This window comes from Atractosteus spatula, chromosome 8, assembly GCF_055471065.1.
Source record: "Atractosteus spatula isolate fAtrSpa1 chromosome 8, fAtrSpa1.hap1, whole genome shotgun sequence".
NCBI lineage: Eukaryota > Metazoa > Chordata > Actinopteri > Semionotiformes > Lepisosteidae > Atractosteus > Atractosteus spatula.
This window is the reverse complement of record NC_142713.1, coordinates 26,802,976-26,947,154: the sequence shown is the minus strand read 5'-3', so window position 1 is coordinate 26,947,154 and position 144,179 is coordinate 26,802,976.

Genomic DNA, 144,179 nt, shown 5'->3' with positions numbered 1-144,179 from the left:
GGCTATTAGAAAATCAATTGACCAGCGATGCACACACACGGATTCAATAAACAAGATACATTTACTAATAAATTAATTGTGCATAAATCATATAACAGTCTGCCTGGATACAGATGGTAGATCTTACTGTGAGGGTTATCAAAGTGCAAGGTATATAATCACAAAGAGATGCAAAACACAAAGAGATACAAAGAATATGCTTCAATATACCGTTTGGCTATACTTTCGTTAATCAGTCTACATTAGCTATTCAAAAGTAATTACATTACTCATATTAACTGAATTGATATCAACTTGTTTTTAGGTAATAATTGAATTCTTGAGATGCAATGTAGAACATTGGGTTTATTTATCCAGATATGGATTCGTATTTCCAGTCACGGACACCAGGTGTCATCCTGGCGTACTCTAGCTCCTGGCCATCCAGTCAATGTGCAGCTCAGGGTCGGACAAATTGGAGGAGAGATTTCTGCTGTGGTGACACGCCCGACAGTCTCTTTCTCTGGAACCTTGGAACTAGTCAGGAACCGACTAACTAGTAGAAAGTTTCTATGCACAGAGGGTGACCGCGGGTCCGAGCAAGTCACTCTTTAGGGGGAAGAAACTCGGTTTGCTTCTGGTGTAGCACTGCTGCTGAATAAAAACATATTCAGGTTGTTGACAAAGTCCAAAAGTATACTCCGGTGATCAAGCAAAGCATCCATGTTGGTGTTGGCTAGTGATTTACGCTTGGGCATTCCCCGGGCCGACACTTTGCTAAAACAAGGTTCCAGTCCCTATACAGACAACACTGGCTGTCACTTGATTGTCTCTGAGGGTGTGGAAATTGGCTGGAGAAGCAAAGTTTCTGAGCTGTGCAGTGTCATTTAAACCAGAACCAAGACAGACGATGATTGGTTGAAAGTTTAGCGGGCATTTCAGACCCACGTGGGGTTACCATGCCCTTTAGGTTCCTGATTGGTTGGGCAAAGTGAGAAATGAATAACAACGACCTCTGACATCTAGGACTGCAATCCAGATGTTCCCAAGAATCTCACAGACAGATAGGCGCCACGAATGGCCAATGATCATGATAGCCAAGCATGGCTAGGCCCATTTCCATTTGGGAGATGCACCTTATCTGAGAGAAAACACCCTAAATCAGAACTTTATGAATAGCTTCTCTGTGGCTGCACCACAAAGATGAGAAAGAAAGATGGGGCCTTATTTAGGAAAGCACAGCAACACTTAATTTTATCTTATTAATAAGCATTGCTGCACCAGGCTTAAAGAAATTCTGAAAGGTCAGGCTAAAATTTTTAGTCTCAAACAGAGAAGATTGTAAAGAAAGATTCAAGTCATGTAAAAATGTGATCTAAATATAAGTGGAAGAAAAAACTAGCCTAAATATATCCATTTAATCAAAATGATGCTCTGCTATGATGTCTCTCACAGTCCTGCTTTTGTCTTGTCTTTACAAGAGCCCAATTAATTTAGTCCTGGGTCCAGGATGTGGATCAAGGTAGTGGGCCATTAAAAAAGGTGATTCAGGTGAAATTTCTAGCCTCAACAAGAAGCCCAAAAAATTGACCTAGAATGTGATGAATGGAACAAATCGTAATTGCTTTAAATACATTATGCTTAAGAGCAATGATTGTTTTCCAATCGTTGCCAAATACTTTGCCAAAATTTAAAGCATAATTGGTCTCTTGTAAGTATGCGAGAGTCATGTACATATGTCACAGATCATCTGATAACACAGGAAACATGGTGTACATTATGAGCACCTGAGTCTAAGTAACACCAATTGTAGGAAACATATTTAAAAACTTCTTTGGATGGACATGATCGATAGTTTTTCTACTATTGTGTCTTTTGTGTAATCAATGTTAATATTTTTTAAGGTTAGAATTTTTACTTTTACATTGATCCTGTGAATTAATTTGCTCTTAACAAAATCAGCTTCATTTGACCCTGTATAGTAGGCGGATGTTTATGCAGACCCGGCAACTATTACAGTATATTACCTGTAAGAAAATGAGTAGATCATGAAAAACAGCTGCAAGAATCAGAAGCTACAGTACATATACAGTGGATAGTATTGTATATGATGATGCTACCTAATATTTAATGAAACTATTGTTCAATCGTATTCACTGATGTACAGTATGGCCATCTGAAGTTATGAATACATGTAAAAACCACTTGTAAAAAACACTGCATGCACCACATTCCTTATTGCATGACACACTATCACTTTACTGAAACCAACACAGTAAAAAATTGCTCTGGTCACAAGGAATCTTAGCCCATTGCACAGACTTTGTGTTTCTATTAATGCTGAGCTAATAGTTTGATTAATAATATTACCAATGGAGGGCTTTAAGAAATTGTGATTGTAGATTTTAACCTGTTTGCTGAAAGGGTAATTTTCAAGTAAAAAAAATATTAGTAAACTGTAAATGCTTTGGCAATCACTCTGCAAAATTCTCCTAACAGTTTTCTCCAATATCAACTGGATCTCGAAAGGTGATGTCATTTTTTGCCAGGAACTGAATGGTCAGTAAGACATGCTCTTAACTACGAGGCTAAGTTTGGATAATTTGATCTTGTTTTGTGAAACTTCTTTACTCAAAGGGTTATGGAAATATGCAACAAGCTGCCCAAGCATGTTGTTTAAGTTGATAACCTGGTTTCTATAAAGAAAGGACTGGAGGAAATCCTTTGACCAATTAGCCACTAAGTATCAAATGGGCTTGATGGGCCTCCTCTCATTTGTAAATGTTCCTACACTCCTATAATAGGATTAGCAGTCACTTTAGAATAGGGACAGCTGACCCTTTTTCTCAAGTGCTGCATTTGTTTATGGCTCTTTAGCTTAATATTTTCAATAACACTAATTAAGTGAATACGAAGACAAACCACCTAGGTATTGCCATGTCCCAGTCTTCATCTGAAAAATACTGCTAAAACCCAAAGAACCCATAATTCAAGGGGCTGCTGTAGAATATTCAAAGAAAATTGTTAATACAACAATCAAAACTGGGTAAACACCTGGTAATTGACATTTAATGTAGACAAGTATAGAGATTTTCTTGTAGGTAACACAAGTACAAATATAAACACAAGATGGGAGTTTTAAGATTATTATGATTATTATATTTTGGACAAAGTCTGAGGGCAACCAAATGCCATCCCAGGTGTAAAGGAATTCTGACAGGCTAGACTAACATTTTTAGTCTTGAACAAAGAAAACTGTAAGAAAGCTGATTCAAGATTAAAAATCCTTAAATGTATTGAGAGTCAACCTAATAGATTTCACCAGAATCAAAATACTAGGGAACACACATTTCATTTGTATTTTTATAAAATAGTACTGTAAATGAATATACTGTATTTTTGCTTACTGAAGATAGTACAGTAAATGATGTTAGAGGAATGCTAGTATGATTCTTTCTTAACATTTTACATGATAAATAGAGCAAGAGAAATTTAGTGTCCTATTAAAAACTGGGGAGGCATTAATTTATAAAAATCACAATAAATTTGATAGGCAAATTAATATCTATAATGCAAAATGTAGATAGAATTTCCACTATATATGAGGAGCGGTTATTAGAATTAATGACATCCTGGCCAATATATTAATCATGATCCTGTAATATTGATGCATTTGTACATTTCAGTATTGGATGATAAATTACACAGAGATTTAACTACAATATACAGTTTTAAAAATGTATTGCTTTATACCCAAGACTTATACAGGATATATTTTTGTGTAACTTTATGAATGTCAAAGAGTGCACCTGTTTTGGTAGGAAAAACAAAGCAAACTTGAGAGGTTTTGATTCAAATGGCTAACAAAGGAACTGGATCTGAAAACTTCTTTTATGTTTGAAAAAAAATCAATATTTTTCTAATAATTGTCTCATGCTGCTTTGAATATTTTCACATGGTTCAAAAGAGGAGAAGAGCATTACCATATCAAATGGAAATTAATTTTAATTACCAGGCGGTTCTATGTGGTATGTTTTTCAATGTCAAGTAATGAAGGGAAAAAGTCATGGTATACATTTAAGAATCAAAAATTGTTCAGGAGAGTTCAACTGTTGTTGTGTTGCAGGGTACATTTGGGTACGTACTCAGAATTTGGTTAAGCACTTCAAATAAAAAAAAATACAATGATCTCCCTTTTCTGACACATGAAAACATTCCAAATTATTTGCAGCTTTACTTTACCTTTAACAAAAATTCACAGCTTCCTTAATGTCACTATGCAGACAGTTACAAAAGGTGTTTCGATAGTGATATTCTGAAAGCTGTGACATTTAGTTCATGCCATGATGTGTGCTTTAAATGTTAAGTTTATACCAACAGAACAAAACATCAATGCAGTAAATAACTCTTAAGGTTTCAGCATAGCTAATATTTAAGTTTAATGTAGAATATATCTGAATTGTGCAACAAGGGCCCTTTGCACATCATTCACAGTAGCTGGATGCTCGACTGCTTTTTGACAGCTAATTTATTAGATGATTTAAAGTATCCAGTTTTACATTACCTTAAAGGGATTTCAATCCATGCATGTGAAGAGCTAATGGACTTTGGTATGTGTTCACTGCTGAATAGCTGAACCTAGTGGAGGGCAAATATCAGACAATGAAGCTGAAAATTTATCTCACTTGATTGCTGCTACTGCTGCATGTATTATTGATCTATATGTGACTCCACTGTGGACATTAGTACAATATCAAGGCTTAATGGACTGCAGAATGGCATCCATTTTCATCCTTGTTATAATGTTGACAAGTCCATGACACATTAAATGGGAAATGGAGTTTTCCTGTTAGGATCTCCAGACCAAATAAAACACACAAATACATATAAACACAGTTTATTATGCAATACAGAAAGTTTTCAACAACATACTAAAACAAAATGTTCTGCTTTAGTAACAGTTACATGGACGATTTTAATGAAGACTTTGTAGATTAGAGAAGTATGCATGTGAACTTATTTGAAACCATCCCCTGGTTCATTCTGTCATTATTGATAAATCTCCAACCTGAATAGCTGCAGGAGATTACAAAATCATCTTTACTTGCACTGTCAGCATTTTCCAATAAACATTGATGGAGAGGTTTACTCCTCCACTAGGTGCGTAAAACAAGTTAAATGGAGTTTCATTTCTAATTTATAGTTCTATTATTTCCATTTAATATCTGATTTGGCAGTTTTATTTATGAATAATTCCTCCTGTTTTGTCACTCCTGGATTAACATGAAAATACAGATGAGTTTTGAAGAATAAAAAAGGTAAAGGAACAATTTAAAGATTTCACTTGTGTTTTTTTCAAAATACAGCCACTGTTAACATGCAAGTAGTATTTTACTTTAAATACTGAAGTTCTTGTTCATTCAGTTTATTTCTGCTTTTAACAAAAAAAAATTTGTAGCAGCAGTCCTTATTAATAAACTACAAAAAATACAGTAGGTGTTGCTGCTCATCTCCAGTGAGGCCTCTCTCTGTGATCACCTAATGGTCTTTGCGTGTGGGAATGTAAGAGAGATGACTTTGTCTTTTGGATGAGGAGCTTTCCCAGGAAGTAGCCGCTACGCCAGAAGCAAACCAAGTTTCTCCCCATTTGTGACTCTTGTGCACAGGCTTTGCCCTAGTTCAGCTTAACATTATCCCAGACTCCCCATTGAAGAGAGCTGTCATCGTGAAGCTACAATAGAACTTCCCTCTTTCCCTACTACTTCGAGCCACACCAGGACTGAATTGCCATCTAGCCAGCAGAGCATGGACTGGACAGAGCTTCAACAGACCCTATCAGTTGTTCCCTTAGGCTTCTGCAGGAGAGTTATGAATCATTGGCTGTGGATGAGCATTCAATTCAATTTTCAACATGATAAATCTCAAGAATTCAATTGCTATTCTAATACATGTTGATATCCATTTAATTCATGTAATAGTATACCTGAATACCTGAATGTTGAGATTTTTAATAAGACTGATTACGAGTTAGTGTAACCAATGGTATACTAAACACATAACCCTTGCTTTTGTATCTCTTCTTGACATCTGCCATTTGTATCCAGGTGGACTTTCACATCTTTACTTTGAATGCTTTTACAGTATGTACATATTTTATGTATTAAGAAATGTATTCCATGTATTTTGAATCCATGTGCAAACTGCTTGTTATTCTGTTGATTGATTCCTAAAAAGCAAAGGAATCTTATGCAGTCTACTGTTACAATTAATACAATTTGTCAGTAAATTCATGCAACTCCTACAAATGCATCAAACTGAAACCATGTGATAGTCTCTTCAATCAAGGTACTTTGAAAGGACAATGCAGAGATCACATTAAAGCAGTCTGCTGTATCTGATCAGAAGATGCACAGATATACTACAGTACATTGCCTTACAGTACCATGCACAAACACAGATAAACAACACTGGTCTTTAATTATTCATAGGTAATAAAGTTAAAATTATCAATATCTCCTAAGACTTACAAGTAACATTTTCAGTCAATTAAATATCAAACAATCAAACAAAATAAAAAATCAAACTATATTATTAGTTAAAGTGTGTTTTAAAAGGAGGGTGCCTATACATTTTTTCTGTGACTGTACATTATTTGTATGAAATCATCAGGTGAAAATGGTACATACTGTAAAATTACTTGAAAAGAAAAGGAGTTGAATTTAAAAACACAGAAACCTGCCAAGGAGTATTTCATTTTTCTGAAGGTCAAGGGATAAATAATGATCCCAGAACCAAATTGACTAGGGGACTAATTACTAAAGGAACCTATTGTCTATGGTCTCCCTATGAGCTCTTAGAGCACCATCAATCCACCAAGAAGATCAATATGTTCTGGAGCTTAAAGCCTTAAAAATTAGATTTCAATTTTTGTGGGCTGTCACAAGAAGAAATTATTCCTGACAGTGAGTTTTTAGATCAAAAATAATATAGATTTTTGAAAATCAATGACATAATTACACTTTGGGAACTGAATTAATTAATAGAAATATTAAGCACAAAGAGGGAATGAATGTACTGTATAAATGCACTGTCTTAATAACAAGATTTGTACCATCTGTTGAATGTGCACCATTATCATTGTCCTGCCAATGAACAGTATTATTTAAGCGAAAAATATGTAATTTTCAATGTAATAGCCTACATTACACATAGAAGAGTGGAACTCCTTTAGAAACTATTATGATGTCATCCCATCCCATCAATTAAATGTTTTTGTATCTTTCTATATGGTTAGAGTACAATTTTTTTTTTCAAATGATTTAAACTGCAAATTGCTTTCATCAAAATCTCTCTCTTTGTTTCATCAAACTTTTGAATAAACTGGGCATTCTATTACACAATTTTACTTTTGTAAATGTTTATGCAATTTTATATTGTGACAAATTCATCATTCTTCATGTAAGCTCACCTCAGTTGTACTGCATCTATTACACAGGAATGTGAGGAAAATGAGTTACCAAAATTTCAAGGAAGAGGGAAATACAACTATTATTATTATTATTACTATATGCAAACAAATTTTCATAAGAAGGGGGACTGTATGAGAGATTTTGAAGAAAAGGTCAATATTTTTTTCATATTGCTTTTAGCAGAGAAACATACTGTAATGCTAACAAACTCCCATAATGTTTCCCTGCTGTTGTCACATACTGTACATGTGATGTCTCATAAAGTAGACAGATCCACACATTTCAGAGTATTATGAATCTGTACAATATTATACATTCCTAGTTTTTATCTAAGGATACGATCCAGTAAATGAGCCTGTGGAGTTTCATGGGGAATAATACTCATCTTCCACCCACTACAGGATATTCTTTATAGAAATAACTGATTAAGTTTTGTTGCTTCTTTTTATTCCCTTTTATTAAGATATACTGTACTCTCATAAACCACATTTAAGTAGGTTGATTTGATCAAAAGACCATATCCTTGATAAGAACTATATTTTAACGTATTTGGAATAATCGGTATATGTCTTTAATAACACAGCCCATCAAATGATCCTTTACAAATCCATAAACATGACATAATGAACCCAGCAGAATTTTATGCAATTAATTGATTCTCTATAATTAACATTATGTCCTTGGGGTATGGTGGGACGTTTTTGGGAATGTCCACTTATTTTAAATGAATGCTTTTATCTTCTTTATCTACAATACTTGAGAGAAATATCCTTAGTTTTATCACACAACTACTTTTCTTGAATTATGTTTCCTCACTGAAACTATCTACAGAAAAGAACTAGGCACGAGGGTACTGCAGCAGCCAAAAAGATGATAGCTCTGAGCTAGCAATCTCTTGGCACTCTTCCCTGGCCCTTTACTTTTTGGATGTTTTGTTTCTGGAGCTTTCCACAGCCCATATGCATTAGCCTGGAGACCAGACAGTTTGCTCCTGGGAGTATGCAATTGAATTCCAGAAGCTCTCCTGCAAGCTTTTTAGATTTTTCTCATTCTTCCCTTAACTTCTTTGCTGCACATTTTTTCTATTATCTGTTTTTTTTATACTGGTCTTTTATGCTGGCAGACTGGGAGGGGTGGGAATTGGGACCTGTGGTGGTATACTGTACAACTTGGTGTATCATAGGTGGATGTTTATACTGTAAACTGTGGCAGTTTGACTGTGTTATTAATAACAGACTGTCTACTAAAATATTTTGCATAAAGGAATATGCAGAAACAATAGAATCAAACACAATGGTGGAAAAAGATCAAAAACAGATTTAATCCAAAGAGAATACAGACATATTGATATTCAAAAATTTATGTTAAAATAATTCCAAAACTTAATAGTTATAAACATTCTGATATAGTTGAGTCAAATAAGTAATTAACTATGGTCATACAGTATATTTTGATATATGATCTTATATTACTTTCTCTGATGAATGATAATGATGACTTCTGAGTCTACAGATCAGGGGTGAGTTTCCTGAAAATTATTCCTGAAAGTTATTAGTGTTTCCCAAAACCCCTCTTATTCAGTCATTTTACGAGTGAGTATAAAGTACTTCTTTGTTAACCCCGCCCCTGAAATCGCTTAGCAAACAGCATCACAAGTCAATTGAAAAACAATCGATTGACAATACTTTCATTATATGATATCATTTTTGGTCCTTCAGTGGGATGAAAGAAAGTTGTGAAAAGGAACATAACATCATAATTTAACAACCAATTAAGCAAAAGCGTATAGATAGGCACAAAATCGGTCACCTATTGTTTCTAAGATAAAATAAAATAAATGACTGACACATCGTAAAAGAAAACCAAGATTGACTGCTTGGACGGTGTACAGTATGTGTCCTGCAAGACATCTTTGATTTAAAGCAATACTTTTTTTGGTGTGCTGCCATTGTTAAGAATCACAGTGTTTCATGAGAAAATACTGCTGTTATTTATTGTTATTGGGTGTATTGGAACTACATTGAAATTTGTCTTATTAACATGACATCTGGAAAAATTAACTACTAAGCTTGGCAAGTGTCACTGAACAAATATAGGACCTATAATCACTATAAAAACAAGCAAGTCTAAGCAATACCATCAACAATCATGACAGAACATAAAACGGTATTCGAATTTTAGATATAAATAAATATTAGGCCAAATGATTTAACTTAAATAATGCATTACTGTATTTCATCGTATCATCTAGTCAAGTTTAAATCTTAGCATTTATTATTTTAAATTAAATGTATTGTAACAGATTGAGGTTCTCTGGGCATGTGCCCTCGCCACTCCCACCCCAAAATAGAGGAGAAAATACAGATAAAAGAAAAAAAAATAATTGCCAGTGGTAATGAGGTAAATATTTATGTAACCATGTTATATTTTTACATATATCAAATGTTTTCCTTGCTTTAGCATTTTTCACGTTTTTTATATAATTTAAATACAATTTCAACACAACCTCAAAAGTACTAAAAGAGGGAGGATTATTGGACCATTTGACTTATGAATATGAAATTTACCCAGGATTACTAATAAATTCATTACTGTATAAATAAATGTTCCTTTTCCAAATTTCTTCTCACATAGTACAACAAAATATCAAAATCCTTAATATAAAATCTTAGTATTCTAAATTTCCAGAGAATTGTCATGATATGAATTTAATGCGCTCTGTCTGGCGATCTCCGTCGCTAAGGTTGGCGCAAGAGGTAGCCAGTTTAAGAAGCACTTAGTGATTAACGAGCATGTACATTACAAAGGATTTAACATGCTGCTTTAGTTACGATAGGTTTGGGGAAACACTTGTAAACTAATGATCGATCTTAAGATCGAGTTTACAATGTTCTTAGTGCTAAGATGTTTTCGGGAAACTCACCCCAGATTAGTATAGACAGTTTGGTTGCATGGTGTGACAAGAAAGCTTTGATTTAAAAAAATACAAAAAATAAAGAAATTGTTCCTGGTCTTGAACATGATAAATGCCTTCCCTGGTCATAATACATAATAAGTGCATGAAGCAAGTTAAATTCTATAAATGTCTGGTAATATACAGTAGAGTACATAAGGTAGATGTTACTCTTTTACAGTGATTTACAGTTTACTTTCTTGACAGGTTATAGGCTGTTGGTGTTAGTAAACAGATTCTGTCAATGTTTTTCAATTCTGTGATGCAAACTGTAGTGCAGTATGGAATAACTGTCTGGTATAATGGCATTTCTGTACAACAAAAACCTAAGATGTCCAGACTCTTGAGGATGTGTTCTACGATAGTGGAGCAACCACTGGTGCAAAGTTTTCAAACTCTTTATATTAAGTTTATGTTGAGACTATCTTTTAAAATCTCTTCTGACCCCTTGCATGTTCTGCAAGAATACCAACTGATGCTTTCAAACAGATGTTTTAGAGTCCTTCAATGTAGACTTAACAAAATGAAGAATTATCTTATCCTATACTGAATCAAACTACTAATAAATTAGTTCATAATAAATGAGTAATGGTTTGTGGGGAACTGTTATCAGTGGATTATGTGCCAAATGTAATGTGCAATTGTATGGGCTTAGTGTATTTGTGGGGGAAGTTAATTTACAGGGTTCTGGTGTAATTGTGTGGATTCCTGTAGGAGTGGTGTGAATGTCTGTTATGTAATGTTTACTGGTACTGTACGTGTACTGTGTGTATTTTGTAAATTTCTTTGTGTGCGAAACATAGCTGCTTTGATGCAAGCAAATTTCTCAGAAATCAGACAATAATGTATTATCAGATTGTTTTGTATTATTTGTGTTTTTTTTATAATAATCAAGACATGTGAAAACACATTTATGAACAAAAAATTAAAATATTAAAGTCTGAAAAGCAGAATTCTTCAGACTTGCTCAGCAATTTAAGCAATTTATGCTACATGAATTCAATTCTTCAGTGTCTTTTAATTTGAAAAATACTGTCAACCTTTCAATCATTTTTGTGTGATTCTAATCATAACAATCAGCTCCTGAGTGATCTCCTGTTGCAAAACCTTTGCAATTATGCCCTCTGTAGCTTTCTACTGTTGTAGTTTGTGGGTTTTAATGTGCCCATCTCCTTGATGTCACCTTAACTAAGAGTTATTTGGAATTATCTTAAGGTTAGAATACTATACGTACTACGCAATTGCTGATTTAAATTCTTAATTTACAATGGAACACCTGTTATCATAGTTTTTTCTTATTTTTAATATTCTTGTCAGCACAATAACAAGCACTGATAGAGTCATTGTCCTTTTCCATTTGTTGTTTTGAATGGACAGGTTTTTTCTTTGTACCCAATGTGTAAGAGAGAAGCCATTGCTGCCACAGTGAACATCATAAAATTAAGTTCTGTTATTATTTTCAGTCTGTTCCTCCATTCTTTTTATCTTTGAATCAAAATATTGAAGTTATGTCTCCGCTTCCCTGTTTTCTGCCAATTGTAAATGTCACCCTGTCACAGCAACTCTTGCATGATGAAAGAGGAACACGGCTGTTGTATCTCATGATTTGCCAAAACATTTTGATTTCACCAGACATTTAGTATAAAACATGCATATTTGTTGGAAAATCTCTGTGATGAGTATTTTGTTATTATTCATTAGTTTGCTGTATTGTGTCTTCTACAGTAGCTTTCCTAAATGTAATCCCCAAATCTTATCTAATTGGTGTTTCATACCTTCATTATCAGAATACTACTTATCCAGGTAAGAGTTCTTGAGTCCATCCCAGCACAGGGCACAAGCAGGGACTACACTCTGCACCAAATGTCTGTCCACCACAGGACATCCAAAAACAAGTAAGAGACACCACATAAGCTATCCAGCATGTGTATGGAATGTTTGAGGAAAATAGAGCACAGAAAAATTCCATGCAGATGTGCAAAACATGGAAACTCCATACAGAGATCCACCCCATTTTAACATTCGAATTAAGGACCCAAATACTGTGAGACAACAGCACCAATGTGGCACCTTTCACTGTTTCTGTTGAAAAAAAATAACCATTAACTTTTAAACTTCACACCATTTCTCAAATTTCAACACCACACTTTAAGGCTTTTGTAGTATATTTCCTAAAGATAATAAATAAGTGCAATGTTACGGTATGTAATGCTGTGTGGCAATGGTTTTCAAAGACGAGGTTGCAACCCAGTAGGTCACAGAATGTCAGGCACTTGGTGTCTTTGCTTATTTAAATTTTACATAAAGTATAATTCCAACATCATTAGATTGACAATCCAATTATTCCTGCATATCACATTGTTTCTGGCTTTTGAGTATAGATGCATCATACACCTACTGTACTACATATTATGTACGACATGTCACATATGAATGACATACCTGTAAGTATTTGGGTTTACTCTAAACAATCACATGACTTGCCCTTTTGATTTGCCCAGTGCTGTGTGGATACTAAATCATTCAGTGTTTACCACAGAAAAGCTAGAAAATATGTATAGTTTAGTAATAATAAAAAAGTTTGTTCCCCTACCATCAAATCCCTCAACACCTTACAGCTGTAGAAACAAACAAGTTGCTTCTACCTAATCTGAACTGCCTGTTGAAAAGAAGCAAAAGAAATAAAAGCTGAACTTGTAGAGCATTTACAGTCAGTAGGGGATTTTGCTATACAATTTAGTCTGAAGCTACCAACATATGCAGTGGAAACACTGATATCCGAAGTACTGAATGACAGAGTAGATGGAAAATTGTAAACGCGGTAAGTGTAAAGGAAACACAAGTGATGGTGCATCACATATGAGTAAAAAACAATGGAGTTTTGAAAAAAATCTGTAAGAAAAGATGGCAATGAGAGTGTTTAGAATTACCACTTCATTAATTGTGAAGCTTTGGCATCCAGGAGTGTTCCTCGTCATCTTATGACAGAACTGAAGGAAGCAGTGATAGAGTAAACTTCATGGCAAGGAGCACAGGGCTCTGTAATGAGAGAGGAACACTTAATACTGAGGTAAGGTACCTGATTTACTACGAGTAGACTACTTACCAGTGTGTATGGAAGAAGGTACAGGGTTTATATTTTTTGGTTTGTTCTTTTTCTGGTGGACGGTCAAACCTGACAATGAAGGCTGGCTTACAAACGTGTCATACCCTGCTGACTTGTCTTTTAAATGAACTGAACTGGACGTTACAAGACATATGCAATGATTTTTTGACAGTGTTAGGAGATTAAAGCAAATCAAAAGTCATTGGCACTGTGGCAAGTATAGTATATATGAAAAGCAGTCAGCCCACCTATTACATGTTTCCAGCACTATTATAAAAACTTTGAGAATGAAATCAGTGTTGAAAAGGTGAACAAAATGATTTTTTATACAGTTTCATCTCACTGCTCTGGTAGTTCTAGTCATGATTCCTCAGCAAGAAAATTTGAAAACGAATGAAAAATGCTGGGTGTAAAATGTGTATGCTTTGGAAATTATAAGGCAATGATAGAGCAACATTAGAGGAACAGAAGGAACTGCTGCATCTCACCTGTGATGACACCCTGAAAATGCAGTCATTATTCTTGTCATTTGAAATAACTATTTCCAAAGACTGCCCACTACTAAGAGAAATAAGTGTACTCTTTTACAATAACCTACATGTGTGAGTTGGAATTTTAGCTACGATAAGACTGTATAGCGAGAAAGAAACAAAGTGATCACCGAAGCCTATATGCGAATAACCCTTCCATGGAATGAAATCATGAGGAACAAACAGGACCACCATTGACTAAGTGAAACTAAGATTGATTTCCCTTATGATGTTTCAAATAATGGCTTTGTGTTATGTCAGTTATGTGAACTGGGTCAAGCTGTAATATATTACAATATTGTGATTTTATGAAAACTCTCCCTTGTATGGTGATAAATCGAGCAAGTGAGGTGAGTAGAGTAAATGAGCAGACTTCACTGAAAGATGAAAAATGGATATGGTAAAGGACTTTGCTATTGTTACCGGATTTGGATTATGGATAAAACATGTGTTTGTTGTACTTGGCAAGCAGCTCGGCTGCCCAGCTTACAGGTGACAGAAGGAGATGATGTATAGACCTCTCTTAAGATACCTGACAGGAATGTTAAACAATTGGGGTGGCATAAAACATAGGGCTGGAATGTTAAATGCATTTTTATAGGGAGATAAACAGTAACAGACGAGAATCCACTGCAAACAGTGAAAACAGGGAGCCAGACTTGATAACAATGAAAGAATTTTGATGTCACCTAATATTCAGCATCTGACACTTGCAAATGCTTGGCAAGCAATGCAAGTAGTAGACATACAGACATTTATATCCGAGTTTCCTTTCACTTATTTTCCTTTTTTATTGAAAGAAGATTTGTTATATTTGGTATAGAGGAAACTTTAAGCTGTTGTGGGACAACCATTTTGCCAGCCTATCTTGGACCTGATGCATAGTCAAATGCTGTGTGGACATCTCAGAATGGAACATTTTTTTCATGAAAAATAGACCAAAAAAGCTTGCTTCACTCACTCAAAATAATTGAATGAGTGTGGCAAATTAACTATAAAGTAAGAAAACCTGGTAGACCTGGAAAAGGACATTGGAACAGATTTATTCTAGCAACGTATCATATATAGTATAATTTCTTCATACTAATAAAAAGTGTGAGCTGTATAGAGAGCTTCCTACAAATTATTTAATAGGTGTTGAAATGGACTCAGAACTGGACCTAAGCTAACCCTGTTTCAAAGATGGAGATGATAGAAAAGAACACTCAAAGCTTTTACTGAAATCGGGAAGGATGCACCTCCTGATGCCCGAACTTGATGTACCCTCAAGGTGGATGAGCTAATCTGCTTTGGGAAGGTTATTAAGAAAGTTTAGGAAGTTATACTTAAGAAGCATGTACAGTAAGAGTGAAGACAAAATGTGATACATCAGATGTACTGTATCAGTATATAAGGATACTTGGACAGCATGCACCCATGTCCTTTCAGGGCATCAAGGAGTACTCAGGAAGCACATAAATGTGATCTAGAGTGTAATTTCAGATATTGTACATCTTTGAAGCATTACATCAGCAATCCTCTTTAGGGAAACAGTAGAATCACTGGCATGTCCAGTTCAGTGTTCAGTGTTCATTGAGTGAGGGGTTGACAAGAAATAACTTAAACTTAAAATGTCTTGAAAACTTTCAGACAGTATTACAAAGGATATGAGACATTAAAGTACTTCATACAAAACATTTTACAAGAACTTGAAAATCCTGGTATTCCTAATAGTATAGTTTTTTTCTCATCTAGTTCTTAATTTAAAATATTTATGCAAGAAACATCTTAAAATATATTTTTGAGGAGGCATACAATTTTTATTGGCAGGCACCTACCTATCATTTGTTTCAAGAGAACACACAGTTGAAATGACAGATCTTTAATTTTTATGCACATCAATTATTTGTGATTCAGAGATGATGTTATTTCAGCGTTGTCAAAGGGAAGATGTCAAACTACATTAATTCTTAAGATGTCTTGCTAAAGTAAAAAGACTGATCTAGACTGTAATATCAGATACATCTTTGACAGAAGAGATAGTAGATTTGAAATAACACTAACTTTAAAAAGCAGTAAAAACTCCTTTTATGCTAGCTCACAACTATTGAACTAGTTGTGAGCTTATCCGTCTTATTTTCTTTTCATTCTGATTTCCACAGCAACACCCTTTGTGCAGAATTTGTTCGCATATCATATAGAGATATTTTGAGCACCAGGTTACAATAGGGGGAGTTTTGTAAACATTTTTTCATTGATTAGCATTATGAAAAAGAAGACCTACTGTAAATAGAACTGTCTGCCCTGTTTTTCTCACACATGAAGAAGGTTCCACAGCCGAAACGTTGTGTTTCTTTTCTTCTCTTTTCAGCATGGAATAAACCTTTACTTGTTCCTTTGCAGCCTACACATGCTGACACAGCTACCAATCTGAACATTTAAAATGTTTTGAGAAAACACTCAGTTAATTATAAAGTATATTATTTTAATGTATTTCCAATAATCTTTCACTCACAAATGTTTTCAATTTAAAATTAACATTTTGCTAAAATATAATTTTAAAACAATGTGTACAAATGTATATGAATATACTGTATTTTGTAGTTTCTGTAAAACACTGTGAGTTAAGACATTTTCTTGTGTTTAATTACCATTTTGCTGTTATATACTAAAAAATCTTTGGATTTTAGGCGTAAAGGGATCTTCTTGTCGCATAGTACTCCAGTGACCTGCCACCATTTCATCCAAGCGGCGCTGACTCGCTTCTTGGCGTCTTGGAGGGTAGTGCAGTCGGAGTTGACACATGAGCCTAGGTACTTGAACTGTGTCACTTTGTTCAGTTGGACCCCACCAACTGCGATTGTGCCATCAGTTTGATCACAGCATTCCAGGTACTCCGTCTTCTTGATGTTCAATTTCGTCCCGAATCGTTCAAGGCGCGTCTTCCACTCCTGTACTTGTTGTTCGAGGCCGTGTCGCGTTTCACTTGCTATCATAACATCGTCAGCATACGATATCGTCCATGGATGCCTCGTTTGGATTTTAACGCTTATTTAAAATATTTTAAAATGTCCTAAATCCTACAGTAAATGAAAAATCTTCATTCTTAGTACATATCTAAATATATTATTCAAGGTGTTTGGAAGTTTTTTTTTTCTTGAAGGCTCTAAGTACCTCAGCAGGGATTCCATCTGGACTTACTGTAGCACATCCCTCCAGCTTGTGACCTGATAGTGCTTGTAATTTATATTTAGGATTATTCATTATGGCTTTTTTATCACTATGTTGAAATAAAAAAGTGTAGACTTCTGAAGTTTAATTAATTGAAAGAAACAATTTCTAATTGTGTACATTACAGGATATGTTATAATTTAGGGATTTGTTTATGGGTTGAAAAAAATACTAATCACTATTATACTGTTAAACTCTTACATTGCAAAACAGTATAATTAAAAAATATATACTGTATGGCTAGTTTTACTTTTAACATTACAATATTTAATGTAGGGATTTATATGTAATGTGTGCACTAACTCTGAGATATGTGGTTAGAAGCTATTTATAATAAAATACAATAATAGCATTTATGGATGAAATGCACTCTACAGTATTAGAGTATTACAGTATTACAGACAAGATCAAAACTATTAGAATTATCTACCATTTTTCTTGCTGTTTTTACTTCACAATAAAGAGGCTGACGTCTAGTACTGATATTCACTCTGTGACAGACGTTGAAATATTCTTAAAACTTTCTTCTCTTAATTATTTTCAGGATTTTACATAGGGATAATGCTCTGTTGATATCAAGAAAAAATCAATGAGACTTAATCAAGAACCCATAGATTAAAGCTATGAAGACAGATTGAAGGTATTCTTCAGTTATAGAGCAAAACACCAAATGAAGACTTCATCTATCTTACCTTCCATTCCACTAATATGAGTCCTATGCCTTTTTATAGGTAACAAGTACCAGTGGTCAGATTGCTAGCAGCCAGTGAATATGCTTATATTTTGCAGCACTCTTTTGCCTTTAATGCTGTGTAGCTGTCAGTTCTGGCATTGGTATTTCTTAGGTGACCTTTATTTGCTGCAATTTTAAAAAGTCCATATTTGTTCTATTTTTTTAATGTTTTGCCTTGAGTATAGCATATTTCGAGAACCGAATCCTTGAGAAAATATTTTGATACAAAGTGACAATTCAAGATGTTGCTTTTTCATATTCAGTGTTTTTAAATTATTTGCCAGTTATAAATATTAATTTCTCACCCATAATCAAGTTAACTGCACAGAAATATGTATTGTTTCATTTTTATTTAAGTTGTTTATGTCTCCCTTAAGAACTCTACACATGATAATGATGTCATTTAAATTATCTAAATACACCAATCTGTATAAGATATCATAAAATGTTAACTCTCAACAACAGATGCATTTTCTATGGATCATGCTCATGCCAAATCAATTATTTTAAAATGCCACCCTGTATAGATAATGCAGACTTGCTATTATCGGCATCAGTAAATTAATTTTGGTTTTTAGAAATCTATGACCAGAACATTTTGTGCAACTTTCTATTGACTCCATTGTGTTTAATTTAACCAATTAGATGAATTGTAAGCGTGACAAGATGACTAATTAAGTTATTTTAATAAGTAAAAAGAGCTTTGGTTTTTGCTTTAGTCATGTATGACCTTCTTTTTGCACATACTGTATTATGAGCTGTCCAAAAAGAAACAATCAATATCAGGTAGGAAAGCTGATTTCCAGACCTACTGTATGTTTGCTTTTCAAGATAGAGTGGTCTAACACTTAGAGGTGTCTCCCTGTCATCCTAAGTACCACTATTCATGCCAAGTCTGTACTTGTGAAGAGTGAAGAGATTACTTCTTGGAAAAATCTATTGCTATGCAGTACCCATTATGCCTGGCAGTTTCTGACCTTTTCAGTTGGCAGAAACTGCTGTCATAACAGTAGTTTTTAGGGAGTGTAAGACTATTTGGTTTGTCCAACCTATCTGCATCATCTGAGATTATGCTGGAATAATGTTCATGTTTTTTTGCACTGATTGTTTCTTCTAAGAGGAACTTCACTGTTTTAGTTCAACAACTTTAAAGACACCCACACCCTATATAATTATAATATGGATAATTATAATTACCCTAACCAAAATAAGACTTTAAAAATCATGATGTGGGAATGAGTTTGGTATTACTTTTTGCAAGATTGTTCCCACAAAAACCGTAGGACAAATAATAATTTAGTAGTTCTATCAAACCTAAATTGAGGTGGAGAAGAGGCATGTTTCAAATAGTGAGGTTTCTTGAGATAATCCCCTTTTAATAAAGGATCATCCAGGGAGCTGCTGCCAGTGATTGAAGGGATCTAATTAGAAGGAAGGATGTGAAAATGAACTGCGCAAGTGAGTAAGGAAGAAGAATTATATTTAGTCAGAGGTAGACAGATATGGGAGAGGTTAGAGATTGACCCCTTCCTGAACTTTTGTTTTTAACTCTGTATATAGTAGTGACTAATTTATATATATTGCAGAAGTCTGGAGGGAAGGTTGGGTCCTAATCTCACACACTTACGCACACCTATGTACAGTATACAGTATAGTCTCAACTAGAGCTCCTCTTTGAGTATCTCACTCCCCCCTCTATACCCCTCCATCTACAACCTTGCAGTAAACTGGCTGCCCATAATCATGTGTTCACATTCACTTCCTCCAGGCCAGGACTCAGGTCAGTTTGTCACCTCTTCTCAAATAAGCAGCTCTTCAACCTCAAACTCCCCATGGAAAACAGTTTGATCTCCTCGCCCGCCATGCTGTCTGCTTTTTTCTTTTAGTTCTACTGATGGTATCAATGCCTGCAGCCTATCTTCATTGTTTCATCTCCATAGAACACTTCTGATCACTCCACCCTGAGCTCATGGGTCTGCACTGGATCTGGGTCTCCTCATTCACGTCCCTCATTGTACTTGAGTCCCTGCCCCGGTTAAGCCCAGGCTGCTGAAGTGATGGGTTTCTCCCCTTTACTCCTCTGCTGGTTGATCTCAACCTTTGACTCTTTCCCCTTTTCAAGCTTTCACCCGTGAATATAGTTGACATTTCTTATTCCTTTGAAGTACCACCTGGAATCTGTCCTCATCCATTCACTATTAGCAAACTTCAGCAACTGATAAATCACTATCAGTTCTTTTTGTGATTTCACAACAGAGATCCAGTCTCAAGAAAGCTAGGATTTGGTGGCTGTACTGCTACCTCTTTGCAAACTTGAGTTCCGTCGCCTGCATCAAGTGTGCTTTTCATTCACTTCATTCTCCATCAGTGGTTTACTTGATCACACAAAACTCAAGCCTGTATCATAGGCACTTATCACTCACTCCATGCTACAGCACACATTCTGTTATCAGTTTCTGCAAAACATTGCAACAGAATCAATTTGTTCCCATAGCTCCATGTTTGAACAAACTTGCATTGGTATTTTGAGGGTCCTTTTGGGGGTTGTGACAGCTCTGACCTCTTGCTGGGCTATCATTTCCTCAGCCAGGTGAGTTAATGCCAAAATATTAATTATGCTAATCCTTTATCCTGGTCTGCTCATTTAATCATAATTAGAATTTGACAAAATTACTGAAATGAGAGCTGTAATTCAGAGCTAAATAGCATCAACTAAATTGCTTGGGGCTGTGATAGCTCTACTATATCCTTTTCCAACTTTTAATTGCAGTTGTTTTTATTTCATCACAGTAGAAAGATTATTGTTTTATCTCCAGTTTCTCATCATCAGTTCTGTCCATATTTAAATGCATTTTTTCACGCATTTAATACAAAACTTTGTCTATAACACAGTGTGTGATTAAGAGTTGTGCACAATAGAACCTGGAAATGATATGAGTTAAAACTACCAATATCTTTACAAATCTTAATAAACAAATCTGAAAGAAATAAAATCATAGATCTAAAACAAAAAAGTTTATTACAACCATTATTACCATAGTGTCCTAGTAACAACTCAGAAAAACTTTCTGTGTCTCCTTCATGATGAGTGAGTACAGTTCTATTTGTTCTGGCTGGTAGTCAGAAAGATATGCATTCAAAGACAGTTACTTAGTTTGTGGAGTTAATAATTTATTTCATATTGGTATTAATGGATCGTGTAAAATCTTACTGAAACTATTATGATTAACCTTTATTTTTTCTAATGCTAAAAATTATTTTTTTCTAACTTGACTTCCTGCATCCAACATGTCTGTCATTTTCTACAAAAGTGAATTTTTTTCTGATGTCTTGATACAGTACGTCCACCTGCTGTGCTTGCTGGGAAGCAAAGAGAATAATTACTGCACAGTAGTTTCCATGGAAATAAAGGTATTACTCACATTACCCTGCTTAAAATAAAACAGGAGATGAATTTATCAGGTGTGTGCTGCTTCTTTTGCTTACCAGTATGTAAAATAATTTGACAATGTCATTGAAATAAATGAAAGAATACAATGAAATTTCAAAATTTTGTTTTCTAACAGTCGAGGCTTCAGAGTTTATCACTTTGTTTAAACAAGTATGAGTTTTTCTCATGTCTTTCCATCTTGTTACCTTTTCTTAACATTGAAATTACATTCAAATATCCCATGAATAAATAGTAATTATTATAGTTTTTTTTATAATTACAACTCCTTTAATTGTTTTATCATGTTCATTGCTTCTGGAACATCAGTACTTAGTTGTGTGAAGAAGCTCCTAACAAAGCCTAATCAAATTGATCAGTACTCTTAAGTTATTCTTCTGTATTGATTTTCAAATTTCTCTATTGCTACTTTCAAACAAATATATATTAAAGTAGTTACAAATAAATAGTCATTGGTGGTAAATTTTGGGTCACAATTCATGCATCTTTTTCTAAGCTCATTAAAGTTCTTGAGATTGGATTTTACTTGAGATACACACATTTCTCTTGAGGGGAAAAGAACGTATTAACAATAAGCAAGAAGAATAGTAAAATGTTGATTACGTATAGTATAAAAATGTTGCTGATTGTGTACTGAGCACTATTTTCATATTGTATTTTCTTCTTTTCAGCTGTTTGTATAAGATTGGCATGACTTTATTTTCCCGATCAAGTGCAATTATATCATTTATACAGTATATACTGATGCCACCAGTCCCATACTAGCCAGAATATCCCATCTTTCATCCAAGAGACATTTGTCACATATGTGATGCCATTTAACCCATATTTTCATGCATCCTAAAAAACACTAACAGTTTTCAACAACTGACTACCCCACCCTTCTCCAGGTATCAGTATCATTATGAAAATCATTATATAAACAATAGATATCTACACACATTAATATGTCATGCAAAAACGTCTTGCAGTCTGGAAATAAATTAGTATTTGGTTAAAACACATACAGCAATACTACTTATGCCCCCATTTGCCCTTGTAACCCCCTCCTCCAACCTAGACTCCTGTTTCATATTCAGAGAGTGTTGATAGCCCTATAGTACACCCCTTCCTCTCTGCACAAACACATGACGCATCCATAATTCTCCTACAATAAAAAATATGCATGCATTTTACTATCTGTTGTTTTGCTGTATGAAGCCATTTCTAAAAGAATGAGGGACCTTCTCTTACTTAGTGTTTTTTGGTGGTTGGACGACACAAAGTAATGGGAATGTAAAAAAATTAATGGATGTTGTCTAAAATGGAGCACATTACAGAAACATATTTTTTTATATAGATAAGAGAAAATAATGTTTGGTTATTTCTCATAGACATACATTTATTTCTTGCTACTGATTATTTAATATACTGTACTTTCAAAATGTTTTTACATTTTATTATTTATGTTATAATAATACAAAATTGACTTTATTTACAAATAAAATACTTTTTTCATTTTTGAAACATATGCAGTCTTGTCCATTTTTAAGACTTTTCTACTCCATTTACTAAACCCATAAAATTAGAATAATAATACTGTGCTGTATTGACAACACCAAATCTAGCTTTTAAGCCCCTGGGCAATGTATCTATATTTATTAACATCACTCACCAATATTCTGTTAAAGCCTTCTTTTAAGCTTTAAATTCTTTGCTGAATTCCCACCTCTCCAACAATAAAACACATTGAAACAACCTAAAAACCACTTGGGTATTTTTGTATTCAGTAATGAAGGTGTTATCCAGCTCTTCTGAGTTTTACTTTTCAGGGAGTAGGTTAATGAATACTTTTCTTTAAGAGAGGTATGCTTGGCTTAATTAACCTTGCACAAACATTTTCCAGTCATAGCAATGAACAGACAGGCTTTTTATCCAATGCTTAATTTTAGGTCACCTTTCCTGTCAGTTCAGTTGTTTTTCCTTCTTTTCCTCTCTTATTAAAATAAAAGTCTGATCACTTTTCCTGATAATGTCTGTCATACTCCATGGTATTTTTTTTTTACTTGTCTTTTTGAAGAACCCTATGTGGAGTTGGGGAGTCGAGTCAGGAGAGATTTCTGGTGATTCCAAAACAATTGGCAGAGATGTAGTCAAGGGCAAGTTCCGAGTTTGATACCAATGATTATCCAGGTCGAGAAAAGCAGACAAATCCAAAGTGCTAGACAAGATCAAGATCAAAGGTGAGTTCCGGGTTCAAATATCCGACAGCAAGATCCAATGGTTTATCAAAGCGAGGCAAGAAGTTCTGAAAAAGCTAACAATACCATGCTATGCTCAGTGAAACAAAGAAGGCTTAAGTATGTTTGGAAGTGGAGGGTGTGTTAGCAAGTGAGGCGCTCTGATCGGATGAAGGGTTAGATTAGCAGCATTTGTGGGGATTGCCTCCAGCTGGTGCTTGATTAGGGCAAGACCGTTTGTGTGGAGGATTCCTATTAGCACCGGATGTGACAAAAAGCAGGAACTACTTCTCCCATGTCTAAATGGGATACTTTTGATTTAATTTTGCAGTTTTTGTTTATTTCATTACACTTATAGTGCCCTGATAAAGTATTCAGACACTTCTTATGGTGTCCCATTTTGTGAAATGACAAAATTAGGCGTACACAATTTTATAAATTAATAGTGTATTCAAAACCTGAATGTTCAATCTGAAGACCTCTATGGGAAAGACATGTTGGAGTAAATGTGAGCAAAAACTAAAGGGCAAAATTGAAATTTATTAATTGCATAAGTATTTTGACCCATATAATCTCTGGCATTGTAGCAACAAAGCGTATTATTTCACTTAGAATTAAACATTATTAAGCATTATTAAAGATTTCTAATAATCCTTGTGTGCCTTGACCAAGCAGCCTGGTCCTGTCTGTATGATGGCACAGGAATGTGGATAAAGAGGCCCCTCTCATAAGAGATGTCATAAAGCTATATCAGGCTAAACAATTTAATGATACTGTAAGTATATAGTGCAGATGGGCTCCAGGCCAGTCCAGGCTGGTTTCTTCCCAAAACCAAAGGTCAAAAATCACTACACACCACCCAAAAGAAGACCCACCAATTAAGTATCTGTAGAGTGGGTACCAGAACCAAACCTGATGGCATCTCAGCCAACAGACTTGTGATGTCACCCAATATAAACTGTAACCCACTTCATTCTCTCCAGTTTACTCACTGATTTGAAATTACCCCATCTAAACTGGAAAACTGACTTTTAAAACCACATGACTCTGAGCAGTCCGAGTCAGGATTTAAACTTTTCCCCAAGACGCTAGGCCAAGCAAATGAATCAGTAAAGTGCAGAATTCTACCCAAAATATTCTTACTGAAACAGAAAAATCCTTGTGTATGCAAACCCCCTGTTATTTTCACCTGATCAAAAAAATTAGACAGTTGGACTCTTTCTTTATATATTATTGAAAATGCAAGTTTGATGTTTAGTTCATGATAGTAAATGCATATTTACCTGTGTCTGAGAATATAAATGTGATTTACTTTTATGAGGCTATAAGTTTAACTGTAATACATTATAGTCAATGCAATCAGCTTTTGTATCACAGCAGATTATTTTAGAGATATACAGTACTGTATATTCTATTACAATTGTTGCTTGTTGTGCATGTTTTGGTTATATCAATAAATTGTATATTGTGCATTTACAATCTGTCTGTGAAAATGGAAAGTATTCTGTTTGATTGGTTCCTAAAAGTTTTCAAGTACTCTTACAATGTACTGTTACAAGTTCTGATTGCTAAGGCAAATTAAAACCCCCAATCTCCTACAGCAGAAAGTGTTTTTAGCTACATTTCCACCAACTTTACACATCAGCTCGGTGTAATTTTTGCAAATCTTTACTCTCAGATTTGCTCAAAATCTCTAAATTTGCTTTGATATAGCTCATGGACAGCAGTTTTCAAGTCTTTCCACAGAATTTTGACAGGCTTCAAGTTATGACTTTGAATGAGCCTCTCAAGGACATTTACCATCTTAAGCCACCGTCTTAAGCCAACGGTGTACGTTTGGCCTTGTACTGTACTTTGGATCTTTGACCTGCTGAAAGTTTAATTTTCTCAACAAACTGAAACAAGTTTTCCTCTTGTGTTTGACTGTACTTTTTTCTGCTTATTTTTTCTTCAATCCTAAGAAGCTTTACAGTCCCAACTGAAGAGAAAGATGCCTGGTGATTCCACTACCATGTTTGACTGGGTGGATGGTGTTGACACAGTGGTTCACTGTATTGGTTACAAGCCAGATGTAACGCTTTGCAACTAGACCAGAGATTTTCAATTTTGTGTCATTTGCCCACAAAATACATTTAGCCACATGTTTACAGTAAAATGCTTTGAAGCTCTTAAATGCTTTGTTGAAAATCTACATGTAGGATTTGTGATTTTTTTTTAAATTCTTGCCAAGGTGTCATGCAGGCCAGCATTGACCCACGGACATATTCTCCCATCTCAGTCATTGAACACAGTGCAGTAGCTCTTTAAAAGTTGTTGTAGGTGACATCCCTCACCAGTTTCCTCCTTGCCAGGCTACTAAGTTAGGAGAGATGGTTTCCGATATAGTAACAGGCTTATATTGGAAAAGAAATGACAAAATCCACAATATCTCTCTTGCACAGGAAGAATGTAAACATAATTAAATCAAGTTCAAAGAAGATAAACTTTTCATACATATTCACTTAATAAGAAGATTAGGCTGCGTGTTCTATTTTAAAATGTTTACTACTTTTTCAAAGAAACATGGAATTTAAATAAGAAATGCACATTCATAATTCCATTGCTCCATTCCCTTATAGTTCCACCTGTGACATATTTTTGTACATGTTATTAAAAAACAATCATGCACAATATTTTTTTCCTTGTAATTCTCCAGAAACTGCCAAGCAAATATATGATATCAGTAAATGTAATGTTAACAGAACAAAGCAAAAGAAAGAATGCACTGTGGCATAAAAACCATTAAATAAAATCACTATGCATTCCTTCAAATAAAAAAAGACAGAACAGAAAATCTCTTAGTTCAAATTGGGGAGTGGGCAGTTTTTTAAATATAGGTGCTGGCTTGGCCTCATCAGGTATTTACCTGCTACATTACCAAATCTATAGACATATAAAATCAGCAACTTCTCTGAAGAACACCCATAGCAGTGTATATCAATACATTTGTACATACAGTAGGATAATCTTATCCTATAAACATTTATTTGGTTACTTCTTTCTTGGCCTTGGGTCTTTAGTCTGCAAATATCCTGCTTTATGGTTGTCTGTTTCACAGATTTAATCAATCAAATATCACTAACATACTAACTTATTTTTCTGAAAATGAACAGAAACACTACAGTAACATCTCTGATCTGCAGTCCCTTGAAGTTTTTTTTAGCTAATTAAAAACCTAGCAATAAGATTGATAAAGGAACATGAGATGACGACAAACATGTGGGAGGCTGTTCATAACTTCCTTGCCTGTGACTATTTCAAGAGACAACTAATGAGTATATTATGACACATTTCACATCATTGTAGCCAGCAAATTAACTGGAATTTAAATCTCTACTCTGCCATCAGAATTAGAATTTTAAATAGATCAAATAACATAAATATGAGTACATATTATTTGCAAACAAAATAATACCTGCTTTCTGGATAAAGTACTTTGTTCATATTTAACATTTAGTTTTTAATTCAAGATTTCACAAAAACTTTAATTAAAACTAATGAAGTTATAATCATGGCTGACTATTGTAATTGGGTAGTAATGGAACCTTTGAACATGGAATATTGGGCTGAAACTTATTTGAAATTCATCTCCACGTGTGGTTCAGTATGTTACCTTATGCTTAAAAGATAGCATGCAATAAGATTCTGACGAAATAAAGTACAATAATGTAGTTTAAAAAAAATTCTTGCCTGATTTAGAGTTTCGATATTGAAATTCACTAAAATCTGTGGCCTTTCACTAGGTAATATTTTTATCTTAAGACTATCTCTTGCTACATTATTACTACTTAAAGCTGTACACTTCTAGTCAACCACACATTATGAAACATTCTTTGGCAAATCTAAAATTTATCCAAGAATCCATCATTCTTTTGGAATGTTTGTTACTTGTACTCTGACTACAACCTCTGTTTAGTTTTGCTATGTCAAGGTAGTATTATATTGATGTTTATGACTCACTGTACCCTTGTCTAGTGCAGGTGAGACACTCCAAGTACTCTCTTCTGCATGCACTAAAACACACAAAGGCTGTGTAAAGGTTCAAGAGGCTTTATTTTACTCTGTTTCAGAGTAAAGAAAAAACAAAATGTCAGCACTCAAAAAAGAGACTCCATGCACCACTAGCATTGTGCACATCCTTTAAATACTTACAGAAATGAAATTGTACCCATGCGAGAAGAAGGCACAGGAATTGCCCTCACTACTAATCTAATAAATTATCTAGTTAACACAATGAAAATATTTACAAGTAGTAGAGGCAGTATAGCAGCATCTAGTGACAGGTCATCTGTTATAACAGCCCTTCAGCTAGCCTGCCTCAAGGTTATTATTGGAACATGACAGTTTAATGACATAATGTGGGAATATAATCCTCTGTGCTTTGTAATTGCAGTTCCCAAATCACTGTAGGTATTATGATTGAATTTAGTGCCCCCTTCCCCAGTTTCAGAACTTATGTGAAATATGCCTGTATCTTATGAGTATTATGATCCATAATAGAAATCTGTATAGATCTTATAGTTTTTCCAGTTCAAAGATGTTTTATACTACAAGTATACTACAGATTTTATTTCCAGTACATAGTGCAATGTTGTTAGAAAATAGCTATTGTCACTCCTTATAAAAGTTTGTTGAAAAAATGTTACTTCTGTAGAGATGGGTGCCTAGAAATTATCAAGATTTAAGTGCGCTGTTGGCAGCATTGCTGACTCACAGTGCTGGGGCCCTGGGTTCAATTGCCAGGGTGATATCTGTGTGAAGGTTAAATGACTTTTGGGGAAAAAAAGTGTTCTATTGTGTATGAGTTTGTGTGTCTGTCTGTGCTCTGCCCTTGTTCCACTTCTATCCTGCCTCATGCCCATTGCTTGCCAGGTTAGGCTCTAGCATCCCCCAAAACCCTGTACTGGATAAAATGGTTAGAAAATGGATAGATGGTGCACGCTGTTTTTGTACCTTACTCAAAAAAGTGTAGGTCACAACCATTATGTGTTCTGTTATGTGTGAAAGAGACCTCTGAAAAATCATAAAAAGGAAGAGAATTAAGTTATAAGTGGTAGATTAATTGGCTCTTGGGAAAATTGGTTCTAGTACATGTGAGTGTGTCTTTATGTGCCCTGCATTGCACTGGTGTCCTGTCCAGATTGTATCCTGTCTTGCACCCATTGTTTGCCCAGATAGGCTCCAGCTCCTACAGTATGCAACCATATATTGGATAAAGCAGTTAAAAATGAATGGATGGGTGGAAGTCATCTATTGTACTTTGTTGGTTTATGCATATCAGGTGTATTACGTGCAGTGCTCTCCATATGTATTGGGACAGTAAAAGTCAAAAGCTATTGTTACATGAATGGGGGACATCAAGATGCTTAGAATTCACAAAATAAATAATCGTTCTTTAAGAGTAAAACTATGGTCAGGCTTTCAATGCCTTTATTGGATCTGAAACAGTAAACATGGCCAAGCGGTTGTACTAAACCGCTTTAGTTAAGTTACTGCTTAACTAAGACAAAACTAATTATAAATAAATTATGAAGTTGATAGACCTTTGTTTGCTACACCCAGTTAGAACAAAAATTAAGACTGACCAAGCCTATCTCCAGATTTTAAAGTAAAGTCAAAAACTGAAGTCAGAACACCCTACAAATAGTCAAAAACTCAAAGTGGCAGCAGCAATGCCTTGGCATACTGTAGATTGCTCTGTGCATATACTGTAGACCTTCACGTTACACACCTTTGATCACTTTTGCAACCAACATTTTAAAAGTTGGCAAATTTCAAAGGTTTTCTGGTGTGTGGGTCTGTCACAACGCACTGATATGCTATAATGTCCTTTAAACATTTTAAATTGTCTGTGGTGCAACTTAAATAATTGAGCATGAATAATTGAGTTATTAGCCAGTGATGTTAATGATTTATGGAACAGTATAATACATAAAGAGAAAATGAAATCTCAACACAAGAGAACTGTAAAGCACAGAATACATTATTCAGATATTTGAACCAACAGAAACAAGACAGGAGATATAAATAACGGTACACATCAGTCCTCAGAAAAAAAGCACTCAAGGATTTAATGTTCCATTGAATCATTTGCTCTGCATCTTAAATTGTGGTGATAACGGCAATGTGATCTTGAGTCTTTTTTTGTTTGTTATCATTCACCTTGAACAAGGCAAATGGAAATGATAGATTGTTTGCTGAATAGAAAACCTTGAAAATAATTATTTGGTGTGGGTTTCAAATGTGCAAATACAGGACCTAAAAAACAAAGAAAGTTAAACATAAAACAAAAAAAATGTTTGAAGCTAATCTACAGTGTACTATGTATGTTGACATACCTCAGTAATATTGGATGTCAATAACAGAAACAAAGACAGAAGATGGTTAAAACATTTTACATGTTTTTATTGCAGTTAGAAATACTCTAACTCCAACTAGTAAGAAGTGACACATTATTAAGTGCAAAAGTAAAGAGCTTAGTTCTATAATATTATAAACAAAATGGGGAAGCAGAATAAGCAGAGAAGCAACTGAGAAAAATAAATTAAAATGTACTAATCCAAATATATACCGAACAAATCCTTTTTCTAAAGAGATGTAAGTTTAATGTTGGCCTGTTTAAAAAACATATTTAAAATTCTTTGCTTTGATGGAGTGTAGAAAGGAATGAGTCATAATATCCAGACATCTAATCGGTTTAAAGAGAAGTACAGTCAAAGGTTAACCATTTCTTTCCATAGCAAAATTTAAATGTTGTAAAGCGGATAGGGATTAATTAATTTTACTCTCTGATAGTGATCTAAAGTCATAAAAATAGAGCCAATCGATTTTTAGTATACAGTACATATAACAATATATCATCAGCAGAGTGATTTACAAGGCTAAGTACTGTTAAAGAAATTAGAGTTAGAAACAAATCTCTAGAAATTTAATGACAGTTTGAGCAGTTGTTCTTATGACAAGGCAAATGACCCCTAGAGACAGTAAACTGGGAAGATCACTTGTTGCCTGTTAACTATTGCTGAAGGTATATACTGTAAATATTAATGATACCTGAATCCAAAACCATATTTAAAACCAGTTATAGACATTAATACTCAAAAGCTATCTTGCAAAAAGAACAGTATAAGACAACTTCTGTAGCTGTGAGTGCAATGTGAAGGAGATGGCTTATCTTATTAGATATGTGGAGCCCTTTAACACAATTCCATCCAGCATACTGTAAGACAAAATCAAAGAGACAGGAAAATAGCTTGCACAAAGTGTGAGATCTTCGTGCTTTGCAATAAAAACGAATATCTGCAATAAATACATCCCTTCAAAATTAATCTTTTCTGAATTAATATATGTACTGTATTATTTCAAACAAAAGAAAACTGGTACCAAAGGTCTGATAAATTCATAAGGGATGTCATTAATGCCAGGACACTTATCCTTTGCCATATTCTGAAACACTGTCTTTAGCTCAAATATGGCTATATGCACCCCTTGTAAGAATAGTGTAAAGATTGGAGACATTTTATACAGTTGACTGGAACATATTGAATGTCCAAACTGTATTCTGTAACTTACTATACAGTAGAACAGTGAATATACAGTAGAATCTGTATGTGACCTTAAGAAGTTCCCCCTGTGTAGATCTAACTGCAGAAATATTTTGAACGTTTTCATTGCCATGTTGTCTCAAAATTAGGAAATTGTTTAGCCATCTAGTGCTTAGATAATAATTCTGCCTTTAATAATTCTTTACAATATTTTCATTCTCAGGATGAAGTCGTGAATAAAAATAGCCAACTGCAATGAAAATGAGTAGGTACAGAAATCCATATTCATCTCCAAACCTGCAAGTATACTAAACACAAAATGCTGAAAATGAGAAAAAGTCATGCCAAAGTCACTTAACAAAATAAAAGCAAGTAATGAGGCAATTAGGGAATCAGCAAACCAAGTAAGATTATTATTACAGTGTTTCCTGCAGGATGAAGCGTCTGCATTCAAGCTGTTAGAAAGCATTTGTAAATAAACAAAAACAATGCAGGGAGTATCTCCAAGACAAAGATAAAAACGGCAGACGCCATTTCAGATGCAGCTGTGACAGACATTAGGGCAGATCGCACAGATGAGCACCTAGAAGTGTAACACAGGTGTCCAACATGACTGCAGGATAGGGAGTAACTTTGAACATGCAAATTCAGCAAATAATACAGCAACTGTCTCAGGACAGAAAAAGGCCAATCAAAATTTAAATGGTGTCCAGGGTGTCACCTTACTGTGTATTGCTCTTAAGCCTGCCAAAAATAACACTGGAAAAGACACTGATCATGCTTTAATGATGTACCAGAACAGAAAGGACAGCAACCCACAACCTCAGATGGTTAGTACACCAGAAAAAAAAGAGAAAGGTGGCTTATCTCATTGGAAAACAATGTCTTGTATGGTAGTGTGTTGATAAGGTCAAGAATCTTCCCTTATTTGACACAGGAGCTTAAGTGTTAGGAATGAAGGTTAAAGTATTTACCTCAGGAAAAGTAAATGTTTAATGTCATTTTTTGAAGGTCAGTGAATGCTGGATTCATGGCTCTTAATGGCACAGAAATCCCTTTCAGGGACAGATAGAATCCAATATTTATTTATTTCTTCTCCAGACTAACTAAATTGAGGGAACTGGACAAATTATATTAGTACTGGTCAGCAAAGAGATGGTAGATAATTGACTCCAATGTGTTCAGTTTAATCATTTAAGTTTTGATTAAAATCTTCTATTTGAATACATAATTTGAACATCAACAAAATGGAATGGGGTGCTGTATAATCATAGCATCTTTTTAAGATGATTTCACCATTATGTACACCTGAAAAGGCAAATACATTTAGATAACCATTCATACATTAACATATATATTCCCACTCATCTTTTGAGAAATAAATGAGGCAAGTATTTCAGCTGTCAAGTATTTCAAAGACTCTACTCCACATTTTGGACTGACCCACAATTAAAGCAAAGGAATAAATAATAAAGCCTTCACAAATTCCAAAACACTCACCATATCACCTTCAAGCAAATCCAGCAGAATAATTTAATCATATGCCATCATACATACTGCAAATCTTAGATGAGGGGAAAATAGCAAACTGGTGCAACTATTTGTATAAAGTCATTGACGCTTACAACTTTACAAACACTGAAGCCACAGGATATTCACATTTTATTGCTAATACTAAATCCAAAAATAACCTATTAACGGAAGATTGCCTGCAACCCTGGTGCTGTACAGTATGTGTACAACTAGAGAACAGTATTTAGAATGAATGTTTGGAATGTTGGTTTCTGATTGTGGGCAGAAGGATTGATAAAAAATGTGTGTTTTAGAGTTGGTCTTGAAAATACATTAAAAAAAATAAATCTGTTTGTACATTTACTTGCCCCAGGTGAAACAGAAGCATGTATTATTAGAGCTTGAGCAGGAATTTTATTTTAGTGTTAATAAAAACAAAGAAAGTTCATTAAACACTGATAAATAATTAAAACAAGTTATAAGCTTGAAAAACAATGTTTTAGCTCTAAATGCTGTAAATGATTCAAAGTACTTTTATACAATTACTTTTACCTCAATTTGCTAATTTTGTGTATTTCTAAGCTATCGGTTCCATAAAAATGAGTCAAATAAATATTATTTGTGTAATTAAAGACAACACTAGTAATAAAATAATTATATAGTTCAGGGCTGAATCATTTACTCTTTAACTATTTTAATGGTTTTACTTCTGAATTCAGATTTTCCAAACTGTTGGCTATTTTGTGTTGCATGTGCCTTATAATTAGATTTTATGATTATTATCTGTATTTTCCTTACAGTTATTTTGCACAGTAGATCTTGGTACTTTGGAGAATGATTGTGAAAATGTCCACGACACATGAAATAGAATGCAAAGAAAAGAACTCAATTGATTTTCCTCTCAAAATATAAATTCTCTTTAGCATCAAGCAACCATTTCTCCGTAACCTTTTATCGATGGGCCACTAAAATGTTTCTCTGTTTGAAAATGAAATGAAATGATTTGCTTGACCTTAAACTTGAACTTCAAGTCAATAGTAGCTATGAGGCTGTTTTACTTAAAATTCAATGAAAGTAAACTGAATTCAAGAACAAAGCTGATATATTCTATACATAAGACTACTCTGAGTACTGTATTCGACCACTGCTGCTAAATGAAGAATCTCAGATTTTTAGAGGTTAGTAACAATAACAATAGAGCAGTCTTTACATCAAGCACCAAAATACTGATTGAATTTACAGTAGTAATGTATAAAATTGTTTTGTCATGTTTTATTAATTTTCAGAATACCCCTTGTCTGTATGAGATCAAAATATCATACTTAATCTCCTAAGAAAAAAAAAGTAAAAAAGTATTTAATTTATACTAAATTATACACAAACATATAAAACTATCCATGCTGTCTACCTTATTGCATGATAAAGACCAATATTATACAAGGGGATGTGCAGCAGCCCTTCAGTTATCATCATTCTGAACACCTAATCTTCGCTTAATTAGTACAGACAGTACATCGAAGTGGAGTGGAAGCTATGTGAAAGTGCATTTAAAAGCGAAGACGGGTAAGCACGTTTTGCCCAAAGGGTTTTGGGATTCCAGAATAGGCCAACCCAGCCATGTTGTTGACACCCTGGTTTCTATCAGGAAATACCTGGATTAAATAAGTACTAACTGCCAAACAGGCTAGATGAGCTGAATGGTCTTCTCTCATTTGTAACACTTCTTATGTTCTCATGGTTAAAGCTTTTGAAAAATACCTTTTTGGCTCCCAGTCCCTAGATCACACCGAGCTATTGTGCTATAAGGGAAATTATAAAGATCTGATTTATTTTCATAAGCTCATTATTTTCAGAGTTATACAGGTATTTTACTTAAATGACATATTCCAGTCATTGAGATTATTACACTTATTATCTATTTGCATAGCAAACCCCATTTATCTAGAGCGACTTACAAAATATACCGTATGGTGATACTTAAAGTAGATACAAAAAAAATCAAGTACAAAAGGAAGAGTGAAATGTAAATGGCATGAGAAATAAACAGGGAGATCCATGTATAAATACAATGCCTGTGTATTGCAGAGCACACTGAAAACAACCTCAATCGAGCAGTGAACAACATGTAGTTACGAATCATTGCACCAAATGGCAATTCCTTCTTCACTTCAATAAGATAGCGGTATTGGTGGTAATATTTTATGGCTGTAAAAAAGATCACAGGCTCTGTCCTAACAAATGAGTCTTGAGGAGATGCCTAAAGATGATTTGGAACTGAGCATTTCTGATTTTATTGAGTAGTTCATTCCCATTAAGGCGAGGAAAGGATGAGAATGAAGAGGCTCTGGAGGTGATATAACAGAAAGGGAGAAGTGGAGAGCTTAGGAGGGGGCATTCGAAGAGATGACAGATCAGAGACTGGGGCAGAATGGTTATAGGATAGATAGGATAGGATAGAATGAACATTTTGAAATGGATGTGTGCAGCTGTAGGGAGCCATGGAGGGAGCACAGTAATGGTGTGGCATAACAAAAATGAAGCAGATATAAGATCATGTGAGAAGTAAAAGTCCAGCTGGAGAGGGCAAATATAGGCCTGCTGGGCTTAGAAGCATGCCAGGAGGTAGTTCCAATAGTCCAGGGGGGGATAGCACCAGGGCCTGAACTAAAAGTTGTGTACACAAGTTAGAGGCAGATCCTAGGGATAATATTCAGAAAGAAACAGTAGGAGCCTACCAAAGAAGAAGTGAGATAGGAATAGGAAAGGAAGATTCAATTATGACCAGATGTTCTTGGCAGGGCAGGAGGGGGAAAGGGTATTGCAGTTAAGAGGAATAGTAGTAGTATTAGTAATAGTAGAAGACTAATAGTAGGTGTGTGAGGGCGCTGTCCCCCTGCAATGGATGAGGTACCGTCTCACGAAAAATATTGGCCATGTGCCAACAAAGGAGAAGTTTTTCCAACAAATTTTAAAAGACAAAATTATTATATTTTTGTCAACACCAAATATAAGAAAATGTTCAGAAAAGTTGAAGGAAAAAATGCCCCAGAAATGTAACATAGCTGCACATCCTTTGTCTCAACAAATTCAAAGAAAAAATAAAGACGGCTTAACTGGTTGAATTAAAACTGAATCACTAAAGTACATAGACTTCTTGGGCAACCCATTAGTCAGTAAGTGAATTTGAGGTGAAGTTTTTACTCAGGTACTCTGTCTTGTAAGTCCCCTAAATTTTTGGAAATAGAGGTTTAAATCCCCTTTAAAAGAAACGAAAATATACAGAGCATACTCTGTAAGTGTGCATGTATTGTATGTGTACCTGTCTCTTTGTATACAGTATATGCGAGTGTGCACTATGGATTTAGACCGATAGGGGTCAAGCAGTGAGCTCTAACAGAAGTGAGTGGAGAGTTGTCCATCCAAGGGTTAAAGTAAAAGGGTTATTTCTGTAGGGAAAAGGGATCAGCAGTGGATTTTTTTTAACAGAGTTATGATGCAGGCCTTTTAAACAAATAGGGAAAACAGCTCAAGAGAAGAGAAGTACTAGGGGTATGGAAGGATACATAGGACGGAGATCAAGTGCAGCAGCCTAGAAGAGGTACATGTAGATGGGGAAAGGGTTATGAAAGCAGGAGGTAGGTTTATGGCTCAAGAGCAAGGGGGAGGATGTCAAGCATCAGAAAGAAAATATGATGGGTATGGAGATAAATACAATAGGTGAAGATCATGCAGAAATCAGCAATTTATGTAAGAAGGGTGTTACATCATGAGGTGAGAGTTTAAGGCGGGGCAATATATTTTTTATAGAAAATGTATTTGCATTGCTATCATTTTAAAATTAATTTCAAGTATTGTCCTTATAAAGCAGGTTTCAATTACCATTGATGCTGTATATATACAGTATATTACTATAATCCTATTTTTAAAATAACCAGCCTCATATACCTCAAACACTTAGAATTTTCAATATAATTATGCAGTTACAAACAATAATATGAAAGCATTTATCATATTCAATCTTACAATGTATTCATCACAAAGATTGGGTTCAGTATATATATTTTTTTCTCACTCTATTTTTTCATAAAGTAATTGCTTACCTTAAACTGAACATTTTTCACCGACTGCATTTTACCTGTTTATACAGTATATAATTGACATGGCTATATATACATGGAAATATTTGATCAACTTATTTTCGTCATCCCTTTGTATTATTCTTTATAAATTATTTCTTCAGTTCCATTGATTCATCTCTATTAAAAGATGGGTGCCATTTAACTTCAATTACAAATTCAGCAATTATTTTTAAATAATGCTTATTGTAAAACAGTTTTAATCCAATTTCTGTTTTGCTCAGTGGTTTGCTTGAAATATCGTTTCTACGGTGCAAACAATAAAGACTTTGAATAATTGTAATGAACAGGATAATAATTAAAAATTCTAGTTAATGCAACAAGTGTAGAGAAACTCAGCTGTCTTCCATTTACAATAAGTGATGTCAAACCTAGTATGGATTTCATTCCACAAACAAATGGAACCCAGGCCTCGTCTGTCTTTATCAATGCAATAATGCATTAACTTAACATTTCTAATTATTTTTTTTACTAAACCCCTAAATCCCTTGGCTGATTAATATTCCACATTGCTTTTCTATTTTTTACACCCTTGTGTCATTATCCGTTACTCCCAGACTCATTAAGCTGCATTTATTAGCATCTTTTATCTACAGTATAAACCACGCAAAGCTATTTGCTGAACTAGATTGTATCTTATCTCATTTTATTTTCTAATAATTAACTTATTATTCTTTAGCATCATACAATGTCATTAGTCAAGGTTCTCAAAATACATATTTTGTAACAAAATACACTGTTGAATATAAAAAAGTGCTTTTTCTTATAAAATGTTCAATGATTCATGAGAAGGGAAAATAGAAACATGACCCCAAAGTCATTTTTAAATGTTTTTGCAAGACATTTAGAAACTCTTAAAGAAGTTCTGCTTTTTTAAAATCATTAAAATTCTGTGTGGAGCAGATTTTCACTCTACAAGGAAAAATAAAGGAAAAATACAGAACATATTTACAGGTGATTCTGAACTGGACGAAACTATACTGTACATGACAGTGATCTTTGCATTTACAGTATGTAAAGGCGAATTCTTCTGTTTTGCCTCTGCAATTGGTGCACAGATAACTTCACCCCTGAGGGGACACCATAGGAACAAATTTCAGAATACAGGCTTAAATAAAAAAAGAATGGAGCTTAGAAGCTCTAATTGTGATAGCAAATCCTCAAATGAGTGGAGATGATCCTCATTAAAATGTTAGAATGTAAATTCCTCTTTAACTCCAATATTAAAAAGAGAAAGGATAATTGCTTGGATGGAGTTCAACATAGGAGAATGCATCTTTCCACTGAAGACAGAATCTTAATTAATTGCATAATTATGAGGTCAAAAATACAACCTACAAAGTCTAAGTGATACTTCAGAATAAATTAGTTCATTAAGTTTATATAAATCCACACAGTGCATGCAAACCATGATCTCTGGCATCTCTTCGGCATATCTTAAGAAAAAAACTCTTCACAGGTTTCACAGGTGAACATTTCGCTACAGGAGCAGCCCAAAGATGTTCGTCACTTTCGCTGAATTACTCTTTTGGATTTACTAAATCTTCATAAGCTCTCCTTGGCCACTTTATTTTAATTGATTTTCACACCTGTCCTGCAGAAAGAGCCTTGTCCATTTTGAACTCGGTTTGAGCAAATACAGGGTCCCTGTTACTGTAGATGAAACATCTCACAATTTTTTTTCCATTTCATTTTTGCCTCATGATGAGTTCAGCAATGGTCACTTGTACCATTCCACCCACTTGTCTTCTTAATTATATACAAAAACACAGCTTTTTCTTGCTGGGTCATCTTAACTGTGCTATGTAAATTATTCCATAAGGTCTAGTATTCATTTAACTTTTTTAAGATCTTGCTTATCTAGTCTTTTCCCTCCATTACATGGAAACCTTTACCTCAAATTGCAAAGCAGAGATTTAGTGACCACATTTGTTTGCATTGTTGCTTGTCATTCTACAATGTTATTCTTGTCTCCTCCAAAATACTACATATATTCATACGATACATAGGATAAAGTCCCTTCTATTGGCTTCAGGTGCTATAATTAAGATATACCTTATATTCATAATAAAGTATTAATATTAATGAACCTCAAGACCAGTAGTTCTCAACCTTTTTATCAACTGGGCCACAACCGCGGTTAAAAGCAAGTCTCAGGGGCCCCATATATTAATCACTACTAGGCTTACTTTATATCAGCATTATAGCTATTATAATATTATATTATAATATATAATGTATAATATAATTTATACAGTATAATATTATAATAGTAATTATAATATTAATAGTAATAAAGTATAGAATATTATAATAGCTATTAACCACGTGTATATATATATATAAGCAAAGTGCTTCTGAAGTTGCACAGCTTCTTCACAGCTGTGATCAGTTGCCACATAAAATAATATGCAGTCCAAGTAGTGTCACACTTCCTATTCTGGCCACACCATAGCCTAACATGATGCCTTTTTGATGATTAGGGAGGTGTAGGTAAGCATAATTTAAGCTTCACCATATCTGTAGGCAAGAACTGTTCTAAACCCCATCTCACTGGCATCAGTGTACACACAGGAAGGCTTGGTAAGATCCACTTAAAGTACCAAACTAAGGCTAGAGATATTTTCTCCATATTCTTAAAACTGGACTCATACTCTGGTGTGCACTTTCATTTCACATCTTAAAGTGTTTCATTGGTGCACCAATGTTATCAAAACTGAAAATACTGTAAATCCTTGCTACCAGCCAGATACTGTACCTCTGGACCTCTTTGATGTTAGTAAAGATTGAATGTTGTTGAAGGCTCTGACCTTCTCAGGATCAGCAGAAATATCATCTTCTTGCATGTCCAAATGACATATTAAATGTCAAATGTACCTGGTTTAGATGGTGAAAAAACCTGCAATTAAATTTGGCTGTAGAACAACATGGAGTTTTCAATTGTCAAATAAAGTGTAATGTAGTGTGCTGTCTGAAGGCACCAGTTCTGTAGGGTTTGGGCATTTACTGGGACAATTATTAATTGTAGCAGTAAATCACAAAATTGATTCTTTTGATGGCTTTAGAATCCAACCATGCGATATAACTCAAACAACGCACACACACAGGTACTAATACACGAGGATACATTTATTAATACATAGAATATGCATATAAACCTAACAGATCTTATCGAGAGGGTTATCAGAATACAAAAGATATATATTCAATCAGTTACGAAGTGTTACACATATCAAGAGGACATACGTTCAGTATATCATTCATTAAGACCGTTTCGTAATTGAACTTGGTTACAACTTCTACATTAGATACTCAAAACAAGTACATAAGTCTTAGGAATTAAATTGATACCAACTGGTTGGTACAATTGAATTCTCGAGCTGTAATGCATTGAAGTTGAATACTCATCCAATCTCTGGGGATTCAGATCTCCTGCGGGCACAAAGAAACAGTTGCAGGCTTGTTGCTGTCCAATCCGCGCTCTCTGGCTCGGTGCCAGGCTGTGCTGTGCGGCTTGCGACGGTGCGCTGCTGATGCTCACTGACCGGTTAGTTAGTGTTGGCTTTAACTAGCAAAGTTTGTGCACAGGAGAAAAGATGACTGTGAGTTCCAGCAAGTCAGGAAGAGGACCGGTTCGTTTCTGATGAAGAGCTAGTTCTGAATAGTGATTCAACTGTCCACAGTTCTGACCTGTTCACGAGGCCTGCTGCTGGTGCTAACCTCGGGTGGATCCTCTGGTTACTCTCCGGCAACCTCCGCTCTAGACTCTTAGAACAAAGGAAAGTTCTGGCACTCGGACACACTGGCCGTTCCGTGGTTGTCCGGGCTGAGTCTCAGGATGGTCAGGAGGCACGCTGCGAGAATGTCCTGCCCGTGGGAGCCTTCTGCCCCTGGGCCGTCCTGCCCTGGAATTCTCCTTTGAATTCCCTTTAGAATAGTCCACAGAATTCTACTGAATCCTCCACTGAATCTCTCCTGAATCTTCCAGGCTCTCTGTGTTGCCTGTTTTTACCTGGAGGAACTTCAGCTCGTCGATTGGCTGAAAGTTCCATGGGCATCAGAGTCCCACGTGGGTTACTCGGCCCTACCAGTCCCTGATTGGTTGATCAAGGTGAGATATGAGTCACTTACTCCTGACACTTAGGAATGCAGTCCAGATGTCCATCTGGCACTCCCTAGACAGATAGGCGCCAATGGATGACCATTGATCATGATAGCCAGGCTTAGCTAAGTGCATCCCCCTTTGGGAGCTGTCCTAGGAAACCTTATCAAAGGAAACCTTAAATCAGCCTGCATGGCTGTACCACAGAGATGAACAGAGAAATGGGGCCTTTTGGGAAGGCTCAGAACACTTAATTCTTTCTTATTAATAAGCCTCGCCGCTACAAAAGCAATGCAAAATGCTAAAGGTGAACTAAGTTTAGAGACATAATGTGAAAAAAGATTTGATCATACAAAATGTGTAAGTATTTTCAGCTATCTCAAATCAATGACTTTGGTAAAACAGAACAATCTGTTATTGTATTTTTATCTACACTGTGGTGGAGGAATTTGTAAAGTTTCACCATTAGTAACAGTAAAAGCTAGATTGCTGAACATAATTCTGAAGAAATATATTGGGAGCAGTATTGTGTTTGACAAAATAAATCTCACTGTACTTTCTTGTTATTAGAATTTGACCCTGGAGAGACATTGAAGTCAATTTTACAGATTTCTAGAAAACATCAATTGTCCTGCTGTAAATGGGAGAAAAGGCTTGTTTTCAGAAGAGAACAAATTACTCAATTCTTGGGCTCTCCTTTAGAATGTAACCATTTATTTCTTGTTTTCCCAAATGGACAAAATCACAATGTTCAACTTTGTAGTGACTATTACTGCATAAGAATAGCCATTAAAAAAATTCCTTTATTCTCCTGTAGCATTCAATATGTTGCCAATAATTTTCAACATTAATAGTAAGTCATCAGTGTATATACAGTATATTAAGTACACATTTATGTATGGTATAAAAACCATGAAAGTAAACAGAAGAAACTTTGTATGTTGTTCACAAATTTATATGACCTGCTCATGAAGACATTGGAAAAAAATTGAAAGGGTTAATATGTAAAAGGAACTAAATCTCCTTGTCATGAAAAATATTAAAAAAGCAAGGATAGGCATCCAATTCATGATCCCTTATGAAATCTGTGAACACAATTTGTTAAAAAATGAGCATTCGTGACTAAAAGAAAAGAGTCACTTCTTTACACAAATGGGTTTCTGAAGTTCATAATCTTTCTAATGTTCTCAATCTTAGGTACATGAAACATTGATTTTTCTTGCTGGTTCCACCACACGCTAAGTTTCTTTGGAGCTAGAGTAAATCATTTATTGCAAGCATCTTCTGGACTCTTTATAAAGGATAGATACTTTATTGATCCCTTGAGGGAAATTGCAGAAGAACCAGCAGACAATTGTTTAATTAATCATCTAGCTTGACACAGATGCAAATACCTGTCACAAACAATTAAAAAATATATATTTATTCTCATTCTCAATAAGGAGATATTTTGTTGATTTATATTTGTATATATTATTAATGATGTTATTGATGAAAATTCATCCATTAATAAATCAGTAACACATCACAGCAACATACCTCAAATGTTTTTAATCTTAATTAAAAGAAACTTGGCTCTAATATGAATAAACATCACCTCTTTATTTGTGAAGGTAGATGATGGAATAAAACGTCATTTTTCATGCATGTACAGATGCAGCCATTCAAAATGCGCGGTTAAACTCCATACTATGTGAAATTATCTGCAGAATAGCACGTTATTCTGCAGTACGTGATTGGCTGGCTAAAATGACCGACAGGTGGCACTCATGGTGCATTAGTTGTTAGTGAAATGATTGCTTCATTTAAACTCTTTACTGTGCATGTTTAAGTTCGCTTAATATTGAATATTAATATGGAATTTTACAACTAATGGGTAATTTTAGTACCTGAGCACAAAAATAACAGGAGCATAACATCTCTGAAACTCATAAATGATATTAATTTAGGAATATAAACATATTATGTAAGCTGTATATGGCTGGTATTGGTAGTTTAAACAAAGAATACACACCATTTTTCCACTTTCTTCATAAAGATTTTAAGCATCAAAGTCTTTCATTCAGTTACTTATTTTGGAAAAGTTTTTACCTGCTCCTTCTGACTATATTAAGTTGATATACTTTATAAAAAGGTATAATGTTTTAACCTTTTCTATGGATACCTGCCCTCGTTATCAGAGCAAAAAAAACACACTTTTGAGAATTTGATTAATAGGGAATATAATATGGAATCGTGTATCTAAAGAAATTAATAACGATAGAATTATCAAATTATTACCGTAGTCCACTTTCTTTGTAAACATCTGCATCAATTTGACTCATTCACCCGTGATTACTTGGAAACTGTTTGCCTGCCCTTTTCAGCTTTAGCTTAAGTTGTCAAGCGGCGTGTTGGTGACTCGCATGCTGGAGATCAGGGGCTCGAGCCCAGCTCTCGGCATGAGCTTTCTTTTCGCAAATAAACATTTCTTTTAAAAACTAAAATAGAAAATATCATTGACACTATATTGAATGGTATTTCTAAATATTACCACATGTTCAACGTTAAGTAATTTATTAATAACAGCTAATAATTTAAAACTGCTTGTATTTTAAAATTACATTCGACCCACATGTGCATCATATTGTCAAAACATCTTTTTTTCACATCAGAAATATCGCTAGACTACACCCTATGCTATCACTAACTGTGGCTGAAAAGCTGATCAGCACATTTGTGTTCTCTCAAATTGACTACTGTAATGCTCTACTTGCTGGGGTATCTAAATCTACTTTGAACAAACTACAGTATGTCCAAAATTCAGCAGCCAAGATCCTGACCAGGTCTGGTGCAAGTGATCACATTACTCCTATCCTGGAGTCCTTGCACTGGCTTCCGGTCAAATTCCGTGTATTTAAAATCCTCAAGGCTCTGCATGGCTTGACACCTCAGTACCTGTCTGAACTATTATCGCCTTACTCCCCACCTCGCAACCTTCGCTTTTCTAATTCCGGTCTCCTTACTGTCCCCAAGCCTGTCTACATTGTATGGGTGACAGAGCCTTCTCCTGTTATGCCCCTAAGCTCTGCAACTCTCTGCCAAGGATACCAGAGAGTCACCTTTTCTAAACTCCCTCAAATCTAGACTCAAAACCTTCTTCTTTAGAAGAGCCTTTACTTAACTGGTTCCATTCTTCACCCCTCTGCTTTTCCTAGTACCACCATCCACGGTCTCCTCTCTATATTGTAATTGTGTTTTATCTTGTGTATTCTTTTTTATTGCTGTTCTCATTCTATAAAGCGCTTTGAGAAGCCACCTTTAAAGGCGCTACATAAAATAAAGTTTATTATTATTATTATTAATTACCTTTAATATCTCATACTGTAGGAAGCTGAGTTCAGGCCACAAAACTATAATGATCCCCTCCTTACATTTTGTGCAGAACTACATAATCAGTTTGTGGGCTTGTATCTCCACAGATTTTCATGAACATCATGTGGAATCAATGATGTACCATGTTCCAGCTTTAATCTTCATTAAGTGCAGACCAAGTCACTATTAGGCGTATTCTCTAACAACTTGTCAGGAGAGTATAAATACTTAGGGGCAGAGGACATTTGCTTTTTGATCATTGTATCAGCCTTTGTCTTTAGTTTTCTGCCTATCTCAGCCACTTCTGTTTGTACAGCTACTGAGGTAACAATATACCCTCAGTAGAATAAGAGGATAGTGAGAATCAAATTTCAGTTCACTCTGATAGAGAAAATACAGTGAAACTTTCCATAATCCAAAAGTTGTGATATATTGTAGTGCCCACATGGGGTGCTTTAATGGCTGCTCCGTCCCCTTTAGCCATGCGCACAAGGGCAGGCTGGGAACAGTGCCTGAGGGGCGGGCCTTGGGGGAACAAGACTGTATATAAGGGGGCGGGGGCTGTGAGGCGGCCTCGTCCCTTTCGTGTCTGTGTTTGTGTAGGTGCTGCAAAGTAACCCCTTTCCCTGTATGTGCGCCTCTGCCCGGTTCTGGTTAATAAATGTGTTGTTTACTCCCTTTTCCCTGCTCCATCCTGTGCCGAACCCCACGGTCATTACATTGGTTTCAGAAGCAGGACGGAGTGGAGCAGCGCAGAGCTCTGAGCACGGACAGCGGCCTGAGGGCAGAGAGATGCAGGTGCGCAGAGAGAAGCCTGGTGCACGGAGAGCCCCAGCGAGAGCCAGAGGGAGTGACGCGGTGGGGCCTGGTGCGCAGAGAGAGGCCTTGTGCATGGAGAGCCCCAGCGTGAAGGCCCCAGTGGAGCCCGTGGAGCAGCCTGCCTTGTTTGTGCAGCCTGGAGGGACGGTTTGGAGTCGGCAGGACGCTCGACTCTTAGGTGGGGGCAGTGTAGCGCCCACATGAGGCACTTTAACGGCTGCTTTGTCCCTTTTAGCCGTGCGCACGCAGGGCGGGCTGGGAACAGTGCCTGAGGGAAGGGACTTGGGGGAACCGGAGTGTATGTAAGGGGGCGGGGGCTGTAAGATGGCCTCTTCCCTTCCGTGTCTGTGTTAGTGCAGGTGCAGTGCTGTAACCCCTGTCCCTGTATTTGTCCCTTTCCCCAGTTCTGGTTAATAAATGTGCTGTTTACCCCCTTTTCCTGAGTCCTATGCCTGCTCCATTCCATGCCGAACCCTGCAGTTGTTACAATATGTTTTACTTGGCTTTCATGTACTATAAATTTCCATGGAAAAAGTTTTAGTAGTGTCACTTATTCTATATGAACTTCCAAGTTAACATCCAACCAAGTACTTTTAATGCAAATAACGTTTCCTTTAAATGTTTTAGGAACACATTTTCTATTTCTGTATGGCTTTCTGTTTGTAATATATCAAATGATATGCAAATACCAATGCACATCCATTGAATCGTGAAGTATACTTACTTTCCTCCCTGAAATAGCTAAGTAAACATTTTTTGCAGAAGTTGATAAGGGGTTGGTCTGTTTATTTGATTTTGAAATTTATGTGGCATGTTCTTTGACTTTATAATGCAAATCCCAAACTTTAAAAATTGTGCAACTGAGATTGGCTGTGGAAAAAAAAGTATCTAAGCATGCCAGATTTCTTTTCACAGATCTCTGAGGGAAGGACTGTTATTTGTTTTTAAAAGCTGAAATCAAAAGCATATAGTTAATATTAAACAAGACAAAGCTATAAGAGTTCAATCAAAGTAGTAAAGGTGATGAGAACAATATCTGGCATTTCAATGAATGATGCAGGTGATCAGCACATTAGACACAAATAATAGTAAAAAATGGATTTTACTCCTTTATTTATGTTTTTTATTATGTTTGAAGTGGAGTGGATTTGTGTGGTTGTTTATTACTGATGAGATGCAGATGATGATTTTATTTCTCAAAACTTTTCTGCAGGTTTGTCTTATAGGTACAAAACGTAATATTATGTATAGTGTTGAAGTGTTATTTTTAAAAGAAACAATTTAAATTGTGGAAATCATTAAATTTGTTACTGACTCAGACTAGGACAACCAGATTCTGTCCAGGTTATCAGAACACTTCAAAGAGTATTAGAGTGTTTTGTCTCTTTTGAGCATTGTTATAAGAGATAATTCTAAAAAGAGTTTGCCTTTTTATTTTAGGAAATTCTGATTTCCAATATTATGGCATCCTCAGGGCAAAAACTTTTCTCCTAATTTAGTAATGAATTGTTAGAATAGGGAAATTTGTTCCCATCCACTTTTGGACATCCAAGTTTAAGAGAGAGATGTACTGTAGTCCTGGGTTAGGTCCATTTTTATTAAGATGCAGGTCTTCTCTCATTGTCTCTTTAAGATGTTTTGTAGTATATTTAGATTATTGGGGCATATTTCTGGAATTTTCTAGGTCTAAAGCAATTAGGACTCTGAAACCCACTAATTGTACATATAGTATCTATGGTATATATAGTGTGGGCCGCACAGTGACACTGTGTTTAACATTGCTGCCTCACATTGCTGGAGCTACTGGTTCAATTCCAGACTAGATACTATCGTTGTGCAAGGAGTGAGGTTAGACCTGTGTTTCCTGAAAGTGGAAAGGGTCTTGGGAGCTTGATTGTTGTATTGATTAATGAAGTAATCGGCTGATGGAAAACGGCCGGAAGGGGGAGGCCAACAGCTCTGTTTAGGATTGATATTGTTAATGGCAGCCAAAGAAGGCTTCACAGCAAAAATGGTGTGTTTCTTTTAAGATAAGATAAGATCACTTTATTAGCCATATACAATTTCTTGCATTAGGACTATGTCTTTTCGCATACCCCAACTTGCTCTCCATGAGACACACAGGCACACAGACAGGCAAAGGGAAGCTTGGAGTCAGAGCGCAGGGTCAGCCATTTATACGGCACCCCTGGAGCAGCTCAGCTTAAGGGCTTTGCTCAGGGGCCCAACGGAGTAGGATTCGTCTGTCAGCTACAGTATTTGAACCGGCAACCTTCCAGCCACAGGCGCAGATCCTTAGCCCAGATTGGTAATTAATCTAATTAAATATTTAGGAGTACACTTGCCAAAATATCTATCACAACTCTTTAATTTAAATTAGTCACTTAATTTACATAACAAAGGATGATATTGCTAGTTGGAATTTGCTCTCTCTTTCAATAGGATCTAGAGTGGAAGACATCAGCTGTATCTTTTTCAATTTCTCCCAGTAAAGATTTCTACACAACATTTTAATGAGTGGAACAAAATAATATCAAGATTTATTAGGAATAAAATACAGATTTAATCATTAGATTTACGATGATACAAATAGCAATTAAAAAGAACAGTGGTTTAGCCCCATCTTGCCAAAAGACATATTACCAACATGCCCAACTCAGCTTTAAACCAATTAAAATATGGTTTAAGGTTAAAAATGTCATCTGAAAACTTTTGAAGAAACTCTACACCAATATAATTTAGATAAACAAATATAATTTAGATACCTTCAGTTTAGGGATTATATAAAAATCTGTATAAAACTAAATATGGAACAGGATAACAAAATGCTAAATATTCTATAGCTGCTTATCAACAAAATAATCATAAGAAAATAATCTCAAAATTATGCAGTAGTACTAAAGACATGAAAAAAGATTCAACGGAATATATTAAAATAAAATAGAAAAGAAATAGAATACATAATCTCCCGATCAGTGGATGTATATACAGAAATCTCAACAAGTACACATACATGGAGAAATTTCTTATGGAAAATCCTGATTCATTTTTTATCAGCCCCAAAATACAAGTTAAGAAAATGGAACCACTCTAAAGTGTTAGAGGTTATGGAAGATAAATATACAGTATATTAGGAATTTTTCAACTGCTAGTAAAAAAAGCAATTACAAGAAAATGCTGTATTAAAGAATCTGCAACACCTGAACAGCCCATCAGTATTGTTAATGAGATTTTACACAACAGAAAAGATAACCTTCTCTGTCAATCTATATTCAGAAAGTTTTATTAAATTCCGGTTAAGTTTGAAAAAAAAATATGTCCTTTTTTCACCTGATTTCACTTTGTGAAGTAGAATGATGTAGTATAATATTTCTGTGTAGACCTTTATTTCTTCTTTGCTGTTATTTTTGGTAATTATTAAACCAATGTAAATTTAAAGTAATTATATTCATGTATTTAACCCTCCTGTCTGTACTGGTAGAAAAAAGCTAAACATGTAAACTATTTCTTCATAAAATGAAAAGTTAAATAAAAAAATGCAAGGTGGTGTAGCACACTACATGTATCCTGCAAATTGGGGTAATATCCCAACATCCTGCAATTTATTTATCTCCGCATGTCTATTCTTATAAAATATATATGTAGAAGTAATTTTTGCACTTCGTAATTCAACTGCTTAACAACAGCAACATAAATCTTTTTTGGGCCAATATGCAAATCTGCTGAACAAAACCACCCATTATTATGTCTCAAAAGAAGAAATCCAAAATTTCAGAAGACTCAAACGTTTTCTGATATGAACAAAACTATTTGAAACATGTAAAACTGGTACTCATTTATGTATTGTGGAGTTTATTTTCTTCTTTAAAGACTCATTATTATCTTTTTTATATTTATCAATTGAAGATTGTGAAAGTGCATTGTTGACAGTCTGATTAATTCTCACACAATACATTAGGTACTTTTATGTACAATACAGCTTTTGTGCTTTGGTGAACTACCCTTATGATTGAGTAGACACAATTTTATCCAGATTTATGAAATATTATTAAAACATTCAGTATCACATTTCTTTTCGTTTGTTTTTTAAAGAGCACAAAACAAATTAAATAAAAATATACTATAGAATATGAGAGCACTATTGAGATAAAATTTTGGAAACATTGGGGTCACTGAGAGCTGTATAATGACCTGAATTGTGTCGGAGATTTTTGAATTTACTGGGACAATTGATTAATTGTTGCAGTAATTACAAGGTGATTGGTTATGGTTATTAGACAATCAATCGTCAGAACAACCAGCAATGCACACACACACAGATTCAATACACGAGATACATTTATTGATCACAAATTTATTTTATTTATTGAACATAAATTGTGCACTAAACATATATATCTGTCATGATCGTCATTCCTCCTCTAGAGGGTGCTCCGACCCTTTTTTGTATTTTAGTTTCATTATTACGTTCACCTGCCACTTGTTCCGTGTGTATTATTTAAACCCCGTGCCTCTGAAGCTCTGCGCTCAGCATTGGAAGATGGACGCCACAAGGCTTGCCTATTCCCCGGCTTGCGGGTATCCCGATGGCAGGTCTTATTCCCCGGCTTCCTAACCATCTGGGTCCGGGGCTCGGTGCACCCAGCTCTGTTATGATTTTAACTTCCTAGGTCCTGATTCCCGTCTTTGTTTGGATGGATCTCTGGCTATGGACTTTTGGACTGCTTCCTGGTTTCCCCTTTCGGATTGTATTGGACTTGGTCTCCTGTGCCACGCCCCCCTGAGCACTGGAACACTGCCGTCATGCCCCCCTGTCAGTCATCCTGTCCTGATCCAGTCATGTTTTCCTGTTGCCCTTCTCCAGTCTCTTCTGGATTTTACCATCTGCATAGGGTCCTAAATACACACTACACAGGTGTCTGAACAGGCTCCCATTACAATATCAGTCTGCCTGGATATAGGTGGCAGATCTTACTGTGAGGGTTATCAAAAATGCAAGGTATATAATCACAAAGAGATTCAAACACAAAGACATATACAACAGAGAATATACTTTAGTATACCATTCGGTAATACCATATTGTAAATCAGCCTTATTAACTACTGTTACACTATGTTAAAAAATAAATACATTACTCATGAATTAAATTGATAGCAACTTGTGTTGAGGTAACAGTTAAATTATTGAGATGCAATGTAGAACATTGGGTTTACTTATCTGAGTATGGATTTGGATTTCCCAGAATGAACACCAGAACCAGCTGGCAGGCTCTGTTGCAACTCTGTCGCAGCGGTCGTTCAATAGGCATCATCTCAGCATCCTCTGGCTACTAGCCAACCAGTCGAGGTGCTGCTTGGAGTAGCAAGCTTGGAGCTGCTTGCTGAGCGCAGAGCTTGGAGTAGGATAAAGGGAGGAATCTAACTACCACGAGCAGTGCAATCATTTCTCCCAGGGGTCTACTTAGTAGTCCGGCTGACAAGTAGAAATAGACACCTCTATGCACAGAGGGTGACTGCAGGTCCTTGAAAGTCACTCTTTAGACGGGAAGAAGACTGGTTCGTTCCCAGTCCAGCGCTGATTCTGAATAAAACTATCCAGGTTGTCGACGAGAGTCCAACTGTAGGCTGCCATTGATCAAGCGGAGCATTCACGTTGGTCATTGCAGAATTCTGTCTGAGTACGTACGGGATCCTCAGCCTAGTGCTTAGAACAAAGTCCAAGTCCCAATGCAGACAACACCGGCCGTCACGTGATTGTCTCTGAGAGTACATGAAAATGGCCGAGGAGAGCAAAGACCTGAGCTTGTGACACCATTTTAACCAATTATGATGGGAGTGTGACCTGCTGGGACCAGCAGTCACTTTTCTTTAGGCAGGAAGAAGACCGGTTTGTTCCGCACTAGTCCTGAATCCTTAGATTCTGACTGGGTTCATGAGGCTTGCTGCTGGCTAACCTCAGGTGGATCCTTTGGTTACGCGCTGGCGACCTCCGTTCTCGACTCTTAGAACAAAGGAAAGTCCTGGCACTTGGACACACTGGCCGTTACGTGGTGGTCCGAGCTGAGTCTGAGGATGTCCAGGAGGAGCTGAGTCTGAGAAATGTCCAGGAGGCGCGTTTTACCTGGAGGTAAAGTTTCATGGGCATCCGAGACCCACGTGGGTTTAACCTGCCCTACCAGTTCCTGATTGGCTGATGATGAGTAACAATGCACTCTGATCTTGGGGTTGTAAACAACTTGGGATGAGACTCTCCTAGACAGTAAGGCGCCAGAGATGACCATTTAGTAGGGTTGCTGGAGAATCTCAGCTTTGGGAGTTGTTCCTTATCAGGACACTCTATCAGCTAGAAAAACACCCTAATTGTGAACCAAATGGAATGGCCTCTCTGTATCAAGCACCACTGAGATGAAGGAGAGAAGGACTGGCAAGGGAGCAGCAGACTTAATTCCTGTACTTTAATAAGCCTTGCCGCTACACGTACAAGAGCGGGACTCCCATATGCATATGAAATAAAGACGACTTTCAACAAACAAACTCTCAGCTGATGCCCTTTGTTTGGCACAACATCACTAACACTACAATATTTTTATTGACCCTATATTATATTTATAAACATAAATTATCTACATATTTAATACATACATAGTCTAGTGCAAAAAGCAAAACTTAAATTTAACTGGTAAAAAGCTAAAATCCTGTTTTCTTATCTATTGCTACCTGAGAGTCCATGTTTTACCTCACAAATGCAAACCTCTCTCCCAGCTTTACAGAACACTAACAATTCAAGTTAATGGAGTTACATTTGATAACATTCTCTTCTCTTAAAATGTACAATAACAATCCTGTTACGTGTGGGTCATTTCTAAAGGCTTGGAAATTAACTTCTCCCACATCTTCTCTTGAAACTTTAAGTGCATGTGAACAATGACAAGCCATAATTCTTCCAATGGTCTGAGCAGGTCTCTTCACTTTACTGTTTCCCAGAAATGCTATTCTTCTGCTGACTCCATTTCCCAGATATTAAAATGACACATCCAATAAAGAATTGTATCAATCACCAATTTTGTATCAGTGCAAGCTACCTTTTTTATATTCAACAAACTTTCTGAATCAATACCATTCTATCCTTACTCATATACCTTTCCAGCTAGAACTCATCTTCTCAACATATACAGATTAAAGAAATTCCTGTCCTGTTTTCCTGTGATTTAGAAATGCTTTTTCATAGATAATTTAATTTGATTCTAGTTCATACCCCTTTACAGTCTCATGGGACAATTTATAAATCAAATCTATCAGCACAATAAATAATATCTTTCACACATCTGATCAGTTAACGTAGTATACGTTTTGTTAAACAAATAAATCATTTTGACATGAAGAGAAAGAAGTATAAAATGTATTATCAGATCCACTCTTTATATAAAATATATTCATTTCACTACATAAGACTAATGAATTTAAACAAATTCCTTAGCCTGAAAAGTGTTCTTATTAATCTTTCACAAGTACTGGGAATAAAAAATGAATTAAGTGACCAGTCTGCTTATAAATTTTAGCTTCATTTCACTCAGTATGTTTTCCATCAACCTGCTGTGCAGATAGGTTGAGTGTAAATTGCTTTTGCAGTACGTTGCTTATTTCAAGGCTCACTCAACCACATTACTTTGGTCTGTAATGAAAAGCAACAAAACATGAAAAATGAAAGTTATGGCAAAAATTCTTTGTCTTTCATTTATTGATTTTTCTATCTATCTTTGTGTTTTTCTTTCCAGAAAAACATTAGTAAACTGAAATAGGTGTGATGTATATACCTCTGCAAAAGCCAGGCTAGTTGTTGTGATTAAAGACTCATTTCTAGTTCTCCAGGGCCAAAGTATTGATTGCTAGAGAGCATCTACTAATGAGATCTTTCTTAATAAACTGGGTATGTAAGTGATCAAATGAATGTTCCTTTAGCAGGTGGCATTTCACATGAACTTATAAAGAAAAAGATTTACGTGCTTAAGAGCTCATTTTTTTAAAATGTCAGAACAATATTGTTTATAATAGTGCAACACAGAAATGTGTTGGGTCACATTTTCTATTCTACATTTTGCTTTTTGTAGAATAAGAAGATGATTCAACTTATTTTTGAATAATGGTCATCAAAAACACATCCAAAAGACTCATTTTATATTTCTATTTCCATTTCTAGCCCTACCTTGTTTATCACTTTATTTGTGCTCTCAGCAGCATTGGGTCAAAAGTAGCATTTTACTTCAACACAAGGGACTTATTTTGATGCTGACACATCCATCTTTTCCCCCACTGAGGTTGGTCAAACTAGGCAGCAAATTCTTGTACTGCTGGCTCTTTTCAAATACCACAAACATCATGTCTTCCCTCTGGCCAGGCTAATATACAGTACTTCTTCAGTTTTCTTTTTTGAGTCCATTCTTGACATTAAATGGAGGAGTTAAAACAGAGACTGCAAATGTCAAAACATCAAAAGAGATGCATTTTGTTTACCCCAGATGAACCTGATTTGCAGCTTAGGGTTTATTCCCATATTACTGCATCCATTTTCATGTTTGTATTAAAAAGGATACTCCTAATATTTCAAATGAGGTTTAATGCTCCTTTTTCCCCCAACCACATTTGGTATCATTTACAGTATATGATAGCAAATGTCTAGGAATACAGGACAATTTCCTAACTACTAATAATTCATAGTTACTCAATCAACCTGTTTAAGGGTGATATTATGAGAGTTTTGCTATGCTCATCGAGAAAGTTAAAACAGGTCATTTTGTTTTTGCTCTAAGTGCTAATCATGATAATAAAAATACAAAACATGTAAACATATGTTGTAAAATATGCTTGTGGATTTTCATGCACAGATGTACATGTAATAATTTGAAATGTAAAATTATTTGCTGCACTGCAATGATGCAAAACCTGGTGATGTACGATTATATTATCACATGATCGTACACGGTCATTCTCTATGACAATTCATCATTACTAGACTCCAGCAATGCCACAAACTGATATAAAATATTCACAACCTAGATCCATTAAACCAAGTGTAATAACCTAAAGCAGATCACCAGAGGCATGGTCTCTACACCTCTACATATTTGGAAAGTTTATGTCATAGAAGACCAATACATCAAACTGTGTCAATTTTATATATGACTTCACATAATTGGGTTGCTATTTGTACATCACCATGGATAGCAACCCTCAAGGTGTATTGAATCCCAATTCTGTTTCATTAGGAAATACAAAAGCATATGCAAGAGCAAAGATGAATGGCTCATCTGAAACTTTGTGAGGGAAAACATAATTTTTGTATTCACTGCATAATGTTATGAGGATCCATTAATGACAACTGAAGGAGCTGTTTTTTTGTTTAGAAGTCTATCACCAGAGTAATTTGTTGACCTTAGAGACCTGTACTCCAACACATGATATTAACATTATCTGCTAATAATCGTACACTAATCACTGTAAAGAAAGTGTGATTCACAATGTTTTGCTTCTATCTGAGGTATCAATATCCTTTAATGGTTTAGTGTACAGTATTAGCATATCTTAACCCAATTGAAGCATATGTAAACCTTCACCAAATAACACAGAATAATTCCCTATGTGCAATGTGCAGTATTTCTGTGAGTCTACAGTATGTCATACCTTTTACATTCTTTTAAAATAACTAATTTAAAAAAAACTTTTAAAAGAGTTCTACACATTGGTGTATATAGCACTTACTGTATATTGAGATAATGTGGCTTTCCTATATCATATTATCATATGACTTATATTGCATTATTTTTGAAGTGCTTAGCTGAAAATATTTTCAGATGTTGAATTTATATCACAGCCAAATCATGAATAAAATTAACATGTCTAATCTTCATCGTCTATTAGGCTTGCGTTTCTAAAGTATTTATGTGTGTATATGTATATTAAGTAGCATTAAAAACACCATAAAATACAACAAATAATATTGTTTACAATACCCATCTGTTGTATTTTTAATGTCTCGGATATATGTACATACCAAAAATATTGACATGAGAAAATAGCCTGTTTATAAAACAACCTTAGTCATTAACAGTGGAGATTTTTTTAGTATTGAATTAAGCTGAATATTAAATTAATAATTTAGGAATATATTACTGTATGAAGTCTTGCAGCAGTGGTTTCAATTTTGGGCCAGGGGTGCTATTTGCGTGGATTCTGCATGTTCTCCCCCATCTTCCTACGGCTTTTCTCTGGGTGCTTCAGTTTCTCCCACAGTCAAAAGACATAGTGGTAGGTTCGTTGGCTTCTGGGAAAATTGACCCTTGTGTGACAGTGTCTGTATCTGCCCTATGATGGATTGGCATCCTGTCCACGGTGTACCCTTCCTTGCACCCACTGCTTGCCAAAATAGGCTCCCCTGTGACTGGATGAAGTGGTTAGAGAAAGGATGGAGGGATGAATGCTCCCTGAATAGTAATTGCATATCGGATATATGAAACCGTCACTAGGACATTGAACAAATTAAGGCTATGTTTATAGTTAGAAATCATTGCATTACAGTATTTAATAATTAGCATTAAGATTGATCCCAAAGTACTTAACCAAAAGGAAAGGATATACTTCATCCACCACTTTTACCGGTTTAGAGGTCTTCCTACTCAGTACTAACCAGCATCCAGTCAATTATTTCTGCTCAAAACCCTCAAGATCTGTCAAAATCCCACTCATTGAGCTTCAGCTCCTTGGTCTATCTCCACAAATCATATGTTTTCTGCTCTCTCCTCTGCCTGTCTTTCTACTTCAGTCTGCAGCATCCTATACATTTCAGTCTCCTGTGCGTTTGGCCCCACTTTCCTCTTCTGGGCATTGCTACTGCTATAGCCACTTTTTTGGTCCCAGGTCAGGCATCAGGCATCCGGTGCTTTTCTTGTTCGCACAGGGAAATATACTCATTCCATTTAAGAATACATATTTAGAACTATGTAGATCTCATTCTGAAATATTTAACTTTTATTTTTGTCAAGGTGTTTTGGAAGGGTGTACAGTACATTAAATATAAAATATATGATTAATATAAACATTTACTTCTCATGATAGAAATATTATCTGCCATTATAGAAATCCTGACAGGTACACCATCATTGATATTTAAAGGTATTGTGGATACATAATTAACACAAAGACAAGATAAACAACAAAGGTGCACACAGGACAGGGACAAATATTTGCTCGTAGGAAAAAAATACTTGTTCCCCTGTGAAAACAAACAGTTACACAACAGTTTCAGCTACAAAAAGTAACTTGCCTGTAGGTTAAACCTGGTTGAAAACAGTATGTCTTTTATATTTATGCATTATTTTTGTTTTGAAACAAGATTCTGCCTTAAAACCATATCTGGTAAAAAGTTACAAAATACACAAATATTGTTCAGATACCTGTATATTTTTTAACAAGATGACAGCCAGCTAAGTACTGTATGAGCATTTTGTCTAAGTCTAAGTTTTACAAACTATCAAAGGTATACTTAGAAGGGACCTGCTGACCTAATCTTCTGTGATTCATTCCTCATTATTTGAGTTATGTTTATTTTTCCTCAGGATTTCAAATTATTTTGTTCTATTTTGAGAAAGACACCTTAGTTTTATTATCATCATCATGACAGAATTCTTATTTAAAATACGGCAGGGCATGGATTTTGATTTACTCACGTAAAACCATTCCATTTAGAATGAATATGAAGACATACCATGAATTGCATTTTTTCTATTAATTACAGTTGTTTTCTAGCAAACATCAGTAAAATTATATACAGTATCTCAGACGCTTTTCTGCTGCAGTTGGGTATTAATATAAATTAAGTAGTCCATCTCTTTTGTGAAGTGATATATGTCTTTATGGAGTTTGTCAGCTTTTGCAGAGTGCATGCAAAAACCAAAGGGCTCAGTTACAACGTCTTTTTTTCAAGCGATCTACAAAAATCTTTTACTGCAACAAGGTATAGGAGTTTTAAGGTGATAAGTTTTTACTGCCTCCTTTTTGGAGTTCAGCCTCCAAACCTGAACTTAATACATCTTTCTTACATCTCAATATCTAAGTAAAAGTATGGTAATACTATTAAATGATATCCCAGTTACTAAACACAGTAGATTTTGATCCTTACTTCTACAATGGTCTTATTAGCAACAATTATGACTCACAATTGTTTTAGTTTAAATTATTATTAGGAGGCAGAAGCACATTTTCAGATTTTTGTGTACTTTATCTTAGCTGTGGTGAAGCTGCAGCCAATAAAAACAAATATGCCATATCATATGAATCTTTTTATGCTTATGTTCAATTCAAATTGATTTTTTATTGTTCTTTGCCACTCAGCTGCTTCAGATTCAGATGGAACAGTGAAGTGAAAAATATCTGAAAACAGTGGGATCTTTGCATCAGAGGCACATGATGCAGTTTTATATGGGTAATAAAGCTGAACAGCCATATCCAAATGGTTCTAAATCATTGTCAGTAGGGACAGAAGCAATTCTAAAGTAAAATTGGATCACAGGTAGTACAACCATTATATGAAACCACTCTTGTTTTTAACACTAATTATTACTGTCACATTCAAAATACATCATTTAAGCAAGGACAATAAATGTTCTGAACATGACCACCCGAAGGCAACAAGCTTATTTCTCCCTTACCACATGATATGTGCCCTGAAATAATATAGCTCCAATTGTACCATCATAATGTGCCAAAAGGCAACAATTATTCAGTCAGAAATCAACACTGCAATGCAAAAAAAAACAAAACAAAATAATCTCAATTGTACTATTGCATAATGAATATTCAGTTGAGTGTTAGTGCATTCCAAGTTTTGAAAAACATTCCATGACTTCTGGCACCTAAAATGGAATCATTGTCAATGATAATGACATTCACACATAAAAGGTTTCATAAATAATAACAGGTTAAATCACAACAACAATAATACATTTATAATAAATTCACATTCTTACACTTTTCCTAATTAATGTGTTGAAACTGGCAATTATGCTTTACAATCTGTGAATAAGCTTGCTTGGTTGAATATAAAGTTTCATTTTTTGATTTCACCTAGGGAGACCATTTAATTAAAGAAACTCAACACCTAGAGAAGGCCCAACAACAAAAACACTATTTTTTTCTTACTTCCTACTTTCCAGTTTGGGATTTACCTCTACTTGTTCTTTATATTCTGTATACATTATGTATACAGCATATACTGTATATATATATAAGAAATTACTTCTTTAATTTTCTTACCATAGTAATATTTGAATTATTTTTTGATTAATTTCAAATAAGGTGTGTGTACAAATGTATTATACATATAAAGTAAAAACAAAAATCGATGTATTTGTGCATGATTCTATTTTCAAACCACTGTACAGCATTGATAATTATTCCTAGATGTGGATGGCAGCAGTACAATAGATTTAATACTGTAGGTAACTCATAGCCCACAATAAGCGAAGATGTAGAAACTGGTAATATAGAGCAATTAAGTGAGTAATTGATTTAAATGGTCGTTAAGTCCATTGATGAAAACTAGAAGACATGGTGGCCTTCCAGGTCCAGGAAATGATTATTAGTGTTGTGCAGAGTACACAGTATAAAATCTTTGTTTTTCTATAGGTAGAAAAATATAATGCAAAAATGTACTGTCATTTTCAAATGTATAAGACTCGAAACTATAAACCTGCAATATAAAAATCATTTTAGTTGTGTAGATAGATTACATTATAACAGGCACTAGGTAATGTGAATGTGACAGCAAATTTTCATTTCCAAATTCCTTATGAAATAGTTAACCATTAACTGACAAATAGAGCATCTATTATTTACAGAAATAGATGGAGAAATAACACTAAGTTATACATGCCAAAACATGAGGGCTTTGAATTCAAAAGACTTAGGTTCTTAAATCCCCATTGTTTCCAATGAGGATTTAAGTACTTGTTTTGAATAAAGGGCCCCCGACCTTATGCAGTTATAATAGAATGTGCATCCATTATTTGCTCTTAAATGCATAGCCCAAGTCAGTCCCAGCATTTTGTATAGTAGAAATATTAGGATTATTATTTCATGTAAACATGTCAAGTTGTGTTGTTGACCTATGCATATACAGTACATTTCAACGTATTTAAAACATGTTTTAACATATTTGTACATTTCATTATTGCAAGAATTTGCAGAATAATAATTAAAAAATGATTGGTTAAATCGAGCAAAGGCTTACTATTGTAGGATTTATTAGTCAGATTTTTTGTCGCTTTGTCAATTGACAATGAGAGCACTAAACTCATTCCTGGACGTACTATATCAGTAATCATTTGATCTCTTATCTCTGAAAGTCTGGATGTACAGTACTCACACAGTTATAGCTTGCTGCTGCATGATCTGCAAAATCACTGGTCAGTGATTTCATTAAGTCATCTACATTCATGTTAATTTTGTTTACTGTCAGGATAAATCTAGGCTGAGGGGTGTCCTACTTGGATTGATGCTAATGGATCTCTGGGGAAGACATTTGAAGAATAAAAATATGTAAGATTTACGGATCTCAATAGATGGTTTATTCAAATGTAACATTTTTTTGTTTCAGATTAGATAAAAAGTGTTTCATAAATATTTTATTATATGGGTTTAACCCTTTATGGTCTGTTTTTTGTTTTTATGGAAAAACAGTAAGAAGACTTTTAAGCAGCCATATCACCCTGCAACTCACAACTGGCAACCCACTGAAGCTAAGCAGGTGTGAGCCTGGTCAGTACCTGGATGGGAGACCTCCTGGGGAAAAACTAAGGTTGCTGCTGGAAGAGGTGTTAGTGAGGCCAGCAGGGGGTGCTCATTCTAGGGTCCATGTGGGTCCTAATGCCCCAGTATAGTGACGGGGACACTATACTGTAAACAAGCACCGTCCTTCGGATAAGATGTAAAACCGAGGTCCTGACTCTCTGTGGTCATTAAAAATCCCAGGGTGTTTCTCGAAAAGAGTAGGGGTGTAACCCCGGCGTCCCGGCCAAATTTCCCATGCCTCCTAATAATCCCCCTCTATGAATTGGCTTCATTACTTTGTTCTCCTCCCCCACTCCAATGGCAGGCGGAGCGACGCACCGGTTGGAGTATTCTCGGTTGCATTTAATGGCAACGTCAGCTCAAAGATCTGGTTCAAACCACCAAATAGAGATGGGCGTGCCGACAAGCGGACCCTGCTGATGTGGGATTAACGCTAGGAAAAGAGAGAGAATAAGAAGACTTTTACATTGTAGGTCACACATTTTCCACAATTGGACTCTTCTGAAGATGGACTTTGTTCAATGTTCACATCATTTCTGCAGTCTAATGTAATTGTTAGCTTCCTTTCCTCCTCCTTGAAACATAGATTTAGAGTTTGTAGACTGGTGGGACTCCGCGATCCAGATAAGGAATAAAAGCGATAAAAGGTTTTCATATCAACATGCTACTTACGTATTTACAAGACAACCACGGAAAAATATGGTAAGTTCCATGTTTGATTAATCCATATATTTTGCAGGCATGGCTGGACATTTCATAGCATGCTGTTTAATTAGCATTATTAATTTATCTATAGTTCATTAAGCAGACCTCTGTCCACATCATTCCTCTGCTAGGATGGGGCTTAATCAATAGCAAAAGAGAGGTGAAAATACACACCTACTTTTCTGAAGACTTTTCTGATTTTCTTTTCTTAACATTTTTGTAAGTTTCTTCCAAAAAATATGTTTTTATATGTTAAGATATGTAACATATCGTAGTTAACTTCAGATAGTAAAAGAGGAGTTTATTTGTCATATGCATACAATGGATAGTACAGAACAATAAACACACAAAACATCAAATCTATGGTATTAAAGCATACAATTTAAATAATAGGATGTTACATTAAAGATGTTCAATATACTCCTAAGACCTAATTTAGAATATTGTGTACAAGTTTGGTCACCATATTAAAAAAAAAGAATATTGCTCTTCTGGAAGCAGTCTAGGGTGGCACACTGGTTAGAATTGCTGCCTTGTAGAACAGGGGCACCAGGTCCAATTCTGGACCCAGGATCTTATCTGCGTGGAGTTTGTATGTCCTCCCGTTTTTGCATGGGTTTTCTCCAGGTGCTCCAGTTTCTTCCCACAGTCCAAACACATAATTGTAACTTGATTGGCTTCTAGGACAGTAGGCCCTGCTGTGAGTATGTGTGTCTTGTTACAAATTATTCGATAGGTAGACCCTATGCGGCAGTTGGGTTCACTTAGAAGTCAAAAGGCGGAGTAAAAGGATTATCCGAGCTCATGGTTGTGAAAAACAAACAAGGACAAAATCCAGAAGTGAGGTATGTGCTTGCCAGAAGTCTTGGTAGTTAGACAGTACAAAGTTCGGTAGCCAAGAAGTTCACAAAACGAAATGCCAAACATGAAATCCAGAAGACTAGGTAAAAAATACAGCAGTTGTCCGGTAACTGAGAATCCTACTGCAGAAGTAAAGAATACGCTAGATGCGGAAATGCAGCTCGCCAGGGAAAACCCAATACTGAGCACTGACTCTCCTGCAGGCTGCCCTGAAGTATGTTAACACTGGGGGTGTGGTGAAAAACAGAAGAGCAGATTGGATAACTATCCCTAGGCTTACACCTTCTAGAAATGGTTGAAGTAGAGGTGTGTCTCTGGTTGTGAGAGACTGATGCTATGACATATCTGTGTGTCTGCTCTGCGATAGACTGGTGTCCTGTCCATGGTGTACCCTGAATTACATCCATTGTTTACCGGTATAGGCTCAGGCTCCCCCATGACCCTGAATTGGATGAAGCAGTTGGAAAATGGATCAATGGAAAATGCATTGAAGCAGTCCATAGAAAAATGACTAGATATGTTATGAGGCTTAATAGAATGTCCTACACTGACCAAAATAACAGAACATCTTTAGTGTTAGTGAAGCCAGCAAAAGGAAATGATTCAAGTATTCAAAACCCTCAATACCATTACAGCACCTGATCCAATGTACTTCTTAAGAATGTACAAAGAAGTGCAAGACAGGGAGAGCAAGATAAATCTGTGTGGAAAGAGGGGAAATATTATTACAAAGTGTAGTGAATTTTGAGAAGCTACTGTACCATGTCAAGTTGTGAAAACCAATTCCCTGGTTTCTTTCAAGTAATGACGGAATGAGATCCTTGGCTTAATTAAAATCTAGCAAACAAAAGGTGTTTTGGTCCAAATGCCTTACTCTCTTGCTTGTGACCAATGGGAAAATGAGACTGTCAAACAAAAAAAGACCCAACAATAAAAATCGATTAAAAGTGTATCTAGAAAAAACAAAATGTCAAAGTGTCTCTGTGGAATTTTGGAACAAAAATCAGTCAGAAAGTCATTCTTTTGAGATCAACTGAACAGATTTCATTTTTGTAAAACACACTTGTTCATATTTAAGCTCAACATCAAACCCTACTGGCCATACTGTGCGTTTTTCATAAATGATTAATGAAAGTTGGGAAAAGTGATTGAGGAGATGTTTCGCTTTTTTCCTGACATGAGTGACCTTCACCTTCACCTTTCTTGAAGGTGCAGGTGGCCATAGACAGGAACTTAATTATGTGAGTTAGGAAAGTTTCCTGCAGTGATATTTTTCAATATACAGGAAACAACTAAAAGCAAGTTATCTGAAATAATAGCACAGGATCAGCAGGGCTGCGTGGTGCATGTGGTTTTGTTTATGTAACAAACATAATGACTGTGTTTTTTCTATTCAATAGAAATTTGTATTTTTTTACATACAGATTTTTGTCAATTTTTTTATAGTGGTCCATGTAAGCACTAATACATTTTCCAGGTTTTATGTTGCATGACAGAGCTCCATGATTGAAAATTTGCATGCAAGACATTTTTTATTAAATTTTCCATGGTACATTTTGCTGTTGCAAAAAGCTTAGAAAATAATTGCTCTAATTGGTGTTATTAAGACTACTGAAGTCAATAATGTTTTGATTTACTTAAGTTGTACAAGAATTCCAAAGTAAGTGTATACTATATATACAGTACTTAATAATGTTTAATTAAAATTATAATATTAAATTTGAGTATTTTATATTTACTTCACAAAAGAAAATAAGAAGAATAAAAGCAAACAAATAGTGAGACTTTGTTTTAAAGCAGAGAGGGAAGCTTCCAGCTGGTTGTCGATTTCATACTGCATGTACAGTAAGTGTCTAGGAATACAGCAAGCCTGGGCGAAGTTTAAAAGAGAAAAGAATATGTATGCTCCAGAGAATTCTTTACATTTAATGTGTTGTTTTGCTCATCAAAACAACTAAAGATGGTATACACTCTCACATCTCTACCTGCACAGTTAATGTGCATTGAAAGACCAAGGGTAAGTTCACCTCACGATGTTCTTTCTGAGCTAAATTGAAAGTGGGAGTTTCAGAAAAAATATTTCTTACCACCTACTGCTTTGATTTTTTGCTGCTTTCTATTTATGAGCCTCTCTAAAAGTACATGCTGTATACAGTGCAGAGAAAAGATTTGTGAATGCCCTATGTTGGTTCTTTTTCTCACATATCTTAGATCTTCACAAAAGTCTTAATAGACTTAATAGATTAAAAGTATGTCACAAGACATTAGTTATATTTGGATTATTTAATTGACAAAATTATCTAACGGTAAATATCCTCACATTAATCCATTTTTAAACCTTTATATTAATTTACTCATCCTGAGCAAATATTATTAAACATTCATTGTAACTGTTTTGAGGTCTTTTGTATTGGCTTTTAGGAATTTTTGCCCATTTTTCCATACAGAACTACTTCATGTCAGTGATATTTGAGAGTTTCTAATGAACAGCTCTCCATCCCAATCCTAAACATCTCCAAAATGTCTAGGCTTTTGCACAAGGATGTATAGGCCGTCACTGAAGGCTGGATGTCCGGTTTTCTTCAATTGACAGTCCTAGAACAATAGAAGTAAATCCAAACACAGGTTATCTACATTTCCAAATAAATTTGGATATTTAGGCAATCGTGGTTGGCGGCTATAAATTAAGATTCAATAAATGAGTGGTGAGATGTCCATGCCTACTGATGAGAAGGGGCTTTGTGCTTGCCGTAGAATTAATTTCAATGAGTAAGGAAACTGAATTATTTTTGGGAACAACATACCTTCAAACACTCATATGGTTTTGAAGTATACGGTATACCAATCATATAATATCTCCATATCTCTTCACAGGCTTATTGGAAAAATAAGATACTGGATTGGGAGAAAGGACTGAAGCTAAATGGAGCATATTCAAATTAACTACGACTCGCTGATGACTTAATTATATCTGATAAGAAAAAAAGAAGATTAAAATGGCCTAGTGCATCTTAAGTATGATTTTAAACAATAATTATGATTGTGAAAGAAAAGTGCCAGTGTGCCTTTTAATGAGTGACTAATGAGTGGTATTTGTTTTAACTTTGAATGTGAAAACCATACCCAGTTAAAAAAAAACAACAGAAATTACATATAGCGTGAAGGAGTATGGAAAATGTTTGGAAAAGTGAGAATAAACTGAAAAAGAAACAAAATATGTTTGAACTCAATCAAATTATATAAAAATATCAGTGTAAGGTTGATTAAACTAAAATGGCTATAAACAAGAGCTGCAGTTCCAAGAAGAATATTCCAAAATGAAATTCTTAAATAAGTAAATGAAGTCTTTATTTGTCCTAGCCCCTGGACAGCGTCAGTGTCAGTAATGCTAGAATCTCAATTATAGTTGGACTTTATTCTATAATATGAGGCATGTAATTGATGTCTCCTATTGTAAAAACCTGAGTGAAATAGTCTTTAAATATGTGTACAACTTTTGCAATTATTTGTTATAAATCTTGCTCCTGCATTTACATTTCTTTTGCATTTACTTTTTAGATTTTAGTTCTGAAGAAAACTAAGAAAACAAAGAAAACTTTGCCTTTTTATCCATATTGCAGTATTATTTACTACCTCCCACTCGGCAAGATTGTAATGTCTTTTTTCAGTTGCACCTAAAGCTGAGTACAGGTATGCTTTCTGTGTATCTTTGAATATCGGGCCTTATTTCTCTGTTTAATTAGTAAATTGTTTTTACTACTTTTTAACACTACTCTTAAATCTGTGAATTACTAATAATGCTCATGAATTTGGATGTCCCGTATCTAAAAGAAGTACATTTTTGTAATGCAGCAGTTAATTGTTATGTGAATTTAAATCCCAATTTCAGACCTTATTTAAACAGAAGGCATAACAACAAGATTTTACTTAACCCAGAAACGCCCCCACCCAAACAAAAAATCATTTTTATCCAAGGGGTACCTTTGTGTTTGTTAAGGAAGAACATTTGTCTTAGAGATGTAAAACTTTGTAAAAATTGTGAACTTCAGTTTGGTATTTTAAACAAATAGAATTGCTGCTCAGACAGTAATGGAAATGAAGCAGTATGAGAGATGTTAAACAACTGCCAATTCCAAATTGGGTTCATGTTAAAAAAAGAAACATTTGTTGAGTCACATCTAGAGGGAGCACTCACAAACACACAGATCCAATATTTCATGGACTGCTATACAACAGAAGGCAGTCAGCAATGAGGTGAGGTGATGTCTCCATCAGGCAACCATAAGGTGAATTCCAAATAGCAAACTCTGTTCAAACAGATAAAAAACAATGTTAGAAAAAGAAACTGAGGTACTCGCAGCACATTTTAGACTCTCTTTAGCTTATCAGATGCACTCTTTTAAAAGTCCTTGAACCCTAGAGCAAAATTTCGCTGAAACAGCTAACAAAATGCAAGACAAATGTTGTCAAATATGAGTAGTTTAGTTAACTTGCTGTGTATTGCTTTTCACCCTAATATCTCTGGGATATGCAAACTTCCTAGAAGAAGGAGTGGAAAAAGAACATCTGGATGCCTACTGGAAAATAAAAAGGCCAAGACAAGGAAGTAAGGGATCCAGGCCAAATCAAAAAGCAGAGAGAAGACCCGGGCATTTTTATACAAGCGGTGTATTGGTGTTTGGATGAAAGTGACCATCAGCTCTTCAGTTTGATAATATCTTCCTCCTTTGAAGAGGATATTATGGGTATATAGGCTATGGGTTCCTCTCAGTTGTGTGTAACAGCTGGCAAAACATACAGCCATTCCAGTCATGAACAATGTAGGTGGTTGGGGACCAACACAGCCCTTTCGTAAGATTCAATTTCATCCTGACATGTGGCTTCCAGTAGTACCTAGTGTGTGGATACAAGCAGAGGCTAGTTTGTTCCACCTGATTATTGGTTCTTTGTATTTCACACTCTTTCATTTATGCTGTCCTATAATAACATGATGTGGTAAAGAGTGAGAAAGAGGTGCTGCAGTTTGTTTGTGTACATTGGCATTCATGAAATACATTTTAATAACATGTTATTATGCATTCAAATCTCTTTGTAAACATCCCAGAAGAAAAGTTGGATTTATCCATTTTCCCTGTAAACAAGGCTAAATTTGAAAGTGAGAACATGAAGGAAGATAACCTTCTGCTTGATATACTGTATTTGAGAAGTTGTGAAGCCAAACAGCAATGACTTTGCTAGATCCTGGTGCTATTTCCTTTGTTTTTTAGGAAGTACTGCCTGTAGCTAAATAGAGAACTGCAATGTAGCAGAGGGCTCTCTGATTATTCAGGGCTATTGATTACTTTAGTCTGTTCACACTGATACACTTAACAAATGACAGGTTCATTAATTATTTCTATTTTTTGCAAATCATGGAGAAAACCACAGTTTCAGGTGGGTGTAGAAAATTTTTTTAGGATCTGTCATATTATTAAATTGGGAAAAAATCTATAGAATTATATTTTAAAAATCACAAATACAAAATGTAGGTCAGCACAGTATATTTTAGAATTGATAAAAGATTAGCTCTTATATTTTCCATTATTTCTTCTCAAGTCTCAAATGAAGAATTAGTATATCAACTCAACGAACTCAATAGTGTTTTGTTTTTTATTTAAATATTTGAAGGAGAAAACCGTTTTTTCACATACCATTAGGATTTACACAAGAGCTGCAGAGGACATAGTATACAGTACGTAAGGGGATGATGAGAGGCTGGCAAATAGATCTAAATTCCATTCATCTATCCATTTTCTAACCACTTCATCCAATTCAGGAGCCAGAGCCTATCCTGGCAAGCAACAGGGTATACCCTGGACGGCATGCCAGTCTTGTGCAGGGTGCACACAGACACAAACACATTCACATCAATGCCTTTTTTTTCCCCACAAAGCCAATTAACCTACTAGTGTTTGTTTGGACTCTGGAAGGAAAACATAGCACCCGAAGGAAACCCACACAAACACATGAAGAGCTCCATACAGATAAGATCCCAGGTCCAGAATTGTTTAACTGCTGTGCCAAAATTCCACCCCTAAATCTCAATTCTAGTTTACAATTTAAAAATAGTTATGATACAGTATACTAAAGCCTGTTAAAAGATCAATGTTCATTGCTTATTCACTGGAAACAAATTAGCAATGCATTGAAAAAAGCTAAATAACCTAAAGCTCTGAAAATACTTTATTTTCCTGTTTTTATTTCTTATTCTGATATGGATAAAAATATATGTGAGACTCAGGAGGCACCTCAACATATTGAATATTCAACTCACTGGAGAATTATTGTATATACAGTATGAAATTAAATTAAAGTATACAGTTTTATGTGTCTGAAGAGAGAGAAAAACAGAAAATAATGCAAATCTAAATATTTCTAAAAATTAGTCTTAAGATGCCTTTTATGTATTTATATAATACCTATTTAGGTTTATTTATACTGTTAGGATACACATTTGTACTGTACATATTGCTAATTTACTAGAATATACAGTAGGCAGTCTATTCAAAGTGAAACTATAAAAATGTGAACTTTATTCACATACATGTATGATACAATATTACAGATCTTAGTAAAAAGCATTCAAACTCTCTCAATTTGGGATATTATTATGAACAGTTATGAGTTTAAGCAAACATTGCTGCCTTGAAGCCCCGTGGCCCTGATTTTCTGAATTCTGGGTTGTCTGAATTCTGCTATTTGTGTGAAGTGTGTATGTTCTCCCTGTATTTGTGTGGGTTTGCTCTAGGAGCTCTAGTTTCCTGCAAAATTCCAAAGACATAACTGTACTAGTAGATTAATTGGCTTCAGGGAAAACTGGCCTCTTGTGGATGTGTGTGTGTAAATTTGTGTCTGTGCTATGGTGTATCCTATCATCCAGGGTGTACCCTGCCTAGTGCCCATTACTTTCCAGGATAGGCTATGGATCTCCTGTGACCCTGTATTGGATAAAGCAGTTAGAAAATAGATGAATGGATGAATTAATGAATGTACAAGAATTTGTTAGGTTAAAATGAAAATTTAACTCTTTTGTATACTTAACCCTTTTTAAAATTCTTTACCCATTTCAACATTTATTTTTCTTCTTTAGATTTGAAAGAGAGGAAAGGGGCCCAAGCCAGAATCAGTAGAACTTTCTTTTAATGTCTATAAAGGAAAATTAATACTACACAAAAAATATTAAAATAATGACATTTTAGTGCCAGATTCCCTTCAGGAGGGGATATTGCCCCTTTTCCTTACAGAGCAGCAGTGGTCTTCATAGAGTCTCTTTCAGGGCCAATAGTCGATGCCCTCCAGCTGTAGACCTGTCTTCAGCTGTTTCCCTTGTCTTCTGTGACTTGCCTGAGGCACAGGTGAATGTAGAAACCTCAAACGATGTGAATCAGAGTCCAACAATCAAAACATGCCAACAGCACCATGTTGTATTAGACCGTACCACATTAATTGACATACAGTATATACTGTACATTAGGCACTGACATCTCAAAGAATGGTTTGGAGCACATGGGAGACAAAATAATTGCAAAACAGACTAATCAATCTGACAAACCCACATATGCTGAAGAAAAAATCAGCAGCATATTAAAAGAGAAAATATATAAAGTAAAAATTAAAGGATTTGTGGAAAAAATAAAATATAAGAAATTAGGAACAGTGTAGTGATATATTGTTTATACTGTGAGTAGGTAAGAAAACTAACTAGAAAGGTATTGAAAATTAACAAGAAAAAATCTTATTAGTTAATTACATTTATTTTAAGCATTTTTTTACACATTGTGTCACAGAGTGTCGAGGGTTGTATGGATGTGAGTTGCCTTGATGGGCCAGTGACACCTTACTGTTTATTCAGTTTCATGCCCTGAAAGAAAGGCCCTTTCAACATAAGGTCCAGACAGATACCATACCCTCCCGGTATAATGTGGGGGGTTGCAAACAGGTCTGATTGGACCTGTGATGTGATGGGAGAGGGTGGCCTCTCCCAGAGGCTGAGATGAAACAATTCATCAGTACACCTGGTCATATTTGGGCAGCTACTTACTGAAAGATCCCTAGCCAGTTGAGGGAAAACTCAGATGCCAGGGACTGGGAGGAGCAGAGGAAGACCCCAGCATCGTCATTTTCCCTTATATCTTGACAAATGCTGATGAGAAAAATCCCCATAATCCCCATGCCATCACCATGCTTCCCAACAGGGATGTTGTTCTTCAAGTGATGTACTGTGCTGGGTTTTAAACAAAAGTAAATGCTTTACATTTAGTCTAAACAGTTCCATTTTGATTTTATCAGACCAGAAAACATTTTGCCACATGTTTTCTATATGCATTATTACTGTTTATTTTCAGTAAAAGCTGCCGTATTGCTTTCTTGACATACAGGCCAGCTACAGTATGTAGAGTTCTTAAGACTTTGTTGTCAATCACACACTTCGACCATTCTTGGCCATAAAAGCCAGTATCTTGTCATTTGTAAGTTGTCATTAGCAGCTTCTCTGATCAGTCATCTTCTTACTCGATCAGCCAGTTTGTAGGGGCGACCTGTTCTATGCAGGGACTTGGTGGTGTTATATACCTTCTGCTTCTTAATAATTGTCTTGACCATGCACAAAGGCATGTTCAAGGCCTTTGAAATGTATTTACTGTACATGCATTTTCTGATCTGTGCCTTTCCACAACATTGACCTGGGGTTACTTTAAAAGCACCTACTGTAGGTGCTTAGGGTTGAGTCTTTGTTTTGAAATGTACCGCCCAACAAAGAGAACCTACAAGAATTGCTGAATTTATCCTGGAATCTTGATTTAACATAGGTGGACACAAATTAACTTGGTACAGTATGTGCTTTTCAAGGACATTAGTTACGCTTGAGCTTAGGTTTAAGTATTAAAGGTTATAAAAAGGTGATAATTTTGACAAGGTATGTAGACTTTGTACAGGCACTGTATAATTAAAAGTATAGAATTTTTCAAGGGGATATATTATTAAATATCCTTTAAAGTTTTGGCCAGTTAACAGAAATATCCTTCACTGACAAGCTAAAAGAAAAGAACAATAAAAAATAAAATAAAAATAGAAAAATAGTCTTAGAAAAAAATGTGCATTTTTTACTACAGTATAATGTATGCTACAGAAAACTTAAACTTAGAATTAAAAAAAATCTAAAGTCTTTCTGAGACTTAATTGATTAACATACTGGTATATAGTATTTTTAAATATACATATATCTAGTCTACAACTCAGGTTACATATTAAAATTAATATATTATTCTTTTTTCACCAAAGTCAAGAGGACAAAGTAACATCACTACAAGTATGTCATAAAGTAAAAATAGGTTAATGTAGTCCCTGGACTGCTATACACCTGATGTGTTGTTTAATCAGAAGAGGAAAAATAACATTTTCCCAGACACGTGTGGCACAAATCAGAAAGAACAGCTGCTACTAGGCCGATAGCAATATTTCAGAAAATGCACATGTTGAGCAAAGAATTTTCCTGAAGCAATGATGGAAAATAGGTTTATTCATTTTGGCATATCATACAGAACAGTAGCTTATATATTTATAAAATGCAGTCCATTGCCCTGTCCTCATACATCCATTCTTACTTGTTTGTATGCCTAAGGCATATTTTAAGAGTTTGAAAAAGAGGAAAATATTTTGAACTAGTTTAATCAGTTTCTTTTTTAACACATTTGCTATTTTCTATATTTTTCATTTCTAATTTCTCATTATGTCTCAGAAGATAATTAGAATAGTGGATAATTTGAATTGAATTTGATTTTGAAATAATGCATAAAACATAATAAGATGGCTGGTCATATTTCTTCCATCACCAGCAGCCTGGTTTTGTTCTAAACAAATAATCATCTATTTTAGAGAAAGATGTAATTATCCCTTTATTCATTTACTGGATTATTCCAGTAAGAAAATAAGAAAATATTTACCATTTCAAGTTATTTCAAACTATGTTATGTAGTGCCTTGTGCTATTGAAACCCTCATTATGGTGTTCCATTTAGTTTAATTCAAAATCATGCATACACAATTTCTTTCAAATTAATATTTTATTCAAAGCCTGAATACTCAAACCGAAGACTAAGGATAAGATAAGTAACAGTAAATCTCAAAAATTTAAAGAGAAACAAAATACATTGATTGCATAAATATTCATACTGTGAACAAGTACAACAGCTTGATTCAATTTTTACTCATTCTTCTTAGCAGATTTGTACAAGATCTCTCAGATTGTTTGGAGATCCCACACAAACAGAAGTACTGTATTTCCACAGTAGATTCTAAATAAAATTGAGGTCCGAATTATGAATGTGCCACTCAAGGACATTCACTTTCTTATTCTACAATCACCCCTTTCAATCAAGTTTTGTGTTTGGGCTTTGGGTTATTGTGAAAAGGTAACTTTTCAGCCCAGGTATGTCTTTAGCAGACTGAAACAGTTGCTTTTCTAGTATTTAGTATTTGCAAGTACTTTGATATGTTAGTTTTTTTTTAATCCTAACACTTTCCCCAGTGTCTGCTAAAGAGAAGCATCCCCCTAGCATAATGCTACCTCCCTTGTTTTAACTGTAGGGATGATGCAGACTATTAGATGTGTTATTTTTAGGCTGCAGCAAATGTAACAATTTGCATTTAGACCAAACATTTTATCTCATCCGACCACACTGTAGCAATGTGTTGGTTAGTACACTATGCGGATGGTATAATCCGGAAGTAAGTGGAAACGGACACAGGGAGGAGACGACGAGGAACTGGGCAGGTTGACAAACAGGAGGGCGTGACAACAGTGAACTGGTGCTTGGGGGGATGTGGCCATGGCCAACAAATCCAGAGGAGTCTAGGGGGTAATCCAGGGAGAAGTCCAAAAATCCAGAGCAGGGTGAAACATCCAAGACAAAAACAAGACAAGGTTTAAAAAACGGAATGGGATCCGGTGCAGGGACGGGGAATAAAATCGGGATGACGAGGCCAGGCGCGCCGCGCCCCAGACCCAGATGCTCAGGATGCCGTGGTGAAGCCTATGCTGTCGGGTCACTCCAGGACCCGCTGGTAGGTGGGCTTCCAGGCCTCCATCTTCCAATGCTGAGCCCAGAATAGTGAGAGTGTCTGGCTTAATAAGGAGGGGCAGGATAGGAGGCAGGTACGCATGATCAACTAAAATGTGAAAGAGCCGGAGCACCCTTAAGAGGAGGGATTATGATCGTGACGCATATCACTTTCTGACACTTTTGTGCAGAATCACCTTGGTACTTGCTACCAAATTCCATGCAAGATATGAAATGGCTTTCCACACTGCATTTACTCTTTTCAAAGTTGTCATTGACCTCACATTGTCATCACTCCTTAGTTTCTTCTCTGTCTGTCTTCTCAGTTGGAAGGAATGACATGACCTAGGCAGTGCCTCTGTGGTAGAATCTTCATGGTTAAATCGACTGTGCTTACATGAATATTAATAATTGCTTACACTTATATAGTGTTTTTCTGGACACTCCACTCAAAGCGCTTTACAGGTAATGGGGACTCCCCTCCACCACCACCAATGTGCAGCATCCACCTGGATGATGCGATGGCAGCCATAGTGCGCCAGAACGTTCACCACACACCAGCTATCAGTGGGGAGGAGAGCAGTGTGATGAAGCCAGTTCAAAGAGGGGGATTATTAGGAGGCCATGATTTGTAAGGGCCATGGGAAATTTGGCCAGGATGCCAGTCAGGACCTCGGTTTTACGTCTCATCCAAAGGACAGCGCCTGTTTACAGTATAGTGTCCCCGTCACTATACTGGGGCATTAGGACCCACATGGACCACAGGGTGAGCGCCCCCTGCTGGCCCCACTAACACCGCTTCCAGCAGCAACCTTAGTTTTTTTTCCCAGGAGGTCTCCCATCCAGGTACTGACCAGGCTCACACCTGCTTAGCTTCAGTGGGCTGCCAGTTGTGAGTTGCAGGGGTGATATGGCTGCTGGCCATATCATATTCAGAGACTTCAGTATTTTTCTACCTTTTTCCTGATCTGTGCTTTTCAATGACTGTATAATTTACTGGATTGTGAAAGCTTCTTAGTCTTTTTGATTAAGTCATAGCTTGAAAATGTTTCTACCTGAGCAAGGAACCTCACACCTCAGTGATTTTATAGGCCACTCAAATAATTATATGGCTCTTTAAGGTAATTTTGTGCACTTAAATTAATTTGGGTTTGTCAAAGCAAAGTGTTGGAAAACCTATGCAATCACAACTTCTCCATTATGTTCATATTAATAATCTATGTACTTCTTCTTTTGTGTTTTGTGGTGTACTAAAGTGTTAATAACAAATATTGCTACTTCAAAATTATTTGGAAGCTTTAAAGCAATCAAATGGGTCTGAATACCTTTGTAAGGCATTGTATCTTCAAAAAGGCTGAGACCGAAAGAGAGCAGATTTGAATTTGGATTAAAAACCCATATCTGTTACCAATTCTTTTAATTTACTTGTGAGACATATAAAATACTGTATATCGATTTGGTGTGGACAGCCATCAACTGACATAATTCCTCTGTATTATACAAACACTTCCAATTTATGTTGCTTGTAAAGAGACTACTGTTCAGTTAACTTAAAGAAGATTTGATTTTCCCCATTACTTCCCAATTAGGATCTAAGGTGAGATATAAACTACAGAAACTACACCTGTACAGCTGCATATGTGTTTAACAAATGAAAAAAATAGCAGAAGCAAATTTAATATAAATATGCCAGGATATTTATATTAAAAAGTAACACAAACTAGTTATACAGTAGAAGAAGGGCGCAGACACCTAAACTTTTACTTTTTTGAAGGTTTTCATACTGTAAAAGACCTTGATGCCGAGGGTTTTTTTTTTCGTTTTTTTACTACACCTCAAGTGGGAAATATACACTTGGAACCAAACAGAAAACACACCAGAAATCACTCACTCTTGCTGTCTTCTTATTTTCTTTTCATTCATCCTTCCTTTCACTTCAGTCAGTTCAATCAATTCCTTATTTGTTCATCAAGATAAAACAAAAAAAATCAAGTGCTTACATACTGAAGGACTTTGTCACATGTGCATCTCAGGATTGACAACTTCTTCCACAGTGTTGCCCTCTTAGCTGGGGAGGTCACACGTGTCATGAACTTGTCATTTCATGAGTAAATGTTGGTACAGTACTTCTAGAAAAGTCAACCTCGACCATTACTGAAGCAGAAATATCAAGCATTCAAGACGTGCACCTGAAGATATAATTTCATGTAAATTATTTTATTTTTTTAGATTATTTCTAATGTTTCTTTTATTTTAGGTGTACTAAACAGATGTATAAATGCAAACTTTTGACATGAAAGCATATTTATACTCATGGTTAAACTTTTTTTAAAACTTGTATAATAGAGATATACATTAGAAATGTATAAATGAATTGTTAATTTATTAGTCACGTAGCTTGACAGGCAAAAAACATTCTGTCTAATAAAATACTGTACAAAAAGGCAAATCATTTTCCTCTGCTGCCAGCTTCTTATTCCATATCAGTTTCACAGCAGTACAGAAATATAAAAACTCTAGCAGGCTTTTAGAATAACAACATTTTAAATACGGTTGTCATAATTATTTCTCAGCGGACATTACAATGTTCATTTTGTTTCTGAAACACAAATGATTTTGGAATTTTAAATACAAATATAAAGCAGTATTTTAAGCAGGAGAACTTCAACTATTCAGTGTATGTCACCTGGTTTGAATATTGACTCTATAGTGAAGAAGGACTGGCCGAGACGTATGTTGTTGCCATGGCATTTCCAAACACATAGAACAAGGCTATAAGTGTGGCGACACATTGCTTTTGTGTCTCTAGTGTGCTGCTTGGGTGTTGGGTGTTTACAAGGTAACAAGTCAGAAACAGCTGTCATAGACTAGATAGTCTGACCAACACTTTAGAATAATATAAGTGAGGTACAGAATACACATATTAATATCTGAATTTTAAACATAACTCCATATATTAAGTCCCTGTAACAACCTCATGTTATATTCAGACCTGTTACAGTAGAAAATAAGTAATAGTAGTAATAACTTTTATTTTAAAGGGAATTTCCAAAATCAAGGATGCTAGACATAGTGATAAAGAAGAAAAAGAGAAAAATAAATTAGAGTAAATAAAATGTAACAGTAACATATGATATAAACAATTAGGCAATCAGAAACAGACCCTAGTAAAAAAGTGAGTTTAAAGTTTAGATTTAAAAAGAGACAATTTGTCTTTCAGAGAGCTGCAGCTGAAGGGAATTCCATAATTCAGTGACAGTGACTGGAGCAGGAGTGGTGACAGAAAAAGCATGCTTACCAAAAGTCTTAGATTTACTCCTAAGTAGGTAATCAAAGGACCAAGCGCAACTGAACTAATACAGAGATTTAAGCATAAGAGTGATTTTCTGCCAGGTGTGAGTTGGAAATACAGCTGTAGTGTTTTGGACATATTGCTTACTTACTGAGCAGAGTGATAGGAAGCCCAAAGAACAAAGAGTTGCAGAAATCAAGCCTTGATCAGAGACATTGATATAAATTGCCTAATGCAGGCAATATTTCTAAAGTGAAAAAAAGAGGTCTTTATTAACATTTTCACTTGGGGCTCAAAGAGTAGCAGAGGATCAAATGTGGCTGTCAGATTCCTGACTACAGATGACACCTGAATGGGGAAGCCATCCACCATTAACTGTGAAGCTCTTAAGCTCTTCCAGCAGACATTTGCTGCCCTACCAGTAACATTTCTGGTTTGTTAAGTAAAATCCAAGGAATTTGAAGTCAAACAGAACTTGATGTCATGCAGACAAGAGGTAAGTGATGGAAAAAGGTTTTAACATAAATCTGCATAACAATGAAGCTGAAGATTATGTTTGCAAAAAGTCTGAGCAAGAAGAAACATATAAATAATAAAAAGCAATGGGCCCAAGACTGAACACTGAGGCATACCATGATTGACAGAGGCCATGGGGGATTTATGAAGAGCAAGGGAACAAAATGCTGCCTGTCAGCCAAACTTGTGCAGAACCAGTTAGAATCAGTATCACTGATAGACAAAAATATCTGCAAGTGCTTCAGTAGCTCTGATTTACTGTATCAAAAGTTGCACAAAGATCAAAGAACATAAGAATACTTAAAGCCCCCAAGTCAGACGCAATGAACTAAACATTCACACCCTGACAAGAGCAATCCCAGTGCTATGATTAGAGGAAATAACTGGACTGAGATGGTCCAAACAGATCATTAGCTATCATGTGAGCCTGTAATTGATATGCAGTCAATTTTCTTTTTTTTATTGGAGTGATTGGTACAGTCTGTTAAACCCCCAGCCCTAAAAAGGTCATTTCCACTTGGAATCTACTGTATATGCCATTAAAATTTTAAATTATCATGGCATATATAGACAGTACAGGCCTGGTCCGGGACTTTGTTTCAAAGTAACCACTTGAACATCAAGTCCGAAAACATCAGATTTTCAACTTACACTGTCTTACACAGTACACACACTATAAAAACTACCCCCTCCCTTCAAAACAAAATACAAAACACATTTCATTTTCTTCAAAAGTCAGTGTTTCAAATTGTTGCATATGTACTTATTTTTTTCCAGGCCTTGTCCAATATATCTACAATTTTTTAAATAAAAATCTGAGACTGGTAGAACAAAGACCAACATTCCTGCATACAGTTTAATAAATACAGGTAATGACATAGTCTTTGGTTTTCGAAAAAGTAAACTGACATTAGGAAAAACTGAAGAAAGAATAAAAGATCCATTATAATTATTATCATTAGACTATTCATGGTGACTATTCATGGTGGTTAAAAAGAGAAAAAGAGCCTTTCTAGGCCCCAGGAGTCAAAAACATAAGAAAGTGATGAGTCCGTTTGATCTTCCCTTGATTAAGAGGCCAACAAAGCAAGCAAATAAAGCATGGCATTTGCTCTAAAACACCTCTCCTAAATTTCATGATTATAATTCACTGACTGACAGCAAGTTTTACCTATCAGAGAAGCTAAACACACATAGTCTGAAGTAAGTATGAGGGTTTTTTTTATTTCCAGGTATGCTATTTTTTATTTGGATGCAATACTTTGGATATTTCTTTGATTGTTTCACAGAAAGGATGTTGGATTTAATATATTTTGGCAAGTTTTTGCTTTAGCAATTATATTTTTCTATAAAACATTATTTATATGTAGTCGTTCAATTTAGTACATTTTTTTATTTTGTTTCATCAGGAAAATGGTCTTAGATAAGATGATTGTGTTTTTGAATTGGAATTTGAAATACAATGTTTTAAAAGAGAGGTTGTCCTGTTTCTTATGATATAAAGTCTGTTGTGGTGTGTTTTGATTTTCCTGCTCAAAATTGTTGAAAAGGACTGATTGGGCAGTAGTTTCTATTGCAGTCTATTGCATTATTGCAGTAGGTCTTGTGTTATTAATATGTTAGTTTTTTAAAAACATTTTCACTGCTGTAAAAAAAAATAATGGTTGGATTTAGAGGATTTTAAGGATCACTTGCATGTGCAATATTTTGTGAAACAATAAAAAAATGTTATTTGTCAACATGCAAATTTAAGGGTTTTAAACACACTGAAACCCCATACAGATGTGACCGTAGGGAGCTTCAGCAAATAGGTTAAAACTGTAGGGACCACACCTATGGTAAGGGAGCTGTTGAGAATATTGACAATGATAGAGCCTATGTCTGCTAGGCAAGCTTTCAGTAAAGAGGTAGGGATGTGATATAAGAAATAAGAGGTTGTTTTATAGCTGTTGATAATTTCTGTAGAATAATCTGAATTAACTAAGCTAAATATAAAAGTGTTGCAGATCAAATGTTAATGGAAAAAACAAGTGCTCAGATATTTGTCCTAAACAGTTACAAGGCTAATACTGATAAATCTATATAATCAAATTTGGATTAAAAGAACAAGCATGTTAATAACAGAAAAGAACACTTTATGATTTCCTAGCCCAAAGCTGACTGTATCCAAGATATACTGTAGGAAGATCTGTCAGAAGCTTAGATTTGCAGGAGTTTATTTTCAAAGAGCAAAGTTCAGATGTATACCTTGGCGAGGAGCACTTAAAGGGAAACTAATGCTATTTTTATATTTTGGGGTTAGAAAGAGCATCAATGAGTGCATTTTACAATGAAAGTAAAACGTACATGGTAACGTGTAAAACCTCCAGTTTAAATCACAAGATAGAATAAATTTCCAGTTCTGCAATTCAGAACAAGACAACAAAACTTCCAGGGTTGACGTGTTGCAGGCTCATTACATTGTAAACGAGCAAGCTTGTGAATACATCTTTTTTTTAATTCAATAGAAATATTGCTTTTGACTTCGATATGGTTTTGCTGACAAATAGTACTTACTTGTTAACTCTGCATGCAGATCACATTAGAACATTTCTGTGGCGAAATGTTTGCCGCACAACCTGAATTTATTCGACCATACATCATATTACATTAGTCATTATGGTGAGTTTTGTGCTTAATTCAAAATTTGTAATTTTTTATAACGTTAATTAATTTATTTTGTTACTGAGATTAAATAACCAGTCAGAGAAATTGGGACTGCAGTTCCCAAAATGGTTTTTAAGCGCAGAAAATTTATCTAAACTTCTAGTCAACACATGGTTAAAATTACTTATTAGGTCAGCTGTCAAAGATGATCAATCTTAAATAAGAGATTTAAGAATAGCATTCAAGAAAACAAAATGGTTCACAGATTTCAGATTCCTAAAACAAACTGTGCATTTAAATCTTACTTAAAAAAAGGGGCATACAGAGATAAAATATCACAACATTAAGATCAGAAATTTTAATGTCATGAATATCATGAATGTTTGAGACATTCTGGCCAGCAGCACAGACCAGATCAAGGATGTGACCACAGATGTGGGTATGAAAAGCATCAAAAGCAGTCCAAAGTGAATAAAAAAACAGAAGCAAATTTATAGTCCAAGGAGTCAATTCCTTCACTTCACTTTAAGTGAATATTAAAATCACCAAACATTAATACTGCTCAGGACATAATACTTAATATTGTCAACTGTTTGGATAGTTCAGATAAAAACACAGGGCAGGACTTAGAAAGCCATTAAAGTAAAATCAACAGTTTTACTGTAGTTTTATTACTAACTTAGAACAGATATCGCAAATGAAATATATTGAATTTGGAGGCAACACTGTAAAAATAAATATTTTTGGTGTTGTAGCAAAGCTCCATGTAAGCAGCTTGGAATATATTTTCTTCAACCCATATGGCCACACTAGTCTAATTGGCTTAACAGAATAATTTTAAGTGGCCAAATGGACATCTGTCTGTGTAAATATACACTGAAAAATAATGCATTAGTCTTATTACCACTGTAGAGCAGCCACACTCAAGACACTCATAACTGTCAGCACATTCTGCGGGTACAAAATACACTGGTAAATAGATTCTTTAGCAATTGGTAGCACAGATTAGTGTGGTGCATTCATAAAAAAAGATAGTGGAATCTGTTTCTGAGATCAGGATCTTCATGTCTTTTGATGTATAATGACTTTAGGCAGTACTAATGTGTTGTGGGAAATTCTTAGTCAGAGGAGCAGGACACAGTCTTGTGCAGATTCAGTTTCAATGAGCTCAGTAAGGACAGCAATGAGCGCTGGATCTGCCCCACAGAACAGACACACTACAAGGGGTTCCCAATGCTAATATAGAGTCAGAAAGACGTTTATTTCACAATCTGAATGCTTGTACTGTTCTTTGATATGTAATTACTTCTTGTCCTGCTCTAGGTTGTGTCCCTGGCAGCACACATTGATCTGCTTTATCCTGTTTATGGTATGTTTGTGGGTGTTGGTCCTGTCTTTTGTTATGTAGCATTTAATTGCTGGTGCTGCTAAGGCAAGTCAGCTTAATTACATTTTAGCATAAAGTTTGTTGAAGACTAAATTAACAGACCCCAGCAACACCTTCCACAATCTGGTTCAGTGGTAATATTGCAATGCTGTATATGTGAGATATTTACTGTACATGTCCTAATTCAAATATAAAAGTAACCTACACCATTTTTAAAATTAAAGGTGACCTTTTTATCTTGGAATTAAAAATGTAAAAAAAGAATAACTAATTGTGGTGTTCTGATTGAGTTTGGTGGAATGGTTAAAAAAGCACACTAGCTTAATTAATGAAAAAAATATAAGTTAGAGTGAGGAGAACTGTAATGGTCTTGTTACCATTCATTATAACTAGCAGTGTACATTTTACTTAGAATGATTGCCTCGAATTGAATGTTCTGCGAGAATACTGCTTCAGCTTATACTATATTTTTCCTCATCTCATCTTCTTTCAGACAAAAAGTTTTTAGATTAACTTTCAGTGTCTTTAATATATTTATATGTGTGGGTGATTTATATAACATGATGTGTTTTGTAAATGACCCAACTATTCTTATAAACATTTATAAATTATTCTTGTTGACAGAAAGTTTTATCTTAATCTTCCCACTTATCCAACAGTACCATGTGGCTACCATGTGAGCAATGGATTGTAAATTGAAAATAGTAAAATCTAGCCTTCTTATATCTCATATATTATCAATTTAATATATTACATTTCTCTATAATTACCAAGAGATATATGTACAATGTATATTTTATAGTGACACATAGAGATTGTGACTAATTCTCCTCAGATTTGGCAATTATAAAGTCAGGCAGTGCATGAAATATTAATTTTCATAGTGCTAATAAGCATTCCAGTTCAAGTACAGTATTATAGAAACAATGTGTCTGGATATAGCAGAGAACAGGTGTAGCAGACTATATGAACATTTCTGTGCAAGTGATTGTAGGTACATCTTATGACTGGAATATATAAAATATTTATACTTCTAAAAAATGTAATGGTTATTGTGTAGAATTTATTTATACACACAATATTCAAGTTTATTTTTTAAGTTCATAAAATGAAGCTAAGTCACACTCTTCTAATCTAATTGCCTTCATGAATAATGTTTGTAAAGACCTATTATGATTCCTTACACTCAGCATTTTTGAGTAAATCTATTCTGATGCACAATAAATATTATTTTAATGAATTCAAATTGTATCTGTTGGTCACTTAGAAGCCTGGAACACTTTATACGTTTTCGTGAATTCCTGCATAGCAAACTGTATGACACAAACTGTCATTACAGTTGCTCACTGTGCATCCGGGAAAAGGTGGGAAGTCTGTATAGCCAAAAGCAAAATACCACAGATACATTTTCTGTGGGGCTGATATAAGATGAGAAATGCTATTATAACAAATGTATAATACTAAGATTAACCATGGATTATGTATGCTAGTTTTTCTTTTTTTCTTTACTAAATTTGTGCTTTTAATAAAGTTAATGACGGAATGTCTTATTCTGCAAACTATTTTTCTAGATACACAAGTTGTGATGTTGCAAAGAACCATATATGGACATGGTCATGGAGGAGCATATGCCAGATATAATGTTAGATTATATATGTTGAGCATGATAGCAGATGAAGGAGGAAGAATTTGGTCATGCAGGTGTAAAGGGTGTGGTTTTGTCTTAATAGGTTATTCCATGCTGTTATTTCTTTGTTTTTGTGTTCACAATTTAATGTTGCTTCAGTACTGGAATGAATATGTCAATATTTGTTTTCAAATATTGTCAAAATTGAATACTTTTGCCATTGCTAAACATGGCAACCTTTGCATCTACCAGTGGGAATGGATGTGTGGCAGTTATTTTTGTGAGTGTTCTGGACTTTGTGTTATTTATTGGAGTCTAGAATAATCGCACTTGTAGGTTTTTATATTGTATATTTTTACTCTGTAATATTTGATAGTCTTACTCAAAAACTTTGCAGCAGTATGTTGCTTTCATGTTGAGTTGTTTTTTTCACTAGTGTGTGAAATCAAAGTACTTTGACCTCCTTTAAAAATACTGTAGATTACCTTTATAAGGTTTTGTTTGTTCTTTCTTTTAGAATTGTGCAGGATATACTGTAGAACTCTTATTTGCCCACTCCTAAATAAGAAGATAATTCTTATTTTGACCCAGATTGACCCAAAAATAAAATGTCATAAGATAAGATCTCTTTATTAGCATTAGGAATTTGTCTTTTCGCATACCCCAGCTTGCTCTCCGTGAGACACAGAGGCACATAGATGGTCTGTTACGTCCCAGTGTGTGGTCTATGTGTGTTTGTTGTTATGTTCCACACTGCTGACCTTGATTGTTCTCCCTTCCTGATTGGTCCATCATTACACTATTGTTTCAGTATGATGTCATCATCAATCAGCTTCTCAGCCAATCAGAACTCATTTTATTCACTATATAACATTTTCAGATTGTTATTCAGGTTTTCAGAAGGAAGAGGCCTTTTGTTTGACTTCAGTCCTGCTTGGTTTTGCTTTGCTTCACTTCACTTTTGGTTTTGTTTTGGCTTTGTTGTTTTGTTGGTTTCTGTTCGTCTCTTTGTACTTTCATTTGTTTGTGTTATCCTCATTTTGCCATAACCTTGCCCATACTTGTTATTGTATCAACCTCTGTGTTCTTTTGTACCCTGTTACTTGTCTACTCTCGTTTGTATTTTTAGTTCACTTGTGTATTTGTGTGAACTTCTGTGTATAGAGTTAGTTTAGGTTGTTGGGTACATTTTGCACACACGTAGCTGATTCTTGTATTAGTCACACTAGTTTAGTACAGGTGGGTGCCGTTTGTTTTGTAAGGTTTTGGGTAGTCAGTGGAGGTTAGCTAGGGTGTTGAAGACGCCGAAGACCATGTGTTTTGGGTTTTCTTTTGTAGTCAGGTTAGCTTTCCCTCACTTTCCTAGCCAGCTCCATTTTGTTTGTTATTTTCTTTTCTTTGGCACCACTCTAGTTCCCTTCCCTGTGTGTTATTGTGTCCAATTACAAACCAGTCACTTATTCAACTTAAAATCATCACTTTTGCACCGACCCTTGTTATCATGCTTCCTAGTCCCCCACCAGAACCCAGCTGCATCCAAAAACTATCCTAAATGTTACACCCCTTTACCCCTAGACACTTGGGGTCGTAACACAGTCAGAGAAGCTTGGGGAGAGTGCAGGTTCAGCCATTTATACAGAGCCTTGCTCAGGGGTTAAGAGCCTTGCTCAGGTGCCCAATGGAGTAGGATTCCTCTGCCACCCACGGGATTTGAACCAGCAACCTTCCAGCCACAGGTGCAGATCCCTAGCACAGATCCTTAGCTACCGCTCCATCCTAAACTAAGATGGAATTCATGGAGACTGCAACCTAATTTCAGTAGTTTGGCCCAAAGCCTTATTAAGTATTATTTATATTTATATTTATATTCATATGTGCAACACGATTTTTCTGCGTACTGTTCTGTTCTAGTTTGTTCTTTGTGTGTCCTGGACTGTGAGTGACTCTTTTATTGCACCCCTCACTGTACTGATTGTATTGTATTGTATTATTATTATTATTATTGTATCATTGTAGTTACACTGTGGCTGTGTTGTCTGTGTTAAGCTGCTGTTGCACTGCAATGTCCCTCACGGGATCAATAAAGTATCTATCTATCTATTAAATCAGCTGCTTTTGTTGGCTTATCCCACCTAGCTGGGGGAATGATAATTTAGCCATAGGCATGAGGTGTCGGAAGCCTCATTTATTTTTAAGGGATGCTGGGAGCTGATAGAAGAATGACTGGATGGGGGGGTGAATGATGATATGCAAATAGATGCTCTAGAGAAATTTAAACTAAAGAGAGCAGAAGTGGAAGAGATTAGGGTTTGACTTCTTCTAGAACTTTCATTTAAAACTCTATTTCAGTAGTTTATGGAAAAAACAATTGAAATAGAGTATTAATTTAAATTAGGAACAAATAATAGATTTATTCCATGATGAAAAGAGAAGAGAGAAAACACAGCGTTGCGGCTGTGAAGCCTTCTTCAGGTGTGTAACCTGAAGATCACACACCACACATCTGAAGAAGGCTTCACAGCCAAAACGTTGTGTCTTCTCTCTTCTCTTTTCAACATGGAATAAATCTATTACTTGTTCTTTTGCAGACTACGCATGCTGATGCAGCTACCCACCTGAACTACTTAATTTAAATTAGATGCTTTGGTTTAAATTGGCTAGCTAAGAGAAGAATATATGGCTGTAGGGGTGAGGCTTTTATAACCAGAAAAGAATGAGTGAGAAAGGATTCATAATACTGCTGCAGGATTGTGTTAGATCTGACAGTTTCGTAAACTTCAGAAGATCTTCGCCCAAGGGATTTAATAACAGCAGGACTTCTTAATGAGCTGTGAAGAACAGTGTTCCAGTACAAAAGGATTAGCCAGAAAGAGATGTGGGCTTTAATTTATGATTTGCAAAGGTGGTGTAGGAACATTTGGTGAGTCTATGAAGGGTTCAGAAAGAAAATAATGCAAGAATACAGAGGAATTGGTAGGATTACTAAGTGTATTGCCAGGTTGTTTGAATTTGTTCTCAATGGAATGTGTGCTGTTTATTCTGTTATGATCTATGCAGTACTACGTTTTGTAGCACACATCTTATTGTACTACTCAAAGTCTTATTCAGACAATGGGTATCTTTTAAGGTATTTGCCTAGCTGCAGAAGAGGTCAACATGTCATCACAGATGATCAAAGGCAGTTTCCTAGATTACACAGGTTAATTAACTTCATGTTAAATCATTAAAGCCTTCACAGACACACAGCATAAAATGAAAAAGCTGGCAGACAAGAGACACAGTAAAAGAAAACAGAAGAAAGAAGGAACAACACAAACCTCCTTTTCCAACAAACTTGTGTTTTTCGAGTGGATCTTGTTCTGATCAATCTTGGAGACCAGATTCAGACTATGTAATCTGAACAATATTTAAGAGAGCTTGTTTTTTCATTTATTTTAGGAAATTCTGCTTTCTTGTATTGCGGAATCCATCTCCAGTCGTATTTTTTTATGAGAACACAGGGTATATTTCTCTTAATAGTTCAGGTGGGTAGCTGCGTCAGCATGCGTAGGCAGCAAAGAAACAAGTAATAGGTTTATTCCATGCTGAAAAAAAAGAAGAGAGAAAACAACGTTTCAGCCGTGGAGCCTTCTTCAGGTGTCAGCATGGAATAAACCTATTACTTGTTCCTATTTCTCTTAATGTATAGTGTTGCATTAGTATTTCAGGTTACATTGTTTGCATTCTGCTTTTCTGGGTCTTCAGAACATAGGCTTCTGAAATGCAAAGCCTTGTATATAAATTTGAGTGTAACTGGTGTATGTCTCAAACTCAAATGAGGTTTGAATAGATTGTGTAGTTGTATTATTGTTTTTATACACAAATATTTGTCCAAGGTTTAACTATGATTTTTCTACCATATCACCAGAGCTATGAGAGAAAAGAAATAACTCATGCCAAGACTGACATGCCTCAAATTGTTACTTACAGATGCAGCCATTCAAAATGCGTGAGGTATTTCGCGGCATACCCCGGTGGGCATGTCACAGTATCACGCGGTATGACGCAGTTAACGTGGTGTCACGTGGTTAACTATCCGGCGTCGCCTTGTAAAACCGCCAGGGGGAGCTTAACCTCTCATGTACAGCATTTGAGCCTTTAATTTTGAACTGTGTATTACAGCATGTTAATCATCAGTCATTAAAATGTTGGTATATATTATGAAAGCAAGATTGCTCAGTTGGACAAAAGTACACAACCTACCTTTATCAGAAATATCAAAGCCTTTACTGAAGATATTACTAATAGTATTAATAATGGATGACTTTGGACAAGCTGTATACTCAAAGTATAATTTCTTTAGCACATTTGTACAAGCACTTGGAATCTGTCCAAGCCATACTTTGTCAGGCATTTTGTTTTACTTCAACGGGCATAAAAACTTCCTTGCTTTTAACAGGGCGTTTCATAATTTCTAGCTACGAAAATGATTTAAAATGCGACACCTATCATTCAACTAGAGCTTAAAATATCACAAGGAAAAATACACACCGGTATTCCATTTCTCCCTAAACATTGTAAGCTTCGAAGTCTTTAACTAACGTGATACCGGAGTCAACAAGCATACTTTAAGAATTTGATTAAAAGGGAATATAATATGGAATCGCGTATCTCAAGAAATTAATAACGGTATGATTATATCCGTGTACTGCGGCAGGGCTGTGTAGGGCTGTTTCGCCTACGTGTTCATGCGAGCTGTCTTGTAGCCTACTGGTCTAGGTGCGTGACTACCAACGGGCAGGTTGTGTGTTCAAATCCAGCTGGTGCTGGACCTTCCAGTTTTATTTATTTATTTTTTAATCACGTAACATAAACATATTACCGTATGCAAACTGTACTGTATACAATATGTATATGTATATTTAATGTCTTAACTGTGCCCGTTTAAGTATTGAATATTCATATCTAATTTTACCACTGAAGGGAAATCTTAACATAAACATACAGTATATGGCTGGTCTCGGTACTTTAAAGAAAAAAATACACACCAGTATTCCATTTCTCCCTAAACATTGTAAGCTTCGAAGTCTTTAACTAACGTGATACCGGAGTCAACAAGCATACTTTTAGAATTTGATTAAAAGGGAATATAATATGGAATCGCGTATCTCAAGAAATTAATAACGATATAATTATATTCATGTTGCAAAAGAACTGCAACGGACATAAAAACTCCCTTGCTTTTAACAGAGCGTTCCATAATTTCTAACTACGAAAATGCCAGGTGGAAGGATTTGTAAACATATTTTGTTAAAGTAAGTCAGTTTTTTCTGCAACACATAAAATACATTTTTCCAAGAAAGTTTAGCCTTTGTCACTAATGAAACCACTAAATAAAGACATAAATATAGAAATCTTAAGATTTGTTTTATTTAATGTTGGTAGCAGGATGAACTTTCAGAGTGTATATTTTGTCGCAAAGTTGCTGCAAGATGTTAACAGTGAAAAAGGTATTTAGAAATGAGTTATTTCAAGATGAAAAAGAAAACATACACGAAACATGGTTTCATTATGACCAGAATCGGTCTTGAGAAATTTTTAACTTGATTTACAGTATTTGAGAGGTATGTCTTAACACCGATACTACAGTGCTTAAGTACTGCTCACGTATATGTTTCTAGGTTTATATTATGCATTTCATACGGTCAAATTACTTTTGAGCAACTAATAAGAAGCGCGAAACGGTATGCGTTTTACTTTCGTTTTGTGCTGGGAGCCATGGATTGATTAGAGATATCAAGTACATACAAGTCATTTTTTAAATGTTGTAGTTCGTCTTGAAAAAATGTTACGAGTACATCATCTATCAACAATCACACAGGTTCTGTTTCCATATTGCGGATTTTGGTTAGGTATTATCAAATCCAGTGGCGCTGTTAGTTTACTGAGTCCCATGTCACATGGTCTGTGATTGAAACCGGAAAAAACGGTTTAATTCGTCACAGCCAGCACTCTTCAGGTGTGAGGGTCTTCTGCTCAGAATGAAACGCTAAAATGTTTGTGTATATTCTAATGGTAGTGGGGGCAGGGTGTGTGGGAACAGGTTTGGTTGAAATTGCATTGGAGATCTATGTTCTTCACACCTGAAACATTTTCTCTGAAAGCATTTTCTTCGCAGTTTAACCGATCTTGTTACAGCATGTTACAGTTTACTATTATTAACCATATTAATTTTAAGTGCTTAATGTAAAATCTTGTAAAAATATATTTTCATTGTTCAAATATACATTAAGTCTGACTATCATATAATAAGTTAAATACAAAACTAAAGAAAAAATAGGGTTAAATATAATTCAAAATATTTTGCTAACAATGTTAACTGTTTATGAATAATAAAATGAATTAACTAAGGAGTAGGATGGCACAGTTGTTAGTATGTTTTTTGTTTTGTTTCTTTTTCATAAATACAACAGTAGTACCTGATGTCTCAGTGGCTTTCAAAATTAAATTATTTCTCCCTAAACATTTTAAGCATCGAAGTCTTTAACTAACGCGATACCGGAGTCAACAAGCATACTTTTAGAATTTGATTAAAAGGGAATATAATATGGAATCGCGTATCTCCAGAATTTAAAGACCAGACAATCGCAAACTCGTTTTCAATAAAATTATTTTATTCATTCAGCAGTTTGTGAGAGGGACATCCAGCAGGGAGAGACACACACACCGGTTTTCATTGACAACATTGTTTTTTTTCAATTCCTCTTGTCTAACAGGAATGTTTTGTTTGTGGACAAACAAAAACGCTATAAAATAATGTGACACAGTACAGCACAGTACAATAATACTGACCATGACTTTAGAAGCATAAATTACCTTACACTCAATTTAAACACAAGCTGTCTTTCTGTATGAACCTCTAAGCTGGTTCATACAGAAAATGTAGAAATGCATTAGCCTGATTATGATTAAAAACACATAATTAAACACGCGTTTGCGATTTAAATCAGAACACGATTTAAATCAATATAAATGTTTATATTGTAACGCATACTGTCCAGCCTCCATTTCTCTATAAAAATTTACTGTTGCACACACACACACAATAGAAGCAGGAACCGCTGTCAGAAGGGAAGATATGTTCAAAATATCGCAAATATTGATCATGTTGCGATATTTTGAAATATAAAAGTCAACTGATTGTCCATAATATCGCTTACCTATTTTTTCGAAGAAATGTTTGTTAAAATAAAAGTCCAGCACCAGCTGGATTCGAACACACAACCTGCCAGTTGGTAGTCACGCACCTAGACCAGTAGGCTACAAGAGAGCTCGCATGATCAGGCAGGCGAAACAGCCCTACACAGCCCTGCCGCAGTACACGGATATAATCATACCGTTATTAAATTCTTGAGATACGCGATTCCATATTATATTCCCTTTTAATCAAATTCTAAAAGTATGCTTGTTGACTCTGGTATCACGTTAGTTAAAGACTTCGAAGCTTACAATGTTTAGGGAGAAATGGAATACCGGTGTGTATTTTTTTCTTTAAAGTACCAAGACCAGCTATATACTGTATGTTTACGTTCCAAAATTAATATCGTTTATGGCCTTCACACGCGTTACAGTATGCTCCTATTCTTTTTATGCTCAGCTACTAAGATTTCCCTTCAGTGGTAAAATTCAATATCTACAACGGGCACAGTAAAGACGTTTACAGTAAGTCTTTCTTCGACAGACCAACAGACCACGAGTGCCCCTGTCGGTCAACCAATCACGCACCGCGGTATCCCGTGTCATCATACCTGCGGTATCTGTACCGCGGTGTCTGTACCGCACACTTTGAATGGCTGCATCTGTACAACTCAGGTACATTTATTTTTTATTTAACCCCCCCACCTAATTTTGTAGTAATACCAATGATGTATTTAAGACCAAATTTCTCCACCATCATCAGACTGCTGTGGAGCGCTTTGAGTGTTCAGAAAAGTGCTATATAAGTGTAAGAATTTTAGCCAGTTTGAATTCAGTGACTACAATCTCCTTGACCTACATTTTTGTAAATTTAATTAAACTGATTATTTCCTGTCAATCGTAATTAAGAGTCTAAAATGTTTTGCAGATATTTTTTCTTGTCATTATTATTATACTAGTTTTTACAAGATCTACAAACAAATTACTTTACTGTAGCCCCTCTTTGTCAGCTAACAAAACCCCGAGCACCACTAACACTGTGCAAACCTTATAATACAACACTACTAATTAAATCCCATGTGAGAATGTCCACCTTTCAACCCATCACCATAAATCTATTTAAATAATTGACACCCAAGAAGACTATTTACAGAAATGAGATACCCTTGGGTGACATCTAGTGGTATGATAACTGTAATTGCAGTCTGGTTCTTAGACCGAGTTGTTACATCAAATCGGAGAAAATAAATAAGGCCATTTTTGAATATTTTTTTCTGTGATAAGCACAAGTGTCTATGGACTGTGTGGCTTTGAGGATAATCTGGAAATGTGGGGAGACAGAAGGAATTTGCTGCAGCAAAATGTGACCAAAACCTTAAACACAGTGTTAAGTTGTTTCTGCAAGCAACAGAAACACAGTTTATAGAAAAATGCAAGAAAACTCTTTGATATAAAAAGAAGGATTCAACCATAATTAGGGCTTACACATCATTGCAGTCTTTTTACGAGCTCACAATAGTAACTGCAAAGCTAACATTGAAGCTTTTCCATAACAATTCAAATTCAGGAATTAGTATTCTATGTATATGTTAGCAACTGTTTTGTATCCTAAAGTCCAGTTTCTGTTTTGACAGCTCCCTTGTCTTAATATATGAAATTCTGTGATAACCTGATTATACTTATAACTCAAAATTACTTTCAATTATTGATTTATTACCTATTCTGAAAAGGCACAATATGAAATTAAATAAATCACTGCTTTTCACATGTCTGCACAGTTTTATGGCCTCTCACTGCCTGAACTAGAAAACATTGCTCAGATGAAAACCATATTCTTGCAAGTATGCATTCGTATTCCACGACTTACAGCTTTCTACTTCAAACAACAGCTCTTGTCAGTCATTCTACAGCAACTGTATTTGCATTTATAGATTGTGCTTTTTAAATAGAGTTATTAACACTTTCCTCTTATCTTTTGAGTAGCACATTTACTTTCATGCTGTGCTGTACATGAATATTTGAGAGAAACAAAATTTTAATAGTTTTAAAATTCCTAAGAGAGCTTAGAAGAAAATATTTTTACACTAGGTCCAAAATCTTCCTGGATTGCCTCAGGAAAAAATAGATTCTTCAGTTTCTGTGGTATTTTTAGCCAAAGTGACATGACTCAAAATTATCTCCTAAGTTTCTACTTCTGTTTTCCTGTGTGGTATAACAAGAGACATTTTAACAATGATTTCTACTCACCTTTCAAATTTACCAGTGAAGCCTTATACTAAAACAGATATTAAAGTAATAAAACAGGTATTAGTAAGTAGTAGAGTACCCTACCTCTGAGTTATGGGTACAGTATTTAACAATTAAGGATGGATGACTTGATACTGATACATAATATTGCTGCTTGGTTATTAGTTTACTTCTGCACTGTGTCAGTCAGAGCCCCAAATTGAAATTCCACATGGAGTTCTAACTGTGTCACAGGAATCTGACGTCAGTACAAGTGCTGGTCCATAAAAAGGGATCTTTCATGGCTCAGGAAGTCTCACTGAGAGCATTGATTTTTGAGAGTGACAGTGTGTTAATATTTAGTTGTTTTGGAGCACTGACATACATATAATGACCTAATTCTTTCTGCAATCTGTACCCTTTGTTTCATTTTTGTTTTACAGATTTTTTCTTTAATATCAAAAGTTAACTAGGTCCATTTCAGATTAAATTCATCAGGTGTACAGTACGTAACATATGCTGAGACCTGCAAGCTTTGCTGTTTAGCTCCTTTATCTTAATTTTAATATAACAGTATGCAAATTATGGGACAATTCCTAATGAATTTACTTGTTATTTACCCAGCATACTCTTGTTTCCTGGTGTAATTTTAGTGCATTTACAGGGTGTATACATTGGAGTTAGCAACCAGAAAGTTGAGACATGTAGTGAAATGATATATAAAGGAGAGATAATTTTTCCCATAAAAACAATGTAAATATGGAGGATTTGGGACCATAAAAACATCAACTTTGCCGTGTGACTTAAAGCAGAAGGTTTTTCCCATAAGAATTAATGAAATAGAATCAGGTTAAGGACTATAAGTTATATTGTGAGTTTCACTTGTAGCTAACTAAATATAGAACAGGGGGTCCCATTATATGTCCAGGTGACATTCTTAAATAATACAACTTACAGCGAAATGACTTAGGGGAATTAATATCCATACAGAATAATGTAATTAGCTTGAAATACATTCCAAGCATACAATTCAGACATGCATATATACAAATGCAGCTTCTTCCAAATATGTTACCTGTAACATATTGCATTGCATTATGTAATTCATTGGTGAAAGACGATCGATAAGTGGCACTTGTGGTGCATTAGATGTTAGTAAAATTATTGTTTCATTTAAGTATTGTATACTCTGTATTGTGCTGTTTAAATTTGCGTAATATGGAATATTAATATGTAATTTTACAAGTAAAGGGAAATTGTGGTAGATGAAAATAAAACCAACAAAAGTATAAAGAAATATATATACCCAATGTATATACAGTAGACTGTGGTAGCTAAATATAAAAAACAAAGTACACAACAGTATTCCACCTTCTTAATAAACATTTTATGCATAAAAGTCTTTAACTTGGTAACTCATGGTGGTTATTTTGGAAAATATTTCACATGTAGGTTCTAACTATATAAAGTTTAGATACTTCATAAAAAGCTGTAATGTTTTATTCTTTTCTAAGACTGCGTAATAAGAACACTGCACTTGCTGTTGTTATTGTTGAAAACATGTAGTACTCATTTAATATCATTTAATATTGAATTATTAAATTAATATGGAATCATGTAACTAAAGTAATGTTGGCAGCTCAAATGTCACCTGTGGATATTTTGGAAACATTTTGATGTTTGTTTTAATTACTTTCACTTTCCTTATAGTTGTAATAAGGAATTAAACACTCATAGACTGTAATGTAGCACATTGTACCCAAGCAGCAGGTTAGTCCAGAAGTTTAGACGGTTGCCCGCTACTCAGAAGGCAACCAGTTCAATTCCCAGACAGACCATTGCTTTTTTTTTACATAGCCAGATATGTAAAAAAATGTTTATTATTATAGTTTGTTGTGAACTTGATGTGCCTCTTTCATGTTTACATCTGCATTCAGAAAATGTATATTTTATTTTAATACAAACTTCGGCAATAAGGATTCAGGAAAAAAATAAATTTAAATTTTGATTATAAAAATATATTTTACATTTTGTACTTTAATGACTTTTAAACAATATGGTATAATACCATACGGTATGTGTATATACAACATCATGTGTATATGGTATATTCATATGTTATACGATTACACTGCAGTTCATTTATGTGTACACTACTGTTTCAGTATAAATGTGGACATGACTTTCTATGATTCGTGTGTGTTTTGTTGGGAGACTAAAAGGCGCTGCTTAAAAAATCCTGATTGGGAGAAAAAAGTACTGTGCCTGATTGTTTCCTCATTGTAGTATATAGCCTAACAGGCTCCGGACCACACACCCCGGACCATCAACCCGATCAGGAACTCCCACCGTAACAACCGCATTCCTTTGGTGCTTCCCTACCACCCTAACACACTTCCTATCCCCAGGAATATTAACCACAACTTTTCCATCCTTCAGGATGATCCCTCCATTGGGGCCCTCTTTTCTGATCGCCCCATCATCTCATATCGCCGACCACCTAATCTGCGTAACCTCCTTGTTCACAGCTCCCTTGACCGGCCTCAACAACCATCCACACCAGGCACTTTCCCTTGCAATAGAGCTCGCTGTATCACCTGCAAGTACACATCCAACACCACACTCATACAAGGCCCCTCAGGACAATTCCGGATCACCCAGATGGCATCTTGTACCTCCAGCAAATTTATTTACTGTATCTCTTGCAGTTAATGCCCAGCCATCTACATTGGAGAAACAGGAAGGAGACTCGGAGACCGCTTCAGAAAACACGTCAGGGCTGTGAAGATTAAAGATCTCTCCAAGCCCATTGTTTCTCATTTCACCTCTGACGGCCACGACCACTCTAATCTCTCCGTCTGTGTTCTCAAAGACGGTTTTCCGAACTCATACATCAGAAAGACCACCGAAACCAAAATTATTCTGCAGCTAGGATCACACATTATACAGTTTATAAAACATAACAGAGTGTTTGGCTGTAGTTTAAGTCATCATGTAGAGACATGTAAAACTACTGTTTACATCATTTGAGATAACAGGATTCATCTTTTAGGTGTAGCAAACTACTGTGCCAAAATGAGCAGATGCTGTCCACCAGCATGTGGAAACCTAAGCACTGCAGCATACAGAAGAAAGGACTGGATCCCTGTGTCCCTCTGGGTGATCATTGTCCTTACTTTCCCTTGCTGAGTTCTCCAATCTCAGGCTCATGGCAGAGTTTGAAATTGGCTGTGTATCAAGGCAGATCAATTCACTATTTTCACCAATGTAGTCATCACAATATTAAGCTCATAATTCTAAATCTTTGGCACAACTATTTTCTTGATAAATAATACAATGAAAATTTACCATGGGGTGACCATTGCGATTCTGACTGATCTTTACAAATCCATTCTGTTTTCCATTTAGGACACCATCAGTTATCACAGAAAATATTTCTTTGATGCATGGGTTTTATGCAGCTCAGCTATTCTCAGATTCCACCTGAGTCACAGTATCTCACAAGAATTACTAATCATGGTGCATGGTTTATATTCACACACTCAAAACGCGTACAGCAAACTCTTAATGTCGAACAAATTAATATGCATCTCTCCAAAAGGGCTGAAATGAGTGAGAATTTAATTCTGCCTTCTTAGCAATCACTTATTTATGAAAAATTATTCAACAGCGCACATCATGAGCATTATTGTGAAAACAATAGACTAGCCCCACTTAAAGTAATGCAGTAAATAAAATAAAAAAGTGAATCATTCTTTTCTATCCCATAGAGCTTCCATTGGGTAGCATGTTGTAAAGAATTACAGAACAGTCAAGTAAAGTTTTTTTAACTTAATTTCTTTGTGGCTTATTAGACAATTTAATTACACATACTGTTAAAATCCCAGTTCATTAAGTGTTTGCTGTTACACGACAGGCACTGAGGCAGACAGGTTTCACAGACATCTGCTCTTTATTGTGTATGTCCTAGAACTGCCAGAGAATGGCAAAACCCCTCAAGACATCTAAGTGCTGTAACACAGAAACCCCCAAACCTAAGCACAACATCATAGTAAACACAAATGAACGTTGTGTGCCAACATAACATTTGCTAATTGGGTTTTGGTATAAATTTTAAACTTGACTAGTTTCCTAACTGTACCATAATCTAGATTACTGAAATAAATTTAGGAAAAGCAGTGTTCATCATACAGATGTAATAAAACATCTCAAATCAAGCATGCTTATCTTCACTTTTATTTTTTATTCATTGTGCTGTAGCATCCTTTCAAAAGCATTAACAATGCCTCTGAAGAACTGAAAGAGATCTACACATCACTTGATATTAGATTCCTGTTTATAAAATGACGTACTGTATGATGACTGAATATATTTTGTCTGAAAAAGAATAATCCAATACATTTGTATCATGAAACCACATGAGGATCCCAAGGGATCCTAAAGAAAACTATCTACAGTATTTACAGGTGAAGATCAGATTTCATAGTGCAGTATGTTGAAGTAATGGTTGAATGAATATTTATAAGAATTCATGATGATTTGCAAGCAGGGTCTAGTGATAAAGTGTCTCATATAAATTAGCACTCTACTTAAAATAATGAATGAATAAATGAATAAAAATAAATATCTAACATGGATTCAGTTCATTAAGCATCTTTATTTTTAATCCACAAAACAGTACTGTCAGGTTCCACTTAGTAAGATTACTACATTTACGAATGCCTTGAAGAGTTCCTGCTGTATCTAATGCCCCCCAATTCCAACCATCCACATCACTCCAGGGAAAATAACCTATATATTATAGCACTTTAAGAAAGAAAAGGACAGAAGAGGGGTTTTGCATAATGCAAATGTGTTTAAATTTAGGGACTTTCTCACATTTCTAAAGTTAAAGTCCTCACAATCCAAATAAGACCTTTGTAGTACCAACCTTTTTTTTTTATTAAACTGGCTATGATATTGACGTTGTGCTGCCTATTAATAAGATATGGTTTTTCAAATTGAAAGAAAAGATAATATTTAATCACTCATTCTTGTCATGCACACCATAATAAACTGATATAATAGTCATGTTGTATTTATCATAAGAATGAAACTGCCATTTTAAGATAAGTGTAACTCTATATAGAAATCTCCTTGTCCCTCAGATATATGTTCTTTTGCAAGGATGAAAATACATTGGGTAGAAGCAGATGGTGAACTAACTACAACAGCTACTCTCTCAAAAAATGCTAGTGTTCTGTTTCATTTAATCATTAACTTTCCAATAACTTTTCTCAAGGTCAGAATATTTTCCTCTTATTTGGCAAAGATCCTAACTATCATTGTTTTTCTAGTCTTTTTCCAGCTGTTTGGCTTACATATTGAATATGTAATGTTATTTTCCACTGCAAAGAGGTCCACAACAAAGGAAGTAAACTTTTTTTTTAATATAGTTAATAGTAGTAATAGTAAAGTAACAACTCAGAATATATTGAAGGTTTTGAAGATATGAGACTGAACTTCTGTTCACTTCTGTAACAATAGATCACAATAATCAGATAAAAACACATTCAAAATGAACTCTAATGTGCAATCTGAGCGAGGTGTTTAAATGGTAACACAATTCTGAAATTCATAAAGAGTTTGCTGATTGCAGATTTATCATGAATATATTCCAAATTTTTTAAATACATAGGATATGTAAATATGAATGCAGAAATTGTATGTAGTATTATAGGTTTATCTTCCCATAGTAAATAATGGTGATATTTAGTATAACTGATAAATTGACTAAAATTCTGCTATATCAATTCCATCATTTTGACTGCTATACAGATTTTCAACATTGTCAAGATGATGTCAATCATGGATAAGACTTTTTCATAAGTAACCTCTTCTATCCCTTTGTTTTCAATTTTATATCTATAGTTTTTGCTACGTGCATGTAAGACTCTATACTTAAAGCACCTGACAGGTAAATGCACAGTCTTGAATTGAATGTAATCTCTTTGGATGTCCTTTGCTGCTTTAATAGTGTTCACTATTAATCCTGTTTTGGTATCATCTCTAAGCATGAAGAAGAAGGCCACACCTGAAGAAGGCTCCACAGCTAAAACATTGTGTTTCCTTTCTTTTCTTTTCAGCATGGAATAAACCCTTTACCTGTTCCTTTGCATCTCTAAGCATGATTGTTTTTATGTGTACCAGATATAAAACCGATTTAAATTAAAGTCTTATAAACATAGAACCAATATAAATTGGGAACACCAATGGTTTTGATACAGAACCTGTGGTACACCACTAATTCACCTCAATAAAAGGATTTACTACTAGACAGCACAGAAAATTATATATTTGTATTACATATTATTCATAAAACATTTTTAGTAGTTCAGTTAGATCCTAATGCATGTGATAGAGAGACAAGATATGTATAAAGTATTTGGCAAGAAAAGCTGAGGGAAAGGCAGCCCAATCCCCTCACCACCACCACTGTTGAAGGGATCAAAGGAGTTTGTTGCATGGGGTAGTAGAGTGGGATACAAGACAGATACAAGAGGCTAATTACTGGGTGAAAACATAAACATTGGTAAGTGTAAGTGTGAGAGATTAGCATCCAACCTTCCTCCCAAACTTGTGTTATACGCCATTTTTGTAGTTTTAAATTAAGTTAAATCCCAATGAATGCGATAGAGAGATGTGATATGTATATATATAAGTATTTGGCAAGATGCACCTAGCTGAGGGAATGCCCTCTCCAGCTGAGGAGCCCTTCCCTAGTTGTAGGAAACTCCCCTAAAATACCAATGCAGACATTTTTGCTACTATATACACACAAGCTTTAGGCTGGCTGAATTGGTCCAAATATATGCTTTGCAAGGTTCAGGAGACCAATGATCTAGTGTTGATCTGGTGCCATTGATCTAGTGCCAATTTGTTGATTAAAATTGGCATTCCACTATGAGCTGTTGAAGATGCGCACTGATCCTGAAAGAGTGGCTGGAGACGCCAGCTTTGTTAACATACATACGGAAGAAGTGATGTTGGATCTTATGTCAAGTAATGACTTTGTCAACAAAGACATTGATGAGATGGCTGATTGAGAAGAAAGAAAATAATAGTTTGCATAAAGATTTGTGAAGGTAGAGTGAGACTACCACTTTTCAAGAGGAGATCACTTTGATTTGGGCAGAACTGCACTCATCTGTTTCTGCCTTGCAAACTACAATCCACAGGCAGAATGAAAGACTCAGTGTCCTAGAAAAGGCCTCTAATGACTGTCATCATCAGTTGCATGAATGTACATGAAACACTATGCAAAATGTATTAATTTAGAGGGGGTGGGATGAGGGTTAATAACATCAGAAATATTTGGAATTGCAAAGAATCGGGAAGGCCCACATTTCTACACTGTTTGTGTTTCATTTTGCTGTGAAAGAGGAGATCCCCCACCAGTTCAGAATGGCGGGTCAGCTGCAGTATCAAGTTAGGAGTGTGATTTTCTTTCCTTCATTTTGCACCAGAGGGTGAACAAAAGTGCTCTCAATATGGAGCAGTGAGGTACATGCTGGCCAAACTTCTTGATGTGTGCTATGGGCTGTTCTTCACTGTCATTAATTCATCTTTGACAACCCTGAGAATTCTATGATTTCTGTTAACATCATGCAGTAAAACTTACTATAAGGTGAGCAGCTCAGCCTTTTTTGTTTAATTTCTAATGGGCGCATTGCAAGATGACTTTAATATCTGTTTGATTGTACTCTACCGTCTTGTATGCCGTTTCTTTCCAGTTTAGTACACGGTAAATGAACTGAATGAACCATTTAGGTAAACTTTTTTTTTATTCTTACTATTATAGTTATGATAATAATTCTTTCTATTCTGAATTGTGTAAAGTTTTTTTTAATCACTTCATTTTAAGATACATATTCATAGGCATAATCAGGCCATCTTAATGTTGTATTTTTGTGTGCATTTATATATTTGTATGTATGTTTTTACTTATATTACAGGTTATGTTATTAGTTAATAATAACACAATCTGTCCTTTTTTCTTGTATCATTTGCCTTATTCTAAGATATTAATTTGTTCATTTTCAATAATTGTGACAAACTACTGGTGAGGTTTCTATAACAGAATTGTGTGGTATATTTGAAAGTAAATTTATTTCTTCATTTTAACTTTTCAACTTATGTTTTATGTAAATAAGGTCAATGGACTGCTGTGCTTTCTTTTGTGCACTTGTTATGGTATGTTTTTGATCTTTAGCTTTAATATTTTTACATTGTGTTAGCAAAGTGCAAGAGAAGTTAAGTTGGTTAGTTTGGGATGCATGCTGTTGGTGGACTATACACCCTAGGTATGTTAAGGTGCTTTGTGGGTGGGAGGTAGGATTCACTACCCTTTTCTTTTTTTCTTTTTCCTTCTTTTTCTCTTTCTACTTTAAAAATACAAGAAATATTATGTGGCCCAGTCAGATACAACTGTAATGTTCTCCTTGTATTACTTTACTGCTTTACTGTGTAATATCATTGATCCTCTTTAAGCATACTAAAGCTATTTATAAATACGTCTTATTCCAAACATAATCCAAAAGCCGCTTAAAGCTCAATTAACCATACCTGTTAATCATCTAATGAAGAGCCATAAAGTATTAACACATCTTCAACCACAGGGTAAAATAATGGGTGTGGTACGAAAGGTGTTTGGCGTTGCATTGAATGGCCCAGTGTTGCCTTAAGTGTTGATGCAGTTCATGCCTTCTTCAATGAATGTCCTCCCCTGATCTAAGATTCTCTTAGCAAAGATGTTACCATAAAGTTCAGATGTCACATGTGAGGTGGCAAGACAAGTTTAACTGTGCCTGTGACGGGGAGGGGGACTGTAGAACAGGATGCAAATCCACAGTGCATCATTATACTGTACCTGGCAATCTGTATACAGCCAGTTCCTCAACAAGCCCTGAGAAGTTGGCTCTGCCCACATCCCAGACATCAACCTGAGAATTCCACCCCAACCTGAGAATGAGAAGTTTCAGTTCAGCCTCAACTTGCCAAGGGGGCTTCAAAAAGCCCAGTGAGGGAAACTCAGGGAAGTTTGTGAAAGAAGAGAGTAGAAAGAGTGATACTTACTGCTATGATAAGTGTGTAGGGGATTTGTGCTTAACTGGGACAATTATTAATTGTAGCAGCAAGTCACAAAATGATTCTTCTGATGGCTATTAGAATCAACCTTGCGGGATAACTCAAACAACGCACACACACGGGTACTAATACATGAGATCACATTTATTAATACATAAAATGTGCATATAAACATAACAGATCTTATCGTGAGGGTTAGCAGAATACAACAGGTATATATTCAGTTACGAAGAGTTACAAATACCAAGAGGGACATATGTTCAGTATATCATTCATTTAGACCGTTTCGTAAATGAACTTGGATTACAACTTCTACACTAGATGCCCAAAGGAAGTACATTACTCATAGCAATTAAATTGATATCAACTGGTGTTGAGGTAACAATTGAATTCTCGAGCGGTAATGCAGAACGTCGAATACTCATCCAATCTGTGAGGATTCAGTTATCCAGCGGCACAAAGAAGCAGTGGCAGGCTTGTTGCTGTCCAATCGGCACTTTCTGGCTCTGTGCCAGGCGGTTCTGTTGCGGCATGCGACGTGGTGGGAGACATTCCTGCTGCAATGTGCTGCTGATGCTCTCTGAAGACCTGCTAGTTAGTGTTGGCTTACTAGCAGAGTTGTGCACAGGAGAAAAGTGACTGCGGGTCCAAGCAGGTCAGGAAGAAGACTGGTTCGTTCCTGATGAAGCGCTAGTTCTGAACCCTTTTGTTCAGGTGTCCACACTTCTGACCATAGTTCACTTGCTAATCAGGTGAGCTTTTGCGGTGGGTTCACGAGGGCTAACCTCGGGTGGATCCTTTGGATACGCACTGGCAACCTCCATTCTCAATTCTTAGAACAAAGGAAAAGTCTTGCACTCGGACACACTGGCCATTACATGGTGGTCCGAGCTGAGTCTGAAGATGTTCAGGAGGAGCTCTGAGTCTGAGAAATGTCCAGCAGGCGCATTGTGTCTGAGAAATGTCCAGCAGGCGCTCTGAGGGGCTCTGCGCTGCCTGTTTTACCTGGAGGACCTACCGGTCGTTCATTGGTTGAAAGTTTCATGGGCATTCAAGACCCACGTGGGGTTAACCTGCTCTACCAGTTCCTGATTGGCTGATGATGAGTAACCATGCCCTCTGACCTTAGAGTTGTAAACCAACTTTGAATAAAATTCTCCCTTGGAATCTCCCAGACTTTAAGGCGCCAGAGATGACCATTTGTTAGGGTGGTTGATGTGTCTCAGCCTTGGGAGTTGTTCCTTATCAGGACACTCTGTCAGCTAGAAAAACACTTTAATTGTGAACCAAATGGAATGGCCTCTCTGTATCAAGCACCACTGAGATGAAGGAGAGAGGGACTGGCAAGGGAGCAGAAAACCTAATTCCTGTACTTTAATAAGCCTGGTCACTACAAGTGTTAATAAATATATTCATAAATTAATTAATGCAGCCATCTAGAATACGCATCAAAACCCAACCTGGTCAGGTGTACTATTTTCAGTCCTTCACTGTTCAAAACAGATTGATAAATCACACTTCTGTCGCATTAGATGTTACTGGAATAATAGCTTCATATAATCTGTTTATTCTTAGAATAATAATTACATTTCTTGAAAAAAATAACATTTTGTATGTAAACATTTAAAATCCATAGCCTAGCTACCATTTTAAAATGTAATGTGGCTGTACAGAATTTTTCTTTGAAGAGGGGATTACATGCCATGTAAGATGGACTTTGACCCTAGATTGGACTTTGATTTTTAAATGTGCCCGGCCGTGGAGCCTTCTTCAGGTGTATGATTGTGTATTGTTGTTGTATACTGCCTTCATCTAGATGCAATTAATTATACCACTGTTTTGCAAGCGATCATTAAAATTATATTAAATACATTTCCAGCGGTGCATACCTTGACAATATAATGTAACTTACAGTAAGCGACAAAATCATTCAAATCACTACTCAAATCTTTTAATTTGGTCTTTTTGTGTTAATTTAAATACAATATATTTTTAAAGCACTATATATATTTTTCTTAATTAAATATTAAAATCTAAAATAAAAGTATATATTGTTAATTGCTATTTATGCACAATTACTAATAATTATATATGCTGTATGTGATTAAAAAACTGATAATTCATCCTGTCTTATTGTATTTAATGAAATTGTCGCTAGTTTGCATACAGTATAATGTATGTCTCATGAACATTTAGTACTGTATTGATTTATCTGACATCTGCGGTAATGTAAGGATTCACTGCACCACCTAGTAGTGCATTCTGCTTCAGATTATAATAAAAATATAATAAAAAAGAGATTACACGCTACACTTTCATGACACTTTCATGACAGTGCAGTCTCTACTCCACAATACCTACGACAGTGTGTGCATAATAGATTGCTACATATGTATATTCTTACAGTACTGGTGGGAATATCCAACAGACCTCGCAGTATTTTGTTAAAAAGATTAAGGAGGATTAAATGTATCTTTAAATTCTAATTGTTCAGCATTGGAGTGAGATGTGAGAGCATTTGGCAATATGCTCTTCGTTTTATTCACAATTATAACCTAGTGTCAAGGTCTAATTATATAGCTGATAAAGTAACAATTTTCTACTACTTTCAGACAGCTGAATGTACAGAACTGTTTGCAAGCTGTAATTTTCACTGCAGTGGTTAATGGGGTTCACCCATGTGTCATGGAAACTATAATGAAACATGCAGAGGTGTGATGATGGTGACTGTCACCACTTTGAAACAGCTTCTTCAAATCAGTAAAGTGTGTCTAGTATTCCTAAGAAAAATCTTGTTTCTTAATAAACAAGGGTCTAGACACCCCTTTAAACAATGTCTTATAATCTTTTAATATGAAATAAAATTTTAATCAAATGTGTCTTTCTGTTTCATTTTTGTTAATCAAATTTTCATTACTGTTGAAAGGACATTTCAACTACAAAAAGAAAAATAGCTGTAATATATTTTTTACATATTTTCATACATCACATTACTCAGTTCACGTAACATTTTCTTTTAAAAAACAAATAGAAATAAAAAGCTGGAAATACCAAATTATTGTAGAAGTATACATTTTAATAAATAATATTGATATTCAATTTTGTAAAGAATGTAGAACCATGAAGAAATGAAGAAGACACAAAGTGGTCTTGGTATAATGATATATCTTGAACTTCATATCTATAAAAACTGATAGTAAGAAAGATAGAAACTGAAGTAAGAAATAGTGGTTTTGAATGGATGCTCTATATAGTACAGTAAGACACAATATACTGTACCATATTTGCTTATATAATCCAGGATACACCATAGTAAGAATGTAAAACTTTTGCTAAACTTTGAGATTACATGAAAGCATACAACTCATTATATAATTGTATTTTATTCACAATTTTTTTAATCTGTAATTTAACAAGAAGGAGGACAAATGACTTAATCTAACTCTCTAAGACAATGCAAGGCATTATCTTGACAAGGATTTCTCCAGTGTGAGATATACAAAAATATATTTTACTGTTAACTCTTTACACATACTGTATAATGTTACCTGTAGAACAGAGCAATTAGGCATTAATGAAGTAACATTGGTAGAACAAGCCAAAATTAACAGTGAAATCCATGAAAACAAATCTATCGGGATCCAAATGAATTCCTGAATTGCAACCTTGATTTAATATATACAGTATACTGTATATGTGTGTGTTAATTGTGCAGGATCAGAAAGTGAAAAGTTTCAGATAGTTTATGAATTTGCAAGTCCTTCACAGAAAGAGAGAGAAACAGCTGACTGACTTCTTTGGATCGATTTCCAGTCATCTGCTGCTAGCTTGGCGCCCACCAACAGTGATTTTGATGTAGTAATTTTACCATCCTTTTGGGGGAAACGTCTACTGAAGCTTCGCTCTGACAGAAAAAAAATTCAGGAAAGACCTCCCTGTTAGTATGAGCTTGAGCTAGCTTTTCATTATTGGAAGTCAGACTCAGATGCAGGAAAAGCACTGTAAAAAGTTTTACCATTTCAATGCATTTACCAGAATTGTCTTTCATCTCGCCCATTTACTATTTACTTCCTTGCTTGAAATATACCAATAATCTCAGTTCTGTAATTAAGACTAATCTGTCAGTAAGAACAACGGGAAAATTGTGAAAAGTGCATGTGTAATCTGCATGTTCATTTCATTACATTTTGCAGCTCTGTGATAGACCTGGTGTTCTAATCTAAAATGATTATATATATATAAAATGTATATTTAAACGTTTATATAACGTGTACTGTATATATATACAATGTTTAAATTAAAAGGATGCTCCTTACTGGGTGTTATATTGTTTTTGCCTTTGAAAATAGTCATGCAAAGGATTTCTCAGAAACCAGTTTAATCCCCCTACCGATCCACACACCACTAAAATTACAAAATAGGAAATTGACATTAAAATCCAATTATATTAGGTCCCGACACTAATTTACTACTGTATACAAGTAAATTATAAAGATTAATAATTTCACCCCTGAGGGACTACCAATCGTTACATGGCAAAGTTTACATTGTACAATATTCTAATGTTTATCACACAATATACTGTAGGAATAACTAGGCCCTCACTTAGATGAATATTTCTTAACAATAAATAATACCACTATACAGCTCACAATGTAAAACAACATATAAACATTACTCTGGGATAGCCCTGCCTTCTGCAGATATAGATTATGCAGAATTCTCCCCTTATAATCTAAATAAAAAAAACACCTTAATACAGCCTAGAATCCATTACTTCACTGTTGAGTATGCATGGACAGATTTTTTAAGTCTAATTGGACAGAGACACTCTCTCACTTCTGAAGAAAAAGATGAATAATGATTATATCTTTTTTGTTCCTTTCTAGTTTTTATCCTATGGTCCATTATAACCATCATAATGATCTCACTAGATCATGGCCTGGTCAGTGCTGAATATTTATTCTTTCAATACAGTGGTCTTAATTATTTAACACTGAAGTTAATTAACCTGAGTAATTACACCTGAAGAAGGCTCCACAGCCGAAACGTTTTTCTCTTTCTTATTTTTCAGCATGGAATAAACCTATTACTTGTTCCTTTGCAGCCTACGCATGCTGACGCAGCTACCCACCTGAACTACTGAGTAAATTATGATGATTTATTTTGATCCTCTGTATTTCTGACCATATAAACATGCCTCATAGACTAAGGTCAACTACAAAAGTTTAGCAAACAATACTCATTGTTCCAAATCTTCAAGGCAATTGATGATTGTAACTAATTTACCATACATTTAATAATTATTTACATTTCTTTTCAGAAAGCAATTCTTCATTTTCATTGCTAATTTTGGAAATACTGTAAATACATTGGCCTATGGTTAACAGATACTGTAAGGTGTTTGTTCCTTAGTTTTTTGGTTGTGTTTTCCTGGTGGAATTCTCTCTATAATTACACACTTCTTATTTTTTATTACTGCTTTTGCTACAGATAAAATTGAATATACAAATAAGCAGAGAAAAATGATAAAACATGTCCGACAAAATCTACCAATATCCAGATGTGGCCAGTATCAATAATGGCATTTGAGATTTGTCATTAGTGGATGGGCCATTAATATCAAAGTTTGGTGAGATCCTAGACTACAGCCTAGGCAGGTTCTAATGTAAATATCATTGATGGTCATACTGTATGTCCACAGCCCATTTTGACTCAGATGTGTTCACATGAATTTAGATATATCCAGGTGGAATTGTTATTTCCTAAAAAAATATTTATTCAAAATATTACAAATAATTATTGTTCTTATTTAAATGTTAATTATTGGCATTTTTATGTTTAAATGGTTTATTAAATTTAAATTTAAAAACAGAAGCTAGAAAAATTAATCCTAGGATGGCTAGTAGAAAAACTTTCAATAATTTTATCTTGTACACCACAATTTATTTTACAGCTACAAAGCACTTAACAAGTGATTTAACAGCTGTGTATAAATAATAATCATATCTTTCTGACTAGACTTTAAAGCTTTTATCTGACTTAAAATTACCATAAAAAAGTGTCTTACTGCATGTTCTATTTCCTCTTATTGTCATCCCATCCCACCGATGACAATTTTCTCTGCAGTGCAGTTGTTGATAATGTCTTAGTGTAGCACATGTGAATAAATAAACTGAAATCAAGCTTTTGTGAAACCTGTTTCTCTTGCTTTATTTTCTTTATTGTGCTGAAAATTACAGAAAAGGTAGAGCCTGAATATTTTTCCTTCCAAAAGGCATTTCTGTTGCACTGACAGCTATCACTTCAGCTTTGAAAGCAAGCATCTTAAAAGCTCAAAGTGTATAACTATATTGTATGATAATTGTATGCTTCTAAATATCTCCATAATGCCACACTGCCAATTTTGAGAAATCTACCCTCTTAGTGTAGCCTTATGAGCAGCAAATGATTGTCTTCTCTGGTACAAGAAGGAGAGGCCATCATGTATCATGCCCACTACCCATTACAATGACAGTGTAGAAACTTTGAGTTGAACATTGAATAAGCATCAATAAGCAATTTCATAAATACTGTACATAGACAGACATATCTGACATTCATAAATATAATAATTGCTTCTTTGTACTTGATTGTTAAATAATATATCACTATCTTTAACCAGGCAATATGTATATAGAAATATCCATATATTATAATAAAAGTTAAGAATATTCTGGCGCACTTAGAAAATGCATTTTATGTTATGCTTTTTCTTGTTAACTCATGAACGTGTGATGTATTTGGTACAATTTATGTTTGATTTTTATTTCCAACCAAATTTATAATGGAAACTGACAGGTGAAGGTTCAGGGGGAGATGCTGGGGGTAATCCTCTCCTTCCTCTATCATTCAATTTGCTCTTTCCTATTTAAGCCCTAACGCCACTAACAAACGTCTAAAGTTTTGAATTCAAGTCACTTGCGTTCCAAGCTCCAGACCTATAATGGCTCGCATGCCTAATTTTCTGCCATCCTCGAATGGCCTTCAGTTTCTTCAGAACCGTGAAGATTCTCCTCACTGTTCTTTTTTGCTCTTTCACCCCGTTGACCTCCAGGGATTCAATCTCTCTCGTCGGTCGCTGATATTTCTGTTTCTCATATCCAGCCTCCTGGCCTACACCGTTCTTAACATCGCCACACCACCACAGATACACCGATTCATCTTTTTGAGGACTGGCCTCTCTTTAAACTCCTTAAATTGCTTTTTGACCGATATATTCCTATTCCACTTCAGTCTGACCATCTAGACTTTTTCTATTTTTACGCGATTTATTTTTACTATCTCAGCTGAACCCATCCTTCCTCTTTGTCCTTCCACTGCAGTTTTTTCAGCTCCGTGTTCTGTACAGCTCCTCCTCCTTCTCTTGGCTCTCCAATTCCACCTTCTCCTGCTGCACAGCCTCAGAGCTCTCAGTTGATAATATTTCTCATTTTTTTCAGATTCTCGAATCTCTTTCAACATTAATTCCTATCTTGAAAGTTCCCTCCTTTCAGCTCTGCCTCCAGCTTCAGCCCCGCCTGTCTCCGTCTCCCTCTGCTTGTCGCCGTGTCAGATTTCACCCTCAGCACATCCTCAAAGAGATGTTATCTGTTCTGCCTACTCTCTCAGGCACCAGGAGTTGGACTACTACATGACTATATTGCTGTTTGTTATGGTGGTTTTTTGTTTTATGAATTCCACAAAGCCTTTTCAGCTAAAGCTGCGACTATCTTCGCTGCAGATAATCATATTGTTGACTGGTCCTCTCCCGATACTGATCTTTTTCACCAAATTTTAGTGCCTTAGAGCACTTGCGCTACTACAGCCCCTCCACCTCATTCTGTCTTAGAGCTACAGCTGATGCCTCTTCCTCTACTCTTCTGTCACTGACCCCCCCATCCTCCCTTTCCTGCCTTTATGCATTCTTCTGTTCCTCAGTCTTGTTCCTCATCTTTGGACACATATTGACACCAAATTAATTTTTTTCAGCCTAAACAGATTTGTAATAATCTTAATCATTCTTCCTGTCCAGCTAAGGTATGCCCCTATCTGCACATTTGAATGATTGCTGTCTTGATTCAAGCTGAGTTCAGAAAAGGTTTTCTCGTTTGCCCCTTCCTAGAGCCTCCTTTTCGACAGACTGGATCAGCCCTATTGGTTAGTATCAAATTTAACTATCTCATATTTGCTCCCTCAGCTCTCATTTTCATATTTCAAATTCTATCACTAAACTCAACTTGCTATCCTTGTTGAGGCATTTCAGTTATTCTATACCTGAAGGCAAATCTTTCATCTCTCAACTTCTCACTTTTTCTTCAAGTGTCAGTCTCTCTCAACCCCCACATTGCTATATCAGCTGATCTTGAAGGATATCAGAATGTGGAGTCTTTTTACTTCGCCACTGGAACGGCCAGTTTATGTTTTCTACTCCCCAAACCTGTCTCTTTTCACTGATGCTTCTGTTCGGTTTTGCAGGTATATTTGATGCACAATGGTTTTGTAGTTTCTTGACTATTCAAATCCAGGAGTTCTCCCCATGTATGATCCTCAGCCCTTCCGGAACTCTAGCCTATTGTTTCTGCTTCCTACAGATGCAGCCATTCAAAATGAGCAGAGTATGCTGCGGTATAACGTGGTGGGCGTGTCGCATCAAAACACGTCATAACGCGTCATTTTGCTTCATACCGCAATATACCGTATGCAATTAAGCTTATGTTAATAGTATATAAAATAAAGCTTAACCCCTCCTGTACTGTATTTGAGCTCTCACCATGAAACGCTGGTTTCGAATCCCGATCACTGCTGAGGGATAATCTTTATTCAATTAAGAATTGTAGTTGTAGAAGTTGTATACTCTTCAGACTTTTAAATTTTAATTGTGTATTACAGCATGTTAATCATCATACATTAAAAAGTTGGTATATTTTATGAAAGCAAGATTGCTCAGTTGGACAAAAGTACACAGCCTACCACCTTTATCATAAATATTTTAATTATGCAGAAATATTTTATGCATCAAAGTCTTTACTGAAGATATTACTAATAGTATTAATAATGAATGACATTGGACAAGCTGTAAACTCAAAGTATTACCCTGGTTCACATTCTTTGTAACCGTCTTTGTAAACGAAAATACTTTATTTTTGCATTGACAAAAAGTAACACCACAGCATTTCGTTGATCTGATCACGTATTCGTTTCCAGTCATACAGAATCTCTAATTCCCCATGTCTTTCACATGCTCATAAACTATATTAATTTAGGAACATAAACATATTATGTAAATTGTATATTGCTGGTATTGGTAGTTTAAAGAAACTACTATATTATTGTACGTTTATATATTTTGTGAAAATTGATCGTTTTAACCTTTTCTGCGAATACGCTCGTTATCAGAGTAAACAAAAGCATACTTTTAGAATTTGATTAATAGGGAATATAATATGGAATCGTGTATCTAAAGAAATTAATAACAACATAATTAAATTCAGGTACTATAGCACACACAGTAGTATAAAACTTTCCACTGATATGTGTATGGCTGTTTCAGTACTTGTCACATGACTGGATCAGTGGCATGATAGCTTAGGTGACTGACTTATAAGCGTGAGGTCGGGTGTTCAAATCCAGCAATCGCTATGAGTTTTCTTTTAACAAATAAACATTTCTTTGACAAACTAAAATAGCATATATTATGGACACTGCAGTATATTGACATTTTTTATATTTCTAAATATCACAACATGTTCGTACCGTATGTACGTAGCAGTACCGCAGGGTGTAGGGCGCAAACCCACGTGAGCCGAAAACGCTACATCATTAATACAGTAATATCTTCCATGTCGCATTAACAAGTTTAAAAGGAGGAACTTTACACTTTACACTTTAACTCTTCAGTTCACAGAGAAATTTCACCAGAGCCTCTTCTCTTCTTGTGTCTAATTTTTAGTTTAGCAGGATTCAAGCAGGATTTCAGATAAAAGGCAATGATGTCAAGCAAGCCCAAATCAAAGTTTAACCTGTTCAGAGCCTACATTACATTTTAGCGTTTCATTTTGAGCTGAAGACCCTCACACCTGAAGAAGGCTTCACAGCTGAAACGTTGCGTTTTCTCTCTTCTCTTTTCAGCATGGAATAAACCTATTACTTGTTCCTTTGCACACTACAGATGCAGCCATTCAAAATGGGTGAGTTATTTTGCGGCATACCCCGGTGGGCGTGTCGCGGTATAACGCGGTGTCACGCAGTGTCACGTGGTTAATCGCGCGTCATTTGACGCTCTGCCGGAAACTATCCGGCGTCACCTTGTAAAACCGCCAGGGGGAGCTTAACCTCTCATGTACAGGATTTGAGCCTTTAATTTTGAACAGTGTATTACAGCATGTTAATCTTCAGTCATTAAAATGTTGGTATATTTTATGAAAGCAAGATTGCTCAGTTGGACAAAAGTACACAACCTACCTTTATCAGAAATATTTATGCATCAAAGCCTTTACCGAAGATATTACTAATAGTATTAATAATGGATGACTTTGGACAAGCTGTATACTCAAAGTATAATTTCTTTAGCACATTTGTACAAGCACTTGGAATCTGTCCAAGCCATACTTTGTCAGGCATTTTGTTTTACTTCAACGGGCATAAAAACTTCCTTGCTTTTAACAGGGCGTTTCATAATTTCTAACTACGAAAATGATTTAAAATGCGACACCTATCATTCAACTAGAGCTTAAAATATCACAAGGAAAAATACACACCGGTATTCCATTTCTCCCTAAACATTGTAAGCTTCGAAGTCTTTAACTAACGTGATACCGGAGTCAACAAGCATACTTTTAGAATTTGATTAAAAGGGAATATAATATGGAATCGCGTATCTCAAGAAATTAATAACGGTATGATTATATCCGTGTACTGCGGCAGGGCTGTGTAGGGCTGTTTCGCCTACTTGTTCATGCGAGCTGTCTTGTAGCCTACTGGTCTAGGTGCGTGACTTCCAACGGGCAGGTTGTGTGTTCAAATTCAGCTGGTGCTGGACCTTCCAGTTTTATTTATTTATTTTTTAATCGCGTAACATAAACATATTACCGTATGCAAACTGTACTGTATACAATATGTATATGTATATTTAATGTCTTAACTGTGCCCGTTTAAGTATTGAATATTCATATCTAATTTTACCACTGAAGGGAAATCTTAACATAAACATACAGTATATGGCTGGTCTCGGTACTTTAAAGAAAACATACACACCAGTATTCCATTTCTCCCTAAACATTTTAAGCATCGAAGTCTTTAACTAACGTGATACCGGAGTCAACAAGCATACTTTTAGAATTTGATTAAAAGGGAATATAATATGGAATCGCGTATCTCAAGAAATTAATAACGATATAATTATATTCATGTTGCAAAAGAACTGCAACGGACATAAAAACTCCCTTGCTTTTAACAGAGCGTTCCATAATTTCTAACTACGAAAATGCCAGGTGAAAGGATTTGTAAACATATTTTGTTAAAGCGAGTCAGTTTTTTCCGCAACACATAAAAGACATTTTTCCAAGAAAGTTTAGCCTTTGTCACTTATGAAACCACTAAATAAAGACATAAATATAGAAATCTTAAGATTTGTTTTATTTAATGTTGGTAGCAGGATGAACTGTCAGAGTGTATATTTTGTTCGCAAAGTTGCTGCAAGATGTTAACAGTGAAAAAGGTATTTAGAAATGAGTTATTTCAAGATGAAAAAGAAAACATACACGAAACATGGTTTCATTACGACCAGAATCGGTCTTGAGATATTTTTAACTTGATTTACAGTATTTGAGAGGTATGTCTTAACACCGATACTACAGTGCTTAAGTACTGCTCACGTATATGTTTCTAGGTTTATATTATGCATTTCATACGGTCAAATTACTTTTGAGCAACTAATAAGAAGCGCGAAACGGTATGCATTTTACTTTCGTTTTGTGCTGGGACCCGTGGATTGATTAGAGATATCAAGTACATACAAGTCATTTTTTAAATGTTGTAGTTCGTCTTGAAAAAATGTTACGAGTACATCATCTATCAACAATCACACAGGTTCTGTTTCCATATTGCGGATTTTGGTTAGGTATTATCAAATCCAGTGGCGCTGTTAGTTTACTGAGTCCCATGTCACATGGTCTGTGATTGAAGCCTGTAAAACCGGTTTAATTCGTCACAGCCAGCACTCTTCAGGTGTGAGGGTCTTCTGCTCAGAATGAAACGCTAAAATGTTTGTGTATATTCTAATGGTAGTGGGGGCAGGGTGTGTGGGAACAGGTTTGGTTGAAATTGCATTAGAGATCTATGTTCTTCACACCTGAAACATTTTCTCTGAAAGCATTTTCTTCGCAGTTTAACCGATCTTGTTACAGCATGTTACAGTTTACTTTTATTAACCATATTAATTTTAAGTGCTTAATGTAAAATCTTGTAAAAATATATTTTCATTGTTCAAATATACATTAAGTCTGACTATCATATAATAAGTTAAATACAAAACTAAAGAAAAAATAGGGTTAAATATAATTCAAAATATTTTGCTAACAATGTTAACTGTTTATGAATAATAAAATGTATTAACTAAGGAGTAGGATGGCACAGTTGTTAGTATGTTTTTTGTTTTGTTTCTTTTTCATAAATACAACAGTAGTACCTGATGTCTCAGTGGCTTTCAAAATTAAATTATGCAATAAATAACCACATGTAAGACTCTGATGCTTAAAATGTTTAGGGAGAAAGTGGAATACTGGTGTGTATTTTTTCTTTAAACTACCAATACCAGCCATATACAGTCTGTAACGTAGGGATTTCTATATGTCTTTATTTAGCGGTTACATTAGTGACAAAGGCTAAACTTTTAGCTTCAGTAACGTGTACATATATCCCCTTTTTATAAAACGACATGGTTGAAAACTGTTCCAGAGCCACTGTTGTTATAACAGTGAAAAGTACATCATGAAATGCCTCTCCCTGTTCAATCCACTGGAAAAAAGAAAAGGAGCATAAAGCTTCTGATGGTCATAAACGATATTCATTTAGGAGCAGCATCAGAGGTATGTTTTTAACTGCACTGCATTGGAGAGAATACCATAGTGTGTTTTTTTTTACTCCCTGGCGGAAACTGGCTTCCAGAAGAATCAGTATGGCTCAGAGATTAAATAAAACTTCACTCGCACCAAACAAATGTATATTTCTAAATATCACAACATGATCGAATTTAAGTCATTTTAATAACAATGAATAGTAACCTATGCGTTACAATATAAACATTTATATTGATTTAAATCGCGTTTAAATCACCTTTATTTAAAACCGATAAATAAAGCTGATACTGTTTAGACTTTCAATTATTTAAAACTGTATTAAAGCAGCACGATACACAATGCAACGTAAATCGCTATCTTTGTCTTCTGTGTAATAATGTTCACCTCTCTGTCCAGCAAATTTACAGGTTAAAAACAATACTGTTAGGCTGGGAAAACGATTTTTTTTTAAGAAATACAAAATGAGATATAATGATATGTTCCGGCTTAGACATTAACGAAGAGCATAATGCGTATACTGCATACACTGCAAGTACAACCCCCCTCTCTGCAGGAGTGCCGGCTGTGACGAATTGAACCGGTTTCACGGGTATTTTCAAAGTAGGAGGCGAGATTTCCAGCGAAAGACACTCCCCCCACCCTCAAAAACCCAGTAAGTACAGTACTTACTAGTTAAAGACTAGGCTCCCGACTACGGCGAAAGGAACCCTTCTTTCATTAGAATACAATGAACATATTTTAGCCCTGAATGAATTAATAGCAAACATGGTTTACATAAAAGACATTTTTCCAAGAAAGTTTAGCCTTTGTCACTAATGAAACCACTAAATAAAGACATAAATATAAAAATCCTAAGATTTTTAAAATACATGACTTTGCTAAAATTTATTTGAAAATAAAAACAATTACAACCGCCAGGGGAGAGAGAGAACAGGGGAGGGATGTTGGTTTTGCATAAGGGGCGGGGCTATGGAAATTAGGTCTGTTTGGGAATGTGTAGTTACATGTTCTGGCTGTTTGTGAATTATCGTTGTTGAGTATGGAGTGTTGAGGTATTGATTTTGTGTAATGCTTTATGTTGAAAATTGAGGTGGATTTTGTTTATGATAAACAGGATAAACTGGGATGGGAGGAAGGTTTGGTTTTGCATAAGGGGCGGGATTATGATAATTGGAGGACTTTGCGAGAGTAAAATGGTTTGATATATTTGATTTTGTATTGTGGTTGTTATCTATGTTTTTGGTTGGTATTATGTTTATATGGTTGTTTTTGTTGGTTGGTTGTTATTATGGTTATTAATAATACGATCTATAGTTGAAATCTGAGCCTAAATAAAAAGAAAAAGCAAGTGATTAGGTTTATGAGCAATCTAATTACTTATTCGTTTAAAACGCTATCTAAAATAAAGTTTATTATTAATTTGCTGGACAGAGCGGTGAATATTATTATGCATAAGACAAAGATAACGATCCTGATCAGTTTAGAAATCTGTGTACGCTGTAAGGTTTTTACTTCTTAAACTTTTAAAATACACATTTTGAATAGAAAGAAATCCTCTTCCTGGTACAGTATGTATAGCAAACCAGCACGTCTTTTTTCTCCAATCAGAGGGGTGTCAGATGGTGTCAGCCAATCACCATTCTGCGTTGGGTAGCAACGGGTGACTGTTCTCAGGCGGAAGATGTAAACAGCTTAATGTTCGTGTTAAATAATTTTTTTAAATTCAATTAAACGGGCACAGTTAAGACATTAAATATACATATACATACTGTATACAGTACAGTTTGCATACGGTAATATGTTTATGTTACGCGATTAAAAAATAAATAAATAAAACTGTAAGGTCCAGCACCAGCTGGATTTGAACACACAACCTGCCCGTTGGTAGTCACGCACTTAGACCAGTAGGCTACAAGACAGCTCGCATAAGCAGGCAGGCGAAACAGCCCTACACAGCCCTGCCGCAGTACACGGATATAATCATACCGTTATTAAATTCTTGAGATATGCGATTCCATAATATATTCCCTTTTAATCAAATTCTAAAAGTATGCTTGTTGACTCCGGTATCACGTTAAAGACTTCGAAGCTTACAATGTTTAGGGAGAAATGGAATACTGGTGTGTATTTTTTTCTTTAAAGTACCAAGACCAGCTATATACTGTATGTTTATGTTCCAAAATTAATATCGTTTATGGCTTTCACACGCGTTACAGTATGCTCCTATTCTTTTTATGCTCAGCTACTAAGATTTCCCTTCAGTGGTAAAATTCAATATCTACAACGGGCACAGCAAAGACGTTTACTGTAAGTCTTTCTACGACAGACCAACGGACCACGAGTGCCCCTGTCGGTCAACCAATCACGTACTGCGGTGCCGCGCGTCATCTTGCGTCATACTGAGCGACGTCACCTGCGGTACGTGTCTGTAACGCGCACTTTGAATGGCTGCATCTGTACATAGGCTGAAGTAGTCTTGTACAGTGATAATAGACATGGGTAATGTCATCCCCATTAAACAATGTGCTTATTGCACAAATCCTGCTAAACTAAAAGTGTGTATTGTCTGTTTAGGCTTCTTTAGCATTCCAGTTTATGTTTGTACTTGCAAGAATAGCGATTACAAACATTACAATCATACTTGCTTTATACTGTCTAACTGAGCAATCTTGCTTTTACAGATGCAGCCATTGAAAATGGGTGGGGTATTTCGCGGTATACCCCGGTGGGCGTGTCGCAGTATCACGGGGTAAATCGAGTCATTTGACGTCATGCCGGAAAGTATCCGGCATCAGCTTGTAAAACCGCCAGGAGGAGCCAATAAAGCTTAACCTCTCATGTACAGCATTTGAGCTTTTAAATTTAAACTGTGTATTACAGCATGTTAATCATCAGTCAATAAAAAGTTGGTATATTTTATGAAAGCAAGATTGCTCAGTTGGACAAAAGTACACAACCTACCTTTATCAGAAATATTTATGCATCAAAGCCTGTACCGAAGATATTACTAATAGTATTAATAATGAATGACTTTGGACAAGCTGTAAACTCAAAGTATAATTTCTTTAGCACATTTGTACAAGCACTTGGAATCTGTCCAAGCCCTACTTTGTCAGGCATTTTCTTTTACTGCAACGGACATAAAAACTCCCTTGCTTTTAACAGAGCGTTTCATAATTTCTAACTACGAAAATTATTTAAACTGCGACACTTATCATTCAACCAGATCCTCAAAAGCACAGCAAAGACTGTATTAAAAGATACTTGTATCAGATACATAAGAATCCAGGCTTTTTTATCAACGCTTTCTTTTCCGTATACCAGATATTATGGAACCACTTCAGAAGGGTGTCAGCCAGTCAGATTCCAGGAATCGGTACTTTAAAGAAAAAATGCACACCAGTATTCCATTTCTCCCTAAACATTTTAAGCATCGAAGTCTTAAACTAACATGTGAAATGGCGTGTAAAAAAGTGGTAGTTTTAAGCTTTTCTGCTAATATAATATGGAATCGGTATCTAAAGAAATTAATAACGATATGATTATGTTCGTGTATTGCGACATTTCTTTGAAAAAATAGAATAGCAATATTATGGACAATTAATTGACTTTTATATTTCTAAATATCACAACATGATCGAATTTAAGTCATTTTAATAACAATGAATAGTCACCTATGCGTTACAATATAAACATTTATATTGATTTAAATCACGTTTTGATTTAAATCGCAAACGCGTGTTTAAATATATGTGTTTTTTTATTCACAATCAGACAAATGCAACATAAATTGATATCTTTATCTTCTAAGTATCTTAAGAAACTTTCAGCATAGCTTTCTCCCTGTTTAGATTTATTTTTCTTGGGATCTTAGGATCAAACGTGGAAAGATTTGATTGTAATCATTTTTATTTTTTAAATACATTTTAGAAAAGTGTAATCTATACTAAAAAGCTGTACACCACCTGCTATAAAGATACATATTGTAATACTTTCGGGTTCGGATAGGACAGACACAAGAACTCAGACCTGCGGAGTTAAAGCAAGTTAAAGCCTTGATTTTATATATCACCTTTAAAAGTGGCATCTCAAAGCAAAGTAAATACCCAACACTGATTGTACCCATCTGTCATGCTAATAAAGCACCTTGAATTGAATTGAGAGAGAGAGAGAGAGAGAGAGAGAGAGCACAGCCAGGACAGACAGGCATCGCGTATCTAAGGAAATAGCAGTATAACCTTGTTCATGCACAAACAGTGGCATGTTACATTATTAATTTGGGTGTCTCCTCTTGCCAGAAAGCTCTAAATTGCATTTTGAGTGCGGTTTTTGACTTTTTTTAAATTGCAACTTGTAAATAAAGCTGATACTGTTTAGACTTATATTAGGATTTAGACTTATATTAGGATTATATACTTTGTGAAAAGTGATAGTCTTTTAACCTTTTCTGTGAATTCGCTTGTTATCTAACAAATGCATACTTTTAGAATTTGATTAACAGGGAATATAATATGGAATTGTGTATCTAAACAAATTAATAACGATATAATTATATTCATGTACTGTCTGGCGGAATAAACTGAAGAGGTTAGTTAATGCGACACGGAATTATTAAGAATTATCACCTCTTTTTACAATTTAGAACAAATGAGAACATTCTACTCAGTGGTCAGTGCATTGTTATCTCAATCACATGCTAATTCGTTTTACACCACTGGACGACAGGAGAATGTGACTGTACTGTATCTGCACAGAATGTGTGTTTCAGTCAATACAGTAATTGATTAAAATCGCAATCGCGTGTTTAATTAAATGCCTTTTTGATTCACAATCTGAAAATGAAAACCGCGGTAGAGCCACCTTGAATTAAAAAAAAACGATTTTGGTACGCCTGTAGCATTTTCACGAAACCTCCTAGAGTTGTGAGAACACTTGCTTTGTGTATAAAGTACATTGTGAATGTTTTCACAGCCTTCACTTTGTCGTTTTTATGCCATTTTTTTGACCAGGCACGAATATTCCTATGTCGGTATCTTCGCAAGGGAATCAGTGCGACTTTTAATACTAATTAAATGACCGCGGGCACTTTCCACCCCCTCTACATTCTCAGAGTAGAACAGACTAACCTTCTAATGAAAGACGGTCCACCCCCCACGGACAGGAAGAGTGCCCACAGGCACTTAAACTTAATATGGTCAATAACAGTAAACAGTAACATGGTCAGAAGGAGCACGTACAAACATTTCCGAAATAACCACATGTAAGACTCTGATGCTTAAAATGTTTAGGGAGAAAGTGGAATACTGGTGTGTATTTTTTCTTTGAACTACCAATACCAGCCATATACAGTCTGTAACGTAGGGATTTCTATATGTCTTTATTTAGTGGTTACATTAGTGACAAAGGCTAAACTTTTAGCTTCCGTAACGCGTACATATCTCCCCTTTTTATAAAACGACATGGTTGAAAACTGTTCCAGAGCCACTGTTGTTTCATCAGTGAAAAGTACATCATGAAATGCCTCTCCCTGTTCAATCTACTGGAAAAAAGAAAAGGAGCATAAACCGTCTGATGGTCATAAACGATATTCATTTAGGAACAGCATCAGAGATATGTTTTTAACTGCACTGCATCGGAGAGAATACCATAGTGTGTTTTTTTTTTACTCCCTGGCGGAAACTGGCTTCCATATGAATCAGTATGGCTCAGAGATTAAATAAAACTTCACTTGCACCAAACAAATGTATATTTCTAAATATCACAACATGATCGAATTTAAGTCATTTTAATAACAATGAATAGTCACCTAGGCGTTACAATATAAACATTTATATTGATTTAAATCGCGTTTTGATTTAAATCACAAAAGCGTGTTTAGATATATGTGTTTTTTGATTCACAATCAGACAAATGCAACATAAATTGATATCTTTGTCTTCTAAGTATCTTAATAAACTTTCAGCATAGCTTTCTCCCCGTTTAGATTTATTTTTCTTGGGATCTTGGGATCAAACGTGGAAAGATTAGATTGTTATCGTTTTTATTTTTTAAATGCATTTTAGAAAAGTGTAATCTATACTAAAAAGCTGTACACCACCTGCTATAAAGATACATATTGTAATACTTTCGGGTTCGGATAGGACAGACACAAGAACTCAGACTTGCGGAGTTAAAGCAAGTTAAAGCCTTGATTTTATATATCACCTTTAAAAATGGCATCTCAAAGCAAAGTAAATACCCAACACTGATTGTACCTATCTGTCATGCTAATAAAGCACCTTGAATTGAATTGAGAGAGAGAGAGTGATTTAAATTGCGACACTTATCATTCAACCAGAGCTTGAAATATCACAAGGATCTCAAGAGCACAGCAAAGACTGTATTAAAAGTATACTAGTGACAAACTAGTATACTTTAGATCTTTTTTTCTGAACCGGGGAAAATCTGATAATGTTTCTCTATAACAATAATAAAAAACATTATTTTACATATCACCTTTATGTGATATCACCTTAAGGACAGCACATACAAGGGTTAATTGCACAGTGGACCGCGCAAAGAAATTTAAAATAGTCTTCTTTAGGTGTGAGGGCAGGAGTGGATCGCAGAAGGCATAATCAGCAAATTAGGAAAACAAAGAACAGGACAGGTCAGACGTTTATCCAGAGAGCGAGTGATCAGAAAAAGGAACAGCTGTTATGCCCAGGTTTTACGCTCTCTCTCTGCTGAATGAATAAAAGCATTTTATTAAAAACGCGTTTGCGTTTGTCTGGGTATTTACTCTGTAATCTGCGGTTAACATCTGCTGTATTGCTTTGAGATGCCACTTTTAAAGGTGATATGTAAAATAAAGTTTTTTATTATTGTTATAGAGAAACATGATCAGATTTTCCCTGGTTCAGAAAAAAGACGATTAAAATCTGTAATCTTTCCACTTGTATGTCATCGGAAAATACAAGAAGTTTCTGCTTTGTGTAAGGATGGTATCAAAAAGTAATCTAAGTGGTGAGAAAGCTGTACTCCTCAAAGCGCTTCACAGGATAAAAAACAATAACAACAATAGTGTTAGGCTGGGCAAACGATTTTTTTATAGAAATACAAAATGAGATATAATGATGTGTTCCGGCTAAGACATTAACAAGTACAACCCCCCTCTCTGCGGGAGTGCTGGCTGTGACTAATTAAACCGGTTTCACAGGTATTTTCAAAGTAGAAGGGGGCGAGATTTCCAGCTAAAGACACCTACCCCCTCCAAATCAAGGAAGTACAGTACTTACTAGTTAAGAAAGCTAGGCTCCTCAATGAAATTGCTTTAACATGCTAATGCGTTGGTGTAACAGTCCGGGCGTGGCAAGCTTCTAATGTCAACTCGACTCGATTGGAAGACAATGAACATATTCTAGCCCTAAATGAATTAATAGCAAACATGGTTTACATAAAAGACATTTTTCCAAGAAAGTTTATAATAATACGATCTATAGTTGAAATCTGAGCCTAAATAAAAAGAAAAAGCATTTTCAGAGAGCAATTACGCTGTGTTTATGTAGAATAAGTGATTAGGTTTATGAGCAATCTAATTACTTATTTGTTTAAAACGCTATATAAAATAAAGTTTATTATTAATTTGCTGGACAGAGCGGTGAACATTATTATGCATAAGACAAAGATAACGATCCTGATCAGTTTAGAAATCTGTGTACGCTGTAAGGTTTTTACTTCTTAAACTTTTAAAATACACGCTTCGAATAGAAAGAAATCCTCTTCCTGGTACAGTACTGTATGTATAGCAAACCAGCACGTCTTTTTTCTCCAATCAGAGGGGTGTCAGATGGTGTCAACCAATCACCATTCTGAAGCCCTACCATAATCTCTGGTATGGGGAGACCCCAGAATTCTGTCCCATAGTTTAGACAGATGATAGATACTTTTATTGATCCCGTGAGGGAAATAAAGTAAATCATTTTCATTTTAGGAAATTATTAAACGCTCGGTTAAAAGCAAAGGAGATTGTCTGTTATAGTGGACATAAAAACAAGAGTTCGCTGGCATTATATCCTAGAAGACATAGACCGGCGCCAGACCGGGAGAATGCCCGCAGCGTAAAAGAAAATGCCTGATGAACTAGGGATTGGACAGTTTCCAAGTGCTTGTACAATCGATGGAAATGTTCAAATAAATGTGCAAAAGAAATGAACAAAATAATCATTTATTTCTTTATCATATTGGCTAGCTAATGTCCTCTCTTTGCTAGTTACTGGCTGTGTTTCTGTGTTGGGTAGCAACGGGTGACTGTTCTCAGGCGGAAGATGTAAACAGCTTAATTTTTAGTGTTAAATAATTTTTTCAAATTAAAATTCATTCTATACAGCAATCGCATATTTGGGTACCATTTCATAAAACTTTCATGCTTAAAATGTTTAGGGAGAAATGGAAGACTGGTGTGTATTTTTTCTTTAAACTACCAAGACCAGCCATACACAGTACAGTTTACGTACATACAGTAATGTTTATGTTCCTAAATTAATATAGTTTATGACCTTCAGATGCATTATGCTCCTCTTCTTTTTATGCTCAGCTACTAAAATTTCCCTTTAGTGGTAAAATTCCATATAAATATTCAAAACTAAGCGGATTAAAATGTGCACAGTAAAGACATTAAATTATTAAATCTTTTCACTACCAACCAATGCACCACGAGTGCCCCTGTCAGTCATTTTGGCCAGCCAATCACTTACCGCGGTGCCCTTCGGTGCCCCGCGGTGGCTTGTGGGTAGTTTACCGTACCGCGGGTTTGTTCCGCGCATTTTGAATGGCTGCATCTGTATAAAATATACCCACTGTTTCATGTTTAATGTATATGATGCTGTAATACAGTTTAAAATAATTAAAAGTCTAAACAGTATCAACTTGAATTCTTATCTCTATTAATATAACTATCAAGTGGTATTAAATAAATACAGCTTTTTAGTATAGATTACACTTTTCTAAAATTTATTTAAAAAATAAAAACGATTACAATCTAATCTTTCCACGTTTGATCCCAAGAGGAAGTACAATATGCTCCTACTGGAACAGCACCCCCCGCTTTCCAATGAAAGACAGGTTCCTTTCGCCCAAGACAGTCAGGAGACATTAGAAACTCACCACGCCCGGACTGTTACAGTAACACATTAGCAAGTTAAATCAATTCCATTGAAAAGCCAGGCGTGATAATTGATTTCTTTCTTGATTTGTTGATCTGTAAGGCCGTTGGGCTCAGTGAATGTGAATTCTGTCTTGCATTGTCAGATTGTAAAAAATAAAAGTATTTTATGAAACACACGTTTGCGATTTTAAACATGATGGGGGTAAGGGGGTCTCTCTATGACACTCTCCCTTATAAAATTAACATGAAACAAAACAAAAACTAAAAATAAAAAAAAATCTACAGACATATTACAGACATTTACAACAAAGACATATCATAAAACATTTACATATATTGTTAAATTATTACTTTAAATTACTGTAAATATATTACTTTATTTTATATACAGTAGCTGATATGATTTGGATGCTGTTGTTTTGTGCTACCTTTCAAACAGCAACAAAGTTGAAAAAAAATGTTTTCCAGAGAGCTTTAGCACCACGTACAGTACATGGGTAAATGTTTGTAGAGGTGTGTGTTCACTAACTACCTTTTAAAAGAATTAAAATAATATTGCTGGGAAGTCCTGTGTACAAATAAATTACTTAAGAGTCATCTGTATCAATTCTCAGATCAAAGATTTAGGTTTTGTGAGTTTGAAATCTTAAGAACTCAAATACATTTCTGGCATACTTAAGTCTTTGTAGTGAAAGCCCAGTGAAAATCTAGCAAGGAATGCCCAGTTACAAAGAGATCAAAATAGTTTAACAGCTAGTGTAGAAATGCTTTCACAAATTATTCACAGAATAAATTGTTCTATCAGGAGTTGTAGAACTGGAACATTAATGAAGAGGAATATGAAGGAGTTGAGATAATGGGTAGTGGTTACTAGATCTCTGTATTGCAGGTTTTCTCCTTATCTTTACTTAGCAATTATTAAGCCACTTTTAAGGAAACAAAAAAGTGGAAAAGCTACGGTCTGTCTTGTCGGAAGGTGGCAACAATCTGGTGTCCAGTGTTCCTTAGACTTCTTCTTTAAGATTAAATTCTTATATTATTCTTAATAATACTAATATTTCTTCCGGTTCCGGTCGAGAGGGAACGCTGGCGCGTTTGGCTGCTGCTCCTCTCAAAAGTTTTTCATTTTTATCTACTTATTTATGTGTTTTTTTCCTTTCTCTTCTCGGTGACACTGATTTCTAATTTATCTATTTTCACCCGCTTCACGTTATCCGCTCCACGTTACAAATTCACAAATGCGACTTCCACTTGCATCGTGAATTTGCTCAACTGAAGACCTTCACCACTTGCTACTGCCTTCTCTGGATTTCCTTCCCATCTTGATTCATTGATCATGTCTCTGAGGTACACTGAACTGCAACTTCTTCAACTAAAAAAAAGCTACGTCCTGGTGAAAGACACATTCAATTATTGCTGCTTTACTGGGATTTTATGACCGAGTCGCTACATCCATCGCAGCACAGGACACTGTTTTTTACGTTCGTCTGCCAGCGGAGTCTCTATCCCTACCTTTTGGCGCACGACTGTAAGTCCATCACGTACCGGCGCCGACCTCAAAAATCTGCTCTCACTACCGCACCTGGAGCACACTCCGCTTCCCCCTGAATCCCCGAGACTGGCCAGATCAGCGCTACTCAACACCCGCTCCATAAACAACAAGGCTCTTCTCTTATGTGAAATCATCAAAGAAAAAAAAACTGGACCTTCTGTGCTTAACCGAAACCTGGTACAAACAAAACCTCCCTCTTCTTTTGAGTGTCTTGTTTTAAATGTTTCTATCCCCCAATCTACTATTATTGCCACAGTTTATAGACCACCCAAACCCAGCGAAGCCTTCTTAGGTGAGTTTGCTGATTTTCTCTCATTCTTATGCCTTAAGTTTAAAAGGATCCTTATTCTAGGGGACTTTAATATACACATCGATTCAACCTCTTCCAGTCCGGCTAAAGACTTCCTTTCTCTTTTGGGATGCTTTGACCTTACTCAGTTTGTTTGTACCCCTACACATAACAAAGGACACACCTTAGATTTAATTATTGCAAATGACTCCTTTGTCTCCCACTGCTCTCCCTTTGATCTAGGCCTCTCTGACCACTTAGCCATTCTCTTCAATCTGGTGTAGTGGTTTGATGGGTTTACTGAGACAATTATCAATTGTAGCAGTAATCACGAGGTTGTTCGTTGGGGCTTTTAGAAAATCAATCGTCAGAACAACTAACAACGCACACACACGGGTTCAATACACGAGATACATTTATTAATATAAACTGTGCACCAAACATATACTAGTCTGCCTGGATACGAGCGGCAGACCTTACTGTGAGGGTTATCAATATACAAGGTATATAATCTCGAAGAGATGCAAACACAAAGAGATACACAACAGAGAATATATGTCAATATATATCGTTCGGTTACCAAATCGCTAATCAGTGTTATTACCCACTGTTACTCTAAACTCGGAAGTAAATACATTACTCATGAATTAAATTGATAACAACTTGTGTTGAGGTACAATTAAATTCTCGAGACGCAATGTAGAACATGGGGTTTACTTATCCACTGTGTTTGGATTTGGAATTTCCCGGCACGAACACCAAACCAGCTGACAGGCTCTGTTGCAGCCTCTGTTGCAGCGGTTGTCCAATGGGTGTTGTGTCGGCGTCCTCTGGCTACCGGCCAACCAGTCAAGGTGCAGCTCGGAGTAGGACGGGCGGAGGAATCTAACTGCGGCGCGCAGGGCAGTCGTTGCTCTGAGGGGATCTACCAGCAGTCTTGCTGGCTAGTAGAAAGTCTCTATGCACAGAGTGTGACCGCGAGTCCTCACAAGTCACTCTTTTGCCTGGGAAGAAACTGGTTCGTTCCCGGTCCAGCGCTGCTTCTGAATAAGCTATTCAGGTTGTTGACGAGGGTCCAACTGTAGGCTGCCGTTGATCAAGCGGAGCATTCACGTTGGTAGAATTCTGAGTACGTACGGGATCCTCGGCCTCGCGCTTAGAACAAAGTCCAAGTCCTTTTTCAGACAACAGCAGTTGTCACGTGATTGTCTCTGAGGATGCGCGAAAATGGCCAAGGAGAGCCCAGAACTGAGCTTGCGCTCCCTTTTTGATCAAGACCCAGATGTGTGCTGATTGGTTGAGAGTTTGGCGGGCATTGGAGACCCACGTGGTATTACCAGTCCCTGATTGGTTGGTCAAGGTGAGATATAAGTCACTTACTCTTGACACTTAGGAATGCAGTCCAGATGTCCATTCGGCACTCCCTAGACTGATAGGCGCCAGTGGATGACCATTGATCATGATAGCCAGGCTTAGCTAATTGCATCCCCGTCTGGGAGCTTGCTTCTTATCAAAAGAAAAACATCTTAAATCAGCTTGCATGAATTCTTTCTCTGTGGCTGCACCACAGAGATGGAGGGTGAGATGGGGCCTCCTTTAGGAGCATACCAACGCTTAATTCTGTCTTATTAACAAGCATTGCCGCTACACTGGAATTACCTGTTTCTAACACCTCCCCCCCCACGCTTTGTAAATTTCCGCAACTGGCGATCAATTGATCACCCAAGGTTTGCAAATTCTGTTCTGTCCTCCTAATCCTGTTTCTCTTCCTCTGACCCTCTAGAGGACAAAATACAGTTACTTGACAGTGCTCTTTTATCTACCCTTGACACCTTTGCTCCTTTAAAAACTCGAACCATCTCTTTCTCTCGCCCTGCCCCCTGGTACAATGACCATCTGTGATCCATGAAGGCAGCCTCTTGCAAACTTGAGCGTAGGTGGCGTCTTTTCCGGCCTAAATGTACATTATCAGGCTTGGAAAGATTACTTATCTGAATATAAGGTTATTATAGAGTCTGCTAGCTCCACCTACTTCTCTCACATCATTGAAAATCACCAAAACAACCCCAGATGTCTTTTCTCCACCATCAACAGACTGCTCAAGCCAAACTGCCCTACCACATTACCTGCCTCATCACAACTTTGCAACTCATTCTTAGATTTCTTTAGTTCTAAGATTGACAATATCCGGCATCACATTCTCTCCACTACGCATATCATTTCCATACCTCCTCCCTCCTCATCCAACTTCTTTGGTTCCCTTCTCTCCAGCTCCTCTCTTCTTGACTCAGCATCCCTCAACAAACTAGTTACATGCATGAAACCCACCACATCTATTTTAGATCCCATTCCCACCACTTTCAGTGCTGTTTCTCGTCTCTCTGTCCCATTGTCCTCAATATTATACATGAATCCATGAGCACTGGCGTTGTACCAACAGTCCTCAAAACTGTTGCCATTACCCCCGTGCCAAAAAAGCCTAACATGGCTCTCGACAATCTTAACAATTTTTGCCCCATCTCCAACTTACCCTTTCTTTCTAAAATTCTAGAACGTGCTGTCACACTTCAGTTACATAACCACCTCATGACAAACAACCTTTTTGAACCACTCCAATCTGGCTTCTGTCAAATTCACAGCACAGAAACTGCCCTGGTCAAAGTCACCAACAAAATTCTAATAGCTTCTGATTCTGGTTCTCTTTCTATACTCATCCTTCTTGATCTCAGTGCTGCTTTTGACACTGTTGACCATAACATCTTACTTTCTCTTCTTGAGACTGTGTTTGGAGTTTCTGACACTGACCTCAAATGGTTCAAATCTTACATCACTGATCGCTGTCACTTTGTCTCTCTCAATGGGTACAGGTCTGAAATTGGTCTTGTTAAGTCTGGTGTCCCTCAGGGCTGAATACTGGCCCCCTTGCACTTCAGCATTTACATGTTCCCACTTGGTCAGCTTTTAAGATCACATGGCCTCAGCTTTCATTTTTACGCTGACGATACTCAAATATACATCCATACCAAACCTGACACTGATGTGGCTGTCTCTATTCTATCTAATTGCATCTCTGACATAAAAATTTGGATGACTCAAAACTTCCTTCATCTTAACTGCGACAAGACTGAAGTCATGCTTATTTGTACCCCCCATCAACTTCGTAAAGCCAGTCCTATAACCCTATCTGTAGATGGCTCTGTACTTGAGCTTCAATCAAAATTGAAAAACCTTGGGGTTATATTCGATTCTGGCTTAACATTCGACCCACATGTGTAGCATACTGTCAAAACATCTTTTTTTCACCTTAGAAATATCGCAAGACTACGCCCTATGCTATCATTAACTGTGGCTGAAAAGCTGATCAACACATTTTTATTCTCTCAAATTGACTACTGTAATGCTGTACTTGTTTGGGTATCTAAATCTACTCTGAACAAACTGCAGTATGTCCAAAATTCAGCAGCCAGATTCCTGACCAGGTCTAGTGCAAGTGTTCACATTACTCCTATCCTGGAGTCCTTGCACTGGCTTCCGGTCAAATTCCGTGTAGACTTTAAAATCCTCATGCTCACCTATAAGGCTCTGCATGGTTTGGCACCTCAGTACCTGTCTGAACTATTACCGCCCTACTCCCCACCTCGCAACCTCCGCTTTTCAAATACTTCCCTCCTTACTGTCCCCCAAGCCCGTCTACATTGTATGGGTGACAGGGCCTTCTCCTGTTATGCCCCCAAGCTCTGGAACTCTTTGCCCAAGGATATCAGAGAGTCACCTTCTCTAAACTCCTTCTATTATTATTATTAATAGTTGTATCAGGCAGATTACACTTTCCGCCAGCTCTCAATAACAGACTGATCTATTTTTTAAATCACTGCGGTCGTTTACCGATTTCATCTTCACACCTCTTCCCACTGATCTCTCACTGATCGGATACTCTTTCTCACCTGTCCTGCCCTTTGTTTACCTGTGATTTACTGTTTATTCCTGCTACCATCCACTCCTGCCCTCACACCTAAAGAAGACTATTTTACATTTCTTTATGCAGTTCATAGTGCAATTAACCTTTGCTTGTTTCTTTGCAGCCAATGCACACTGACACAGTTCTACCACTCAAATATTATTTTGCTTATTATTCACAATTGTATTCTATAAAAATGCAAGTGAACAACATAATTGACATACTCAATGAATAAAAACAAAATAGAAATCAATAAAATAATAGATAATTACTGATCAGATAATACAAGATCAGTCATTTGAGAACTGATCAACTTTGTATTACAAACTAAGATAATAAACACATTTATAGTGATACAGTATGTAATGATGATTTTCTGCATTTGTATAGAACTTTTTATACAATACAAGTTCTATACAAATGCAAAAAAAAGCTTTCTCTTCATTCTCAACCCCTGGGGCAGTTCCTCCAGTCAAAGGGTTCTTTCTCTTTCCCCTTGAGAGATTTGTGAATGAGCTGCTGCTCTTACTCACCTGACCAGATGTTACACAGTTGGCCAGGTAAGTGTTTAAAAGACAGTAAGTGGAGGCTGTCCAACAACCAGGGAAATAAAAAAAACAGAACTTTAAAAGACAGACATTCCAGAATGGCTACACTCACCCCATTGGGGTACCCCAGTTAACAAACATTTGTCCCAAAATAATACAGTCCAGCAATTCTGTCCTCTATGTTTCTAAGATGGCTCTTAGGTACTGTATCTTCTCTGGTACTGGCCATCCAAAAGCAATGTGATTCCCTCATGTTCTCACCCCTTGACTCCTCTGAATGTCCTAATGTCAGGTAGGGATGGAGGAAGATGATGCTGGAGCCTTCCTCATCTGCTCCCTGCAGAGTCCCTGCTGTCTGCAACCTATCCTGGGTCCAATACTGTGATTTGTTCCAAACATTCCTTCTTCCAAAGTCCCAGTTCTTGTTTGGAGCTTTTTAAGTATTCTTAACCCTTTACTCTTCTCCCAGGAGGGGTGGAATCATTATTGTGGTGCTTTCTGTGGGCAATCCTAGATCCATTCAAACCTGTTTTCACTGCACACATTAATCCTGAATGGTCTGGTCACTCCTGGATGCTTTTGTTAAGATGTCCTTTACTCAGGGCAGAAAACACACATCAATGCAATGGAACATCAATAAAGACCTCAACACTTGGTGCACAAACACCCACCTTTTTCATTCTGTAACACTGTTACATATAATGAATCTTTCAATAGGGACAGTATTTCTTATAAGAAACCTCAATTACAGAATAAAATAGTCTGTAAATCAGTTACAAAATAAAAAAAATAGGAAAGACTCAGGCACTTTCCCTTGTGGTTCAAACACATTACATATCTTTTTCATAAAGTTCTCTGTAACTTGTCAGTTGTTTAAGAAATAAATCAGAAATGAAATGATTCAGAAATGAAATGTTTCTTGCCTTCCTATCACCTTTTGCTTTTGTTAATGTGTCTACTGTCATACATAGAATGCCATACAAAGGTGACACACATATACAGTATATCATTTAACTATCTATTACTTATATATAAGCTTTAGATCACATAGTGATACTATATTTTAATCTATTGTTCTTAAACAATACTACATGTGTATGATGCTGTTGTTGTCTGTTGGCTGAAAAGCATTTAGACTGGTTTGTTGGAGGAGGTGCTTATAACCGAAGGGTACAAATGTTAGGGATCATGTACAGAAATTAAGACCACAATAAAAATATATACAATATTTAATATTTAAGATAATATTTTGTTTAATGTCTTAGAAGGGATTTGCAATATTTAAAGATTCATTATAATTAGAAGTCTGTAATCATATTAATAAATGTGTTTTTAAACACATCTTAGATATTATGTTCTCATTATATCTATATTATTATATATTTACAGACTTACTAAAATGTCTAACGAGTAAACCATATATTTTTTTTAGAATAAATATGTAATAAAGTATTTTATGTATTATAATACTCATAATACGTTGTCAGATCTATCCAGTTTTAATACTCTCATGTTTCAAAATGTTAATTATTACATTAGATTTAAGCAACAACCTACAACCAATAAATCTTCAACACACCAAACACATAGGAAGAAGACTGTCAACAGAAGGGATACTAATAACAGGGGTGCAAAATGAAAGGAGATCTGAGGAGTTCATCAACTTTATTCAGTTCCACATAAGTCCCAAGTAATTTTGGCTACTTCAGCAAATGGTAAAGCTTAAATTGATTAAATATCCTTTTTTAAATTTTGAATAAAATCTACTGTAAAGGAAATTTGTTTGTACATCCATCAAATATCAAATACAGTCAATTACAAGGGTGCTTTAATGAGATGCATTTATGCATTTATTTGTAAGTAAATGTAGGTCTAACCAATAATAATACAATGGGACACATCAGTTTAGGCACGTGTGTTACTGTGATGCCAAGCCATTGTATCGTACATGGCACATATTTACCTTAAGCTGTTGGCGCCATAATTAACAGCTTGCTGTGCTTCACTATAATTTGCAAATGGTGAAGTTTATATACGTATTAGTGAGCCTGGTCAGAACCTGGATGGGAGACCTCCTGGGAAAAACTAAGGTTGCTGCTGGAAGAGGAGTTAGTGGGGCCAGCAGGGGGCGCTTACCCTGCAGTCCATGTGGGTCCTAATGCCCCAGTATAGTGATGGGGACACTATACTGTAAACAGGCGCCGTCCTTCGGATGAGACGTAAAACCAAGGTCCTGACTCTCTGTGGTCATTAAAAATCCCAGGGCGTTTCTCGAAAAGAGTAGGGGTGTAACCCTGGTGTCCTGGCCAAGTTTCCCATTGGCCCTTACCAATCATAGCTTCCTAATAATCCCCATCTATGAATTGGCTTCATTACTCTGCTCTCCTCTCCACTGATAGCTGATGTGTGGTGAGCGTTCTGGCGCACTATGGCTGCCATCGCATCATCTGCACATTGCAGATGCTGCACATTGGTGGTGGTGGAGGGGAGTCCCCATTACCTGTAAAGTGCTTTCAGTGGAGTGTCCAGAAAAGCAATATATAAGTGTAAGCAATTTTTATTATTATTATTACATGATGCTAGTAAACCTTCACAAGCTGACAATGAATTTCAACAAGTGTAGTTTGCCGTTTTAACCAATTTGCTATGGCAAACCAAAATTAATGTACAGTATACGCAGAAGATTGCTTTGACGAGTTATTCATTTAGTTGAATGGCCTATCTCTGTATGTAATAAAAGTGTTTCAAATGACTTGGAATGCGATGAATACTTTTGAAGGGCAAAGTATCTTAACATTTAAGAGTAAATTAGGTAAGAGAACAACTATGATAAAATGTAAGAGGATTGATCTCTGAATAAGTTCAGCTGAATTTTCAAAGGAACTGGGGGTACTAATATTCAATCAGTATTATTTTTTTTCCTGAGGCAACCCAATTGTCTGATAGAATTCTATTTAGATTGTATTGTTTCTCTATGTTTTCATTTTTACCAATGTTATTTTCTATCTCTTTTGTCCCAGAAATGGAAATCTGCAGACGTTTTCTTCAAGCCTCTTTACATTAATACAGGTTTTGCATATTTTCTTGAACAAAATGGAAGAGAGCAATGATAAGATTCTAAGTACTCAATGTCAATTAGACATACTTATAAAGTCCATTATAATTTGTAATAACAAAGAATGTGTTGCAAAGTTTTATTTGAGAAACATATGCTATTTTTGGCTGAATCACCATGGAAACAGAATAATTCTTTTCTGTATCTGTGTAGCAGTTTCAATTTTACAGTTTGATTTGCACATGTGAAGACTTTATCCAAAATAACTAGTGTGTTTTGATACATACAGTTAGAGATTATTTTGAATGGCCTCAGTTTTTATACAGTTTGTAGACTGCTTCTAATACACACAATAATGTTCAAACACCCACACAAGGATACACTATACTTTTTTTATGTATTAGCCCTTATTTTGAGGTGTCCTAGTGTTCTTATAGAAAACCCAGCTCATAAAAATGTTACATTAAATAGCTGATTCTTTTGCTAATACTCACATTCATTATGATTTTCAATGCAAATTTTATAGAATTTAAGGTTAAAACTTAACTTTCAGTCAGGAATGAACACAGTAGTTGAAATTCCTTACCACAGCTGATTTTAAGTGATACTACCATCAACATCTGCATTTATGACTTTAGGAAATATTTTTAAACCAGACTTTCACAATATTTATTCAATGTTATTCTAGTGATCATTGTTAATAATGTAAAAAAAAATTCACTAGATATTTTCAACATTTCTGTATGAACTAGGTTTTGTGTTCTCAGCTTTTTATCTTGGGTGTTATAACAATTTCCAGACAAAAAATTAAAATACCCTTTTTACAGATGTAAATTATGTTTATATTTCACTGAATATATGCTATTTATGATTTTATCACAGATGCATAGTAGTTGTCAGAAACAAAATGGGCCTTTTCTAATTGTATTGATAGAAATTACACAGGAAAGGTGAATTAAGATCCTATAACACCCATGCTGTAATGCTGCTGTCTTTCAGCATTATTCTTAATGTACTGAGTATGCTGATTCCCTTCAAAACCACTTAAATCATAGCCAACCTATATTAAACAATTCCACTTTCTCCTTTCTTGTGCAAGAATCAGACAAAAGATTCAGAGCTGGCTGCCAGTGATAATTGTTCTCTAAGACAAAGGCCATGAAGCTATTGGAAATGTAAGGTCACAGCAATCAATATTCTGTCTGCCAAGAGCCTATTAAAATGGCATTTGAAACAATCAATTCTAGTTGGTAGAAAGGAGTAATGTTTAATAAACACCTCTTTTCTGTTTTAAGTGAAAGATTAATTATAGTGTTGAATGTTTTTTTTTCTTCTCTGCAGTGACTCATACTTAAGCTATTGTTATCCATGTAAAAATAAAATTGCAGATGTTCAGCTGATCAAAGGACCAATTAGCAATTAGATTATCTCTCAGAATTCTTCCCCATAATACAATGGCTCTCATTGTTCTTGGATAAATACTGATTTGTTTATTCTTTAAGGGATAAAACTGGGGAGAGTAGCAGTAGTGTTTTTCATGTGATAATGTAATTCAGGGAAATTGAAATTCTTGTCTGAGAGGCATACTGTATGAGCCTTAACCTGTGGATGGGATTAGACATAAAATAAATTAAAAAATAAAATATAAAATAAAAAAAATATTTATCCTGTTTGATTCTGGGAATGTATCCCTTCTGTCACAGAGGAATTAATTAACCATTTCAGATTGGTTGTTTATGTCTGAATGCAGTAGGGCTATACTGTTATAGAAACCATCTTTTATATCTATTTTACTTACACGTTAAATTGCAAGAATGCTTTCAGGATACTCTTACTCCCAAATTAAAATTGATCCACAAAGAGTTTTGTTTCGTACTAAGGATAGCTACTATAACACTGCATTACTGTCCAATGTCCATAGGATGCCTGTGGCTCAGAAAATTGAATACACTATACTTTTGCTGACCTTTAAAGATCTGCAGTTTAACATTCTTGGCAGAAAGCTGAAAAAACCTTATCAGCAATTGTTTCCCTACTGTATGTATTATGGTTTCTGGTGAATGATTTTTAGATGTTGAACCTTTGTTTTTATTTGCAAAAAGCTTTGAACTTATAATTATTTTGTCATTTTTTAAAACTTACTATAAAACCAAAAGGGAGGCTTTGAAAAGATTAAGTTGAAGCATTTAATTAATACTATTATTTTTAATGTATAGATTCAGGTTCAGTTATTTCAATATAAGTTACCAGTGAGTCAATAGTCTTAAATCCAGATTCCTGGTTTGAAATAATGCAGTGCTGCATAAGCATTAGTAGCAAAAACGAAGTTTGTACCATGCATAAAATGAACAAAAGAATAAATTAAAGACTGAATCATACTGTTTTCTAGACCACAATTGTTTGAATGTCAATTTGAAATGTAAAATTGAAAGAGAAAATACAAAATCAATTTGTTATGACTAAAGCATCAGAAAAGAGCTTGATGTTTAGTATCTGTGGGATTTGCTATGATTTTCAGCAGATCAAGGATTACTCCTTTTCAGATAGAGAAGAATGAAATCTATTGAACTGCTTTTGTAACCTTTATTTACTTTATGAATCTATAGTATACCGAACAACATGGGGAAATAATAAACAGTGTTTTTACTTCAGAACTCTCCAGACAAATAAATACTGTAGATGACATAAAACAAGTCTTTCATAAAATCTTCTCGTCCAAGCATTTCATACTGTATTTAAGAGGTGCTGTAAAACTTGTTTTTTCCATATCCTTTCCTGGTTGTCTTACATTTACTGTGTTCCAGATTATTTTAAAATATTATGTAATTTAATGTCCAAATAATTGTTTATTATTCTAAATATACTGATGGAAAAAAGAAACACAACACTTCCTCCTCCAGACTCTGACCCTTCTGTCTGCCTGGAACAGGCTGAAGAGTGACTCATCCGTGAAGAGGACCTGATGCCACTGCTGACGAGTCCATCACAGCCTCTGTCTGGCCCAAGCCAGTCGGGTGTGACGTCTAGGAGGGGTGAGCAGAGGGTCTCTGACAGGTCGCCTTGCTCTAAGGCCAGCAGCATGGAGCCTCATTCTCCTGTCACTGATGTGGACATTGTGTCTACCAGCAGTTTCAGCAGCAGTACAGGTGACAGATCTGAAACGATCTCTCAGATGGACTAGTCTGATGTGTCAGCCCTGCTCTGCTGTGGTCACTCGAGGGTGACTGGATCTTGGACGGTCATCTATCCTGCCGGTCTGCTGAAACCTTCTCTGCAGTCAGGATACAGTGTTGTGGCTTACTCCATAGTGTCTGGCAATGCTGGCACATGACATGCCTGCCTGCAGCATGCCAATGGCCCTCTCCCTTGCTTCTGGTGACATTCGAGGCATTATGGAATGCACAGAAAACTGACTGTGTGGCTTTTTTCTTGCAGTGACCTAAGCTTTGAATTAAGGCCTTTTTAAAGGTGATTTGATTAGACATTTTTGCACCTGGACCTCATTGGGCAAAAGTGAACCTTACTAGCTTTTGTGTGATTGGCAAGTTGCAATGCCTCGCTCCACAAACTGTATTGCTGGTCAGAGGGCTTAAAAAAAATTGACAACTTTTTGTGATAGTACATAAGCTATAACTATAGTATTCTCATTCCAGAATTATGTGTTTCTTTTTTCTATCAGTATATATATATAATTCAAAGTTTTTCAAATCAAAGCAATATGAATTTTCACAGATACTCATATACACAGATATTGTTGCACACAGAAAGCTTGCTTTCTGTGTCACGGTCATCATACCTCCTCTAGAGGGAGCTCTGACCTTTTATTATTAGTTTCATTATTATGTGCACTTGTCTCCTGATTAACCCATCACTATATAAGTGATGTGCCACCTAAGCTCTGGGCTCAGCATTGGAAGATGGACGCCACAAGGCTTGCGTATTCCCCGGGATCGCAGGTAGCCCGAGGGCAGGTCTTATTCCCCGATTGTCTGGGTCCGGGGCTCGGAGGTACTTGCCCCGTCATCGTGTTTTTAACTTCCCTGTTCCCGTTCCTGTTCCGGTTCTGACCCGGTTCCTGTTTTTAACTGTTTGTCTTGGATCAATCTCCTCTAGAGGGCGCTCTGACCTTTTATTAGTTTTATTATTATGTGCACCTGTCTCCTGTTTAACCTGTCACTATATAAGTTATGTGTCTCCTAATCTCTGGGCTCAGCGTTGGAAGATGGAAGATTGGAAGTCAGTCATCCCATCCATTCTTCTCTGTGTTTTCCCTATTGTCCTTCTGCAGTCTCTTCCGGATTATATCATCTGCATAGGGTCCTAAATACGCACTACAAAGGAGTCAGGATCGGCTCTCATGACATTCTGTAGCCTTTTAATAGGCTCAGTCAAACCTTAATATGGATTGTTGACCATTTCTTTATGCAGAACCTTTCCATTTCCTTCTAATTCTGTGGCATGAATGGTTTCCTTTCCTTTACTCCACAAATATTGTCGATCGTTCTGGACAATTTGATTTCTGTTCTCTATTTCAGTCTGTTCTTCTACATAGAAATCTCTTTCAGTTTCTGTTCTTCACAGGAGGGATGACATGTTTCTGTGCCTTGAGTTTTTACCTTACTCCTCCAATCATAGTCCTGATACATTTGATACTTTATCCAACCACATAATTTAATTTCATTTGACTTGGGGGTAATGTACAGTAGCTGCTGTTTGGAAAATCTCTGTCCTTTTGCTTTATGTTATGTTGTGAACTTGCAATCAGCAGATTCATAGGTCAGTCTCAAATTTTAGTCTTAATAGTATCTTGTTGATGCCCATGTTTTTTTGAAGATTTCTAATTCTTGTCTTGTCTTGTCTTTTGACATGCGTTATTCTCTCAAAACAGTTTTCTGGCCATTCTTTTTGGTAATTTTTGTCTATCCTCTTCCTGGTGGAGTATCAGCTATTTCATTAGCATTGAATTAGTGATAGACACCACAATTAAAATAAGGATGCCTTATGGATCTTCTTTCATAGCTGTATTCAGTTATTGAAGTCAATTATCTTTAAAAAAAACCCATTACCTACAGTATTAATACAGAAGCCTATAAATTTTCTGAGGCATTTTCAGATGGAATTATAGGGTTATAGGATTAAAAATATTAAAAATGGGATATAAAAAATACATTATTTATATTCAACATATTTACAGACTGTGCATATATTTTATATTTAGAAAAAAATAACTAAAATATACAACTATTGTGGACAAACAGTGAATATACATTTGTATATTTTTTTCTGCAACCTACATGATATCAAGGGCATGAATTTAATTTGGAATCAACTTAATATTTGGTTTAAAAACACCTAGCCAAACAATAATTCAATAATAATTGTATTTTACATTTGATACTTTAATTAAAGAACATAGGAAAATAATTATGGCTAAGTTAAAACTGGCTGTTATGGATTTTTTTACAATTTTAAAATTAATGTCAGGATGCTATATTTATTTGTACTTGAAAAAACAGTTGTAGAGCAAGTAGGTATTCATATCCAAACAAGCAGTGATGAAGAGGTTGTTTACAAAATCCATTAAAATGACCAAACCTGAATTATAATTTTAATTTCAATGAATATTGAATATTAATATCAATGAATATGTGTACTACTACAACTATCAGCACTTCAGCCAGTACACACTTGGGACACTGAAAATCTGAATAGATTTTTGTATAGATTGCAGATCTTTTCTCATTTTAAAAATAAGAGTTTATTTAATGTTTTAATTATAATACATTTATGCATAATTAATTTTGAAACAATATAGTCTGTGTTAGAATATCAACAAAATACAAGGAAATACATAAAATATTTATCTGTGCTAACAATGACAAGTGCAAGGTCTTCATTTTATCCTATAACCTTACATACAGTATCCATTACTCTAGTGGTTCTAAATGTAATTCAGTTTTTCCCAGCTTATGTTTTATCAAACTCTTTTAAAGGCTCTACATGAGCATATGAAACTGCATTTTGGTAAATTTATGCTTTTACTGCTCTGAGAACAATTAGACATTAATAGATTCCTAGACATGGGTTATGTAATCCCTAAGGAATTATAAGCACTACTATAAAATTTAGCAAGTACATGTAATAAAAGTATCTCTACCAACAGTGTAGTGTAGCTTTTACATTACAGTAATAAAGCTACAGTACCTTTGTGTACTGTACATGTACAAGCCTGTTTTCAATCACGTCATTCTGTCATATACAACAAAACAGCTCAAAGTATATTTCTTTTGTATATCAATTCACTTGAAGTTCTATATATTGCTGCATTTAGCAAAATTCAAAACAAATACAAGATCAGCTGTTTCTGGCTGTGTAAAACAGATAGTTTCACCTAATAAGGACTGTATATCCATATCTACAGTATGTCTATCATAAGATATAATCGTTTGGGTTAATCATACAAATTGTTTCGAATTTCAACAAATTTGTCTCTATTTATTTGCATTTAGTGTTTGTACACAGTTGTAACAGACCTTTTGTTTTTTAGAATGGGGAATTTTCCAATTCATAAATTGGGCATTCTGACAATCTTTAATTTTAGTCTTATTTTTAGTACACAAGAATGGCAAATGCGAATTAAACAGGTTTAGTAAGTGGTGTAATGGCTAACCCTTGCAAATTTTAATTAAGCTATATACAAGTATGTGCTCAGCCAGTTTCTGTATTTGTATTCCTCCTCCACACCATCTGAAAACTTTGCAATGGTGTTACTCCTCTGGGGGATTTCAACCTTTGCCTGCAGCACAGCCTGTTATGAATTAAATATGCACTTTAAATGGTGTGATGGTTTGATTTTGATGCTACTAACAGTTTGATTTTCTTACCAACAGCACAGCTATGGTTATAGTTTTATTTGGTTTTTCTCTGCAAATGTGTGCCTTGGGTCCCCTGATACATTTTTCAATTTCCACTCTTAACACATACTGTACAGTACAGTATACAGTCTATATAAGATAGAAAACCTTCTGTTTCTTTTTCAATAGATATAAAATATTATGCCTATTTGGCAATGGCAAGCATGTTATGCTAAAACTGAATATCTGTTTATTGATTGTAAGGAGCCTTTTTGTATTCATTGTATGATTAATTTCTAGATGTGATATTATAAATCATAAAATATGCATTTTTTGGCAAAATGCCGAAACGTTTAAGACTTGTGCCCCAAAATGATTGATTCTATTAAGACAGGCGTACTGCTGAAACCAGCAACTGTGAGGTACTGTATTCTATTGTTCATCTAAAATATGCTTGGTCATTCATGCTCTGAGTCATTTGGTGTAGATTGTTCCTGTGAGACATTTATAAAATTCCTTTATGCTTATTTCACAAAACAATATACAAAATAGTTTAGTCTCACAGTATCCTGTGATTATATAATATACTGTAGGCCCTCCATTACTATTTGTGGCAACTAAATATGATTGTCAGATGAGTGCATTACAACACAGTAGTATAACAAAAGCTTGAACTTAAGAAAATATTATATAAGATAAAAACTGACATGTCATGGTAGTCAAACAATTAATTTAAAATGGACAATTATCTGTAGTGAAATAAATTACATATATACAGTACTGTCCAGTATTTAGTTTGTACATTATACTTAATCAGTTCTTGAAACACTGTCAGTTCTTACAAAATGAGGCTTTACTCGGTATAATAATGAAGACATTTCACTTTAAACTCTCAAGGTCACACCATGTTTTTGCCATTTCTACACTGTCTGCATCAGACCTCTTTGAAATACTTTTCAGACTTGAAATTCACAGACATAACCGGCACACTTAAAATACCAAATAATCAATATATTCCTTCATTCTGTGTTGCAATTATTAAGAAGGACCAGATATTATAACATGTTCATCTAATAAAGGTTAAGTGCAAATCACAACATGTACTGCTGATTGTTCTACATATTTTGAAATTAAATGGTTCAGAAAAAAAAAACAGCACAGATACCACAGTTAGTATATGAATCTTTAGGCTCTTTACTCTATTTTTTTTTTCTAAAAAAAGAATCTGAACAACAGTTTATTGAGGCAATTGAACCATCAGATCAAATGGGGAAAGGTATATACTTTTAGATTTTATTTCTATTGCCCAGACTGTATTCTAAGGGCAAATAGAAAGGGGTCATTTTAAACTATACTAAATTAAACTAACACTGGGGAAGCAATGTTGCAAAAAATATTTGTAATTTAGGCTATTTGGCCAAATAGATATTTGGGACAGACACATTCGCAGACACGCTCACACCAACACCAATTTCCTCAGAAGCCAGGTAACCTACCCGTATGTCTTTGGACTGAAGAAGAAATCTGGAGCACCTGTCAAAAATTAGGATCTCCATGCAAATAGGTCTTGAACTGTACCCAGGGCCCCAGCATTGCAAGGAAGCAATGCTAATCACTACACAGCCATGCCGACCCAATGTAAACTTAATCGTTTTCATAATTCCCCAAAACCAACCCTGTGTCTGTACATACACAGACACAGATTCGTTGCTCATCAGGTTGTTAATTACCTTATGGGAAACACATATATAAATTCGTATTTAAATAAAGTATAAATTACTTTGTCAAAATTGCTTTTTTTAAACTAAGGAACAATAACATATTATACAGCTAAGAGACTTTATACAAACTTATAATTGAAAAAATGTCCAAATATCATTATTCTTAGATATACATTAATCAAGAGTTCAAAGGATGCCTTCATCATTGCTACGAAGTCAGACCTTTTGCTTTTGTTTGCTTAAATAAGAGATAATCTGTCTCATAGTTCTAAAAAAGCGGAACAAGCTTAGTAAGCAAGACAATCTAATGATTTTCGGTGTTATTTGATTACAAATTGTTTTATCTCTTTTACTGTATTATTAGAAATACATAATGTTTTACAGTATAATACAATATAACATTATAAAGAAACAAGTAGAGGGTAATATCCAGCTGAAAATATTTTTTAGCTGTCATCACTGGAGGGCCACATATGGATATTACAAAATGTTTTAACTTATCCTAATTCACTGGTATTTCAGAAATTAGTGAATTTTCTAGTATTATTCTGGTGATGAAACTTTCTGTTGTATTGTGTAATATTTGAACTTGCACAACAGGTTTAGGATTTTGATTGGCTAAGTAACTAAGACATACTGTAAGTGGATAAATTGATTTGTGACAGTGAAGCCAGTGAAAAGGGAAATAAAGTCCCAAACCAGATGTAACTTTATTAATAAATGTATACAGGCTGTAAACATTAAAGAGACACAGCTGGCATGTATAATTTGCATTTTATGAGAGTATTTATCCACAAGACCACAACATATTAATATCAGATATCTCTTTGATTTGCATCAGAACAACTAATCAAGCCTACAATGAACATTGCACAAGGATCACTTTGAATATAGGAAGGCTTATAAGAAGAGATCAACAATCAGAAGAATTATGAATAAATTATTTATATAATGTTTTACTATCTCGATGCTTGTGCTAAGTTGTTGATTTCTTTTGCCTTGTCCATTGGTGCTTGCAGACTTCCCCCACACTTCCCCCATGTGATTCTGATCATTTACATACGGTACCCGTATGTTAACAAAATAGCTAAACTGATATCAGTGGGCCAAACAAGTGGCACTTGTATCTATAATTCTCTTAAGCAAGGCTGCAGAATGTAGGCAGGGAAGATGGATGACCAGTAAAACAACTAGTGAAACATGTTGTGAAATAGTACAAGCTGTACATATGAATCTGATTATTACATATTTAATTTCTGAATATGTACCAAAACAATACATTTTAAATGGAAGGAATGGTTATTTCTGTGTCTGGTGCTTATATGTTGTCCATAAAGAGCTAAGAGAATGAAAGTAAAATGAGGTAATGTAGTTGGATGGGTTTAATCTAGATGGAAACAATTTATCCTCATCTGGTTTAATGCCAAAGCTTAAAGTGAAGAAAATCCCTTGAAGGCCATAAAATGCAGAAATGTACATTCCTTGCAGTTTCATCAGTAGGGCAGAAAATATGCCAAGCACACAAGTACAGCATTTGAGAAATTCAATTAGCAAAACATTCGCACATGCAAAAGCTTTCCCTTAGTGGGTTATTTTTATATGATTGGTTTGAGCAAGTCAGCACTTAAAAAAATTCTGCACATTCATGCAGTTACCTTCTTAATTTGGTCTCAAATCAAATACTTCGGACAAAACATAGAGTCCCTTGCATTCTTGATTCTTTGTGTGATTGGCAAATACAAAAACAAGGTAAAAGGTAATTCCACCAGAAAATTCCACCAGAATTGTGGATTTATTAGATTATTAAAAATGTAATAAGACTAAAACTTTTATTTCAGTTCTTTCAGACATGGATATTCATTCATAATTTTGTATTAAGATTTAAAATGGTCTACATGGCGACATGGTAGATGGTATTACTGCCTTGTACAGTATCTCTTGGCTATTGCGTTTGAATCTCGACTGGGGAACTTTCTGTGTGGAGTTCACTCTGCTCACGTCCATGGGAGTTTTTGTTGGGTGTATTAGTTTTCGTCTGTCATCCACAAACATGTGGATTTAGGTAAATTGCTGCCTCTAAATTGTCCATTATTTCTCTCATGTTTTTTTTAAAAACTCCACCTCTTAGACCTTTCATACTACAGATTGGTGCTTGTATTTTTGGTTGACTAAGAATAAAAACTGCAAGAATACAATATGTGGCCTTGACTGTTATAATGCAGAACACAAGGATATCAGGAAATTGTACTTATTTGTATAACATCATATTCAGCACAGGGTGGTTTAATATGGTAATACTAAGCTGTAACAGGGCAACTGAACTGACACTATAAAAAGACATTTAAAATAGACAGGGTTTGTCTGTTCAGACTGTCACAGTCTGTCTTACAATAAGGAACAAAATCACAGGGTGGGATCATTTGCGATAATTTGGATATAGATTTAAAACTTAAAGTTAGGTTAAAATAAAAATCTAGACATATTGTGAGTGTCTTTAATCGTAGCAATGCCAGACTGCTGGTAAGAAAGAAGATGGTTTAGGGCCAAACTGGTTACACAGAGCAAGGACTTTCCACTATTATTATCTGTTGAAGTGGGGGCTAGGAGTGCCTAATTACACACTTGCATCAGGGTTAGGAAAGTATTAGAACACCATCCATTCACCATCTAACTCCATTTTAAAAGGGATGTCTTATGTGCACATTTCCCATGCTACCAACAAAGGGGGATCAGTCAATTGTTGCTATCACCTCATCAATTATTGGCACAAAATTGTCAACTAGTTTTTTGCACTAGGTCTCAATTAGGCAGTACTCAATTAAGTAGTTTAGCCCAATACGGGCTATGTACAGTATAAGGATATGAAGAAAAAAGGACATTTGGTAGTTGATGTCTTAATATTCAGACGAGCACTATTACTTTTCTTAACATGACAGATCTCAAAACTCAGTGTCATTATGTATGTCCAATCATATTTTCTCCTTTCTCCTACATTCAGTATCACTGAATTTTTCCGATGTTTCCCTGTCCTGGACCTGGAGTATCCTAAAGTTTTCTCATTGATACAATTGCTTGAAATTGTGTATTTATCTAATTTGCTCAAATAAATTCTAAGTAATTGTGGAATTACTTGAAGGTCAAATACCATAAACCAGGGCTGTTCAGTTAAGGTCCTTGATAACCTGTGTGTCTGTATATTTTTATTCTAATTTGCCTCTTTACAACTTACACTAAATCAACTTTTTACTTTCTTGAATAGATCATTTTGAAAACTTCTCCCAGCTCTTCAGGTTTTTGTGTTTAAATGAT